Source organism: Aotus nancymaae, unplaced genomic scaffold (assembly GCF_030222135.1).
Source record: "Aotus nancymaae isolate 86718 unplaced genomic scaffold, 86718_ANA_hifiasm-v0.15.2.pri h1tg000025l, whole genome shotgun sequence".
Lineage (NCBI taxonomy): Eukaryota > Metazoa > Chordata > Mammalia > Primates > Aotidae > Aotus > Aotus nancymaae.
In genome coordinates, this window is record NW_026988438.1 from 22438842 (window position 1) to 22583020 (window position 144179).

Below are 144179 nucleotides of genomic sequence, written 5' to 3' on the forward strand. Positions count from 1 at the left end.
AGACAAAACTGGGGCAAAAAGTACATTTCTGCAGTGACCTAAATTAAGTAGTGTTCAACCTATTTCTGCATAATTATTCCCAAACTTGTCTGACAGGAATCATGGGGCATCTATTAAAAAAAAAAAAAAATTCAGTAAGTGTTGGTTAGGGCCCAGGAATTGGTTTTTTAAAATGCACTCTAGGTGATTATTCACATCAGGTAAGGTAGGAAAAGTGGTGAGGTATGAGTGAGAGGAAATTTCTGTGCAGGTGATGCAGTTTCCAAAATACCCGACTTATTACACATTATGGGTTGAGTATTCTTCTTTAAAATGCTTGGGATCAGAAATGTTTCAGATTTCAGAATATTTTCATTATACTTACTAGCTGAGCATCTCAACTCCAGAAATCCTAACTGTTCCAATGAGCATTTCCTTATGTCAGCACTCAAAATGTTTTGGATTTTGGAGCATTTCTGATCTTCAGATTTGGGATGCTCAACCTGTATTTATAACCAACCAAATGATTCTAAATGTTCTTGCTATCTAGTTTATAATCTTACACTAGAGTGAGAATAAATCAGTTCAGATCTCATCTTCCTTTTCTATATCAACCATGAAGAAATGTATCAGATGTCACAGAAGCCAACACTGAATGTTTTCACAGAGAAATAGTACTGGTGCTTTTCAGGACAGAGGCTGGCACAGTGTGAAGGGCTTAACTGTTAGTAATAAACCAGTCTTAGCAAATTCAGAACATAAAAACACGTTTTTTAAAAGGTATGTATAGAATCAGTATACTGAGTATGATGTAATCCTTATATATTAAAATGTCTCGCAGATTGCTATAAAAATAGTACCCCATAATCATGCCCTCTGTGCCCACTCTTCTACAAAGTGACTTTCTCTTATCAAGAGATTATTTTTTCCCCACTCCTTGAATCTGGACTTCCCTTGTGAGTTGTTTAATCAACAAAATGCAGCCAAGTGATGTCATGTGACTTTAGGGCCTAGACCTCAAGAGACCTTGCAATTTTCACCTGCACCTCTCAGAACACTCCCCCTACCAAGTAAGGAAACTCAGTGTTGATAATGGATGATCAGAGACCATGTAGGGAGAGAGAGTTCTAGCCACCAAATTTCCAGATAGTGGGTGAGATGATCTTAACACAGGCAAGACCAGCATTAGAACTGTCTAGTAGCTGTTATCAATCACCTGACAAAGTCATGAGAAATAATGAGCTGATACAAGAAACTAAGTTTTGGATGGTTAATTACACAGCAATGTATAACTGATGTCAAAAAGCACAAGAAAAGCAAACAGGAATGAATCATTTATTCAAACATAAGAAGCTATATAATTTTGAGGGTTTCATTTTTTGAGAGTAAAAACTACAAAATTGAACAGCAAGGAGAAAAAAACAAATTCTGATAATCTGATTCAACATTAATCCTTTAAAAATCACTATAACAAGTTTAAATATAAATGCTTTATTTTTATATTCACAAAACTGATTATAATACAGTGAATTCTTTTCATTGTGTATTATATGTTATGGTTTTATGTGTGTGTGTTAGAGGGTATACATCTCCATACAACTACCTAATTTGTCTGTTTGTTCAAAAGAGTTATTTTTCATTTTTATTTTTTTGGAGACAGGGTCTCACTCTCTTGCCCAGGCTATAGCACTGCTCACTGCATCACTGCTCACTGCAGCCACAAACTCCTGGGCTCAACCAATTCTCCTGTCTCAGCCTTCAAGTAGCTTGGACTACAGGCACACATACACCACCATGCCCAGCTAATTTTTTGATCTTGTAGAGACAGGGCCTTACCCTGTTGCCCAGGCTGGTCTCGAACTTCAAGTTTCAACCAATCCTCCCAACTTGGCCTCCCAAAGTACTAAGATAGTAGGCATGAGCTACTGCACCCAGGCCAAAAAAGTTTTTAGATCACCATTAAATTGTAGTGGTCTTTCCCATCAAACATAGTAGGCTTGTATCCCTGTGGTGAATGTAGAAGGCATTGATTGTAGAGAAATTAGCATACAATATTGCAATTCATACCCGTTGGCAGCTAAAAAAAAATTAAAGTGCTTGAAAGATGGGCTCTACATTGATGTCCAGAGAGAGGATTTATAACCCATATAAGTACCAACAAAAATATTGAAAAATTAGAGTAAGAATTGCATTGTTAAAATTTGTAGACTTGCATTGTTGAAGTTTATCTTAAATATTGCATAGTTCTATATTCACTATATTATAATTTGCATTGCTGCTGCATCAGAGGAAACTTAAAAATATTTCTACCTTCTATGGCAGAATAAATTGAGAGAGCATGATTCTATTAATTTCTATATTTAACAAGTTCCCTTAACTTGTTAAAGGAATGAGAGCAAGTCAACATTCCTTTCCATCTCATATTACCAACCCACTCCCTGAACCCAGTTTAATAATACGGTTTGGTAAGTGCTTAATGGATGATTCATCTCTAAAGATGAGCAGTGTTCATCAGCTGTATCATATCATGAAAAGCACAAAAAATCAGCTGAACTAGCTTTTCCGCATCGGTCTCTGGGCAGGATTTCCAGGCTGAACAGGCCACGACAAACCTGTGAAGCATAAATAATGGTTAATGATTACACAAAAGCCTCCAAATAGTGACGGTGAATACATCCAGGACTTTATTTCATCTGGATATTCATATATGAAATGTGAAGTCTTGCTGACATTAGGTAAATGTAACCTGACACAATTGAAGGTAAAGCCTATTTGTAGATAATGCTAAGGAACACCTCATTCACTAGATGACTAGAGCCTAGGGACAAAGGGAACAAATTAGCTAGAGCCCTACAGTGCTCTGGAGCTAGGTTTTATTGTGTTTAAAACAGAACAAAAAACCTTCTTCCTAAAAAAGTCCTTTCTAAAGTGCTACTGGAATGAGTTGGAATATGAATTCATGCTACAGATTTCAGTGAAATCTGAACTGTTTTAAAGAGTATAGTTATTGAAGAAAGTTAAAAAAGGGTGGAGGGAAGAAGGGTAACAGGTGAGAAAGGCTATTTCTTGAAGAGTCAAGGAGAGAAACTCTTGGGATCAAGTCATGCCTTCCTCCATCTTTCTCTGGATACTCCTAATAAGAAATTCCAGATCTGGCAAGTGAGAAAAGCAGCTGCAGGAAGCTGAAGTAAATAGGAGAGAAGCTTGACTTAGAGCTAGTCTTCCACTTTTCAGAGAGAAGTTTCTATAGCAAAATAGGAATTAAGCTCAAAATTAAAATGTGCACTGTAATGCTTCTGGAAAACCATGCAATTTTCACATCACTTAAAAAAAAGAGTAAATTGTCTTCAACATGTGCTTTAAATTAAGCAAAAATAAAAATAAAAACATGCTCTGGTCAGTACATAATGATATAACCAATGTCTGAGTGGATTATATTTGCTGAAAGATACACAGAAACCCCCCCAAGTCCTGCCTTGTTTTCACCTAGTGATTCATGATCACAAGCCATTCTCCAGCTACAGTGGGCATGGAATTCCCAAAGATTCAGCAACATCTAAATATGTTTCTTTCCACAAAATAACAATTCTTATTCAAGTGTCAATTTTTTTTTTTTTTTTTTTTTTTTTTTTGAGACGGAGTTTCGCTCTTGTTACCCAGGCTGGAGTGCAATGGCGCGATCTCGACTCACCGCAACCTCCGCCTCCTGGGTTCAGGCAATTCTTCCTGCCTCAGCCTCCTGAGTAGCTGGGATTACAGGCACGCGCCACCGTGCCCAGCTAATTTTTTGTATTTTTAGTAGAGACGGGGTTTCACCATGTTGAACAGGATGGTCTCGATCTCTTGACCTCGTGATCCACCCGCCTCGGCCTCCCAAAGTGCTGGGATTACAGGCGTGAGCCACCGCGCCCGGCCCTCAAGTGTCAATTTTTTAAAAAATTTCAGTTATCTTTCTAAATTATAAAAAAAAAAAACAGCATTTCCTACATGTACAGACAATTCATGAATGTAGTGTCAAAAACAATGAAAGAAGTTTTACTTCATAAGTAAACAAATAATTCAAGTTACGTTATTTCTGCACACCAACTAAATTTTTTTTTTTTTTTTTTGCTGAGAAAAAGTCTTGGTCTGTCACCCAGGCTGGAGTGCAGTGGCATGATACCAGCTCACTATAACCTCTACCTCCCAGTTTCAATCAATTCTTGTGCCTCAGATTCCCAAGTAACTTGAACTATAGGTGTGTGCCACCACACCTAATTTTTGTATTTTTAGTACAGACAGGGTTTCACTATGTTGGCCAGATCATCTTCAACTCCTGGCCTCAAGTGATCCACCCACCTTGGCCTCTCAAGCTGCTGGGATTACAGGTATGAGCCACCTCACCTAGCATAATAAGCAAGAATAAAATTCTCAAAAAAGGACACAAATATTTACAGTATAAATATATAATCTATGTACATTATAGGTTGGAAGCACTGTATAATCTTGTACCATGTAATAGAAATAGATAACTTCGTTCTTATGTATTTTTTATATTTAATAATTTTTTTTTTTTACAATGAACATGTAATACATTTAAAATAAAATGGTCTTGTCTTGGGGTGGAAGAGGTGAGAGGAGAGGCAGGGGAGGCAGGCACACTCAGTGTAACTTTATGTAAATACATTGTAATTTCTAACTTTTTGACTTTTTCATTTCTCTAAAAATGTTTCTATATTGTACCAATCCCTGCCCCACTTGCTTTAGATTCAATGCTCCTAACATAGAAGGGTCCATGTCATAAAAGCCGTCAAAAACAGTCTTGAATAGTCAGAACGCTTCTGTGGGATTATCTGGCGTCAGCTCTGGCACGACTTCTACTCTGTCTTCCTCCTTGTCATTTGGCTCTGGTTCAGAAGCACTCACCTCCTTCAAGTCACCTGTTAATTCCTCTGGTGTGGTGACTATTAGTGCTTGAATTTTTACATTTTTTAATAAAGATAAGGTCTTACTATGTTGCCCAGGATGGTTTCAAACTCCTGGCCTCAAACTGCTGGAAATGCAGGCATGAGCCACTGAACCTGGCCCAAGATCCATACCTTGAAACTCTTCACCCTCTACCTTTTGTTTTTTTGTGTTTTTTTTGACCATATCTACAATCTCTTTCACAATTTCCTAGAACGGCTCTGTCGTAAATCCTGTGAAAACATCTGGACATAGTTTTCTCCAGTAGAAATGTATTGTTTTGGAGGTTGATTGCTTTCATGACTTCCATCTATAACAACAATGGCATCTTCAATGGTATAATCCTTCCAGACGTTCATGATGTTCTCTTCCATCAGGGTGGAACACAATCCTTGGTGACAAGCCTTTCTACTGAGTCATGAATGTAATGAGCCTTAAAGGTCCTATGAACCCTCATGTAGAGCCTGAATTAGAGACATTTGGGCGCAAGTAGACCACTTTGACACCTTGGATGTTTAAATCATGGGGTTCTGGGTGGCCAGTTGTTTTTAAATCAAAACAACTTTAAAAGACAGTCCCTTCCTGGCTAGGTACTTCCTGACTTCAGTGACAAAGCATCAATAGGACCAATCCAGAAAAAAGGGTTATCATTGTCCTGGCCTTATGTACAATTAAAAGACAAGCAGCTGATGTTTACCTTTTCCATTCAAGGCTCAAAGTAACAGCTTTACAGACAAGGGCAGTCCTGATCATAAACCCTATTGCATTTGCTCAAAACAGTAGAGTTAGCCTATCCCTTTCTGCCTTAAAGCCTGGTGCTTGGTTCTTGTGATGGTTAATACTAAGTGTCAACTTGATTGGACTGAAGGATGCAAAGTATTGATCCTGGGTGTGTCTGAGACAGTCTTGCCAAAGGAGATTAACATTTGAGTCAGTGGGCTGGGAAAGGCAAACCCACCCTTAATCTGGGTGGGCACCATTTAATCAGCTGCCAGCACAGCCAGAATATAAAGCAGGCAGAAAACGTGAAAAGACTAGACTGGCTTAGCGTCTCAGCCTACATCTTTCTCCTGGGCTGGATGCTTACTGCCCTCAAACATTAGTTCTTCAGCTTTGGGACTCAGACTGGCTTCCTTGCTCCTACGGTTACAGTTGGCCTATTGCGGGACCTTGTGATCATGTGAGTTAATACTTCTTAATAAACTCTTATTTAGATATATATACATAATAATATATATCTATATCTATATATCCTATTAGTTCTGTCCCTCTAGAGAACCCTGACTAATACACTTCTTTTCCTTACTAACAAATGTCCTTTGTGGCTTTTTTTTTTCCCCCCAGAATGGGGCACATTTGTCTGCATTAAAAACCTGTTCAGGCAGATATCCTTTCTCCTCTATTATTTTCTTAATGGTGTCTGGGAACTTGTCTGCTGCCTCTGGTTCTCCTGTTATCTTGACATTTTAAAAGCCAAATCTCTTTCTAAAATTATCAAACTATCCTTTGCTGGCATTAAATTTTCCAGCTTTAGATCCTTCACCATCTTTTAAAGCTGTCATATAATAACTTGGCTTTTTCTATAATCATAGTAGAGTCTGTAAGTATGCCTTTTTATAAAGGTATTTTGCAAAAAATGCAAAGTTTTAACGTCTGCCAGTGTAGCTGCAGAAACAGTTTCACAAATTTCCTTTTTTTTTTCCAATGTTACTTTGACTTTATTTATGCTGAAATGTTAGACAACTGCAGCTACAGATCTCAATCTACCATACGTATCAAGCAAATCAACTCTTCCTTGTAATGTCATGACTTTTCTCTGCTTCTTGGGAGCACTTCCAATATCACTAGCTGCACTACATAGGGGTTGCATGGTATTATTTAATGTTTATAGTACTGTACTACCCACAATGAAAAATACATGAGAATCGAACTGCAAAAGATCACTTTTTGTGATCTACTAAAGAGACAAACTGTTTATGCAGAGATGATTAGCATTATATGGCATTTTAAGTAGATACCTGCAACACTTTAGCTCATCATAATGGCAACGAAGTGGCTACAAAATTATTACACTAGTACAGTAAGTATCACAGTTAGTTTTATGCAATTTGATTGAAAACTGCATCTTTACATTTGTTTACATTTCTCTTGACTCCAAATGGCACTACATAAAGTCTGTAAGGGTTTATTTAAGTTTTGATAAATTTTAACTTTTTATGGTAGATTTGTATATATTTTATGGTAGTAAATGATAAAATAGACTAGCATCTATATTTTATGCATTCATGACATACTTTAGATTTTTTTTGGATATTTCTAATCTATGCAGTTTTGAGTTTTTTCCAAATTGTCTCAATCTCCAGAAAATTTTCTCATTTATTTAAAATCTGCATATAAGTGGATCCATGCAGTTCAAACCCATGTTGTTCGAGAGTCAACTGTATTAGAAACTGAAATATGTCATGCATATTACCATTCCAATTGTCACTTTCTATCTGAAGTGCCTCCAAGCCTGCCCTCTTCTTATTCACAGTGCTAAATGTAGTCACATAATTTTTATGAAGCCAATTAGGCTTTGAACGTCTCCTGTAAAGAGACTGCTAGACTGTAAATAAGGACCTTTCAAGCCTTGCTATCACTTTAATTTTGACTTGTTCTCCACCACTCTTTTCTATACCAGGTTTTGATCTTTTCTCTCTCTCTTTCCATAACATAAGTCAGACTCCACACAGCCCAAATGAACTGCATCTGAATTGGTAAAACATGTTTTAAAATATATAATTTACCCAATCTCTTTTCTCTGTCTCATTGACTGTGACTACATGAACCACCATATATGTAAACGTTTTATCTGAGCTTACTATAAAATACCTTGTGCAAGCCAAGTATGTTCACGGGTGTACTGATTTTGAGGATGATGCTGTGATTGCTGAGTCAGCTTCAAACAGTGTTCTGTATAAAAGTACCTAAGGGAATGATTTGACAAGTGTCTCAAAAGCAGGACAGAGAAACATGAATATGCATTAAATGCCTAAGCGGTAAAAATAGTTACTTATGTAGCAAGTGACAGATGGCAATATAAGAACCATAGTGTAGGAAAGGCATTTAAATAACAAAAGTAGTATTATTCTTACTCTATAGCACAGTAAGAATAAAAAAGAAAAGCCTCACCTGTCATCTCTAATGTGGTAGAAAAATCCATAACCATTGTGTACCATGGGAACCACCACTCCCTGGACACGTAAATAGCCGATCAGACTTGTTGAGAGAACAAAATTTCCACCTCCTCCACTGTGTAGCACAATAAAAGAACATTTTACTAGGCCTACAGATGCTTATATTGTTTCTAAAAAGCATTTAACATACCAAAAAAAAAAAGCCAATTGATGAAGTTGTAAAATACTACAGTATATTACCTTTTGGTAAAAAGTGGGTCTGTAAACAGTTCTGGAACAGGAAGACCTTCCTCTTTTGCTATGAGTGAAAGACCTAAAAGGTGACGGTCAAATCCTACAAGGAAACCCCAAATCTGAAGTTAGAAAAAAAAATTTCACCATGAGGGATTTTTTTTTAAGTCAGAAAAATGTTAAACATAAGTACCTTTTCCAGCTGAACAATCTTTCATCATTTTATTATGTTTTGCAAAAGCTTGTAACATCTTCTGCTGCCGCTCATGAAGCTGTATTAAAAATCAAAGGACACTTCAATAACAAACTGTACAGAAACCAACTAGAAAAAAATCCTAAGCTCACTGTAATTAGGAATTGGGAAATTTGGGAAAGGAAAGAAGATTTCTAGGAAGATCTGTAACACACGCTCCTATGTATTTTCTTTAATTATTCTATTGCCTATTTTTCTCTGTATGTCCTGCTTTTTATTTCTTTCCTGGAATAGGAAAATATGAACTTGGGGGCAGCACTGAAGTGACATTAACAAGGACAAAGATAGAAGCAACTGAGATTTCAAAATGAAAGCATAACTACAAAAATGACAATAAAGTGGTTCTATGAAATTAAGACACAGGCATTCATATACAACCACAGCTAGCAAAACTAAAGAAACAAATATACTAAAACAATAGTGAGAAGGAAATTCACTGTTGTCTAAATGCTTAAAAAAAAAAAAGTATGGAACAAAGCATACAACTGTCCTGGTTTTAGTACATGAAACAAGAATCTGTGATTTCAAAAACATTCAACCACATCAAGAAAAGCTTCCTTTTGATGGCACGTTAGGAGTTTTGTGCTTATTGGTGGTGTTCTGAAGGTAGATTAGAAGTACTGAAATAAGTAAAGTACTGAGGACCCTTTGCCTGGAAAATAACACAAACAGGCTTCTTTTCCCACCTTCCCTGTTCCTTAGTCTTTACAAATACACATTTCACTGGTGAATGAACAAATGCTTTGAAAACCTCAGAAGAGATGTCTCAAAATATTTTAATGATCCAGAAAAATTGAAGCAAAGAAGTTAGTTACTCAAAGAAACCACCGTTCCTTTAGAACAATTCAACAAATCTCGTTAGTTTTTTTCTTTTCCAATACTCACAGTGGCGGAAGGATCCTGCATGGACTGGCACCACCTGACTGCTTCAACTGTGCATGATCGCACAGTCTCCGTGCGGCCGTGATAAAAATATCTTGTCATAGCTGTTTCATAGCAACAACCAGGGCTACAAGAAAAAATTAAGAGTGTATCATAAGAAAGAAAATGCTCTAATATCATTACAGATATAGTTGCCTAATAAAGCTAGCTTTGTTCAGAGACTAGGCTCTCTAACACAGATGGGTTGAAGACTTTCAATAAAAAAGAGGCTATTTTCAATACCAAAGAGCAAAAAGTACTCTGATAATGTGGGCTGTTTCAAAGGCGTGGCTGCTGTCAGGTCATATACATTGCAGTCCAGAGAGACAGAAACACTGAACAGACGAGACTTTATAACTGTTTGAGCCCTCCTAGTACGCACATTCAGAGACTTTTCACTCTATTTGATCTCTTTGACTCCAAATTCTAACCACCAAGAAAGTAAGAGATTTTTACACCTAAAATTGCTATATCATTCTCCACCCAGGAAAACAGATATCACTCTGGGGAACTTCTTAAATTATAGTTCTACTTTATTCTGAAGGAACTAAGATCAAGGACTCTGTGTTACCTATTTCTGTGTAATAAATCACCCCACAACTAAGTGGCTTAAAACACATACATTTTTTATATCACATATTGTGGGTCAGTAATTTTATATCTTTGCTATTGTGAACAGTGCTGCAATAAACTTATGTGTACATGTGTCTTTATAGCAGAATGATTTATAATCCTTTGGGTATATACTCAGTAATGGGATTGCTGGGTCAAATGGTATTTCTAGTTCTAGATCCTTAAGGAATCACCACGCTGTCTTCCACAATGGTTGAACTAATTTACTCTCCCACCAACAGTGTAAAAGTGTTCCTATTTCTCCACATCCTCTCCAGCATCTGTTGTCTCCTGACTTTTTAATGATCGCCATTCTAACTGGCATGAGATGATATCTCATTGTGGTTTTGATTTGCATTTCTCTAATGACCAGTGATGATAAGCTTTTTTCATATGTTTGTTGCCTGCATAAATGTCTTCTTTTGAGAAGTGTCTGTTTATATCCTTTGACCACTTTGTGATGGGGTTGTTTTTTCTTGTAAATTTGTTTAAGTTTCTTATAGATTAAATCTAGATACTAGCCCTTTGTCAGATAGTTATATTGCAAAAATTTTCTCCCATTCTGTAGGTTGCCTGTTCACTCTGGTGATAGTTTCTTTTGCTGTGCAGAAGCTCTTTAGTTTAATTAGATCCTATTTGTCTATTTTGGCTTTTGTTGCCATTGCTTTTGGTGTTTTAGTCATCAAGTCTTTGCCCATGCCTATGTCCTGAACAGTATTGTGTAGGTTTTCTTCTAAGGTTTTTATGGTTTTAGGTCTTACATTTAAGTCTTTAATCCAAGAAAACAAAATGAATTTATTTTTGTAGAAGGTGTAAGGAAGGGGTCGAGTTTCAGTTTGCTGCATGTGGCTAGCCAGTTTTCCCAACATCATTTATTAAATAGGGAATCCTTCCCTCATTGCTTGTTTTTGTCAGGTTTGCCAAAGATCAGATGGTTGTAGATATTTGGCATTATTTCTGAGGTGTCTGTTCTGTTCCATTGGCCTATATATCTGCTTTGGTACCAGTACCATGCTGTTTTGATTCCTTGTAGTATAATTTGAAGTCAGGTAGCTTGATGCCTCTAGCTTTGTTTTTTTTGCTTAGGATTGTCTTGGCTATGTGGAATTTTTTTGGTTCCATATGAAATTTAAAATAGTTTCTAATTCTGTGAAGAAAGTCAATAGTAGCTTGATGGGGATAGCACAGAATCTATAAATTACTTTGGGCAATTGTTAAAGCAGCCAGGATATGAGGGCCAAGATCTGGAGAGAAGAGCAACTCTTTGAAGTGAGGTACCTTGGAGACTTAGCTCCAGCCCTGCTTGCCTGTAGTCTTGGAGGAAGTCCCATCTGTCTAGGGACCTGGAGGGTATCACATCCACCTGCTCTCCCAGTAATTGACCCATGAAAACTGCATTTGACTGTGGACACAGAAGCAGCCCTTTTATCCAGCTCCAGTCTTACTCAATGGTGGTCCCAGAGACAGTCCCACCTGTCCAGGGACCAGGCAGGAGCCATGATGAACTGCACTCTCATAACAGGCCTGCTGACTGTCTAACACATAAGCAGTCCCATGACCTGGCTCCAGCCCACTCAACTGCAGCTCTGGAGGCAGTCCTGTCCACCCAGGGAACAGGCAGGAGAAAGTCCTTACCTGCTGAAACAAGTCTATAAAAATTGGAAGTGACTCCTTTAAATGCACAGACATCAATGCAGAACTACAAGGATAGGCAAACATGACCCCACCAAAGAAAACTAATAAATCAAAATGGCATACTAAAAAATCAACAAAAAGAGTAGTAATGGAGGAATTGAGAAACAAAAACCATATAACACCTAAATAAAACCTATAACTAAAGGGTAGAAGTAAGTTCTGCCTTGTCAGTAATTATTTCAAATGTAAATAATTTCAAATGTAACTCTCCAATCAAAGAGATTGGTAGACTGAACTGAAAAAACATGGTCCATTTATAGGCATACCTCACAGATATGGTAGGCTCAGTTCCAGACCACCGCAATAAAGTGAATACTGCAATAAAATGAGTAACACAAAGTTTTTGGTTTCCCATTACAAACAAAAGCTATATTTGCAGAATACTGTAGTTTATCAAGTATAAAATAAATTCACTATGTCTAAAAGCCTATTGGTTCTGCTTTTCTGAATAACTCCAATACAGATCCTTACTTTATACCATATGCAAAAATTAACTCAAAAATGGGTCAAAGACCTAAAGTAATAGCTAAAATTATAAAAATCTTAGAGGAAAACACAGGGAAAAGGCTTCACAACACTGAATTTGGCAATGATATCTTGTATATTACACTGAAAGCACAAGCCACAAAAGAAAAAAAAAAAACTAGATAAATGTGGGGATTGCTCCCATGTGAAGCCCCTCGGAATTGGGCCTCACCATATGGTGAGCTTGAGCCCGGACACAGTTTCCCGTTGGAGGCAGTCGAGATCTGGGAAAGTTAAACTGAGATCAAAGGATATCTAAAAACAACTTTGCTAGACGATGAGGTGATACCTATGTGGTCTGAGAAGACATTGTGTTTATTTTTTGTTTCTGCATTTTATGACTTTGTCTACCCATTTGCTGGGTCCTGTGCTTGTTCTTGTGACTGCTGTTTGCATAGATAACAGGCTTACTGCCTCTCTGGTGCCTTGCATAGATAGTTAACTTTTTAACTTTAGGTTTCCCCAAACTGATAATGAGACCCACCTGGACGACTTGATCGTATCTGATTATGTATGTGATTTTACTATTGTGTTATCTGCTGCCTAAGTTTGTATCCCGAGGACTTTCTGTTCCCTTTGATGTATGAGATAATGGTGTCTGTTCCTGCAAATGAAGTAGGACAAAGATATATATACTAACTGTGTGCAAAATAAATTTGCTGTTTGAGCAGTCGCTTACTCAGCCCTCCAGACCTCGCTATTCTCTCTCTCTTTTCTTCCCGCGCACTCCCCTATTCAGGTTGGAACCCTCTTGCTGGCCAAGAGTCCCCGGCAGACGTGCCGGCCTCTCGGGAACGCAGAGATAAACTTCATAAATGCTTAAAACTTTGTACATCAAAGGATACTATTATGACAGCGAAAAAGACAACCCGAACGATGGTAGAAAATATTTTCAAGTCATACATGTGATAAGGGTTTCATATCTAGAAAATATAAAGAACTCCTACAATTCTAAAACAAAAAGAGTAACAACCCAATTAACAAATGTGTGAAGGACTTGAATAGACATTTTGTCAAAGAAGATAAATAAATGAACAATGAAAACGCATGAAAAGATATTCAACATCATAAGTCATTATAGAATTATAAGTCAAAACCACAAGGAGTTATACCACTTCACAAATGGGTAGGATAGTTACAATTTTTTTTTTTTTTAAAAGGGAAAATAAGTGTTGGCAAGGACATGGAAATGTACAATGGTATGGCTACAATAAAAAATAGTTTGGCAGTTCCTCAAAAAGTTAAACGAACAATTATCATACAAACCAGCAATGCCACTCCTCAAAAGACTTGAAAATGGGGACTGAAAGAGACTTTGCATATAAATGATCATAGCAGCGTTATTCACGATAGCCCAAAGGTGGAAACAACATAAGTATCTATCAACAAATGAATGGATAAACAAAATGTGGTGTACATCCAGGTAACAGAATGTTATTCAGCATAAAAAGGAATGATGTTTTGATTCTACAACATGGATGAACTTTGAGAATATTATCCTAAGTGAAATAAACCAGATAAAAAAAGGATAAATTGTAAGATTCCACTTATTTGAAATATCTAGATCAAGCAAATTCATAGAAACAAGAAGATTAGACATAACCAGGAAGTGAGGAATGGAAAAGTTATTGCTTAAGGGGCACAAAGTTTCTGTCTGTGGTGACAAAAAAATTTTGAAAATAGTGATGAAGGCTGTAAAACATTATGAATGTAATTAATGCCACTGTATTATACACTTAAAAATGTTTAAATAGCAAATTTTGTTATATATATTTTACCACATTAAAAATTATCAGACTGGTTAACACAAATATATTAAAGGGTGTTGTGTTTATAACACATGTAGAAGTACAACATATGATAACAGCAGCACAAAGAATGGGAGAAGGAAATAGAGGTATTCTATTTTAAGGTTCTAATATTATACTTAAAATGGAAAATATTATTTGACTGTGTAGATTATGATTTTTTAAAAAGTATTTTGTAAACCTTATTGCAACCGCAGTTGATCCGTGAACAACAAAGATTTACTCAAATGGGAATTGTTACCCTTGAGATGGCAAGACAAGCCCTTATCTTCCTCCTCCTCCTCAGCCTAACTCAAGGTGAAGAGGAGGCTGAAGACCTTTACGATTAGCCACTTAATGAATAGTAAATACAAATTCTCCTCCTTATGATTTTCTTTTCTCTTTTTTTTTTTAAGACAAAGTCTCGTGCTGTCGCCCAGGCTGGAGTGCAGTGGCATAATCTTGGCTCACTGCAACCTCTGCCTCCTGGTTTCAAGCAATTCTCCTGCCTCACCCTCCCGAGTAGCAGGAATTACAGGCATGCGCCAGAACACCCAGCTAATTTTTGTATTTTCAGTAGAGATGGGGTTTTACCATGTTGGCCATGCTAGTCTTAAACTCCTGACCTCAAGCAATCCACCTGCCTCATCCTCCCAAAGTGCTGGGATTATAGGCATGAGCCACCAAATCCAGCCTCCGTATGATTTTCTTAACAAAATTTTCCTTTCTCTAGTTTACTTTATTGTAAGAATACAATATATAATACATATATAAAATGTGTGTTCATTATTTATGTTATTGGTAAGACTTCTGGTCAGTAGTAGGCTATTAGTAATTTGCGGGGGAGTCAAAATTCACACTTGGATTTTCTAATGCACTGGGGGTTTGGGGGTCCCTACCCGCCATGATGTTGAAGTAAGTCAATTATTCTTAAAAAAAAAACAGTATAGCTGATGTTAGAAATAAAATGAAGTAATTTTTTAAAAGCTCTAAAAATTCAAAAGAAAAAGAAAAAAGAACAGATGGGATAACTAGGAAATAAAGAGCAAGATGGTAGACTTAAACACAACTTCACTAATAATTATATTGAATTTAATGATCTAAATAACATATTTAAAGACAGATATTCTCAGACCGGATAAGAAAACAAAACTGAGAGGAGTAATGTTACCATAATGGCAAAGTAGAAGCAATCTGGCTTCACTCTTCCGCACAGAAAACCAAAACAACTATGCAGTACCAATTATCCTCAGGAGTATCCCAGAAACCAAAATGGAGGCTGTGATGATCCCGGGGGGGCAGAGAGAAGCAAAAAACTTTAAGTAGACGGTAAAAGAAACAGACCTCTTCATCCATGATACCCCTCCCTCAAGCTGCCAGGCCCCATGTGGAAAAACTCCCATTGGCTCACATTACTACACTAAAAGAAGTGAGATCAAGGCAGACAGACACTTTTATCTCCATGTTGAGTTCCTGCACAGAAAAATCATTCCTGCTTCATCCTAAGGGAAGCATCTTTGCCTACAGGGTAAAAAATTCTAGAGGCAGCCAGAAACAAAGGGTAGAGATGGGACTAGCAATCCCCAATGAACAAAACTCAGTGATCACCCTTCATCTCAGCCAAAAAGGACACCAAATCAGATAGGCTGTTTAGCAGTATCATGCTGTAGGAAGCATGCTCCATGAGTCCACAAGGCCATGAAGCCCTAGCAGCCTTCCCACACAGCCAGGGTATCCTTTTTGTTGTAGACACTCCCAGTCCACAATATTAAGCATTCTGAACTTCTACGAGAGCTGCAAAAGTTAGTTTTTTGACAAGATAAACAGTATTGACAAACCTTTAGCTAGAATAAGCAAAAAAGAAAAGACTCAAATAAGTAAATTGAGATATGAAAGGAGATATTGTAACCAATACAACAGAAATATAAAAGATCATTAGACACTATTATGAGTCACTATATGCCAACAAATTGGAAAACCTATGAAGAATGGATAAATTCCTGGATACATACAACCGAAGATTGAAACATAAAGACACAGAAAACCTAAAGAGACTGATAACAAGTAGTATGACTGAAGCAATAAAAAGTCTCCCATCAAGAAAAACCTTAGGACCTGATGGCTTCACTCCTGAATTCTAATAAACATTTTAAAAAAGAACTAGTAGCAATTATACTCAAATTATTCCAAAAAACTGAAGAGGGCAGAATATTTTTGATCTCATTCTGTGAAGCCAGCATTATCCTAATACCAAAACCAGACAAGAACACAAGTAAAGAAGTAAACTACAGAACAGTATCTTAGATGAACACAGATGCAGAAATCCTCAACAAAATACTAACAAACTGAACTCCACAGCATATTGAAAAGATCATTCAACAACCAGGTGCAATGCTTCATGCCTGTAATTCCAGCACTTTGGGAGCCAAGGTAGATGAATCACCTGAGGTCAGTAGTTCGAGACCAACCTGGCCAACATGGAGAAACCCTGTCTCTACTAAAAATACAAAAAAATTAGCTAGGAATGGTGGAACATGCCTGTAATCCCAGCTACTCCGGATGCTGAGGCAGGAGAACCAGGGAGTTGCTTGAACCAGAGAGTCAGAGGTTGTAGTGAGCCAAGATTGTGCCACTGCACTCCAGCCTGAGTGAAACTCTGTCTCAAAAAAAAAAAAAAAGGATCATTCATCATGATTAAGTGGAATTCAGATGGTTCAACATATGATACATTACATCAACAGAATAAAAAACAAAAACCATGTAATCATTTCAATAGATGCTGAAAAAGCATTTGATTAAATTGAAATCCCTTCATGATAAAAAAAAACTTTTCAACAAACTCAGTAAAGAAGAAATATACATGAAATCAATAAAAGCCACATATGACAAATCTAGAGCTAACATCATACTGAACATGGAAAAATTGCAAGCCTTTCCTCTAAGATTTAGAACATGACAAAGATGCCTACTTTCACCAGTTTTATGCAACACAGTATTGGAAGTCCTAGCCAAAGCAATTAGGCAAGAGAATGAAATAAACAGCATTCAAATTGCAAAGGAAAAAGTCAAATTAGCCTGTTTGCAGATGACATGATCTTATACTTAAACCTAAAGACTCCAACGAACAGCCATTAGACTGGTAAACAAATTCAGTAAAGTTGTAAGATATAAAATCAACATATTAAAATCAGTTGCATTTCTATATGCCAAAAGTAAACAATCTGAAAAAGAAATCAAGAAAGCAATCCCATTTACAATAGCTACAAAAAATATAAAATACCTAGGAATCAACTGAACCAAAAAAGTAAAAATACCTATACAAGGAAAACATTTGATAAAACACTAATGAAAGAGAGAGGATACCAAAAAATGGAAAGACAGCTCATGTTCATTAATTAGAAGAATTCATATTGTTAAAATGTCCATCCTACCCAAAGCAATCTACAGATTCAATGCAATTCCTATCAAAATACCAAGGATATTGTTCACAAAAATAGAAAAAAAATACAGAAATTCATATGGAGCCACAAAAGACCCAGAATAGCCAACACAATCTTAAGCAGAAAAAAAAAAAAAGCATAAGGCATCACATTACCTAACTTCAAACTATACCACAAAGCTATAGTAATCAAAACAGCATGGTACTGGCATAAAAACAGACATACAGGCCAATGGAACAGAATAGAGAACCCAGAAATAAATCCACGTGTTTACAGGCAATTCCTTTTCAACAAAGGCAAATTAGGGAGAGGACAGGCTCTTCGATAAATGGTTCTGGGAAAAATGTGTATCCATATGCAGAAAAATAAAACTAGATCACCATCTCTTACCACGTACAAAATTCAAATCAAAATGGATTAAAGACTTAAATATAAGGCCTGAACCTATAAAACTACTAAAAGAAAACATTGGGGAAACTCTCCAGGACACTGTACTGGGCAAACATTTCTTGAGAAATACCCTACAAGCATGGAAGTCAACGCAGAAATAGAAAATGGAATCATATTAAATCAAAAAGCTTCTGCATTGCAGAGGAAACAATCAGCAAAGTGAAGACACAACCCAGAGAATGGGAGAAAATGTCACAAACTAACTATCTCACAAGAAATTAATAATCAGAATATATAAAGAACTTAAAAAATAGCAACACACAAATTTATCTGATTTAAAATGGACAAATGATCTTTTCGTTGTTGTTGTTGTTAGAGTCTTGCTGTTACCCAGGCTGGAGTGGAGTGGTACAATCTGGATATATACCTACCTCTGCTAGGTATATATCCAAGAGAAAGGAAATCAACATATCAAAGAGTTATCTGCACTCTAATGTTTACTGCAGCACTATTTACAATAGTCATGATATGGAATCAACCTAAGTGTCCATCAATAAATATATGGATAAAGAAAATGTGGGCCAGGCACAGTGGCTCATGCCTGTAATCCCAGCACTTTGGGAGGCCAAGGCAGGTGGATCTTGGATATATATCTCAAGTAGTTCTATTTTTTCAGTTTAGTGAGGTACTTCCAAACTGTTTGCTGTAGTGCCTGTACTAATTCATTCCCACCAACAGTGTATGAGGGTTCCCTTTTCTCTACATCCTTGCCAGCATCTGTTATTGACTATCTCGATAAAACTCATTTTTAACTGGGGTGAGGTGATGTCTCATTGTGAATATCTCAATTACTCTGATTTGACCATTACACATTTTATGCATGTATTAAATCACATGTACCTGATAAATATGTTCAATGATCACTTATTTATCAATAAAAAAGCAAGATTGAGGGACTTCCACTTCTTCTTAGGATATATTGTCACAACATTAATGTCACTCCTATTCTAAAAATGAGTAAAGGCTGGATCATTTATAAAATCACAACTTTTCATGAACCCATCAGAAAATTGACGTTGCAAGAAAACTAAGTGATCTGAATGCCAAAGAATGACCAATCCTCTTTCAGGTGAGAATAGACACTTCAAAAGTTATCAAGTAGATACTGTGATAAAGTATCAAGGAAATACACTGAAACCACCACAATCGGAAATCTAAATACTCTGATGATGGAAGTACAAATAGGATACAGTACCAGCTGGAAAAAAAGTGAGCATAAACACTGAGGAGTTAGGATGAAATAGTTATGAAAAAGATATACCCTTGGACTGTGAAAATAGAAAATAAAAGGTCCTTACTGTCCATGAAGTCTGTAATAGGCCAGCTGAAGTGCAAGCTGAATAAATGTATCTGGGTGAAGCATCTTCTTCTTGGTTAGCTTTTTGCCAAAAGATGTAAAGGCATAAGCTGCAATCTGTAGATCAGATGCCTAACAAGAAGAATTAAATGAGAATGGTGAAAAATCATCTAAGGAGAATATACTGAAGATAACCAAATTATCATCTGCATTAAAGTAATCATCAGACATAAAGAATTAAAGGTGTTAAAGGCTTAATTTTAAAATGTTTTATGCAGACATGCGTGGATGACAGTTAAATTTTTATATATGGTTGTTAAAAGAAAAAAGCATTATTATTATTTAAGAGAAAAGTGAAAAAATATACCTCCCTGAGATACTGGGCTTTAGCTTGGTTGATGTCATTTAATACTTTCTCATCCACAGTGAAAACGAGCTCTTCTGGAAGTGGTATATCTCGTACCTTCTCTGAACCCTGAAAATAGGAAAGACTTAAAAATATTTTATCTATAAAATTATTAGGAGAAAAAAGGATGAAATATTTATTCGAACAAACCTTCCATCTTCCTTCATTCTGAAGAATTTTCTCATCCACATAATAACTGACGTTCACCATAACCATTGCATCAAAAGGAGCATGCTAAAATGAGAATACACAAGATTTCTGAATACTTTATATCAACTTAAAACTTGACCCAATATTTTATTTTCACCTTGTCTCCATTCTTAACAGATAATAGAGTCATCAAATGCCTCACCTCCTGATAAGATAGGGGATTGCCTACAGTTTAGTAACTGCTCTATTTTACTTTTTGGAAAAAAAAATTGTTTAAATTTGCAAGCCCCTAGTAGGGCTCCTGGTGGGGCTTGGGGTCATGAGGGTGTATAACGTAACATAAGAACAATCTAGAGAAATTGCTATTTTTACTAGAAGTCAAAGCAAGTTTATATATGCAATACGAAGATGTTCTGGAATTGTAAGAACAGGGTGGAAAAGCAGATGGGTATGGCAGCCTATCTGAAAGCATTTGGGATGGGCATGAACTTAGGTAAGGACATAGGCCACTTAGGTTAATATTAGAAAGCATATCCATTTTGTGTGTTTTATCTATATGAGCGTCCAGATGTGACAGAAATAATTCTCAGTTTAAGAAATGTGGGAAAGATAAGCTAGATGTTACAGGGGTGTTTCAGGTTTGCCAACAATATTTAGAGAAAGAAATTGCAGTTTGTGAATTTTCCCATCATTTACTTTGAAGGACAAAGTTTTTGCCCATATTTTCCCCATATTCCTTAGATTAGAGTTACATCAGATGGCTCCTTGTGACTGTTACCACTTTATATTAAACACAGATATCATTCATCATCTGAATGGGACACTGCGAGCTTGGGAAGGAAAGAAGGGAAGTCTCAAGATATGGGCCCAGTTTCAGAGGAGTAATTAGGTGTCTTAAATGTCACCCTAACACTACAGCTCTGTAGCCTGTATCATGGCCCAGTGGAGCCTATAAACACAATTTATTGTTATCAATCAGGCAACAACAACATCAGGAAAGGCTCTTGAGGGACGTCAGTATAAGATGCCTGAGTAGTTCTTCTGCCAGCAATAGCACACATAACAAGACTCTCACAAATGTAGGGTATTTCACAATTTTACAAAGAATTTTCAGATATTATCACATATATTGTTTCATCTAAGACAAACAGTACCAGTTTCCAAGTAGAGCTATAATTCTTTTTTTTCTTTTTTTTTTTTGGAGATGGAGTCTCACTCTGTCGCCTACGCTGGAGTGCAGTGGCATAATCTCAGCTCACTGAAACCTCCACCTTCCAGGTTCAAGTGATTATCCTGCCTCAGCCTCCTGAGTAGCTGGGATTACAGGTACACACCACCATGCCTGGCTAATCTTTGAGCTATAATTCTAAGCACCCATCTCCTGATGGAAAGCTAATAATCTCAAGAAAAGTCAGGAAATATAAAATTCCAATGCTATCCTCATGCTTTATTTGTTCACATAATTTTTACCTTTCATTTCTTGCACTTATACAGAGGTAATATGTGTTGACATAGTGTTTAAGAATGGAGGTTTTGGTTCTGAATTCAAACTCTGCTACTTCCTAGCAGTGCAACAGTCAGAAAGTTACTTTGCTTTCAAATTAAACTGCCTCATTTCCCCAGTAGAGATAATGCATATATACATACAGCTGCTGTGAAAAATAATTTTAATACTACTAATATGGTGCTTACTAAGGATCTGGCTCACAGCAATAATTAGTAACTATTGTTATTATTAACTAAAGACCCTCTGCAAAGCCTTACAGTAAAGCCTACAATATAGAGAAGACAATGTACTTGACTTGAGAATTATAAAATATGAAAGAAATGGAATTAATATAATCACAAAAGTATATATTCAACCAATTATAATTATGGAAGAGCAACACAGCTTTAGGGTAAAATAAGCTTTATATTATAGTACATATACTTCTTTTTCTTTCTTTTTTTTTTTTTTTTTTTTTTTTGAGACAGGGTCTTGCTCTGTTGCCTGGGCTGGATGGAGTACAGTGGTACAACCATGGCTCACTGCAACCTGGACCTCCTAGGCTCAAGTGATCCTCCCACCTCAGCCTCCCAGGTAGTTGGGAGTATAGGTATGCATTACCATGCCCATCTAACTTTTTTTTATTTTCCGTAGAGATAGGGTCTCACTATGTTGCCCAAGCTGGTGCAGAACGGCTGGAATCAAGTAATCCTCTCACCCTGGTGTCCCAAAGTCCTGGGATTATAGGCATGAGCTTCCATGCCTGGCCTACAGCATATGTATTTCACTAATGATGATTTACATGGGTTAAACTGCACCTTCCATAATTATCTTAAGTTAGAAGGGAAACCTACATGGAATTTAAAACAAATTATCAGGTGGAGATAATTAGATCAATTTCATAAATATATGCATGTTAATGCACACACATAAAACATGTCCACACACTACAAAAACACATCTCAGCTGTGCTGAGAGATATGCTCATTATGGGCCCAATATTCTTTATTCAGAGACAGACAAGATTATCAAAATTATTTTCACCCTGAATTTGTGTGAACAGCAGGATACTGGTGCTATTAGTAAAAATCGGTTTAGCAAAAGGTGTCTTTTGGTGGGCTTGGGGATGAGGGACGGAAAGCAAGATGAGTTATTCTTAATAAGATTGACTTACTCTTATGTAAAAATGTAACATCCAAAATTAAACAATTTAATATATAATGAAACACAACTCTCAAATGAGAATAATAGCTAAAAGCTAGAAAAGTATAACTGCAAGTTACATATATAACAATGGTCAATAAAACCATTTAAATCAGGGAAGAAAGTGGTCAGAGAGGGAAAAGTGTGATGAATGTTAAGGTCAGTTTCAGAATCAGTAGATAGGAAAATACTGGTAAGGGGAAGAAGGGTTACCGATTGCAGCAGACAGGTCAAAGAGAAATCAAAGGAAGAAGCCAGGAGGCAGTTAACCACCTTACAAAGGGTAGTTTTCAGGGAATGTTAAGAGATAAACCACACTGAGGAAGGGCATGGAGAATCAAATGAGGAGCTGAAGAGAAGAAAACTGAGGCAATTAACAAGAAGTATTCTGTCAACAGTAGACTCAAAGGAAGAGTGAAGAGAACATCTTCAAAATGACTCATGGCAATCTTTTACTGCAGCTCTAATGAGATATTCTAATAGACATTTACTTTCAGTACCTATTAATCAAACAATCCACCTTGTTCTGAAATAACAGCTACTTTATTGTTCTTTAGGCAACCAAACACCACTCTGTAGTGGTTTGAATGAGACTGATTCTACCACTGGATTCCAAGGCTGGGCATGTGACCCAGGCCAGGCTCATCCCCTGATTCCCCAGTATGGGCACATGATTCACACAGGCCAATCACAACCGAGGAGGATTATTCCAGGACTTTTGCCAGAACCGTTGGAAAAAAAGAAGCTGCCTATTTCCCTTGGGAGTCAATAAGCTATGAAGAGAGCTATGAAGACATGAGACTGTTGGTGCAACAATCACATTCATATCTAAATATGAAGCCAAACAAAGGAAAGCAGTACCAAAAAATAGGGAGAGATTTCTAATGAAAGCATCTGGACATTGAAGTCAGATTTACCCAAATTTAGCTACACCCCTTGACAACAAATCTATCCTCAAGCTAATGCCAGTTTGATTTAAGTTTCTATCACCTAAACCTGAATATGGATTAATACAACTACTAACCCCCACCCCTTTGTTTGTTTGGAGATAGAGTCTCACTCTGTTGCCGAGGCTGAAGTGCAGTGGCCCAGTCACCACTCACTGCAGCCTCAACCTCTCAGGCTCAAGCAATCCTCCCACTTGTGTGACCACAGGCACACACAACCATGTGAGGCTAATTTTTAAATTTTTTTTAGAGATGGGGTTTCATGAAGTTGCCCAGACCAGTCTCCATCTCCTGGGCTCGTGATCCACCTGCCTCAGCCCCACAAAGTGCTGGGATTACAGGCATGAGCCATAGTGCCCAGCCCTAAACCCTTTTATAAAAATTTGTCTTGGTTCATAGACCTCCTGAATGGCTATCAGACAGGTAGTACACAGAGCTAGTAGACGTCCATGGGAGGAGAACAGAAGAGAAACAAGAAGTTATTTTTTGTGAAAAAGGTCATAAATAGTAGTAACTGCCATTTTAATATCCACAGTCTAAATAGTGTTCCAAAGATCATGTGTCATTCTAGGAAAATAGTTACCTAGTTACTAGGTGAATCTTGAACTCTAGAAATATATCCATATGCATTGCTCTGTGCATAGAACAATACATAATGCCATATAATACCTTTTGAAATAGGTATTCTCAGCAAGCAGGTAATACTAGGTTTTAAGAGCTTATACTATGTAAATATTATATGCAAATTCCATTTTGCAGATACAGTACACAACAAACTGTCAGCCTTACGACAGAAGAAAATAACTTGTCCTATACTCTACTTTCACTGAGAATTCATAACTAAACTTTTCACCGAAGTGCCATAAAACTAAATTAGTGTTCACTTATACTGTTCTACAGCACAAGTATTTATGGTTTATTGCCATTAATTTAACCTAAAAGATCAAAAGAGAAAAAAATTTCAGTAGTTTACTTACATCACAATTACAGCCAAATACTCCGTTAGAAAAGGAAATCAAGTTATAGGATTTGTCACCCCAGCGTACTGTTGGATCTCCAATAAAGATGGCTGCAGTAATCTAAAATAAATTTAATTTTTCCAAATTAAAAGGGTTTAATATTGGTTTGTAAGAATTTACATCTTAAATACATGTATCTTCTCACCATTCCTCTTCAGGTCAACCAAATTTAATAAAATAATATAGTTATACTCAAGAGAGAATATTTCTGTCCCTGACTTTAGCTGTTTCTCAAAATCTCAAGAAAATCCTACCAGAAAAGAAAATGCTGGTACAATATGCATGAATGTTTACAGGACATAGAATTGAGAGGAAAAGGCTTTTGTAACTTACATAGTACAAAAGATCTTGATAAAAGTTTAGTCATTAAAGTCTAGTTAGGAGGAAATATTTTAAGAATTCATTTCCTACTAACCCTGTTTTTCAAACTCTATAGACTTTGGCTCATTAGTGATCATGAAATCAATTCAGTGCATCATAATTAATAGTCCTTACAAGAAAGGAGAATAAAATAGACTGGAAATATGAGGGTACCTCGCAGATAATAAAAGTAATTAGTGTTCTGTGAAACTCCTATTTTATATATGTGTTTGCATGCATATCCACATGTGAGCTGCAATCTAAATATATTTGTAACTACAAATTGTAGTCAAAAAAGTTTGAACAACACTGCATTAAAATATCTTCTGCATTAAAATGTATTCTTCATTAAAAAGAAATTTGGTGATTCTCCAAAAAAAAAAACAAAACAAAACAAAACACTTTCCTTGCTACAAGGTTTTACAATCCTTCATAATTTTGTCCTATTTAATACCAACTAATGCATTATAAAATAATTTAAGTATTTTCAAAAGACTATGAGATTTTTAATATAATTACTACCTTTTATTATTTCCTGGGAAACTAATGTCACTCAGTGGGGGGTAAGCATAAAATGAGGCCATATTTACCCTTAAAGTCACTGACATCAATGCAGTAATTAACCAAATGATATAAAAAATGACTTAAAAGGGTGACATAATTCTTAGGAGAGACACTCCCAACTACAGTGTCAAGATACACTAGTGTGGGTTATGAGTAGGTTCTCGTATCACCTTTGGCAAGAAAAGTACATTAAACCTGTTGTCTGTATAAATTTTCTGAGTACCCAAGCAATGAAAAGGTTGAGAAACACTGACATGTCATATGGAGTCATACTTCTTTAAACAAAGTATAATAGGGGCCAGGTGCAGTGGCTCACGCCTGTAATCCCAGCACTTTCGGAGGCCAAGGTGGGCAGACCACGAGGTCAAGAGATCAAGACCATCCTGGCCAACATGGTGAAACCCCATCTCTACTAAAAACAAAAATTAGCTGGGCGTGGTGGTGCGTGCCTGTAGTCCCAGCTACCCGGGAGGCTGAGGCTGGAGAATTGCTTAAACCCATGAGGCAGAGGTTGCAGTTAGCCGAGATTGTGTCACTGCACTCCAGCCTGGCGATGGAGCGAGACTGTCTCAAAAAAAAAAAAAAAAAAAAAAAAAAACAAAGTATAATACACATCTAAATGAACCTAAACAATCTGGCAAGGATTTACCAGTTTACTATCTACTTTATAAGCTTCAATTTGGTACAAGTATATTGAATAGCTAACAGTAAGTTTCAAGAGGCTAAATATAGAAAAAGAAAAAAATCTTCTCATGTTCACTAAATATGAGTCTTCCAGAAAAATCTGCAAGAAATAAAACAGAACTTGGTTAAGTACCTCAGAATAATCCTCTGGTGTTACATGTGGACTGCTATCCTCCATGGAATATACCAGTAAACTACTCTGAACTTTTTCTAACAAAGTCAAGTTCTCTGGATCAAGACCAATCAGATATTCTCGTGCCTAAAGGGCAAGAAGATGATAATCAAATATTAGAACTTAAATACAATATATCAAAAGAGTTCATTAGAGAAAAGCTTTGTTAAGAAAAGCATAAATCAGAACCTTAGCCCATCGAGTTCGCTCCTCGCTAGTTAATGCTGCAATCCCAGGTCCATCAGGTTCACTATGGCACTTCTTGTGGATGTACATCAATTGTCTTATAGAATATGAAAGAAAGAAGATTTAAAAAGAGCACAGGCAGATAGTAACTATCTTGGCCTTTAAAAGGTCATAACATTGATCAGTATTTAAATGTTTGGATGTATACCCAAAGAAACCACTTATGACCCCAACAGATTTCCTACATCACATATTTTTAAGTGATAGTGTCCTATTAACACCAAAAGTGTATTTGACAATAATTTAATTTCAGTAAATAAATTTAGTTATTCGCTAAATTTAGTTTGACTGATACATACTTTGGAAATGTGCATCCACTTCTAGGTTACAAGTAAATATCCCCGACAATGGAGAACTTGAAAAATATCCTGGTAATCAATTTCACAAATATCATGTACATTTTATCCAACTATAAACTATGGGCATATATATTTAACCAGAGGACTTACTGTATACCCAGTTAATATTTGCATTTTACCAGGAAAATAAAAATACCATGTAATCAGTTTAAAGTGTTTTCACATGTGCTACTTTGTTTGTCATTATATTTAAGGACTCTATTAGGTAAGGATAAACTGTTTCCCTCCATAGTATTTTATGCTCCCAGATTGATGAGTTTCATGTATCTTTAAACATACAGCAGAAAAATAACTGGGTCCTCCTATAAAGAAATTTTCATCAGTCAAAAATCCACAGAGCTTTAGTTTAGCTCTACTTTTTCATCACCCATGTTAAGAAATCACTTCAATTTAAAAGCTTTCAAGGATTTCTCAGGAAGTGAGCTAATGTAGCTTAATATATGGTCAAAAAAAAAACGCCACTAGTAGCCATCCGTTCTGACTTCATCAGTCAAAATTGAAAAAAATAACACATCTATTGATTTGCATACTCTCCTCTGATTGTTAATTTTATCTGTAACACTGATAAAGAAATAATCTTCTTGCTGAAAAATTCCCCACTTTTATTTGCAAATAAATGGTGTCCCGTGGAACAGATAAGGGTTTCTTCACCAATCTGCATCTACGGCAAGAGCAACCTTCCTTGCTTCTCTTCCTGCTTACTTGTCTTTAATAACTACTGATTTTGCTCCAATTATAAATAAAGCTTTTCCAGTTTGTGGTTACTAGCATAAACTCTAAATTTCTAAATAAAATCTACCTGTTTTTCTCCGTATGGTACTTGTTGCTACCTTTCCCTTATCACCTACCTCAAAGCACCAGTTTTGGCTATGAAGCTTTTTCTTCCTCCCTGAAATGATCATTTTCATGTTCGTGTTACAAGTTGGTCATTATTAGGGAGAAATATAAAGGAAAGTGTGTTAAACCTGAAATGACATTTTAAGTTTGATAATGAAAGGTCATATAACTGCCCAAATCATCACTATTAAGAGATACAGATTTGGTAACAAGATAATCCCTCTTTTCTTTTAACTTGGCTAACTAAGCACTGTTTTTCAGCTACACATCTAATTTTTTATATTTCAAAGCACAAAGATTTGTATTAAAAACATCTGCATTACAGAATCATATGTTTTTAAATATTCTATACTCCACACAATCTGGCTTTTGCCTTCATTGCTTCCCATTCACTCTTTAATTTACTGTCCTGGATTTTTGTCCTCCAGTGATTATCTCGTAACTGCTCTTCTGAAAGTCACCCATAATGTCCCATAAAGGAAACCTAGTAGCTTTATTTCAGTCTAATTTTCCTCATTATAGAATGTTTGACACTCAGGTATAAATGTTAAAATTATCTTCTAATTTGATTTTTTCAGTGGTCCCATTGTGCTCTCCGTACCTCACTGAAGTCTTTTTCATTGACCATTTGTTCTCCTTACACTGCTGAATGTGTCTTTTCCCAAATTTCTGTCATTGGCCTTCCCAAGCTCCTCTTACAAGTTTCTCCATTGGTAATCTCGTCCACTTCTTTAATAGTTTCAATTATTACGTTTATGTTAAGAGGCAACCAACTCTCTAACTTCAACACCATTTTCTCTCTCAATCTCTGTTACTGAAGTTCCAATGTGCTTGTTGGATATCTCTACTTCAATTCCTGCCAACATTTCCAGCTAAATGTACATTTAAACATTATCTCCCTTACTTCCCACAATTTTTTAAAAAGATCTTAAAAGAAATATATGTATAAATCTTCATGTCCTCAGATTAAGCAATGAAAGTTGTCAAAATGAAAAATTTTGTGCATCAAAAGAGACCATCAAGAAAGTGAAAAGCAAAGCCCAGAATAGGAGGTATAATTTTCAGATTATATATCTGTAAAAAGTCTTATAGCTAAAGAACTATTACAACTCAAAAAGACAAATAACCTAATTTAAAAATTGGCCAAGTATCTGATTAGACATCTCTCCAAGGAAGATATATAAAAATGGCCAAAAGGCATGTGAAAAAAATCTTCAACATCATTATCAAATATAAACTACATTGAGGTACCACTTTAACCTTACTCAAATGGCTAGAAAAAACAGGGCAGACAATAAGTGTTGGTGAAGACGTGGTGAAACTGGAACCCTAATATACTCCTGATGGGAATGTAAAATGGTGCCGCCATTTTGGAAAACAGTCTGGTAGTTTCTCAATAGTTAAACACTGAGTTACCATATGACCTGGCAATTCTACTCCTAAAATATACCCAAGAGAAATGAAAGTGTATGTTCATATGAAAACCTTTACATAATGTTCATGGCAGCATTATGAATAATTTATTGTCTATTTGTCTATTATTCATAATAGACGAAAAGTAGAAACAATTCAAATGTCCCATCAACTGATGAATAGTTAATAAAATGTGGCATATCTATAAAACAGAATATTATTCAGCAATAAAAAGGAATAAAGTACTCATACATGCTAAGACATGCATGAACCTTGAAAACGTTATGCTAAGTGAAAGAAGCCACACACAAAAGGCTATATGTTGTAAAATTCTATTCCTATATTAATAAAAGGTATAAAATAGCAACATTTAGAGAGATGGAAAGTAGGTTGATGGTTGTCAGAACTTTTGGGTTTTTTCTGTTTTTTTGAGATAGAGTCTTACTCTGTCACCCAGGCTGTAGTGGCACAGCGGTGCGATCTTGGCTCACTGCAACCTCCACCTCCTGGGTTTAAGCGATTCTCCTGCCTCAGCCTCCTGAGTAGCTGGGACTACAGGTGTGCACCATCATGCCCAGCTAATTTTTTTGTATTTTTAGTAGAGATGTTTCACCATGTTGGTCAGGATGGTCTCAGTCTCTTGACCTCATGATCTGCCCTCCTCAGCCTCCCAAATGAACTTTTGGGTTTTTTTAAGGCAAAAACAGAAACTCAGATTTTTATGTAAATTTTCCTGATTTTTAAATAGTGATTCAAATTCTGCTTTCCAAGCAAAACAGACCACAGGCTGAATGTAACTCATGAAGCGCATGTGTTCAATTTCAAGAGTGGCTTTGAATAATAATAAGCCTGATCGAATAATTGTATGTCAAATTTGAAACACACTAAAACAGGTAATGGGAAGACACACAAATATTATCCAAGATATAAAAGCAAATGATTTAAAAGCTAAATCTGCCTACATGAAAATTAAGATTGTACAATTTCCAAAATTTGTTTTAACTGGAAGAAAATGTTTGCAACACACATAATCTACAAAGGATTAATGTACAGACCATATAAATAATTGCTATAAATCAGTAAGAATGAAATAAAATAGCCAATAGAAAAATAGGCAAAAGTAACTCACAGAAAACGCAAATAAATGGCCTATAAAATATATAAAAATGCTCAACCTAACTTGTAATGAGGAATATGCAAATTTAAACAACAATAAAAACCATTTTTCACCTGTCAGTTCACTAGATATAGCTTGTGTGTGTGTGTGTGGTGGGGGGAAGTTGTTTTTTGTTTGTTTGTTTGTTTCTGAGACAGGGTCTTGTTCTGCACCCAAGCAGGAGTACAGTGGCATGATCACAGCTCACTGTAGCCTCAACCTTCCGGGCTCAACTGATCCTCCCACCCCAGCGTTCCAAGTAGCTGGGAGCACTCCCAAGTAGCACTATAATGTCCAGCTAATTTTTTAAAATTTTTGTAGAGACAGGGTCTCTCTATGTTGCCCAGGCTGGTCTTCAACTCCTAGGCTTCAGTGATCCTCCAGCCTCAGCCTCCCAAAATGTTGCAATTACAGGCATGAGCCACGTGTTCCCCCCACCAGATATGTTTTAAGTTTATTAATAACATGTCAGCAATGATTAGGAGAAATGAGTGTCCTCACATAATACTGGCAGAAAAAATAATGCCACTGTGGATGTCAATTTGACTTAAATGTATACATTGGATGATGTGAAAATTTCACTTCTAATATCAAACCACAGATATTTTATCCAAATACACAAAGACACATGTTTGAAAATGTCCATTATTTGTTATAGCAACAAATGGAAACAACTTTAATGTCTTATAGAGAAATGGTCATGTCAACTATAATATATCCATTTGATGGAATTTTATGTAATAGTTTAAAAGAATAAGGTAGATGTATTTGTACCAATATGGAAAGATTACATTTACTGTTGATTAAAAGATGTTAACTAGAAAAATAACACTATTTTTAAATGTGCAACTACCCCTGTGCCTCATGTCAACACAATAATCAATTAACTCTAGGCAGAATATAAATACAAATGTAAAAGGCACATCAAAATTCTAGAACATAAAAAATTATCTTCTTGGCACTGGGTTGGAAAAAATTTTTTAAAACAGGGCACAAAATGTATAATCTGTATGGTAAAGATTAAAAGATTAATAAACTGAACTACATTCAAATTAAGAACTTCTGTTGATCAGGAAAATACCTTTAATAGAACATCTTCTATTAAAAGATCAATTATAAACATCTTCTATTATATGTATTGCAACATACACAATCAAGTAAGAACTCTTACCCAGAATGTAAAAGGAACTCCTACAACACTCATACACTAGTAGACATACTTATTATTGTAACTACTTTAGAAAACGGGCATTATCTACTGAAGCTGAACGTACACATACCCTATGACTCAGCAAATTCTCTCCTGGGTAGTGTGTTCCAGACAGAAATACATGCATGTGTACACCAAAAGACTTATACAAGGATTTCCATAGCAGCCTTTTAAAAATAATAATGCAAACTGTAAACAACGTAAATGACTGCCCCTGGGGAGGAGTGAAAGTATGGAAGAGGGATGTGGGGGATCTTCTGGAATACTAGGAATGTTCTAATTTTTGACCTGGGTGCGGGTTACATGAATATTCAGCTGTATATTTCTGTGTGCATTTTTGTACATGTTTGCAATATTTAATAAAAATAATTTAAGTTATACATAGATAATATATACCCAGCAATTAGAAAACAATTAGAACAACTGATTATCTATTAATGATATTAAAACATTATTTTTTATTTAGCTAGGTGTGGTAGCTCACGCCTGTAATCCCTTTGGGAGGCCAAGGTGGGCAGATCATTTGAGGCCAGGAGTTCCAGACCAGCCAGGCCAACATGGCGAAACCCCATCCCTATTAAAAATAGAAAAATTAGCCAGGCAAGGTGGTGGACACCTGTAATTCCAGCTACTTAGGAGGCTGAGGCAAAAGAATCACTTGAACCCAGGAAGTGGAGGTTGCAATGAGCCGAGATTGTGCCTCTGCATTCCAACCTGGACACAGAGCAAGACTCTGTCTCAAAAAAAAAAAAAATTGCTTACTTTTTAGAAGTCATTAGGTGTGATAATGGTATTGTATGTGTATTTTTAAAGAGTCCTTATATTTTAGAAATGTATACTGAAATATTTATCATGAAAAGATATTATGTCAGATTATCTTCAAAATAATCCATGGGAAAGTGAGGGAAAGGGTGAAAGATATAGTTGAAACAGCATGACTATGAGTTTGTAACTGTTGATGTTAAGAGTTGGTAACTGTTGAAGTTAGGAGATAGGTACACAGGAGTTATCATTATATAATCCCCTATACATTTTGAAATTTTCTATACTTTAAAACATATACAAAGAAAATATACACCAGACGTATGTGTATACACACACATATATAATACATATTATGTATATTTTAAGCTAGGTATGCATGTAAATTCATTGCAATAGGTTTGGAAAGATGAAACACACTAAAGTAATAACAGTGATTAATTCTGGGGCAGGGAATGGAATTGGTAATATATGTAATGTTTTCCTTTTCTCCAAATTAACATATATATATATATAGAGAGAGAGAGAGAGAGTAAAATTTAAAAATAATTTAAATTAAAAATACAAATAGATTTTTTTTTAAAAAAAGCACGTATAAAATTCTTATCTTTAAGCTTACTGTCACCTTGAAAGGCAATTCTAAACATGTATATTTTAATTCATGCAACACCTTAAGACCTAATGACACTCAAGAAAGTAGTCTGAAAACCTGAGGAGCTCTGGCGGGGTGATCAAACATCCTTCATGTATTACATCAAAGACAAAAGCTCGGCCTCGGCACAGTACTACAATGTGGTTTGGGGAACGCCCTTCACTCTCTGGAAAAAGAAAGAGAAAACACAAGCCTCAAATCTAAGGTTAAACAGGAATAAACATGCATATCTCCATTAGAAGAAAAGTATACATTCCTCCAATATTTTACTTATCATATAGTCATCACATATATCACATAACAAAAACAATCTATTAATGGAATTGCAGTTACTGTGGTATAAATACATACTACTGACACTTGTTCCATGTGAGACATCTAGAAATCCACGAGATTCAAACACCCTGAAAATTACATAAATCCCAAACTACTGCAGACGTTTCTAGTTTTACTTAGAAATTAGAAATAGAAATGGGAAGGGGAAAGGAGACCAGAGGAATCTTGGAGGAGAGCCATTTGAATTAACAAGTTTCTCTTTGGGATTATTTTAATGTTAATTACTTGTCAGGTAATTTAATTGCAGTAATATCTAGCTATGATTCCTCAATAAAATAATTTTCAGTAGAAAAGGATACAGTATGTCCGCGTGGCAAAGGAAAAGAATTTTGTCCAGTCTGATAACACTTGGTAAGCCGCTGACAATGGATTCTCTGACTCCTTTGGCACACCTTAACTCCCCAAGAACTGTTTGCTGTAAACCTCAGACTTTTCTGATATAGCCCATTTTTAGGTACTTGTCCCTTTGCCAAAGATCTTCTTATACGATCCCTGCCCCTACCTTCTAAGAAAAGAAAATGGAAAAAGAGTAAGAAAGAGAAGACATACACTGCCACTTGAGGGAAATATACTGGTTGGTATTATTTATGGGTTGGTATTAAGGCCTTTATACACATTATCTCATGAAATCTTTTCATCAACTATGAGGAAGAACTGTCTCCTGATAACATTACTCTTTTTCCTCTTATATCTTATTTCCTCAAGACCTCAGAGGTGAAGTATGTATTTTCCTTATTCCTCATGGCTACTTCCAAACCATTTCTTCTTTCTTCCCTTTCAAAAACCTCCAGAACCTTTGCCTCTACCACCACTACTCTTATATTGCTGTCATCTCCTGACCACACCGCTTTTCGAGTTTAGGGCTGGAAAAGAATAAACCTTATGCCAAATTAATCAATAAATGGCTGGAAGGGGTGAGGGTGGCAGAAGGGTGGTACCTCAGGATAAACTTGAGGGGATATTTAAGCAGAAAACTGAATGAAGTGAGAAAGTAAGCCATGGAAATATCCGCAGAAGAGTTTTCCAGGCAGAGGAAACAGCAAGCACGAAGGCATTGGAATAAATATTCGTTGATCTGCTTGAAGGAAAACAAGCAGCTGCAGCAGGAAGAAAAGGGTAGAGTGGTAGATAAGTTTGAAGCCAGATACTGACCTCAGAAAGTGCTTTCCAGTATGATGGGAAGGAAACCAAAAGATGGTTGTAAGCAGGGGAGTGATAATGTGATCTAACTAATACTTTAAAAAGATCACTCCAGCTGCTACATGGAGAACAGATTACAAGGGGGAAGAGGAGGCAGGCAAGATCAGTTAGGAGGTGACTTAAGTCTAGGAGAGAACAATCTAAGAGAGATGGGATGGTGGCTTCAAATGGCGCGTGATAATACTTGAAGGAGACAAGAGGTGAATTGTTTTCCTTTTAAGATGGGAGATATTACAGATGGGAACAATCAAGTAAAGAAAGAAAACTGATACGCAGCAAAGAGAGAGGATAATGCAAAAGCAAGGTCCTTGGCCAGGCAAGAGGAAGCAGGACTCAGCACAGATACGGAAGAGTTGTCCTTAAGAGTCAGAGCAGTTCATCTGTTTTTAAAAAAGAAAAGAAAAGCATATGAATTTGCAGTAACATATTGCAAGGGGATAGGGAATGGGCATATATTTGAATTAGTATGTTTTCAATGGTTTCAAAAACAAGTTACTACTAACTTAGTAGCTTAAAACAACACAAATTTATTAACTTAGAGGTCTAAGGACCAGAAATCTGAAATGTGTCTTACTGGGCTAAAATGAAGGTGTCATCAGGGCTCTGTTCCTTCTAGAGGCTCTAGAAGAGAATTTGTTTCTTCCTTTTTCCAGCTTTTAGAGGCTATCCACCTTCCTTGGGCTCATGAACCCCTTCTTCCATCTTCAAAGTCATCAAGGGAAGATCATAACCTTCTCATACTGCCATCTCTTTGCTTCTCTCCTTTGCCTCCCTCTTCCATGAATAAAGACCCTTGTGATGAAATACTTTGGGCCCATGTGAATAATCCAGGATAATGTCCCCATTTCAAAGTCAACTGACTAGCAACCTTAATTCCTCTTTACCATGTAACCTAATATATTAACAATTTCAGGGATTAGAAAGTAGACATCTATGGGGGACCATTATTCTGCCCACCATTGAAAGTCTGGTAAATGTCATAATGGGAAGATTGCTCGTATTTGTGGTGAATAAGAAGAGTTTGTTAGCTAAGAAGAAGGAGGGAGAAAGGCATGAAACAGTCTTCCCTGGAAGGGAAATTCCAAGGAAGATAGCCTAATAGTGCTGGGGACCAACTTGAGATTCAACTGAGATCATTAAGTGAGGTTTTGTGGTTTTCTTTGGCCAAGTAAATGGCTAGAGTAGGCATCTGTGATATGTAGAGAAAAGACAGATTAACATTTAAACAATGTTTAGGTTTTACCACGTTAGTACTGGGGAGGGGTGACAAAGATTTGAATGTGTATGCCTGGGAGTAATGACGGTGAAGAACCAGAAAGAAGTGAAAATTTGGAGGAGGAGGAATGAAACTGTGAAGAGCAGTAGCATCATTAAACTGTAAATCACAATGTGGCCAGAGAACAGCTGAGTTGGATTACTGAAAGACGTACAGTTTCCTAGAGCTATAAAGTGAAGGATATGAGAGCCTATGGATCATCTACAATTGAAAGCTAAAATCATCAAGAATGTGACTGAGTAGTAATGGAAAGAAAGCCAGGCACTGGCACTAAAGCAATCAATAGATGAAGGGAATGAGCAGGAGGAAAGTCACGGCAACAATGTAGTGGTGATATAACCTAATGACTTTTTTTTCCCCAAAAAGGCTAAAATTGTTAAGGCAGAAGGGAAAAGAGAAAGGGCAAAGGGAAACAAAAAGGATACCAACACCTCCCACAAGCTCTGTCATGCTATATAAAAGAAAAAAAAAAACCCTTGAGAGGGTTACAAGGGAAGTAGTGAGCTTACCGAACAATCAAACTTTAGTAACAATATGTTATAATGGAATTGGCTGATCAAGAGCTCCAGAAAGTTCAGCAGAAGGGTTTGGGGAAGTGGTGAGGGTAGATCAGAGCCATGGGGAATCTGGATCAAATTAAACCATGTACAAATCCATGATTCCAGCTGACAAAGGATAACATGGGCAGTTTGGGCTTTTTGTGCAAATGTGGTAAACACGGATGAAAGGTATGACTGAATTCGTCCTAATGGTCTCCTAGGGAGTAGGTAAAAACTAACAACAGGCCGGGTGCTGTGGCTCACACCTGTAATCCCGACACATTGGGGGCTGATGCGGGCAGACTACTTGAGCTAAGGAGTTTGAGACCAGCCTGGGCAACATGGCAAAACCCTATCTCTACAAAAAGTACAAAAATTAGCCAGGCGTGGTAGCATGTGCCTGGTCCCAGCTACTCAGGAGGCTGAGGTGTGAGGACTGATAGAGCCCAGGACATTGATGTTGCAGTGAGCTGTGATCATGCCACTGCACTCCACCCTGGGTGACAGACAAAAAAATGAAAACTAGTTCTAATTATAGCCCCCTTATTGAGACTAACTTCAGTGGCTTAAACTCTGTCCATCCTGTCAACACACATCATTTTTCAATTTTCTGTTTTTTGTTTTTTTTTTTGAGACGGAATCTCACTCTGTTGCCAAGGCAGAGTGCAGTGGCACAATCTCGGCTCACTGCAACCTCCCCCTCATGAATTCAAGCGATTCTCCTGCCTCAGCCTCCCACGTAGCTGGCATTACAGGTGCGCGCCACTGCACCCAGCTATTTCCAAAACCATAAATCCTGAATCCAACTGCCTACTTACATTTCCATTTAGATGTTTAAAAGGCATCTTAATTTCAACACAGTTTAAAGACCACTTGCTTCTCCTCAAATCATCTCCTCCCACTATTTCCCACCTCATGAATCTATCTACACAGCCATCTACCCTGTTAGCTGCTCAAGCCAAATATGTTGAAGTCATCTGATTCCTATTTTTCTCTTACATCTTACAACCAATATATGAATATTCCTGCTAACCCAAAATCCAGAATATATCCAGAGTATAATTTCTCACCACTCCAATGCCACTAGTACAAGCCATTATCCTGACTCACTTGGACTACAGGAACAACTTTCTAATTGACCTCCCTGCTTGTAAACTTATCTCTCTCCTAAAAGTCTATTCTTCAAACAGTAGGCAGGATGATCTTTTTAAAGCATAAATCTGGTCATCATTCTTTTCCTCAAAACTCACTAATAGTTTCCGTTCACATTTCAAATGTAAGCCAAAAACCTTAATTTGGTTTATAAAGTACTATATGATCTACCCTCTAGTCACCTTTCCAATCTGCCCATCTCCCTCCTGTGTACCCTGCTCCATCCATACTCCCCTTTTAACCTGCCAACTTTATTTCTGCCCAGCGCATTCTGCCCTCAATACACACAAAAAATAACAACAGCAACAAAAGTTAACTAAACAAAAGAAAGCCAAAAAACTCTCTGGGTCTATCTTATCATTCAGATCCTTGGAATGGCCTTCCCTGACTACCTAGCATAAAACAGCCATACAGTTACTCATCTTATTTGAACTGTCTGTATATTATCTGCCATGAATTCTGATTTGTTTCATGTCTACCTCACAATTTATCCCTTTGTCTATATGTCTTCACATGTAAGCCCCAAAATGTAATAACCATGTCAGCTTAAACCACCATATCAAGAGATGCATTATTAATGAAACCCCATTTTACAAACTATAACTCAAAAGTGTTACTTTATCTAAGGATATACCTACTAAGTGATAAAGACAATTCAAAATCAGGTATTGATATTAAGTTCTTAACTGATATGCATATTTTCTGTCTTTGCTATTGCTCTCCTTACATTAATTTTCTCTTGATCATCTTTTCCATTCATATTTGCACATTAAACATTAGACCATGAATAACTCAGTTTCCCTAATCTTTTAATTATTTCACTGGTAACATCAAGGTAAATATATGTGGGCTTGAGGACATTAAATATCTCAAGCATGTAAAGAAGTTTACAAAGAAGAGTTGAGTCCTACATGAAAGTAAGCTCATACCCCTCATACTATGAGCATGACTGGCTATAAATATTTTACTTTTAAATAAAATTTTATGTAAGAAAAAAATCCATTCATAATTATACTCTTCAGAAAGTATAAACTGTGAAAAAAGCAGTTACCACAGCAGAATTTTCCATTTCAAGATAAGCCAGGACACTAAGCAGAAACTGCCATTAAACTGACAGTTAAAAAAAAAATTGATGAGTCAATCTGAACTCATCTGTCTCTAAGAAGAGTGACTCTAAGCCAGGCATGGTGGCTCATGCCTGTTATCTCAGCACTTCTGGAGGCTGAGGCAGATAGATTATTTGAGCACAGGAGTTTGAGACCAGCCTGGGCAACATGGTGAAACTCCATCTTTACAAAAAATACACCAGTTAGCCAGGTGTGGAGGTCTGCCTGAAGTCCCAGCCACTTGGGAGGCTAAGGCAAGCAGACCACTTGTGCCTAGGAGGTGGAGACTGCAGTGAGCTGAGATCGCAACCTGGGCAACAGAGTAAGACCCTGTCTTAAAACAAAAAAAGGAAGAGTGATTCCAGGCTTTTACCTCATATAAGGTGGGGGAAAAGGCAGATTCACGGGGAGACTGTGGCATGATTAGTACATATAAGCCAACACTCAAAAAGACAATTCAGGAAATAAAAAATGAAGGTAGAAAAAGAAAGAGAAGCATCCAGATCACATGTTTCAGGATTTCCTTAATACTCTGATTCTACTATTCAACTAAAGTTTAAACTTTCAAATGATGGAACATAAGCATCAAGTTTGTATTGAACCATGTAAGACACCTTTAGAAAATCCATTCCTATAAATTATGTCTAAACTAATCAGAATGATTCAAATATAAGGCTCACAGAAAACCTTTGTCAAAGCCCCAACAGTAATATTCTTCAAAAGTGTATGTTCCATCGTGTCATAGTAGACTACCCAAATTCCAACACCTTTACTAAAAAAGATAGCTGCATTTTTACTTACCAGTCCTAAAATAATTCATAATTGAGTCTCTTGTAATTCCTGGAACCTTGCAGGTAGAAAACAGCATTCGGAATTGATTCATATCTAGAGGAGTATTTCCAACTTTATGAACAGGCACTTTTTCTCTATTTAAAAAAAAGTATTTCGATCAAGAAGTCATTATAAAATTTAAAAAGCAGCCACAACTGAAGTATTCATCCCCAAATAAGTAAATTAAGCTTCTCAACATTTTGCCACCTGAGACTTCAGGTAAGCCTGTTACTAAATTCACACATGTCCTTACTTTCTTAATAGTTGCCAGTAGTTCAAATTATGCCAAAGAATTATACTTCCTCTTTCTAATTGAGTGCCTTCCTTTGGAGGCCAGTAGTGTTCAAAATGAGGTGCAGGACCCGCAAAGTTGACATTCAGTTGTGATGGTATACGAACATCCAGATAGGCAACATTCAGCCACCACTCTTCCAGCTAAAAGAAATTGAGAACATCAGCTTAATGTTCTTCATAATACGTCAATGTGTAACTACTGGCAATTTTAAAAAGCAAGCTACGTTTGTTAAATTTTTCAACATTTAAAAACATGTCTTCTAGCTGTGCAAGGTGACTCACACCTATAATCCCAGCACTCTGGGAGGCCAAGGTGGGAGAAACGCTTCAGGCCAGGACCTTGAGGCCAGCCTGGGCAACATAGAGAGACCCCGTCTCTACTTAAAAAAAAAGAAAAAAAAAAAACAACTAAATTAGCTGGGTGTGCGTATAGTCCTAGCTACTCAAGAGGCTGAGGCAGGAGGATCACCTGAGGCCCCAGGAGTTCAAGGCTGCAGCGAGCTATGATTATACCACTGCACTCCAGCCTAGGTGACAGAAAGACCCTGTCTCAAAAAATGAATTAAATAAATAAAAACATGATTCTTGTCTTAAACCATCATAGATATTGAGAAATGTTATTGTGATAATTTCTTTTTTGGGGGGAGCTATAGGATATTAGGTATTATTTGGTTTAACGCACTATCAAAAACAAGTAACAAGAAAGCACCAAAACGTACCCTCAGACATGTATTGAAGTCACAAGTATGCAACAAAGTACTTAGGCGTTTCTTCAGAGTACTTGGGACATAATAGATAATCAATAAGTTCTTACCTAATGATAAGAGTTATTAAGACATTTACAATTTTCCTTTTCTAAACAAAAACTGAAATACTAAATCAGAAATATAAAAACTGGCTGGGCATAGTGGGTCACGCCTGTAGTCCCAGCACTTTGGGAGGCGGAGGTGGGTGGATCACTTGAGGCCAGGAATTTGAGACCAGCCTGGCCAACATGGCAAAACCCCATCTCTACAAAAAAATACAAAAATCAGCCGAGCGTGGTGGTGCATGCCTGTAATGCCAGCCACATGGAAGGCTGAGGCAGGAGAATCGCTTGAACCCAGGAGGCAGAGGTTGCAGTAAGCCGAGATTGCACCACTGCACTTCAGCCTGGGCAACAGGTTGAAAATAAATAAATAAAAGAAAGGAAATACAAAAAATTTTCAGTAGGCTTTAAAGTAATTTAGATTTTCACACACTGTTTTCTACGTGTGCCTCTTTCATAATATGCAACTGAATTCCATGCATAAGTAAGCACATCTTATCAAATTACCTGGAGTCTTTTTTGAAGAAAGTGATGTTATAAACTATAATTAGTAACTCAGAAAGAGACATAAACAAAAAGGATACAGATAAAACAACAACTTCTTTACCTTTGCCCGACTTTAATTAAAATAAGGCTCAAAAGTGAGAACAAAGGAATCCCAAAGTGTGAAATTTCATTATTCCATCATAGGTATCAATGGCTCATGAAAAAAATCAGCTTGCTTTTTATTTCTAAAACTAAATGATAGGTACAATCATTACTGTACCTGTCAATAATATAATGTAAGGCAATGCTTTTTAATTATAAAAACTCATCCTCTGATTCATAATAAAGAAGTAGAGAAATGGTTGAGCTCAAGAAGTTAAAGAATCTTTGTGGAAAATTATTGAGACCTTCAATAATTATTATACTAGCTTCTTCCTCAATTTATCTAACTGAAATATAGAGTATACACAATCATTCTCCACTCTGATTTTTTAATGACTCCTTTTCTTCCATATACTATTAAAATATTTCTATGTCACCTATGTGACATGTCTATTTTAGTGTTTTGGATTTTTCAAGCTAGTCACCTGGACAAAATGTTTTTCTTAAGCATGGTCTACAGATCACCTTTAGCCAAACCACAAGAAGTGATTGTTAAAATAAGAATCTCTAGGCCCCTGGGTCCCATTTCAGACATGTGAATCAGAATCACTTATCCCAGGAAATCTGCTTTTTAAGTTCTTGAACCCACCCAGTGAAAACTCCCGAAGTTAAGTGATTCATTCATTCTTTTGGATTATAAAAATGACAATAATAACTGTAAAAATTTTAGAGCAATAATTTAAAAATGAAAACTGTACATTTTTATTTATTATTCTTTAAACTTCATCAATTTTTCTTTTTGTTTTGATGTTTGTTTTTAATTTTATTAATTTTTACATATAGAAGTACATTGTTGAAACTTTCCCTATTTCAAAAAAAATTAATATGTCAGGGGACTGAAAGAGAAGCTATTTTATGTACAATTGCCTGTGCAGTAAACTGACGAACTAATATTGACTCCATCCCTACTGTCTGGTAAAACAATCTCACAGCTTTTTCTGTGGACATTGTGAATCTGCTTGTGTGATGACCTTGATAGAGGGAGTGTTTACATCATCCAGGTACTCTCCTGAAATATCTGGAAACATTATAATCCTTTTGATTTGCATCTAGATAAATGTTTCTTGTAGATAGCATTTTTTTCTTTTCTTTTTCTTTCTGAACATGATTTTTCAATTATAACAACAAATACCCAATTTCTTTTTCCTTTTGCCCTTTCAAGCAATTTCTGGTGCAACTTTTCTCCAATCCCACTTTGAAATTTGTGAACTATTTCTTCAGTTTTCTTATATTCTTCTTCATTTGCAAATGGTTTCACTAGAAAGAAAGAATATTTATTAAGGTATTTAGACCAAGTACTACCAACTCACCTCTATTGTTACTACTATCTTATGCAAATCTTAAGACTCAGATACGTAAAACACAGTACTGTATTAAGTATCACAGCTGAACAATAAATTAAGAGTTTACAACAATAAAGTGGCTGAAAAGAAACAAAAGATTTAGAAATCCTTGCTTGAGAGAGGGAGATTTGCAAGTGGGGAGGGAGCCAGGGAGATGGGGCAAAGGACTACATTTTTCCTCATAAGCCTATTCTCACTATCTCGCTTTTCAAACTATGGAAAATTTAACATAAAAAGAGAAAAAAAAGCATTGCATATTTTAAGGACATGGTTGACTCTTGAACAACACGAGTTTGAACTGCACAGGTCCATTTATACCCAATAAAAGTTGATAGTGAGTACGCCTGCCTCTCCTGTCCCTACTTCTGCCTCCTCTACCACCTCTGAGACAGCGAGACCAGTCCCTCCTCTTCCTCTACCTACTCAACATGAAAACCATGAGGATGAAGAGTTTTATGATGATCCACTTCCACTTAATGGATAATAAATATATTTTTCTCTTACCATTTTCTAATAATATTTTCTTTAAAATAATAGAGAAAATAATACCTATAACATAAAAATATGTGTTAATCAACTGTTTATGTTATTGGTAAGGCTTCTGGTCAATAGCAGGCTATTAGCAGTTCAGAATTTGTGGAGCCAAAAGTTGTACTCAGATTTTCTAATACATGTGGGTCAGCACTCCCAGCCCTGCATTGTTCAAGAGACACCTGAACTTTAATTATTACAAGCCTAAATGAAGAAACATTTAAACCTTCAACTTCTAACAGTGGTGTTAAGGAAGCAAGAGCTTAGGCGAGCCAGAGTAATGCCATTTTAAGTTCAGCTCCATCTGGAAACTAACAAAGCATAATTCCTTGCTGGTTGTGACCCATAGTCAGAAGATATTTACAGCTAGGAAACAGCCTAAAGATACATACAAGGACATACTCTTAAACAGCATAAAGTCCAGGTGTCCCAATACCCATAACAATATATGTTTTCAAGATAATTGCAGTTATGCTTAGGTGTATTCACACACTAAAATGTCAAAGATAGTTTTATTTAAATCAATAGAATAATAAATTTTGTCATGGTATTTGCTCACCCTCATGTAGGCATAGCTTAGTTTAGTCTTTACTTAGATAAGGGCTCTATATAAGAAAAACTTAAAATAAGGATGGTGCATTCCTGCTCTCTGAGTACGCCCTACTCCACAATGAAGTAGCTTTCAATAAGCTGTCTCTTCTCACTGCACTCTGTAACTCACCTTGAATTCCTTCCTGCATGAGATCCAATGACCCTCTCTTAGGGTCTGGATCAAGACCCCTTATCTGGTAACATCATCTAGTGACTACAAAGAGACATTAGGGTGAGATTCCATGTTGAAGAAATTCAGCCTGCACAGCAATAATTGGCCACCTCTGCTAAGTGGCGTCTGTCTTGGCATCCTATCAAGAATAGTATTTCTAGCCCAAGGGGGTTAGAGTCCCTGGGGTACAATATTTGGGTTAGAGTCCCAGCCCAATGGGGTAAGAGTCTCTGGGGCATAATAAAAATTAAAATAGCTTTACAAGATGTATGCCAGTATATGCTTTGGACTAATCCACTTTGTCCCCTTTGCTGGATATGGGAAAGCTATAGTTCTCATCATTTCCCAGCTTGTTGCCTTTGCTTTACTGCAGCCTTACAGTGGTCAGTAAGGCTTGAGGTCAGGAGTTTGAGACTAGCCTGGCCAACTTGGTAAAACCCCATCTCTACTAAAACTACAAAAAATTAGCTGGACATGGTGGTGTATGACTATAATCCCAGCTCTCAGGATGCTGAGTTGGGAGAATTGCTTAAACCCAGAGGCAGAGATTGCAGTAAGCCGAGACTGCACCACTACACTCCAGCCTGGGTGACAGAATGAGACTAGTGTTAAAAAAAAAAAATAAGGAAAAGAAAGAAAATCAGTTAAAGGACTCCCTCTAGTTCCTTAAAAGGGTGCCTATCAAGTGCTACTAACTAATCCTTGTGCCTTTAAGTTACAGGGCTTTGACTCCTGGGCACATACAGCTCGTCTAAAGAAGGCACTGATTCCTGCTAGTATCTTACAGCAAACTGAAGCTAATCAAAAACTTGTCTTTAGACCTGGACAATCAAAGTAAACTACTTTCATGAGACCTACAGATAGATATATAAGGACAAGCCTATATTCAAAACATTAAAATTCATTTAATAATTTTGCTTATAACTGAATATAATTTTTCTATGCCTTGATACTAAATAATTTAAGTATTTAGCTACCTATGGGCTTCCTTTCCTGTCATTCTCAAAACTAGGCAGGGCTTACGATATTTCTGTAGATAACATTAATTCCTTACGTTTTGTCTTTCCTCCAGAATTTGAAACGATTCACTCCTTCCAGACCCAGAGACTATCACATGAGATTGAAAGGTCTTGTTTTGGGGAATAAAATCAATTCAGATCTCAAATCAAGGTCGGGCACACTGCCTCTAAAGCTGATCAAAATACTTGTATTTTATATAGCTAATTGCTACAAGTCAAGATTAAAAAGTTCAATGTCTAGAATTTATAAATAAGTAAATTTTGTAACCCTGCCATTTGGCTTTTGGCTCTTATGTTGCTTAAAAGGAGTTTTAAGGTTAATGAGTGCCTGCCAACCTCCATTCCCACCTGGCCTAGAATGTTTAATTGCCCATAAGTCTTTTGCTCAAGTCCCTTGGCCATAGAGGTCCCACCAAGGGACATGATAGACCCAGGGCAGGTAGCACACCACCCTGACATCAATATGGAATAAAATAAGAGCTTGGCCATTGATGGCATAGCTTGACAAAAAAGAGGGGGACTATAACCTAGCATAAATAAAATTTTAAAAATCCTAAGCCCCATGGTGCAATCTTGGCTCACTGTAACCTCTGCCTCCTGGGTTTAAGCAAAATGAACCTCCTTTTTGGCCAAAGGGCATCCAAAAAACTGAAAAACTAGTTCGGGCCATGAAGGGAAGCAGGGAGATTGGACACACCTTGCTATCTATATCTTTCCTCTTCTTGGAATTCTGGCCTAACTGACTAGCTTAACGTTAAAATAAAAATCATACGTCTGACAAAACAGACTCTTTATGGCAGTAAAATACCAAATTATAAATAGAATCTAAGATCATGTCAGGCAAGGGTTAAGTCTCTACTCCAGGGTAAACAGTCATATGTTACATTGCATGTTTGTTCAATATTCATGTGTCAGAACCACCTCCATAAATATTTATAACTGCTGTTCAATCAGGAGACTTAGTCATGTTAAAAACTTGGAAAGAAGGACCTCCTACAGACCAACCCTATCAAGTGCTTCTAAGCACCTCTAGTGGAGTTAAACTTGAGTAGATTCATCCAAAATTAAACCTGCCTCTCATAAAGTCCCACAGGCATTCAACATGGTGACCACTATACTGGCATACTCTTGTGAGCCAACAGAGAAACCTGTGGCTTCTCTTCAAAAAAAGAAGCCATCCAGTAGATAAGTACTACTGTCAAAATGAAATTACTGGTTTTAATATTAAACTTGATCTATTATAATATCGGAGCTAATTTATTTACGGAATGGGCACAAACTGTGGCCTCCCTTCCAAACCAAAAAAATTGTTGGGTATGCAGTAAATTATCTCTCATCAACCTCAGGGTTACCTTGGCATATCAAATAGGCTAATTTAAGCCACTTCAATGAACGGTTTATAACAGATAAATACTTTCCTTTTCTAATGTATCAAAAAGACACCAGCTACTACTTCTTCCCTTCCTCCACTGAAACAAACAAAAAAAGACAAACACCTTTTTCAATTGTTCTGCAGACAACTAAATAACATCCCCACTTTAGGCTATACCACTTTTGATGGGCTTAGTTGATTAATGGCTACCCACATTCAGGTGAAAGGTAAAGTACTCTTATGCCTTGAGAGACATGACAGCAGCCACCTCTAAGCTGAAACCTACAACATCAGGTGGTTGCTACCCAACAATGCAATCAGACCCTGGTCTTAACTAATCAAATGTGGACAGGATAGCAAAATAAATCTCTAAGATTGGGTGCCCATCCTTCTCCTTGGGGAAGGTTATGGGCACATGGGTCTCACAGTTGGCTATACCTACCTTACAGCTGGACTGGACAATGTCCTAGGGGGTCATCCCTACCTTCTAGGACATATCATTATACATCTAGATTCCTTCCGCACCAACCGAAAAACAGTCGAGGCCCATCATAGATGAAGACAAAACAGGCTTCTTGGTGGTTTTATCCTATGGCCATATTCTCTCCTCAAGCAGCAGTTATATACACAGAATTACAGGTAAAAGCCCTAGCGAAACATACTGGTGCAGCTTTCAGTGACACTCATCAGGCTATCACCCTCCTGTCTCCTTGGTGACATCTATCCTTCCGGGATAGAAACTTCCCAAATAAGACCAGTGGTCTTGCAAAACCATATGGCCTTATACATTTTAACTGCAGCCAAGGGAGGAGATTGTGCCTTGAACAAAACTGAGTATTATATTCCTGACTACTCCTATAATATATCGCAGGACATGAGTTCTCTGGAAACTTGAATTTTGGCTATGGATTCCCTGTCATAAAATTCCATAACAGCATAGTTTCATGAGCTCTCCAGCATTTGGAAAGCATTTCTTTTCAGTATGCTTGGTATTATAATATTCATTATTATTAGTTATTGTACTTTTTATTTCTGCTGTGCTTATTGTATAGGTCTGTGAGATAAAATAGCTTAGTGGCTGTTTTACCTATCTATTTACTAACCTAGTATATTAACTTTCTTGAAATGATTGGGACATCATGCAAGCAAGGAGCTCCTTGATTCCCTGAAGAGGCTCACTGCACACTATTATGAGAGGACCATGTCCCAACAATCAACATCCACTGCCACCAGGAAGGAGTTACAGAAGAACAACCTTCAGCCTGTATCTCCTCTTAAGATTAAGGGTTCTCTCATAAGTAGAGGGGGAAATGTTATGGAAGCAGGAGCCCAGGAGAGCCAGAGTAACGCCATTTTAAATTCAGCTCCCTCTTGAGACTAGCAAGGCACATTGCCAGTCATGACCCAGTCATAAGATATTTACAGTTGAAGAAACAGTCTAAAGATACCTACAAAGACACACTCCTACAACAGCGGAAAGTCCAGATGTCTCAATACCCATAACAATATATGTTTTCAAGATAATTAACATTATTCATTGATGTATTCATGCACTAAAATGTCAAGGATTGTTTTAAGTCAATAAAATAATAAATTTTGTCATGCTGTCTGCTCACCGTTAGATAGACACAGCTTAGTTTAGTCTTTACATAGGTAAGACACCTATGTAAGAAAATCTTAAAACAAAGACAGTCTGCTTGCTTTCTGAGGATGCCCTACTCTATAATGGAGAAGCTTTTAATAAACTATCTCTTCTCTCTGCACTCTACAACTCACCTTGAATTCCTTCCTGCAAGAGATCCAAGAACCGTCTCTTAGGGTCTGGATCAAGATCACTTCTCTGGTAACAGTATCACAGTTTTCTAAGTTGCTAACAATATTAATATATACTAAAAGATTATTAACATACCTGATTCAAGGTATTTTTTTAATGATTCTTCAAGTGAAGGAACAGGCAGTGATGGAAGAGAATCCTGGTACTGAAATGTTCGTTCTTCATTTGATTTAGCCAATTGATTTTCCATGATAAAATCACAACAGGAAAACTAAAGAAAAGAGAGACAGCCCTTACAACTTCAATCTCATAGATACTCTTATATATCCAAGGTACAATACACAATTCACTAAATCAGTATTTAGGGACCACAGCATATCTAGGACTTGGAACCAGTTCTTATAAAATTTATAAACCTGTCAGATAGAGAAAACGAACTTAAAAAGAGTGTGTAGACTCAAAGTGCTAGAAGTAAAAGAGTGATCAGTGGGACTGGTATAATTAGTTACCATTTATTGAACACCTAGCATTTGCCAAATACTTCAGTTTGTATTACAGAAAACATGTGTTAGCTCCCTAATTTTTATGTTATCTCTGAAAGGTGGCATTCTTTGCCATTTTACATATGAATATACCAAAACCCAGAAATATAGTAACTTACTTAAAGACAAATGCAGGACTCAAACCCATATCTGTTAAGACAACAGTCTTTCCCCTATGCAAAACAACATGATAGAAGGTGAGGGAGCCTGCTTTAAGTCTTAGTGGGTAGATAGTATTTGATGTGTAGAAAAGGACTATGCATTGATATAGAAAACTTTAGAGAGCAAAGTTACAAAGAGGTGTGGAAGTGTTGTCCAATATTATAGAATACATAAATCATATGACAAGCTGCTTTAATTTAATTGTACAGGTGGTATACGGCCTAAACAGAATGGTCTCATGTGTTCTAAAGCAATCTTGAACATATTAACACATGTTGTCAAAGAAATCTAACCCAAAATGTGAATAAGGTGTACAAATGCTAAATAAAAAATGAGATTTCTCAAAGCCTTTTAAATTATCACATATTAAATTATAACATTAAATATTGTAATATATTAAATATGTAATTATATATTAAAATAGCAACTGAGAAATCAAAGAAAGTTAATATCGAATTAGAATTTCCTATTCTTTCAAAAGTGACTTTTTAAAACTGATAGCAATGCTAAACATAATAATCCACTCATAGAGATTACAGAATTGAACACTATCAAAAACATGGACACAGCTGAGACTGTTTTCAGCCAATACCTTTTTTCTCTGCTTTAACAGAAACCTGAGTTTTAGCTGTACATACAGTCACCCAGTTATATCTTTCCTAACCTCTCTTGGAGCTCACTGTGGCCTTGTGATGAGCTTTTTGTATGTCACTTCCAGGTCATGCTCCCGAAAAGGAATGCCTGTGTTCTCCCTGAAATTTCCCTCTTTTTCACTCCTGCTAGGTAGTGTCGAACTAAACAGTACTGTGGGCCCATTTATGGAAGTCATGTATGGAGGATGTCAGAATCTTCCTACTAGTCCTGGACTCCTACCTCTAGATGTATAGAAAAAAAACTTTCTATTTTATTCATACCACTGTATTTTGGGCTTTCTTTTGTAGGCAGAAGAGCTTAAGCCTGTACCACTAACATAAAGAGATAATTTAAAAATGAGAAATAGTAATCAACTCAAAGTTCTTCAGCTTCTTTCTATCTATTGACTTCGGCTGCACACCATTTTGATCATCCATAAACATGGATTTGGACCAAATGGAAATGCAGATCTGGATCCAAGTATAGACTCTGCCACTTTCTAGTCATGTGCCCCTAAGGCAACTAACTTTAAGTGAATTTCCTTATCTTAGAGTGGCTAATCATATAATTTAATAAAAAGTCAGAATTTTTTAATGCCTGTAAAAGCACATTATAAAAACAAAATAATCCTGGCTGAAATCACCATATTGTGGTAAGCAGAATTTCTGTGAATGGCCCCTAAGATTCCACCTCTGCGAATTCCCAGAACCTGCAAATATGGTGAGATCATTACTCCTGTGATTGTGATATCCTCCACAGAACTGACTTAAAATAGGGATGTTATCCAGGTGGAACTAATCACTTGAGTCCATAAGAGCAGAGAGCAGACAAGTCAGACCTATTTAAAGCTTGAGAAGGATTCATGGTTTCTTTGAAGATGCAGATGGCTTTAAAGAACTGAAAGAGGCTCAGGCTGACAGACAGTAAGGATATAGAGATAACAATGTAAATTCTGCTAACAACCTGAATGAGCCTGGAAATGGATTCTCCCCCACAGCCTGCAGAAAAGAACCCAAATCTAAATAAATCTTGACTTCAGCTTTGTGAAATTCTAAGCCAAGTAGTCAGCTAAGCCCACCCAAACTTCACATCTACAGAAGCTATGAGATAACACATTTGTGTTGTTTTAATAGTTGCATTTGGCCGGGCGCGGTGGCTCAAGCCTGTAATCCCAGCACTTTGGGAGGCCGAGGCGGGTGGATCACGATGTCAAGAGATCGAGACCATCCTGGTCAACATGGTGAAACCCCGTCTCTACTAATACAAAAAATTAGCTGGGCACGGTGGCGCGTGCCTGTAATCCCAGCTACTCAGGAGGCTGAGGCAGGAGAATTGCCTGAACCCAGGAAGCGGAGATTGCGGTGAGCCGAGATCGCGCCATTGCGCTCCAGCCTGGGTATCAAGAGCGAAACTCCGTCTCAAAAAAAAAAAAAAAAAAAAAAAAAAAAAAGTTGCATTTGTGGTAATTTGTTAAGGCAACAATAGAATACTAGTACACACAAACAGAGAAGATAAGCTATTCTGTTTACCTCTGTGCCACTTAATAGACTCTAGAAAACTGGAACCAAGAGTACTAGTTTCATACCTACTATAGTGCTTAACTCACCAACAGGTACACATTAAAAATATAAATTATTGGATTATTTCTTGAAGAGTTGTCTTGAATTTTCAACCACAAAGATTAAATTAAACAATATAGTTCCAATAGCACTAAGAAAATGATGATGCTAGATTTAATTAGAATGGACTTTCTGGGGGCAATTAGATGTGAACTCACAAAAGTGGAAAAGAACCACGAACAATAAGTGAAGGAATTGTCACATACCAGTACACCAAGAAGATAAACTGCTTAAGACTGCCAGGAACCTGCTGCAACAATTGTTTTGAGATCACAGGCAACTGAATTAAGTTGGTGACTGTGGGAAGAAAGAAACAAGCTTAACAAACATTTTAGAGGGATAAAGAAATGAACAAGCTAGTGAAAGAAGGTGGATTGCAATCCAGGAGCTGGGAGTCCCCAAAACAAAGTTTTTGTGAATCGCTGCAAACACACGCAAATAGTCCACCTGCTAGAGGGCAGGAGTAAATGACCATACAATTAATTAGGTTTCATACAAGTAAACCTTCCGATTGGACGGGTTCAAAGGGCAAAGGGTACCTTTTCAGTGGCCGGGTAACAGGTTTGTCAACAGAGTGGCAAGGGGTGGAAGCAGGAGCAGAGGACAATGAGAGCTCGAGGCTCCTCCCACCAACCCACAGGCAGCTCTGCACTCGAGGCCACCAAGTGGGAGAAATCCAAGCACCACGACGGAGCAGCCCAGCGGCCCAACCTTGGGGGTACCCCTCAGTCCCCTGCAGGCAAGATGCTTGATTAAACTACACCCCGCCAAATCCAGGCACCTTTGCGGTTCTGCACGACTTAACTCTGTCTGCACAACTTAACTCTGTTCTGCAAGACTTAACTTTCCCCCGCTCGCGATCTGAAGGATTGGGGGAGAGAGGGAGTGTTGCTTCAGCGGGCCTGCCTTTCCTCACCGCTCGTGCATCGCCGCCTCTGCCGCAGCCGCAGCCCACAGCAGCGCCGGCTAGCTTCCCCTGGGCCTCAAAGGAGCAGGAATTGGACGGAAAGCTGCGAGGGTCCCGCCCCGCATTCACCGGGGAACAGGATTGGACGCAAAGTCCCGCCCCGCACTTTGCCGGGGAACTGGATTGGACGGAACGCCGCAAGGGTCCCGCCCCGTGCCTGAGGCTAGGGGCTGGCCGGGCCTGCGCTGTAGTGGGACGGACTCTGCCTCTAGCACGCGTCTTGGGCCGTGACTCTGTTCCGGACTGCGGGCCTGGGAAAGGCTCGCCGGACGCGAAAAGAGCGGTTCTAATTCTGCCAGGCTGCAGCTTCCTGCGTGAAGCTGGGGGAACTTGGCGCCTGACCCAGGATATAGAAGGCGCTCTGGGTAGGCCGCGCTCCGCCACGAAGGTACCCAGCCCTCTGGGATAGATGCAGGAACAGATGGCTGAGACCCATTTTCACCCTACTTCTTCTCGCCCCAGCTCTGGCTTACCACCCGATCCTCCCCATTTCCAATGAGCCCCTTTTTGCAGCACCAAACACACCAGTGCTTTGTAAAGGAATCTAATTGTCCACCCCGCGTCTTGGCAAAAGAACAGTAATCACACAGATCCCTGCTTGGGCTTTTTCATCTTCTGAAGCTGTTTGCCCAACTCAGGTATGCTGCAGCTCTCTAAGTCATCTCGGGTCTCCTTGCCCTTCTGCTGGTCTTCATTGCTACCCAAAGTATTTGAATACCCCAGGGATGCTTACCCTGCAGGCTTGGGGCTGATCCGATGTCTTTTACTGTTGTGCCAAGAAATGGAATCTTTAACCAGAGTGGAGCTAGACAAGTTCTAGAAGATCATAATGTGATTAACTTAGTTTAAGAGATTACTTCATTTTGCTTTTCCCTTCTGAAATAAGATATACTGAGTTTCATTTTTTATTTTAAATACACTGTTGTATTTTTTTGTGGAAGGACAGACTAAATGTTTACACTGACTCTTAACTAGTTATCAAACATAAAGATTTAGATTTCAAATTAACATGTCATGACAGGCCCCATTCGTTTGTCTGTCATTTCTAAATCCTTTAGCAGTAAAGTTTGACCTGAACAGAATTGAGGCTATGTGTAACTGAATGTTCACTTAATATAAATATTCATAAGTTTTTTACAGAAATACTGTGTTTGATTACAGTACAGCTTGCTGGAAGTGTTGCATAATATATGGCAGACATACCATTCTAAGAAAAGTTCTGAATTCTGAAACATAGCTAGCCAAAAAGATTTTAGATGAGGGGTTAGGAACTTGCAGTTGTAATTTCTGAAGGGGTGTTAAAGAACTTTTTCTTTCATATATAAATGCTATGCTCTGGATAATGTTAAAATTTGCTTACAAGATAAAGTTCTTAAATTGAGTAATTAAAAGCTACTCAGAAACCTTCATTGTACTTTTTCTCCTTTCTAGCGAGTTTTGGCATCTCTTTAACAGTTCATGCATGTTTAATGCCTGTTGGTGGCATAGAATTTAGAATCATTTCACTTCACTCTTTTTCTTAGGCTTGCTATTTATTTCAATGGAAACAAGATGTTTCTGTAAAGATTCCTGAATTCTTGGATAGACAAAAAGTTGTGGGAGTGAAAAAATGAATGGAACAAAGTTTTTGAGTATGTAGAAAAAAATCTTTTAAAATGTGTTATACTGATAAGCATATGCACCCTAAATCACCAAAAAACAGGTATTTTAAAATAATTTGTGTTTGGCTTCAAAATGTGTGATATATATTTTAATGAAAGATTCCAAATTATGTTGCATTCAGGTTAAATTTGAATGAATTTGCATTTGTTAGAGTGGAGTGGGAGATACTGGCTGGTGAGGAAGATGTTTTAGACACTTGAAGTATTTCTGATAGCAAGAAGTTGTCCCAAGATTAAAAATTGACTATGAGTTAGAATATTTTTCTAGAGGAAAATTTATAAGTAGTACAAGTGGTGATGCTTTTAAGTTGCCATTTAAAAAATCTTTTATTTTTATTCTTCTTTAGTTCTTACTCAGCATACCACAAATTGCAAAAGTCTAGATAAATTTCACCATAAAAAGCATTAAAATGCTAGACTAAGAAGTTCATATTTCAATCTCTGTAACTGTCTTCCTGCTAAGATTTGTGACTCTGACAAGTAAGGAGATATGGTAAATAGCTCTAATCTACGGGAGATCTGTAACCTCATTTCATTCTGATGTATAAAATGAACATGTTGAAGAAATAATTTTGTGATATTTCTTCTTTTTAAAGAGGGGCAGTAGAAATATGGTCATTTTGAGAAGCAGCCAACAGCAAATTAAAGTATACTGGACACAAAGAGGTCAATTTGGCATTAAAAATGAACTCCACTCCCAACAGCAGATAAACAGTGATTCATACAAAGGATCTGTTTTTAGTACTAATCATTGATTTGGGGTTGCTTTTGATGATATTTACTGTATATGAAAAGTTGCCACCAAAATCTGAGGGGAAGAGTTAAGATAACTATGATATTTTTACATCTCAAAAAAATGCCTTATTACTAAACAAAATGTAACATTTAAAAATTTTGTTAACATCTTTGTTGAAATATAATCCACATACCATAAAGTTCATCCATTTAAAGACCACAAATCAGTGGTCTTACTATATTCACAGGGTTATGCAGTCACCATAATCTAATTTTGGAACCTTTGGTTTAAATATTTTAAAAGATTATTTTCTATATACTCAAATCTCTGTTCCACTCATTTTTTTCAGTCCCACAACTTTTTCTATATCCGAAAATCCAGGCATCTTTACGGGAACATTTTGTTTCCTTTGAAATAAATAACAAGACTAGCAAAAGAGTGAAGCAAAGTGACTCTAAATTCTGTGCTACCAAAAGGCATTAAACATGATTCATCAACTGATGAATCAATAAACCACTTTTTGTTTATCCATTCATCAGTTCATGGACATTTGGGTTGTTTCTATCTTTTGTCTATTTAAATAATGCTACTATAAACATTTGTGTACAAGCTTTGTGTGAACATGTTTTCAATTATCTTAGTATTTTAGGAGTGAAGTTGTGGGGTCATATGTTAACTTTATGTTTAACATTTTCAAAAACTGTCAAACTGATTTCCAAAGGAACTATACCGTTTTTACATAGCTGCCAGCAATTTATGAGTTTCAATTTCTCCTGTCCTTAGCTACAATAAAAATATAACATTAGTACTTGTTATTGTCTTTTAAAAAATTATAGCCACTTTAGTGAGTGTGAAGTGGTATCTTGTGGTTTTGATTTACATTATTTGTGAAGACTAAGAGTGTTGAGTATCTCTTCATGTGCTTATTGGCCATTTATATATGTTCTTCAGAGAAATGACTATTAAGTTCCTTTTCCCATTTTTTAATTAATGCACACATTTTAAAATTATATTAAAATTAGGCAATGGTCTGAAAATAAAAGGCTGCTTATGGAATACTGTTATGTTAAACGTCACTTAAAGGATGTTAAATCCTTAGAACTGATATTTTCCCCAGGAAAAGATTAACGGAAACATCAATTGCTTTTCAGACTTGATTGCTATAAAAAATGGTTTTACATAAATAATTAAAAACAAAAAACTTTAGTACACAATGTATTGCTTTTATTTTGATATGCATTCACATTCAGCATTTAGTAGTCCTGAACAGCAAGTGAAAAAACACAGCAATTTGCCAGGAGGTCAAGCCTGCCAATTTCGGGGATCTGCTGTGTACCCCAAGTTCTTAATCCCTGCTGAGGATCTTGAGATTCAGGAGCAGCACGAAAACCAAGGCATGCACTGGATCCAAAGTTCTTTTTGTTCCAGTTGTCAGATTCCAAACTAGACCCCAAAGGATTATAAGGATGACCAAATGAGAGCCCTGTTGAAAACTTCAATTTTTAAAAGCAAGAGCAATTACAGGAAAATAAAACAATGCAGAGAGATTGTGTGTGCTTACAAGTGTCTTCACATGGTCATTCTCCAGTTTTAACCACCAAGGACTCTGAGAGCTGGCAGGTCTGAGTAACCCTGGTAACAATTCTCTTCACCTTATCAAAACCTGAGCTAAAACCAATGCATCAGCTGATGATGACAGCAGAGGGTGGCAGGGCTGAGGACCCAATATTCATTTTCCAGGATGGTAGAGAGTAAATGCAATTCTAAAACTAAACAAGGGAGGTCAGAGACTCTTTCCAACCTTACCTGATGGCTTCTGGCCAAAGCAAGGTAGTGTCATGGAAGGTGTTGGGTGGTGATGGTGCGAAAAGACACTTGAGGAAGGAAGAAAAGAAAAAGCAGCACCCCTTGATAAAGGTCGGGGAGAGAAGATAGGGGGAAAGCCCTGAATTCCTCACCAAAGGCCAATCTCAGAGAGTAGCAGAGGGGTTACAATCTATACTTCGGCCAAGGATGGGAGTGGAGGAGTAAGGGTTAGGATGATGGCTTGGAGTGGGCATCATTTAAGACTTAAAGAAACCAGGGATGCACACAAAGCAATCCACACACCAAGCAGTAGTTCCACAGGCTGCGACCTGAAACCTTCACATCTACTCTTAACAAGCCCCCCAGGCTAGAGGGCTGTTGCAAGGGAAGAAGGCAGAGACCCCAGACCATGCAATCAACAGCAAGTGATTGTGTGATGTGTCTTTTCACAGTTGAGTTATGAATAGATGTGCCCCACCAGTTATAATAGGAATCAATTTAAATATACTTTATTGATCCCAGAAGTTCAATTATGTGGACAGTGGTTATATTTAGTACAACTTATATATTTCAAATGGGCAAAAAATAGAATTATTTACAGTATGTTAAGATAAATTTACTTTGATTGGGAGCTTCCTTTCAAGTACTTTGAGGTCTACAAGACGTATCCAGAAAATTTGCTACTGTGGAAAATGAGGACTGCTTAAATCAAAAAGGGAAAGGCCTGTGGTTTTTCTTTTTGATTAGTTGCTGTAACACTGTCCCTCAGTCGCCTGAGGGAGTTTCATATTTTGTTTAGACATCATTAGGCACTGAAGCTCTTGCAGGGCAACTTTGATGCTATATGTATTCTGCCATTTTGCTAGCACTGATATGGCTCTTGGAACTATTAACTCCGTTCATATTGATTTTTGTGACAAATCTGACAAAGGAGGGTGCTTCTGTGTATTTAGGTCCACATTCTATTTTAAGGCTGCATATTTGGATTTCATAAATTGTTCTTGGAGCAATTATCATCCCTGTTCATCTTTTAAGTGTCATGTCTTGTTACCGTCTAAATCCCAGCTAATTGTGCCGTCTCCTACTCCTTTCTGGCCTTCTTTGAGTTCTTCCAGCAGTTAGAAATTGTGAAGGACTTTTACTCCTGAACCTGTGGTGGCTGCTTTCTTGCGTTGCTGTCGCTTTTTTTTACGAACCGTTTTTAATTAGATTATGAATTGTAAAGTTTCTTTATATAGTCTAGATAGAAGTCCTTTGTCAGATATATGATTTACAAATATTTTATCCACTTATTTGGGTTGTCCTTTCACTTTCTTGATAGTGTCCTTTGAAGCACAAAAAGTCTTTAATTTTGATGATGCCCAACGAATTAATCTTCTCTTCTATCACTTGTGATTTTGATGCTGTATCTAAGAAATCATTGCCTAAATCATTGCCTAGTCTAAGATTGTAAATATTTAGTTCTGCATTTCTTGAGTTTTCTAGTTTTTGCTCTTACACTTATGCTTATGATTCAATTTGAGTTACTTTTTGTGAATTGTATGAAGTAAGAGTACAAATTCTTCTTTTGTGTGTGGAAATCCAGTGTTCCAGCACCATTTGATGAAAAGACTATGTTATTTGTCCATTGAACTTATTTGGCACCTTTGTCCAAAAAAAAAAAAATCAGTGGACCACAAATGGTAGAGTTTACTTCTGAAGTCTTAGTTCAATTTGATCAATCAATCAATCTATCCATCCATCCATCCTTCCTTATCCAATGCCATACTGCCTTGATTAATACAGGTGTTTAGTTTTGAAATCTGGAAGTCTGAGCCCTCCAACTTTTTTGTTTTTTTCAAGATTGTTTTGGTTACTTAGGATCCATTGCATGTGTCCAAGGTCATAATGTTTACAGTATAGCTAGAGATCCCAGAATATATTTAATTTTCATTTAGTACATAAATATTGACTTTTTATGTCCACTATGCTTCTGAGAAGCCAGTCTAACCTAGGTAATGAACTGGAAGTATCACCCAGGCATATCTTCATCTAAACAGTTACAAGAAATAAAGTATTAACAAATGTAAAGTTCAATATGAATATTTATTAATAACACTAGGCCTATAATCCACATATTGCATAGTATTCATGTTAATGGTATCTAGGAACTTTTCTAAAATATAGCTATCCAAGAAAATAGGGGAAATTATGTTTACCCTCAAAAAGAAACCAGTTTTATTCAGTTTAGTTTTAAATAACCATAGGTTACACAAAAAGTGCTGTGATCAGCCCTCTAATGAAACATCAGTGGGTGAGAGTTGGGGAATGGGGAAGAGGGTTAATCAACAGGTCATATATTCCTAAGCAAATTATAGTTTCAAGAATCTGATTTTGAAAATCATCCTAGAACATGGTCACCTGTGGAATTGTGGGTGACATGCCCAATTATATTGCATCTTGCTTGCTGTCATTTGAACCTGACCTTTTTAAATTCAGAGAATATTTTTCAATTTTTAATTGTGTTTTAATAATTAATATGAAAATGTATAAATTTACTAGTAGTATAAATTTACAGTCTTTCAGTTAGCAGTCAGAGCTTAGAGAAAAATGTTAGATTTTGAGTATGACTTGTAATTTGTTACCTTGCTAGTACAGTATTTTGTCTTTTTAAGATTTGCACAACATATTCTGATAAATGTCTGCCTATCAAAAATGCATATACATTTTTTGAAGTATATTGAAGCTTTTGTATTATTTAAAATACTTCTGGTGACTTAACCATCATTCTGGTTTTTTTCCTATACTTAAGTTATCAGAAGGGAGATTATGAACAAAACAGAGGGAAATCCATTATGGGTTTATACAGAAGAAATCATGTTATTCTATGTTATTTTATCATGGCACCTTTAGTAGTTTGCAACTCCTGTGAGCTCTGGGATTTTTTTGTTTGTTTGTTACATATCATGCCTGTGAGTAAAATTAAATTTTAAAACTTAACATTACCAAGTACTTTTTAAAGGTCCTATAATAAGGATTCTTCTATCGATCATGAGATGAGGTAAAGTCTCTTCTAAACTCATGAAACTTTAAAGAATGGGAAGCACAAACAAGATAATTTATATTTATGATGATCTGAAATGTTGCATGATGTACCCTCTGTAATAGCAAAGAGATACAAAATTGTTCCATAAGTGTTAGAGTCATGTCACTTATTATAGTTTTATTTTTGAAAATCCTTATATTACAAAGCAGAGGAGCACAAAGCATGGTTTGTACTGCCATCCCTAATATCAAGAAGCTGAAGCAGGACAAAGTCCACACTCCTGAATCAGTCTTTTCCCCCTTTGTACTACCGTCCTTATTCTACCATGTCAAGTTCATCTAAAAACATATTATTAATATTTTAACATATGACAGACTTGGGATATATACTGTATACAAATAAGATCTCGATTTTAGGGAAATTAATCGAACACAAAAATCATTTTCTTTATTCTCCTTCTAGTCACCGGTCACTTTTCTAACACAGACTCTTGAGGTTACTATACTTCTTTGAAGAGGTGATTTTATTTTCTATTAGAGACCAGATGGAGCCAACTATTCCTATTGAAACTTCTCACAACTGCTGATATCCCCTATATTCCAACTTCCTACCTAGCTTTTACTTTAGTTCTACATGTTCAGTATCTTTAAAATGTCTCATCTCAACTAGCATATTTATGAATTCCTTCCTCTAAATTCATGGACTTCTAAATCCTTCTCTGTTTTCTTCCTGTTTAATTTTGATTGCCTCTGGCCACATCAACTCAGGTGACCCTAAAGGTCATAGGACACACAGCAGGTGCAGTCAGGCTCACTCTAGCAAAGCACAAAGCACTATGTTGACAGCTCTTGCCAATAGAAAGCCATTGTAGGTGTGTAAGCTAGAAAATGTTTTAGAACCTGTAGCAGAGGGAAGGAACAGCTGTAAAGAGATAGAAACACAGAAGAGTCTTAATCAGTATTTTCAGTTTTTAGAAGAAATTTATTACTGAAGGGGTAAAAACTTGCTGCCTAGAAAGCACTCCCAGCACACTGTAGCATTCTTGCTTTGGTTCCTGCATTGCAAAAGGCAAGATAACAATATAGAAGTCCCTCTTTATGAGGATTGGCATCTTTCTGGGAAGTGTTTTGTTTGGTCTACTTCAGTTACTCCAGTGTCCTTTGAGCCCTGTCTTGGTGGAGTTGGAAGTCAGCTCATCTTCATTTCTTGAATACTTCATATTCAGAAGTCATACATACTAGATATAAAAATATTAATTTACACAATGATAAATTAAGGATTTTCTTAGAAACAGCTACTCCAATATACTTAATAGGTAATTCTCTTAAGTTGCAATCTGTCTGGTGTTTGACATATATGAATCCATATAATCACTACTTTTCAGGTTAGTGAAAGGTACTAAAAGATGCCTTTTCCCATATTTAGGAGGGTGACTTTTATGAATGACTTTAAATATTATGTACTTAATGCTTATGTTTATTACTTCCTACAAAATATTTTTGAGGGCCAGGCACAGTGGCTTATGCCTGTAATCCCAGCACTTTGAGAGGCTGAGGTGGGTGGATACCTTGACCCAGGAATTCGAGATCAGCCTAGGCAACATGGTAAAGCCTTGTCTCTGCAAATTTTTTTTTTTAAATTAGCCCGTTGTCATGGTGTACACCAGTAGCCCCAGTTACTTAGAAGGCTAATGTGGAGGATTGCTGGAACCTAGGAGGTCAAGTCTGTAGTTAGCCATGATCATGCATGCCACTGCGCTCCCACCTGGGTGACAGAGTGTGACTTGGTCTCAAAAATAATAATGTTTGAGGAATCATTCCATTTAAGCAGGTACTAAAGAAGAAATTACGGGCTCTTCCTTGCTGAAAGCTTTCTCCTGAGAAACAAAAACTTGGCATCTTCATGCAAAATTTCAAATGACTTATTATTAGGTCAATAAAAATAAAATGGTGTTGAAGCACTAAGATTGTTAAAGAAGCTTAAAGATTCTGTTATCATATTAGTGTTTACACAATACTGTGTCAACCTTTATTCAACATTACCTCCTTGCTTTATTGAGGCAAATATATTTTGTATAAAGTATTGAGAATATCTGAGGTGATTCCTGTACCTCTTCTGTGTTCTCAGTCTTATCTTGGTATATAAAACCATTCAGGCTTTAGGAGTATCATTTTTTTCCAGATAGAATTTTCCAGATGAACCTGTAATATTCTGGAATAAACAGCAAACCATTGTTTATAAAATTTAGGACAACTTTGATAAGCCTCAAGATTCCATAGCAGGACCATTGCAATTCAGATAATTGGATGAAGCAGGGTAGCATAGAGCACTCAAGGGGAGGTCCAGAAACTTAATTCTGTTGCTAATGGACATATGGTCTTGGGCTAATCATTTAAACCCTACTAGTTAGATCTCAGCATTCTCCTGGAAATAAAAGTATTGCTCTCTGTTCTCCAGAGTCCCCACCTATTTTATAGTTCTCAGAAATTCCCAATGAGCTTTAGAAGGTGTCTCCAAGCAGAGTTCCTTGTGGCATTGTCTCCTGCGGGGCAGCAATCCCACAGGAAAGTGGAGTAGTCATGACAAGTGTGTGATTTACAATCCACCACAGGAAACTTGTAGAATGCCTTAGAAAACAGAGTGGGTTCCACCATCTCTTCGGTCTGTTATTCCCCCTTGAGAAACCTTTTTGATTTCTCCCTCTTTTCCTCTTCTTGGCTCTTCACCACAACCCAGGATGACTACACAACCTGTTTCCTCAAAGATTGTTTTCACCACCTGTCTTTTTTGCAATCATTATGATCTGTTCTCAGCTGCAGTTTCACCCTGAGGGCTTGGCAACTGAAGTTGTCTAACTAGAACAGTTACTGTGCCTGGGCAACTTGCTGCGCTTACCACAGGCTGCCTAATATTGTTTTCTTACTAACGTTTTAATTACTTTGGATTCTGCTTTGGATTGCACAGAGTTCACCTCTTTTTCTTTTTGTTTCATAAAAGCTGTTGTGTGATTAAAGAATAAAAGGCTATACAAATAAGTATTTACTGAACGCTGTACCTTGCCCAGCATTATGTTAAATACAGATACAAATAAATGAGACAATTCTGAATTTTCCAGTTTTCTGTTCCAGTGGATATGACAGCTCATAGAAGGTGAGAGTGCTAAGGTATACTTCGTTGTATTTTATGGTGAAGCAATGATATTGTGAAAAATAATCATAGACTGTCCAAATGCCAAATGTGTAACTTCTACACACAATGCATTTGACATTCTGCTTGTATAAATACAAGTGCTGCATTTATGTATCTTTTCATTACTCACACGGTTCTCAACTTAATGCAATCTCTTGCTTTTGAATAAAAATTGAACGTACAGCACATATCCTTTTTATTGGACACACATTGTATGTCTCTAAGACAATGCTAAGCCCAAGTGGATGCAGCTTGAATTTTTATGTGTTAAAAAAAATTGGGTAAGAGCTTTTACCTTTGAGTTATAAGAATATAGGATATTTTTATTTCTTTACATGCTTCTGCATTTTCCAATGGCCTAAAATGAAGAATAATACTTTTATATAAATATGTATATATATGTATGTATATATATATTTGTATGTTTGTGAATTTCTATATCCATATTTTTAATGGGACCTCAGGATATCATAAATTTCTATATACTGCCTTCAAAAGTGTTACGTGCCATTATCTCTGTAAGAGGTCAGTCATCTGATGCCCAGAAATATTAAGGGAACTTAATATTTCTATTAAGTTAATATATAATCTTAATATATCTAGATTTATTTAACCAGGAAGTGATGGAGGAGAGATCAGAACCAAGATTTCTCTAACTATTAGTCTTGCACTTTTCCTGTTTAAATGAAAATGGCAGGTGGAATTTTGGGACTACCCTTTCCTCCAGCAGTATAGATATGTGCTGCCTACTTTGTGTTAAAACTGGCATTCCAAAACTTAAAGTATGCAATCCAGGGTGTTTGTGTGTCTACTGTCCTTAGTCAATTTAATAATGTTTATCTTTGTTTGCATATTGAAGAATGTCTTACAGAGTAAAATGATTACATTAGACTCAATAATAATACCTTAAAAATATATAACAAAAAACATTAACAGCGGTTGCTTCCAGATTATTGGGTAATGTTTGTCTTCTTATTTACACTTTCTAATGATTTTTCTTATTTTCTATAATGACTACTTCATAGTTTACCAGTCATCAAAATTTATAAAAATGAGATTGATATTTCTGAGTTCATGCTTTTTTCTTCAAATAAGGAAGAAGTTTTAATTCAACAAAGCCAAATATATATATATATTTGTGGTAGATATTTAACATTATAAAGTGCTGCTTTTAAAAAAACTCTATCACAGATTCCCTTAATAATCTGTTGGAAATTATGGAACCTCTCCTTAGAAAAATACCAATATATATAAAGCCGTAAAATGTTATACATAATTTCTGGAGGTTCACAGACCCCTGAAGCTCATTCATTTAAACTTCCAGCATTGCTGAAAAGTCGGGCTACAATTTTTATTGGAATACCTGGGATGTTTGTATTAAATGCAGATTTTCAGCCTTGCCCCTGACTTCCTGAATTGGATGGGAGAAGTGGGGCCCAGGAATTTGCCCCTTTAATAAGATAGTCCTTCCTCACCTTCTAAGCAAATGGAATGCAAAGCAAGTAAGAACAATCCCAGAACCTACCTCTCTAGAAAGCTCATATTAAGAATCCTGAGTAAGAATAACAAAAACTAAAATAATAGAGAATATCCAGTGCCATTCCCTAAAATTAGGAGTCTGAGCAGGAGTTTGTTAGGTAGAGAATAGGAAAAGGGTATGTCCAGCTGAGGAAAGGGCAGAGTTGAATAGGTGGAAGCATGGATGGGCATAGTGGAAGTATAGAATAATACCAAGTTTGGCTGGGAACCATGAGGAATTAAATAAAGGCAGGTAGAAAGGCTCATACTTAATCACGATCCTATAGGAGTGACATGTAGAAGTCATGAGGCCAAAAATAGTGACGCCAGACTCCAGGAAAATTATATTTAAAGCAGTCTCAATAACATATAGCTATGTTAAGTTTCTCATTGTGAGAGTGGAATGGGATCCCATGGACAGGTATGGAAATAGTATTTACCTGGAGAAAAGATAGAGGCACTCATGAGAACTTCAAAATCTATTCCAGAATTATAAAGTGTTAAAAATAGAAGAGACTTTATTTATTATCTCTTTCAACTTTCTCAGTTTGAAAAGTAAAATTCTTTGGAGTTTGTCAAATCTTGTTTATTACTATTTGAGTTACAATTCTATAAAATAAGAAAACAAGTTAATACAGCCATAAAAAGAACAAGATCATGTCTAAGATCATGTCCTTGGCAGGGACATGGATAGAGCTGGAGGCTGTTATCCTTAGTAAACCAACACAGGAACATAAAAACAAATACTGCATGTTCTCACTTATAAATGGGATCCAAATGATGAGAAGATATGGACACATAGAGGTGAACAACACATACTGGGGCCTTTCGGAGAATGGCAGCAGGTAGGAGGGGCAGGATCAGGGATAATAACTAATGGTACTAGGCTTAATACCTGGGTAATGAAATAATCTGTTCAACAAACCTACATGATACAAGTTTACCCATGTAAGAAGCCTGCACATGTACCCCTGAACTTAAAAGTATTAAAAAAAAGTTATTATAATGCATATTTCCTTATTTTATTGTTGAAATGGCAAGTGACGATGTGATTTGCCTCCAGATCACACACTGGCAGAGCTGAGTTTGGAAATAGTTTCATTACTTAATTACTTCTTTCTTTTTTTATTTTATTTTATTTTATTTTATTTTATTTTATTTTATTTTTTTTTGCATTTTAGGTTTTGGGGTACATGTGAAAAACATGCAAGGTTGTTGCATAGGTGCATACGTGGCAGTATGATTTGCTGCCTCCCTCCCCTTCACCTATATCTGGCATTTCTCCCCATGCTATCCCTCCCCAACTCCCCACCCCCCCGCTATCCCCCCCCTCCCCGCAACAGACCCCCGTGTATAGTGCTCCCCTCCCTGTGTCCATGTGTTCTCCTTGTTCAACACCCGCCTATGAGTGAGAACATGTGGTGTTTGATTTTGTGTTCTTGTGTCAGTTTGCTGAGAATGATGTTTTCCAGGTTCATCCATGTCCCTACAAAGGACGTGAACTCCTTGTTTTTAATGGCTGCATAATATTCCATGGTGTATATGTGCCACATTTTTCCTGTCCAGTCTATCATCGATGGGCATTTGGGCTGGTTCCAGGTCTTTGCTATTGTAAACTGTGCTGCAATGAACATTCGTGTGCATGTGTCCTTATAGTAGAACGATTTATAATCCTTTGGATATATACCCAGTAATGGGATTGCTGGGTCAAATGGAATTTCTATTTCTAGGTCCTTGAGGAATTGCCACACTGTTTTCCACAGTGGTTGAACTAATTTACACTCCCACCAACAGTGTAAAAGTGTTCCTATTTCTCCACATCCTCTCCAGCATCTGTTTTCTCCAGATTTTTTAATGATCGCCATTCTAACTGGCGTGAGATGGTATCTCTATGTAGTTTTGATTTGCATTTCTCTAATGACCAGTGATGATGAGCATTTTTTCATATGTTTGTTGGCCTCATGTATGTCTTCTTTTGTAAAGTATCTGTTCATATCCTTCACCCATTTTTGAATGGGCTTGTTTGTTTTTTTCTTGTAAATCTTTTTTAGTTCATTGTAAATTCTGGATATCAGCCCTTTGTCAGATGGGTAGGCTGCAAAGATTTTTTCCCATTGTGTTGGTTGCCGATTCACTCTATTGACTGTTTCTTTTGCCGTGCAAAAGCTGTGGAGTTTGATTAGGTCCCATTTGTCTATTTTGGCTTTTGTTGCCAATGCTTTTGGTGTTTTGGTCATAAAGTCCTTGCCTACGCCTATGTCCTGAATGGTTTTGCCTAGGTTTCCTTCTAGTGTTTTTATGGTGTTACGTCTTATGTTTAAGTCTTTAATCCATCTGGAGTCAATTTTAGTGTAAGGTGTCAGGAAGGGGTCCAGTTTCTGCTTTCTGCATATGGCTAGCCAGTTTTCCCAACACCACTTATTGAACAGGGAATCCTTTCCCCATTGCTTGTTTTTTTCAGGTTTGTCAAAGATCAGGTGGTTGTAGATATGTTGTGTCGCCTCCGATGCCTCTGTTCTGTTCCATTGGTCTATATCTCTGTTTTGGTACCAGTACCATGCTGTTTTGATTACTGTAGCCTTGTAGTAGAGTTTGATGTCCGGTAGTGTGATGCCTCCCGCTTTGTTCTTTTTGCTTAGAATTGACTTGGCTATGCGGGCTCTCTTTTGGTTCCATATGAAGTTTAAGGTGGTTTTTTCCAGTTCTGTGAGGAAGGTCATTGGTAGCTTGATGGGGATAGCGTTGAATCTGTAAATTACTTTGGGCAGTATGGCCATTTTCACGATATTAATTCTTCCTAACCATGAACATGGACTGTTTCTCCATCTGTTTGTATCCTCTCTTATTTCGTTGAGCAGTGATTTGTAGTTCTCCTTGAAGAGGTCCTTTACGTTCCTTGTTAGTTGTATTCCTAGGTATTTTATTCTCTTTGTAGCAATTGTGAATGGCAGTTCATTCTTGATTTGGCTCTCTTTAAGTCTGTTATTGGTGTATAGGAATGCTTGTGATTTTTGCACATTGATTTTGTATCCTGAGACTTTGCTGAAGTTGCTTATCAGTTTCAGGAGATTTTGGGCTGAGGTGATAGGGTCTTCTAGATATACAATCATGTCGTCTGCAAATAGAGACAATTTGACTTCCTCCTTTTCTAATCGAATACCCTTTATTTCTTTTTCTTGCCTGATTGCTCTGGCTAGAACTTCCAGTACTATATTGAATAGGAGTGGTGAGAGAGGGCATCCTTGTCTAGTGCCAGATTTCGAAGGGAATGCTTCCAGTTTTTGCCCATTCAGTATGATATTGGCTGTCGGTGTGTCATAAATAGCTTTTATTATTTTGAGATACATTCCGTCGATACCTAGTTTATTGAGAGTTTTTAGCACAAAGGGCTGTTGAATTTTGTCGAAGGCCTTCTCTGCATCAATTGAGATAATCATGTGGTTTTTGTTTTTGGTTCTGTTTATGTGGTGAATTACATTTACAGACTTGCGTATATTGAACCAGCCTTGCATCCCCGGGATGAATCCTACTTGATCATGGTGGATAAGCTTTTTGATGTGTTGTTGTAATCAGCTTGCCAGTATTTTATTGAAGATTTTTGCATCTATGTTCATCATGGATATTGGCCTGTAGTTTTCTTTTCTTGTTGAGTCTCTGCCGGGTTTTGGTATTAGGATGATGTTGGTCTCATAAAATGATTTGGGAAGGATTCCCTCTTTTTGGATTATTTGGAATAGTTTCAGTAGGAATGGTACCAGTTCCTCTTTGTATGTCTGGTAGAATTTGGCTGTGAAACCATCTGGGCCTGGGCTTTTTTTGGGTGGTAGGCTCTTAATTGCTGCCTCGACTTCAGACCTTGTTATTGGTCTATTCAGGGTTTCGACTTCTTCCTGGTTTAGGCATGGGAGGAGGCTACTGTCCAGGAATTTATCCATTTCTTCCAGGTTTTCTAATTTATGTGCATAGAGTTGTTTGTAATAATCTCTGATGATGGTTTGAATTTCTGTGGCATCTGTGGTGATATCCCCTTTATCATTTTTTATTGCATCTATTTGGTTATTCTCTCTTTTCTTTTTTATTAGTTTGGCTAGTGGTCTGTCTATTTTGTTGATCTTTTCAAAAAACCAGCTCCTGGATTTATTGATTTTTTGTAGGGTTTTTCGTGTCTCTATCTCCTTCAATTCTGCTTTGATCTTAGTTATTTCTTGTCTTCTGCTAGGTTTTGAGTTTTTTTGATCTTGCTCCTCTAGCTCTTTCAATTTTGATGATAGGGTGTCAATTTTAGTTCTCTCCTTTCTTCTCATGTGGGCACTTATTGCTATATATTTTCCTCTAGAGACTGCTTTAAATGTGTCCCAGAGATTCTGGTATGTGGTGTCTTCGTTTTCATTGGTTTCGAAGAACATCTTTATTTCTGCCTTCATTTCAGTGTTTATCCAGTCAACATTCAGGAGAAAGTTGTTCAATTTCCATGAGGCTGTGCGATTCTGGGTTGGCTTCTGAATTCTGAGTTCTAACTTGATTGCACTGTGGTCTGAGAGACTGTTTGTTATGGTTTCCGTTCTTTTGCATTTGCTGAGGAGTGATTTACTTCCAATTATGTGGTCAATTTTAGAGTAGGTGTGATGTGGTGCTGAGAAGAATGTATATTCTGTGGATTTGGGCTGGAGAGTTCTGTAAATGTCTATTAGGTTTGCTTGTTCCAGGTCTGAGTTCAAGTCCTGGATATCCTTATTAATTTTCTGTCTCGTTGATCTGTCTAATATTGACAATGGGGTGTTAAAGTCTCCCACTATTAATGTGTGGGAGTCTAAGTCTCTTTTCAAGTCTTTAAGAACTTGCTTTATGTATCTGGGTGCTCCTGTATTAGGTGCATATATATTTAGGATCGTTAGCTCTTCTTGTTGCATTGATCCTTTTACCATTATGTAATGTCCTTCTTTGTCTCTTTTGATCTTTGTTGCTTTAAAGTCTATTTTATCAGAGATGAGAATTGCAACTCCTGCTTTTTTTTTCTCTCCATTTGCTTGGTAAATCTTCCTCCATCCCTTTATTTTGAGCCTTTGTGTATCCTTGCATGTGAGGTGGGTTTCCTGGATACAGCACACTGATGGGTTTTGGCTTTTTATCCAATTTGCCAGTCTGTGTCTTTTGATTGGGGCATTTAGTCCATTTACATTTAGGGTTAATATTGTTATGTGTGAGTTTGATCCTGTCATTTTGATGCTAGCTGGCTGTTTTGCCCATTGGTTGATGCAGATTCTTCATTGTGTTGCTGCTCTTTACCATTTCGTGCGTTTTTGGAGTGGCTGGTGCTGGTTGTTTTTTTCTATGTGTAGTGTCTCCTTCAGGAGCTCTTGTAAAGCTGGTCTGGTGGTGATGAAATCTGTGAGTACTTGCTTGTTCACAAAGGATTTTATTTTTCCTTCACTTATGAAGCTTAGTTTGGCTGGATATGAAATTCTGGGTTGAAAGTTCTTTTCTTTAAGGATGTTGAATATCAGCCCCCACTCTCTTCTGGCCTGTAGGGTTTCTGCTGAGAGATCTGCTGTGAGTCTGATGGGTTTCCCTTTGTGGGTAACCCGACCTTTCTCTCTGGCTGCCCTTAGTATTTTCTCCTTCATTTCAACCCTGGTGAATCTGATGATTATGTGCCTTGGGGTTGCTCTTCTAGAGGAATATCTTTGTGGTGTTCTCTGTATTTCCTGGACTTGAATATTGGCCTGCCTTGCTAGGTTGGGGAAGTTTTCCTGGATAATATCCTGAAGAGTATTTTCCAGCTTGGATGCATTCTCTTCGTCACATTCAGGTACACCTATCAAACATAGATTAGGTCTTTTCATGTAGTCCCATATTTCTTGTTGACTCTGTTCATTCCTTTTTACCTTGTTTTCTCTAATCTTCCCTTCTCGTTTTATTTCATTGAGTTGATCTTCGACTTCTGATATCCTTTCTTCTGCTTGGTCAATTCTGCTGTTGAAACTTGTGCATGCTTCACGAAGTTCTCGTGTTGTGTTTTTCAGCTCCATCAATTCACTCATATTCCTCTCTAAGTTGTCCATTCTCGTTAGCATTTCATCAAGTCTTTTTTCAAGGTTCTTAGTTTCTTTGCATTGGGTTAGAACATGTTCTTTTAGCTCACAGAAGTTTCTTATTATCCATTTTCTGAAAGCTGATTCTGTCATTTCATCACACTCATTCTCCGTCCAGTCTTGTTCCCGTGCTGGTGAGGAGTTATGCTGCCTTGTAGGGGGAGAGGTGTTCTGGTTTTGGGTGTTTTCATCCTTTTTGCGCTGGTTTCTTCCCATCTTTGTGGATTTATCCGCCTATTGACTTTGTAGTTGCTGTCTTTCTGATTTTGGTAATTTTAAGTCTGCAGCAGCTGAACTCATAAACCCCCTTTTCTTCTCCCCAGGTGTTCTGGCCCAGGGGGTTAGCACTTTATGCTTTTCAGCTGTGTTGCTACCGTTTTCCCTGCCCACAAGGTGGCAGTCTAGTCACACTCAGCCTGCAGAGGCTTCGCTGAGCTGTTTTGGGCTCCGCCCAGCTTCCGTGTGAGCTTCCCTGCAGTCCTGTGGGTGTAGTTAGAACTGCTTCCGCTATGCTGGCCCGCCCCTGTAGTGACAGAGTCTCTGTAGTGGTGGGTTGTCTTGGTTACGGAAAATTGCCCCGGGAACTGCAGGGTGTTTCCTGATGGAGGATGCCCCTCCCCCACAGAGCTGGACCATCCCGGGTTCAGCCGTTTTTCCAGAGGGGCCCTCTTTGCCCGGTAATCTCTTGGCTTGCCTCCTTGCCACAGCTCCCCTTTCTGGCCCAGAGGGGACACAGTCTCGTTCACTTTGCTCAAGGAGCTGCTGCTCCCCGCCCCCGGTGCAGGCTGAGCGGCTGCTCTGGTCCAACCAGTGGAGCTGGGAACCCGTGGAGCTTCTCTGCCTGTGAATCTCCTGGTCTGTGGGCAGTTAAAATCCGCTGCCCTGTGTGCCGCTGCCTCAGCCGAAGCAGCGGCTCTGAGATTCGTGGCGCTCCCTTGCCCGGGGTCTCCTGGCTTGGCTCCCTGCTTCAGCTCCCCTTGCTGGCTCAGAGGGAACTCTGTCTCTCTCGCTCTGCATAAGAAGCCACTGCCCCCCACCCCAGGGCGTAGGCTGAGCAGCCACGCCACTCAAACCAGCGGCGCTGGCGACCCGTGGGGCTTTTCCTCCTGTGAATCTACTGGTCTGTGGGCAGTAAAAATCCGTCTGGAAATGCGGCGTCCACTCACCCTCTGCGCCTTCTCTCGGAGCTGCAATCCCGACTTCCTCCTAAGCGGCCATCTTGGATCTTAAATCAATTACTTCTTTCTTTATTAAAACAATTTTAGAGGCAGAGTCTTGCTCTGTCGCCAGGCTAGAATGCAGTGGCACAATCATAGCTCACTGCAGCCCTGAACTTCTGGCTCAAGTGATCCTCTCACCTCAGCTTCCTGAATAGCTAGGACTACAGGCATGTTCCACCATATTCAGTTAATTAAAAAAAAATTGTATATATGTGGTCTGTGTCATCCACACTATTCTTGAATCTCTGGCCTTAAGCAATCCTCCCACCTCAACCTCCCAAGGAGCTGAGATTACAGGCATGAGCCACCATGCTTGGCTAGATTACTTCTTAAATTACACAATGCTCAACCCAGAGAGGCAATAATCATTGTACTATGTATCTATATGCAATCTTTGTTGAGGTATATGACAGTGAGAATGAGCATTGGGAAAGCTATAACAACAGGCTGAAGCCTAGTACCTGGCACCAGGAACTACATAAACACCATGGTAACCCTTTGGAAACACCAAAATTTGGTAACTTGTGAGGAAAAAGTAATAGTTTACAGAACCATAAGTGTTTTCAGAAAATGTGAAATCAATGGGTTGGATTATATTTGTGGTATGTGAAACCTAGGCTTTGGAAATACTCAGTCATTAGGAATATTAGTAGTTCTAGATAACTGTCCACAAACCCATAAGCAAGTGAAATTATTTGTCCTGGTTAAATACCTAATACTTTGGTACATTTTAATTTTCTTGTTTGTTTATCCATTCAGCAGTACTTATTGTTGCCATCATGGAACTAAGAGCAAGAAATAAATTAAGAGGATAAGACTGATATGCTTTCTAGTCTCATGGAACTTACAGGCTAGACCGGGAGATAGCCATAAAAAATGAAATATACAAATTTAAAATGTTAAACATCCTCTTTCATCTATTTCTTTTTTTTTTTTTTTTTTTTAACTTTAAGTTCTGGGGTACATGTGCAGAACATGCAGGTTTGTTACATAGGTAAACAGGTGCCATGGTGGTTTGTTTCACCCATCAACCTGTATCTACATTAAGTATTTCTCCTAATGCTATCCCACCCCTAACCCCGCAACCCCCTACAAGCCCCAGTGTGTGATGTTCCCCTCCCTGTGTCCATGTATTCTCATGCTTCATCTCCCACTTTTGAGTGAGAACATGCGGTGTTTCATTTTCTGTTCTTGTGTTAGTTTGCTGAGAATGATGGTTCCAGCTTCATCCATGTCCCTTCAAAAAACATGAAGTCATCCTTTTTTATGGCTGCATAGTATTCCATGGTGTATATGTGCCACATTTTCTTTATCCAGTCTATCATTGATGGGCATTTGGGTTGGTTCCAAGTCTTTGCTATTGTGAACAGTGCTGCAATAAACTTACCTGTGCATGTGTCTTTATAGTAGAATGATTATAATCCTTTGGGTATATACCCAGTAATGGGATTGCTGAGTCAAATGGTATTTCTACTTCTAGTTCCTGAGGAATCACCACACTGACTTCCACAATGGTTGAATTAATTTACATTCCCACCAACAGTTCCTTTTTCTCCACATCCTGTCCAGTATCTGTTGTCTCCTGATTTTTTAATGATCACCACTCTAACTGGCATGAGATGGTATCTCAATGTGGTTTTGATTTGCATTTCTCTAATGACCATTGATGATGAGCTTTTTTTCTTATGTTTGTTGGCTGCATAAATGTCTTCTTTTGAGAAGTGTCTGTTCATATCCTTTGCCCACTCTTTGATGGGGTTGTTTGTTTTTTCTTGTAAATTTGTTTAAGTTCTTTGTAGATTCTGGATATTAGCCATTTGTCAGATGGATACATTGCAAAAATTTTCTCCCATTCTGTAGGTTGCCTGTTCACTCTGGTGATAGTTTCTTTTGCTGTGCAGGAGCTCTTTAATTAGATCTCATTTGTATATTTGGGCTTTTGTTGCCATTGCTTTTGGTGTTTTAGTCATGAAGTCTTTGCCTATGCCTATGTCTTGAATGGTATTGCCTAGGCTTTCTTCTAGGGTTTTTATGGTTTTAGGTATTATGTTTAAATCTTTAATCCATCTTGAGTTAATTTTTGTATGAGGTGTAAGGAAGGGATCCAGTTTCAGCTTTCTGCATATGGCTAGCCAGTTTTCCCAACACCATTTGTTAAATAGGGAATCCTTTTCCCATTGCTTGCTTTTCTCAGGTTTGTCAAAGATCAGATGGTTGTAGATGTGTGACATTATTACTAAGGCCTCTGTTCTGTTCCATTGGTCTATATCTCTGTTTTGGTACCAGTACCATGCTGTTTTGGTTACTGTAGCCAAAGTTTGAAGTCAGGTAGCTTGATGCCTCTAGCTTTGTTCTTTTTGCCTAGGATTGTCTTGGTTTTGTGGGATTTTTTTTGGTTCCATATGAAATTTAAAGTAGTTTTTTCCAATTCTGTGAAGAAAGTCAATGGTATCTTAATGTGGATAGCATTGAATCTATAAATTACTAATATCATACTGAATGGGCAAAAGCTGGAAGCATTCCCTTTGAAAACCAGCATGAGACAAGGGTGTCCTCTCTCCCCTCTCCTATTCAACATAGTATTGGAACCTTTGGCCAGGGGAATCAGGCAAGAGAAACAAATAAATGTTATTCAGTTAGGAAAAGAGGAAGTCAAATTGTCTCTGTTTGTGGATAACATGATTGTATATTTAGAAAACCCCATCATCTCAGCCCAAAATCTTCTTAAGCTGATAAGTAACATCAGCAAAGTCTCAGGATACAAAATCAGTGTGCAAAAATCACAATTCCTAAACGTCAATAACAGACAAACAGAGAGCCAAATGATGAGTGAACTCCCATTCACAATTCCTACAAAGAGAATAAAATTTCTAGGAATACAACTTAACAAGGGATGTGAAGGACCTCTTCAAGGAGAACTGCTGAGAACACCGTGGACCCCCTAGTGGTGACTGAGCAACCCCAAGCTTCTGAAGAATTGGCAAAACCCAAGCTATCTGAAATAACAAAAAGAAATTGTTGTTGATTTTTAACCTGTCAATTCTCTTAGAATTTAGTTTCCCCTAAATGAGTTATTTGCTTTGTGGTGCTTGTTACTTACTGTATTGATTATATTTAAGAAAATGAAGAATAATGTGAAAAGCTGAGCTGTAACTTGTAACTTTGGCTGTGTTGAGCTGTTCTTGTAAAAACAGGAACCCTGTGTAAGGGACAAACCACTTAGCCTGATTACCAGAGAGAGACGACAGCACATAATAAGCTTCTCATTACAGAGAGCGTATAAATGGACATGGAGAGGCCTAGTACCTAGATTCCTTTCCCAGAAAAGGCATATTGATTATGGCCCCAGAAAGAGAATGCAACCCTTATGGAGAGCCTATAAATGGACACATGAGAGGCATCTGTCTCTGTGGTTGAGATAAGGTTGTAAACATCTTTCTTCTCCCACTGCTCCTCCAGGCCTGCATGGAGGCCCCCTCCTCTTGCAGCATTGTGGTCAGGCTGGTTGTTCTTTGTCAGATCCTGTTCACTCTGCAGCTGTGAGCCCAGTCTGTTCTTGCTGATAATCATAAGTTTATGCTTAACCTCTATTCTTGCTAAGGTGTATGATTTGTATGCTGACATACAGAAAAGTTATCTTTACATTGTTCTGCTTTTATAATACCACGTGGTGATTTTTGTGCACCAGTTTTGCAAATGTATTTTTTTGTATGATCATCACTACAGTGTTGTATAGCCTCACTCCCCCTCCCCTATTGAAAGAGTCTAATAAAAAACTGTGGTTTTTCAGGGAAACTTTAGGCATCCACAGGGCAGCATTATGTGTTGTCTCCCCTGGGCCCAGCTTTAAGGAAAACTGTTTCTTTGTCTTTTTTTTTTTTTTTTTTTTTTTTTTCACCAACCACTCGATCACTTTGAGAGATCTTGAATCCATGTTGATATATGGGAGCTGGTCTCTCCAATAGAGATCTACAAACCACTGCTTAAGGAAATAAGAGAGGACACAAACAAATGGAAAAACATTCCCTGCTCATGGATAGGAAGAACTCTTTATCTATTTCAAAGACACTTCCCACCATCTCCACCTGGCAACACATTCATCCTTCAGATATCAGCTTATATGATATCTCTTTAGTCTTCCTTTACTACCAAATATAAATTAATATTTTATTTCACCTAATAGACATTTTTAAATGACTTTTACACAAAAGAAAGGCAATATCCAATACTGCAAAGATGTGGAGAAAATGGAACTCTTGTACCTTGTCAAATACCAATCAGTACACCCACTATGGAGAATAGTATGGAATTTCCTTAAATTAAAAATAGAAACACCGTATGATCCAGCAATCTCACTGCTAGGTATATATTCAAAAGAAAGGAAATCAGTATAGCAAAGAGATATCTGCATCCAATGTTTATTGCAGCACTATTCACAATAGCTAAGATTTGGAAGCAAGGTAAGTTGCTTGCTAAGTTTCCATCAACAGGTGAATGGATTTTTAAAAATGTGTGCACAGTGGAGTACTGTTTAGCCATAAAAAAAGAAAAAGATCCCATAATCTGTGACAACATGGATGGAATTGGAATTGGAGGTTATTGTGTTAAGCAGTATAAGCCTGGCACAGAAAGACAAACTTTACATATTTTCACTTATTTGTGGGAGCTGAAAATTAAAACAGTGAACTTATGGAGATAGAAAGTAGAAGGATGGTTATCAGAGGCTGGGAAGGGTAGTAGGAATGAAGGGGTAGTGGGGATGGTTAATGGGTACAAACATAGATAGGATGAATAAGATCTAGTAGTTGATAGCACAACAAGGTTACTACAGTCAATGAATAATATATTGTACATTTAAAAATAACTAAAAGAGTATAATTGGAATGTTTGTAACACAAAAAAATGGTAGATGCTTGAGGTGATGGATACCTCAGTTACCCTGATGTGATTTGTAGACACTGAATGCCTGTATCAAAATTTCTCATGTATGCTATAAATCATATGTACCTACCCACAAAAATTAAAAATTAAAAATACTGCCTACACTATGGGAAAATATATATTTTCTTATGATATATAAAATAAGGTAGGGGTCTCCAACCCCCAGGCCACGGACCAGTATCTGTCCATGACCCGTTAGGTACTGGACCACACTGCAGGAGGTAAGTTGTAGAGTGAGTAGTATTACTGCCTGAACTCTGCCTCATGTCAGATTAATGGTGTTTTTAGATTCTCCTAGGAGTGCAAACCCTATTGTGAACAGTGTGAATTATGCATGCAAGGGATCTAGGTTGTGCACTCCTTATGAGAATCTATGCCTGATAATCTGAAGTGGAGCAGTTTCATCCTGAAACCATTCCCCTGAACCCCCACCCATGGAAGAATTGTCTTCTGCGAAATCGGTTCCTGGTTCCAAAAAGGTTGAGGACCACGGATGTGAGGCTTTAAAATCTAGAATATATTAAAAGAAACTCTTATAAATTAACGGCAAAAATACAAATAACCTGATTATAAAAATTGGCAAAGGACTTGAAAAGACATTTTTCTAAAGAAGACACGCAAATGTCCAATAAGTAGATGAAAGATGATCAATGTCATTAGTCACTAAGGGACTGCAAATCCAGACCACATTAAGATACCTCTTCATACCTAAGATGGGTATTAGAGTAAAATAAGTGTTAGAGAGGATGCCCTAGTTAGAGATGCGAAGAAATTGGAATCCTTGTATATTACTGTTTGGAAGTAAAATGGTACAGCTTCTATGGAAAAAATGGGCAGTTCCTCAAAACTTTTTTTTATGATTAGTAAAAAAAAAGTTGTTTTTTTTTGTTTGTTGGTTTTGTTTTTTCTTGTATTTGGGCTCTGGGGTGCATGTGCACATCCTGCATCCTGCAGTATTGTTGCATAGATACATACATGCTATGGTGATTTGCTGTCTCCATCCTCGCATTTAGGCATTTCTCCTGGTTTTATCCCTCCCCATCCTCCCCACCCCCCCTCACTGTCCCTTCCCTCCCCTCCCCTTTTTCCCCCCTCCACCTAGCCCTATGAGTGTTGTTCCCTTCTCTCTGCCCAAGTGTTCTCATTGTTCACCACCTGCCTATGAGTGAAAACGTGGTGTTTTTTTCTATTCTTGTGTCAGTTTGCTGAGAATGATGGTTTCTAGATTCATCCATGTCTCTACAAAGGACACAAACTTGTCATTTATTATGGCTGCATAGTATTCCATGGTGTATGTGTGCCACATTTTCTTTGTCCAGTCTATCATTGATGGGTATTTGTGTTTTTTCCAGGTCTTTGCTATTGTAAACAGCACTGCAATTAACATATGTGTGTATGTGTCTTTATAATAGAATGATTTATAATCCTTTGGGTATATACCCAGTAATGGGATTGCTAGGTCAAATGGAATTTCTATTTCTAGATCTTTGAGGAATGGCCACACTGTCTTCCATAATGGTTGAATTAATTTACACTCCCACCAACAACATAAAATGTTCCTTTTTCTCCACATCCTCTCCAGCATCTGTTGTCTCCAGATTTTTCAATGATTGCCATTCTGACTGGTGTGAGATGGTATTTCAGTGTGGTTTTGATTTGCATTTCTCTAATGACCAATGACGATGAGCATTTTTTCATATGTTTGTTGGCCACATATTTGTCTTCTTTTGAAAAGTGTCTGTTCATATCCTTCACCCACTTTTGAATGGGTTTGTTTATTTGTTTCTTGTAAATCTGCTTTAATTCTTTGTAGATTCTGGATATTAGCCCTTTGTCAGATGGGTAGATTGCAAAATTTTTTTCCCATTCTATTGGTTGCCAGTTTAATAATTGTTTCTTTTGCTGTGCAGAAGCTGTTAAGTTTAATTAGATCCTATTTTTCTATTTTGGCTTTTGTTGCCATTGCTTTTGCTGTTTTAGTCATGAAGTCCTTGCTTGTGCCTATTTCCTGAATGGTGTTGCGTAGGTTTTCTGCTAGGGTTTTTATGGTGTCAGTTCTTATGTTCAAATCTTTAATCTATCTGGAGTTAATTTTTGTATAAGGTGTAAAGAAGGGGTCCAGTTTCAGCTTCCTGCATATGGCTAGCCAGTTTTCCCAGCACCATTTATTAAACAGGGAATCCTTTTCCCATTGCTTGTTTTTGTCAGGTTTGTCAAAGATCAGATAGTTGTAGATGTTTGGTGTTATTTTTGAGGCCTCTGTTCTGTTTCATTGGTCTATATCTCTGTTTTGGTACCAGTACCATACTGTTTTGATTACTGTAGCCTTGTAGTGTAGTTTGATGCCTCCAGCTTTGTTCTTTTTGCTTAGGATTGTCTTGGTTATGCGGGCTCTCTTTTGGTTCATATGAAGTTTAAAGTGGTTTTCTCCAGTTCTGTGAGGAAGGTCATTGGTAGCTTGATGGGGATAGCATTGAATCTATAAATTACTTTGGGCAGTATGGCCATTTTCACGATATTGATTCTTCCTATCCATGAGCATAGAATGTTTCTCCATTTGTTTGTGTCCTCTCTTACTTTCTTGATCAGTGGTTTGTAGTTGTCCTTGAAGAGATCTTTTACATCCCTTGTTAATTGTATTCCTAGGTATTTTATTCTCTTTGTAGCAATTGTAAATGGGAGTTCACTAATGATTTGGCTCTCTGTTTGTCTGTTATTGGTGTATAGGAATGCTTGTGATTTCTGCACATTGATTTTGTATCCTGAGACTTTGCCAAAGTTGCTTATCAGCTTAAGGAGGTTTTGGGCTGATATGATGGGGTCTTCTAAATAGATGTTCATGTCATCTGCAAATGGGGACAATTTGACTTCTTCTTTTCCTAATTTAATGCCCTTTATTTCTTTTTCTTGCCTAATTGCTCTGGATAGAACTTCCAATACTATATTGAATAGGAGTGGTGAGAGAGGACATCCTTGTCTAGTGCCAGTTTTTAAAGGGAATGCTTCTAGTTTTTGCCTATTCAGTATGATATTGGCTGTGGGTTTGTCGTAAATAGCTTTTATCATTTTGAGATACGTTCCATCAATGCCTGGTTTATTGAGAGTTTTTAGCATAAAGAGCTGTTGAATTTTGTCAAAGGCCTTCTCTGCATCTATTGAGATAATCATGTGGTTTTTATCTTTGGTTCTGTTTATGTAATGGATTACGTTTACAGATTTGTGTATGTTGAACCAGCCTTGCATCCCTGGGATGAAGCCTACTTGATCTTGGTGGATAAGCTTTTTGATGTGCTGTTGGATTTGGTTTGCCAGTATTTTATTGAAGATTTTTGCATCAATGTTCATCATGGATATTGGCCTGTGGTTTTCTTTTTTAGTTGTGTCTCTGCTAGATTTTGGTATCAGGATGATGTTGGTCTCATAGAAAGAGTTAGGGAGGATTCCCTCTTTTTGTATTGTTTGGGAGAGTTTTAACAGGAATGGTACCAGCTCCTCTTTGTATGTCTGGTAGAATTCAGCTGTGAACCCGTCTGGACCTAGACTTTTTGGTTGGTAGGCTATTAATTGCTGCCTCGACTTCAGACCTTGTTATTGGTCTGTTCAGGGTTTCAACTTCTTCTTGGCTTAGTCTTGGGAGTGTGCAAGTGTCCAGGAATTTATCCATTTCTTCCAGATTTACTGGTTTATATGCATAGAGTTGTTTGTTGTAATCTCTGATGGTAGTTTGTATTTCCAAGGAATCGGTGGTGATCTCCCCTTTATCATTTTTTATTGCATCTATTTGATTCTTCTCTCTTTTCTTTTTTTATTAATCTAGCTAGCGGTCTGTCTATTTTGTTGATCTTTTCAAAAAACCAGCTCCTGGATTCACTGATTTTTTGAAGGGTTTTTTGTATCTCTGTCTCTTTCTGTTCTGCTCTGATCTTAGTTATTTCTTGTCTTCTGCTTGCTTTTGGGCTTTTTTGATCTTGCTCCTCTAGCTCTTTCAATTTTTATGATAGGGTGTAAATTTTAGATCTTTCCTTTTCTCTCATGTGGGCATTTATTGGTATAAATTTCCCTCTAGACACTGCTTTAAATGTGTCCCATAGGATCTGGTACACTGTGTCTTCATTCTTACTGGTTTTGAAGAACATTTTTATTTCTGCCTTCATTTTCATTGTTTATCCATTCATCATTGAGGAGCAAGTTGTTCAGTTTCCATGTGATTGTGTGGTTTTGTGTGCTTTTCTTAATCCTGAATTCTAATTTGTTTGCACTGTGGTCTGCGAGACTGTTACGATTTCTATTCTTTTGCATTTGCTGAGGATTGATTTACTTCCAATTATGTGGTCAATTTTGGGGTAAGTGCAACGTGGTGCTGAGAAGAATGTGTATTCTGTGGATTTGGGATGGAGTGTCCTGTAAACGTCTATTAGGTCCTCTTGGTCCAGATCTGCATTCAAGTCCTGGATATGCTTGTTGACTTCTGTCTCATTGATCTGTCCAATATTGTCAGTGGAGTGTTAAAGTCTCCCACTATTATTGTGCGGGAGTCTAAGTCTCTTTGTAGGTCGTTAAGAACTTGCTTTATGTATTTGGGTGTTCCTGTATTGGGTGCATATATATTTAATATAGTTAGCTCTTCTTGTTGCATTGATCCTTTTACCATTATGTAATGCCATTCTTTATCTCTTTTGATCTTTGTTGGTTTAAAGTCCATTTTACCAGAGACTAGTATTGCTATCCCTGCTTTTTTTTTGCTCTCCATTTGCTTGGTAAATCTTCTTACATCCCGTTATTTTGAGACTATGTGAGTCTTTGCATGTGAGATGGGTCTTCTGAATACAGCACACCAATGGGCCTTGATTTTTTATCCAGTTTGCCAGTCTGTGTCTTTTGATTGGGGCATTTAGGCCATTTACATTCAATGTTAATATTGTTATGTTTGAATTTGGTCCTGCCATTTTGTTACTGGCTGGTTGTTTTGCCCGTTAGTTGACACGGTTTCTTCATTGCGTCCTTGTTCTTTACCATTTGGTAGGTTTTTGCAGTGGCTGGTACTGGTTGTTCCTTTCCCTGTTTAGCACTTCCTTCCGTAGCTCTTCTAAGGCAGGTCTTGTAGCGACAAACTTTCTCAGCAATTGCTTGTCCGTAAAGGATTTTATTTCTCCTTCACTTATGAAGCTCAGTTTGGCCAGATGTGAAATTCTGGGTTGAAAGTTCTTTTCTTTAAGGATGTTGAATATTGGCCCCCACTCCCTTCTAGCTTGTCGGGTTTCTGCTGAGAGATCCTCTGTAAGTTTGATGGTCTTTCCTTTGTGGGTGACTCGACCTTTCTCTCTGGCTGCCCTTAGGATTTTTTCCTTCATTTCAACCCTGGTGAATCTGACAATTATGTGCCTTGAGCTTGCTCTTCTTGAGGAATATGTTTGTGGTGTTCTCTGTATTTCCTGGATTTGAATGTTGGCCTGCCTTGTTAGGTTGAGGAAGTTCTCTTGGATAATATCTTGAAGAGTGTTTTCCAACTTGGATTCGTTCTCCCTCTCACATTCAGGTATGCAGATCAGGCGTAGATTAGGTCTTTTCACATAATCCCATAGTTCTTGGAGGCTTTGTTCATTTTTTTTCACTCTTTTTTCTCTAATTTTTCCTTCTCCTTTTATTTCATTGATTTTATCTTCTATCTCTGATACCCTTCTGCCTGATCGACTTGGCTGGTGAAACTTACGTATGCCTCACGAAGTTCTCGTGCTGTGTTTTTCAGCTCCATCAAGTCGTCTATATTCTTCTCTAGGCTGGTTATTCTAGTTAGCATTTCATCTAAATTTTTTTCAAGTTCTTAGTTTCTTTGCATTGGGTTAGAACATGGTCTTTTATCTCAGAGAAGTTTGCTATTACCCACCTTCTGAAGCCTGCTTCTGTCAATTCATCAAATTCATTCTCTGTCTTTTTTTGTTCCCTTGATGGTGAGGAGTTGTGATCCCTGGAGGAGAAGAGGTGTTCTGGTCTTTGATGGTTTCATCCTTTTTTCGCTGTTTTTTTTCCCATCTTCATGGTTTTATCTCCCTGTGATCTTTGAAGTTGGTGATTTCGGGAGGAATCTGAGTGGATGTCCTTTCTGTTGCAGTTGGAGCTATATCTTTTTTTGGCCTGTAGAGGGCATTGCTGGGCTCTCTTGGATTCAGTCACATTGCTGGATGGGTGGTCCTTCCCTGGCGTTTGTTTGCAGGTGAGATTGGCCCTCCCTTCTCAATGGCGTCTCTCCTTTCCCGAACTCAATCTTCCTGGTTGGGATCAAACTAGTGTATTTGCTACCAAGTTCTCTAGCGAGGGCTTCAGTTTGAGTTCTGTGGGGGTGGGGCCTGCTGGCCTTATGGCCTGTTTCCCTGCATTCAACTCTGTCTTTCTGTGGGACAGTCCGGCCTGCTGGCATTAGTTCAAACTTCTGCCCAGGTCCTTGCGACAACTTGCCGTGGGGAGCCACAGCTCAGATTTGCATCGACAACTGACAGTACCCCTCAGTCTGGCAGGGCTCTCATGGCCCGTGGGTTGCAGGAGGGATGAGGTAAGCACAGGATCCGAATCAGAGCACTGAGGGGGTGAAGTCCCCCAACCCTCCGAGCTGGCTGCACCTTCCAGGTTGGGACACACCCTGCCCTGTCTTGGTTTGCCCCCCTGAGAGGTTCTCGCCCTGCAGCTCACTCCCTGGGCTATTTTCAGTGTCCTATCAGTCCCACTGAAATGAACCCAGCACCTCGTTTGGAATTGTGAAGTCCTCTAGCCCTCTGCGTCTCATTTGCTGGGAGCTGCATTCCAGTGTTGCTGTCTCTCGGCCATCTTGGTACCACCCCCTTCCTCAAAACGTTAAATAGAATTTATGGCCCAGCAATTTCACTCCTAGGTCTATATGCCCAAGAAATTTAACAGGCACTCATACAAATACTTATACATTATCAATTTCATCACTTTTCTCAATAGCAAGAGGTAGAAACAACCCATATGACCATAAACAGATGGATAAACAAATTTTGGTATATCCATACAATGGAACATTATTAAGCCACAAAAGGGAGCAAAGTATTGATACATGCTACAATATGCATTTACCTTGTAAAAATACACTTCTTTTACACTTAGTAAAAGAAGCCAAACTCAAAAAGTTACATATTGTAAGATTCCATTTCTGTGAAATATCTAAAGTAGGTAAATCCATAGGAACAGAAAACTGAGAGGAGAGTGGAATGGTGAGTGACTGCTAATGAACATACAGTTTCTTTTTGGATTAGTTAAAATATTCCAGAATTAGATATTAATGACTGTTGGCCAAATGTGCGACCATATTATGTATTTTAAGAACTATGGATTGTATAACCAAAAGGGTAAATGCTATGATGTGTAAATTATATCTCAATTTCATAATGAAAAGAATTATTAAATATAGGCATCTGTAAAATTTTTGTTTCCTTTTCCCCACAATATTCTTATTTTTTAGTTTTAAAAATACAAGAGAAAAACAATTGCAAATTTAAACGGCTAATTTCCAAACCCATAATTGTAAACAATCTGAATTTATAGAAGGATGCAATTTCAACAGTAAATTTAATTTTATGGAGAAGAGAAAAAATTTAGGAGAATAGAAAGATGTTCACAAAATAGAAAAAGCAACCTCCATATCTTAAAGAAAAAAGATAAGCTACATTTTATAGATTTTGAATATGTAAAATGCAGGTTTTGAATATTCTTGATTTGAGAAATAACTAATTAATAAAAATTTATTTTTTTGTTAATTGTTTTTAGAGACAGTCTTGTTCTATTGCCCAGGCTGAAGTGCAGTGGCACCACATACCTCACTGCAGCTTTGAGCTCCCTGGCCCTACCTGGGACTATACGTATTCAAAACCACACACAGCTAATTTTTTTAATTTATTTTTTTCTAGAACTTGCTTGCAGAACAAAATGCAAATTTTAAAAATATCTTTTCTTTGTAGAAACAGGGTCTCCCTATGTTGCCCAGGCTGGTCTCAAACTCCTGGGCCCAAGTGATGCTCCTGCCTCTGCTTCCCAAAGCACTGAGATTACAGGTGTGAGCCACAGTGCCTGGCCTTAACAGAAATTTCTGAAACATTAAAAGATGCTTCCTAAACCAGTCATGGAGTTATTACTCAAATTAATCTCATTGAAGGCTTTTAGGTTAAGGCTTTTCAAAGGTAGTTTGGTGGACAGGGGGCTAGGGTATAGGGAGTTCTGAATGGTTGGGTTGGAGACAAAATCACAGGGAGCTGAAGCTGTCCTCTTGCTCTGCGTCCCTTCTGAGTGGGGCCACAGGAGTGCTTGGCAGACCCAGGTGGAGCCACTGGTCGTCAGACATGCCAAAAATCCGGAAAAAATATCTCAAAAGGCCAAACTTAGGTTTTACAATAGTGATGTTCTCTGCAGGAATAATTGGGGAAGTTGCATATCTTGTTACCTCCAGAATAATGACTGGTTTATGTCTACACCTTCATAGAATTCTGGCACCTCTGTCCTCTTAGCCTGGTGTTCTCTCATTAGCTTTACAAAATTTATCTTGACTTAAGCCCAGTAATAATTAAGGCCAGCTAAAGGCAAAGTGGAGGTTGGTTAAATCAGATCTCTTTCACTGCCATAATTTTCTCATGGCTGTAATTTTTGCCAAGGTGGTTCATTTTGACTTTCATCTAATTATTGAGCCTGATATCATAAATATACTAAACAGTGATTCCTTATAGCATGATGATCATCAACATCTTGGTCCTTGAATACCAGTGAGACTATATAATGCTTCAGGCCTGTTGGTGTCACTGAGAGAGGAGAAAGGTAGAAACCAGTCAGGCAGGTGGTTAGGGCACGTCTTTGGTTGAATTCTTTCAAACAAAAGAACAGCCTGCAGGTACAGATAAGGAAATTTGCACAGGGGGGCTTGCCTATGATGTGCCCACATTTGCACAGATAAGAAAGGCTACACAGGTGACTTGCCTAGACATGCCTACAATGGAAAATTCCATCTTCTGACACATGCACAGTAAGGGGAACAAAGCAATATGGAGTAATTCAAGCTAAGGGCCTGCATGTGCACTAGGAGGACAGCGTGGAGCTACCACAAATTCCTGCCTTTTACAGATGAGATGTCCAGCTATCATCAGTTTCTTTTAAAAGCCTTTGAATTCAGCTGTAAAAACAGCAACTCTCTTTTGGGCCCTCTCTTGGCAGTGGAGAGCTTTTTTCTTTTACTTATTAAGCTTTTGCTCCACCTCACCCTTTGTGTCCATGCTCCTTAATTCTCTTGATCCTGAGACAAAGAGCTCTGGGTGATGCTAGGTCCCCCAATTATGGCAGCACTACTGTCAAGCCATTATGAACTCTGTAACCCACACGTATGCCTCCAGATGGCTCCCTGGAGCCTGAAAGTCTGAAGCAAGAGGAAAACCAAAAAAATGAAGAACAGCAGGTTCCTGTTCCAGCTAACCGATCAACCTACTGAGTCAACAACAACCAAACCTGAGCTGTAACTTTCCACTCGTGTCCCCAGACTATAAAGCCTGAGATCAGGCTTACCTCCATGCTGACTCCCTTTTCAGACTCAGCCTGCTCGCACTTGAGTGAATAAACAGCCTTCTTGCTCACACAAAGTCTGTTTAGGTTGTCTCTTCAATCGGATGTGCATTTAACATTTGGTGCTGAAGCCCAAGATAGGAGAACTCCTTCAGGGGATCTGTCTCCTATCCCTGCTCTCCTTCCTTGAAGAGACTACCTTGTCTTTGGTACCTCAGACCAGCCTGTGAAGCCCCTGTCCTTTATCTTCACATCAGTAAGCAAACTTCATTTCCCTCTAAACTTTTTCTCTTCTTAAATAGAGATGAAGAGGACACCTCCTATCCATGTATTGAAAAAAATCCAACATTGGTCACAGACTCTCCTTGGGAAGACAGTCTTCCCTTGGTGTCTGGCCAATAGCAGGATGCCCGCCTTGTCCTTTCACCAGTCATACAGCCCAGGACCCCAGTTGGGGACACCCAACTGAGGATCCTAGTCGTTGCTCTCCTCCTCGTCTCTTTCTCCCCAACCCTCTCTAGTCTATTATGAGCAACCTTCTTCCCTCCATCCCCCCCACTTCCCCTTTGGCCTGTATCCTTAAGAACCTCAAACTCCTTTAGCTTTTATCTGAACTAAAACCTAAATATCTAATTTTTTTCTGTAACATGGCCTGGTCTCAATGTAAATTAGACAATGGCTCCCAATGGCCAGAAAATGGCACTTTTGATTTCTCTGTTTTGTGGCACATAAACAATTTTTGTCATAGAATGAGCAAATGGTCTGAAGTACCCTACGTTCAGGCATTTTTTACACTCCAATCTCTCCCTAATCTCTGCTCTCAGTGTAACCCATCCCAAATTTTCCTTCTCTCCCTTCCATCCATACCTCCTGCCTCTGCCAATGACACAGAATCCTCCTTGTCCATTGACTCTTCCGAACTTTCTCCTCCCTGCCTGTCTGAACCAGGCCCTAATCCCCCCTCCTCAAGACTTCCTCCTCTTCTTCTGCCTGCAACCCACCTCCTTATGCCCCTCCCATCACCACTCCACCTCATACCGAGTCTGGCTTATAATTTGGTCTGGCACCCATGGCTAACTCCCCCTCCCCTGTCCAACAGTTTCGCCTTCACAAGTTGCCTGGCAACAAAGGAATAGTCCAGTTGCACGTCCCTTTTTCTCTATCTGACCTCTCCCAAATCAGTCAGTGTCTAGGCTCTTTCCCCTCAGACCCCACCAAGTATATATATATATAAGAATTTCAATACTTAACCCTCTTCCTCCACTCTGTTTGCCAAGACATTTCCTGATTCCATCCCCAGGCTACCACCCTTAACTCTCTTCTAGAGTGAATAGATGACCTTGTTTTCTAAGGTACCCTGTGTGACTTCTCCCCTAATGAAGTACAACTGTTTACCTTCCCCCTCATTGTTTGCCTGTCTATTCCTCCTGCTCCCTCGGCTGCCCCACATTACTGCACCTCCCCTTCCTATTAGTCCCACCTACCTCTACAAAACCCTTAACTTAACCCATTCTTTGCTGAACCAATCAAACCCAACCCTAGCAAAAGGTTGCTGGCTTTGCAACTCTCTATCAGCTATAACTTATATTGCCATTCCTGTACCTGCAAAGACTTGGGTTCTTACTCAACTAACCTATCACCCTCACTATGAAGGAAAAAGTCCCTTCCAACTCTTAAATATGCAGTCACTAGCTGAGTTCTCCATCACTGACATGACTAAACATACCCTGACAGGACACGCCGTACAGATTCTTTGCTCCTACATTTCTAACCTCACTCCATACACAGGTAATAACAAACTCATACATGGTTCTGTAACCACAAATACTGTTTTAACTTTTCAGGCCCCTTTATGCTTCCATCACAGTCTATCCTCAGGCCTACCTCTTGGCCACCTACTATCCCATCAGTGCAACTTTACCTTACAACTCCAAGCCCCAAGTGACTATCAGAACTTTCTGGTAACCCAGACTGCTTCATTAGCCAACCTGTCTTCTTTACAGGACCCCTAAAAGTCAGCACCACCTCTTTGCTTAACAAACAGGGTTTTTGTTGGCAGACATACCCCTTACATGACTCTTCACCCCAGACCTATTGCAACACAGCTCCCACAACTAATGAATGCCTTCTTATACCCACTTTTAGCCACTCCTCTGAATGGCTCCTAGTAGAAACAAAACAGTACCTCCTCCAGTGGGAAAACAAACAAATGGAGCCATTCACTTTACCCCAGCAACCGCTTTCTAGCCTCTCACTGGGGCCATCTTAGCAGGAACCCTGGGTGTATGGGAACATGAAAATAATAACCTCACACACCTCTTCAATATACACAATCAGTTCTGCTTATCCAGCCAAGGAATATTTTTCTTATGCGGGACCTCAACTTACCTCTGCCTCCCCACTAACTGGACTGGCACCTGCACCCTAGTCTTTCTAAGCCCCAAAATAGACATTGCCCCAGGGAACCAAAGGTTACCAGTCCCCATTCAAGCCCAAGTTCATCAGTGCAGAGCCACGCAGCTAGTACCCCTGGTAACAGAACTAGGAATTGCAACTGCTACAGGGACAGGAATAGCAGGGCTGTCCACATCCTTGTCTTACTATCATGCTCTTTCTAAAGATCTATCAGACAATCTAGAAGATATAGCAAAATCCATCCTTGCTCTCCAATCTCAGATAGATTCTTTAGCAGCAGTTACACTTCAAAACCACCAAGGTTAGACCTCCTCACTGCCAAAAAAGGCAGGCTATCTACCTTTCCAGGAGAAGAGTGCTGTTTTTACACTAACCACTCTGGCCTGGTATGAGATGCCACCCGATGGTTACCTGAAAATGCCTCTAAAATTGGGCAATGCATTTCAAACTCCTGGAGTAATCTTTGGAGCTGGGCACCATGGCTCCTTCCGCTAGCTGGCTCCCTTGTTTCTATCATTCTCCTTCTCTTATTTGGACCCTGTCTTCCAACTAGTTTCTCAGTTGAATAAGGACAGCTTGGAGGCTAGAAGCAAGATGGAGTTGGTTAGGTCAGATTTCTTTTACTGTCTTAGTCAGAATTTTGCAATGGTGGTTTCAAAAGCTGCTTACTACCCCATTTGAAAGTACCTCATACACTCATGGTGAAATTATAACCTTAATTGAGGCTTCTTGGTTTCACCTGTGAGGTTACTTTTGATAAAGCCAAAGAGAAGAAAGAGAAGACAGGAGACAAACTGTTTGGAAAGCTAAGCCTTCTCTCTTAATGAGTAAAGGTTTTTGCCTTGTTTTAAAATTTTTGAGTCCTCATTTTGGCATAATAAATAACTTCTAGTAATCTGGAATTGTATTTTGTAATATTAAGTGTTTTAAACCTCTAACATTTAACAGGCTTCCCCAAATCAAACTTCAGTTTCAAAATTGTCTCTTTTGACTCCTAGCTTTTGAATGCTACAGAAGGCCCCTGAAGCATCGAGAAGAGAGATAAACAGAATTATTTAACATGTTTAGGTACATGGGATTGACCAAATGATGTTTAATCGTCTTCAGGTTGTGTTTTAGTGAATAATATTATTATATGTTCCAAAACTGTATGGGATTTCTAAAATTCTAACGTCTGAGTATGTGCTAGCAATCATAATTAAGGTTACTATGTTATTATAAACTACAGAAATAATCAAATTTCTTTGTCAGTTTTATTCTTGACTGTAACTACCTTGGACATTTCACCATTCACAATTCTTGTCTTGTTTTAATCCTCTTTAAAGGATGATTTATAATCAGCTATAGGATTTTGACACATGCTCTCAAATTGTGTCTGATAACTTTGGAGATTATGGAATAAAAAGAAAACGTACAGGACTCACTCATGAAGAGCTAAAATGTTCATGAATATCAAGCAAAACAAGCATTAACAAAACTGACTTTTTAACCTTTTTGCCTAACATGTTGCTGATCCTTGTTTTTCGGAGTCAAGGAAACTTATCTTAAGCTAGCTATTTACAGCCTTTAATAATTATGTAAGGTATACTTCTGTAAACAAAATTTGGAGCATATTTATTTGTTTCTCTCTGCCTGATTCCTCTAGAATTTGGAAACTATTTGTGACTATTTTTAACTCATGGCAATATAATTATTTGCATCAGCACAATGAGAATCATTTTCTTTTACAAGAGGGCACAGTTAGAGGAACTGGTTATTTTCTCAAGGTTTTGACTGAAAGGGTGTGCTTCCCTTTAAGGAATCAAGCTTGACTTGCAGAGCCAGTAAAAGCCCCTTAGGAAAACTGGCCTCATACCTTGTCTACATAGCCCTCATAGAGTGTTCCTAACCTGTGGTGAGTAAACAATGTCACTTTCTACGGGCCCAGGAACGCTGTGTTCTTGGGACCTCAAGAAGAGACCAATTCACCCAACTCATAGATATTTGAGGGTACAAGTACATGCCTGTGCTCTGCTCTAAAAAGTTCTGTCTGAGATTCCTTATAAAACAGTTTCATCAAAGCCAATTAAAAACCTATGTAAAAATAATTATTCTTGCTGCACTTTGTACAAATAATCAAGCCAAGTATAAAACTAAAGTTGATTTTGCAAACAACTCAGTCCTATCATAACTTGTTTTTTAACAAAAATGAGGAGTGGAGAGAGAAAAATTATGTTTCAAAAATTGTAATATGCTTGTCATTAAATTCTAATCTCATTGGTTGTTTTTAAGTTTTTGCCTACATTTTAAACTAAACCTGCTTATTCTTGTAAGCCAACCAGCAATATCTGACTGCAGCTCAGAAAATATGGGTAATGTACAAATCTGAATCAATACTCTAGTTCTGGGCAATTGTCCTACAAATCCTGCCCGGTGATGAGAGTAAATAGGGTCCCCATAACACAGAGGTTTCTTTGGAAAAATAAAACCAAGGAAGTTACTTAAAGCCAAGCCCTTTGTACCCAAATATTAGCAGGCATAACTGTAGCCACCAGTTATCTGGACATGTCAGCAGCCTTGGGATTTTTAAGTTGTCCTTATCCCCTGCTTGTTTCCTCTAACAACCCAAATTGTTTGTTTCTTCTTGCCTAAAGGCTATCAAACTCCAGATGATAATACAAGTGAAACCATACATGGATGCACCTGTCTTCCAAAGGTCCTTAGATCAGCCCCAGGAGAAACCCTAACTGCTGTTTCCCAGACAGTGCCCCTTTCCAGCAGGAAGTAGCTAGAAGAATCATCACCCCATTCCTCCTAACAGCAGTTAGGGTCTCTACTCCTGAGGAAGGAAATAAGATAGGAGAAAGGAAGAAACCAGTCAGGCAGGCAGTTAGGGTAGCTCCTTGGTTGAATTCTTTGAAACAAAAGAACAGCCTGGCTGGGTGCAGCAGCACATGCCTGTAATCCCAGCACTTTGGGAGGCCAAGGCAGGTGGATCATGAGGTCAAGAGATCGAGACCATCTTGGCCAACATGGTGAAACTCCCTCTCTACTAAAAATACAAAAATTAGCTGAGGGTGGTGGCATGCACCTGTAGTCCCAGCTACTCAGGAGGCTGAGACAGGAGAATTGCTTGAACCTGGGAGGCGGAGGTTGCAGTGATCTGAGATCGTGCCACTGCACTCCAGCCTGGTGACAAAGCAAGACTCCGTCTCAAAAAGAGAAAAAAATAAAAAGAACACCTTGCAGGCATGTATAAGGGAACTAGCACAGGGTGGCTTGCCTAAGACAGGGCCACAGCCACACAGATAAGAAAGGCTACACAGTTGACTTGCCCAGACATGCCCACAATGGAAAATTCCATACCCTGACACATACACAGTAGGAGGAACAAAGCGATATGAAATAACTCAAGCTAAGGGCCTGCATGTGCACTAGGAGGACAGGGTGGAGCTACCAGAAATTCTCACCTTTTGCAGATAAAATGCTCAGCTATCATCAGTTTCTTATAAAAGCCTTTGCATTCAACTGGAAAAATGGCAACTTTTTCCTGGGCTCCCTCTTGGCAGTGGAGAGCATTTTTCTTTTGCTTACTGAACTTTGGCTCCAACCTCACCCTTTGTCTCCATGCTTCTTAATTTTCTTGGTCCTGAGACAAACAACTCTGGGTATACCTCACCATGAGAGATTGCTACATTGTGGTGCACTGGCAAGACTGCAACATCCCTTAGAGGCAGAGAGCAAAAAATAATAAAGTAAAGTGCAATTTTTCAAGAGATAGTGATAAGGAAGAAGGAGATGGAAGAAATGAAAATGAGTGGATGGGAATGGCAGCAGCACTTTTCTTAAATGCCATTGAAAGGAAAATGAACAGAGAATCCCCATCTAGCAACATTAAGTATCCTCATTAAGCCACTTTATGAAAAAAACACCTGGAAAAAGATACTCCAGAGTATTAACAATGATGGTTACTGAGTGGTAGAACTATGTGTGATTTCTTTCTTTCTATATTTTCATATTCTCCATGTTTTCAATAATAAGTCATTTTATAAGTTAAAACTATCAACAGATAGGGTAATTTATAATAAACAGAAATTTATTGGCTCACAGTTCAGGAGACTGGGAAGTCCAATATCAAAATGCCAGAATCTAGTGAGGGCCTTCTTGTTGCATCCTAACATGGTGGAAAGCTTCACATGGTGAGAGAGATGGGGGCCAAAGTTTTTCATATATAACAGCACCAATCCCACCTGTGAGGATGGAGTCCTCATGGTCTAATCACATCTTAAAGGTACCACCTATTAATACTTTTACAATGGCAGTTAAATTGCAACATGAGCTTTGGATAGAACAAATATCTAAACCATAGCAGGGTATTTCCAGATGGGATTGGCATTTGAATCAGGAGGCTCAGTAGATTGCCCTCCCCTATGTGAGTGGGCACCATCCAATCTGTTGAGGGCCTGAATAGAAAGAAAGCCAGAGGAAGGAGGAATTTGCCCCTTCCTACCTGCCTGATTGAGCTGGGACATCAGTCTTCTTCTGACCTTAGATTGAGATTTACATCCTCAGCTTCCCTGGGTCTTATGCCTTGGAAGTCTGGCTGGAATTATGCCATTAGCCTTCCTGTGTCTCCAGCTGGCAGATGGCAGATCATGGGACTTAGCCTCCATAATTATGTAAGTCAGTTCTTCATAATTTTTCTCTCTTTTTCTGTATTTATTGGATCAGTTTCTCTGAATAACCTTGACTAACACAGTATTTTACCACAATTTACAAACATTTAAAAAATTCCTTAAGTCGTAAGTTCCTTTTTCTGTCACAACCTCTCATGCCTGCACTTTTACCACTCTTTCTTCCTTTAAATCAGTTTCTTGCCCTTGGATGGCCTACAGGCTGTTTTGTTCTCCCTCTTCCCTCATTTTCATCCCCAAAGAAAACAGAGGACATCAAGTCATGAATTCCTTCAACTTCTTTTCTGTGTTGTTTCTCCACTCACCTACATGTTTACTAATTCTACATTTTTTTCTTTCTATTGCAGAGAGAAAAGTTATCCTGACCAGTTCTAACGTGTGTTATCAATGCTTTTATCTCCCGTCTTCTAAGAGACCTTGCCTAACTGCTTATCTTCTCTTTAATGTCAACCCTTCCTAACTGGATTATTTGCTTCATTTGTACAAGTTGCCCTTTTCCTGAACATACTAAGACATAAACCAGAGACTTTCCATAGACTATGCTTCTCCCTAAAGAGATAGCTTTTTTTCACTTGCACATTTCTTGATAGAGACTACTTTCATTTCCCTTCTATCGCTTCCCACGTACTCCACTGTGGTCCTAAAGCCGTCCATGCAAATGTTACTAATGACTTCCATCCTAACCACCAAAGTAAGTGGAATTCAGTGCCCCTTTCTCTTTCTAATCTACCTCTTCCTTGACCTCTCTGCAGTGTGTGAGACGGCTTACCATCTTCCCCGCATCCTTTCTCCATGACTTCCATGGTGCCGCTTTCTCCCAGGTTTCTCTTTCTTTAAACATTCTCACTTAAACTCCATTTTAGAGTTTTTTGTGTGGATTATCGACTTTTTTCTCCCTATCTTCATGTTTAATTAACCTCTCACAAGATTCTGTCATTTGTCAGCTGAGATGTCTCTCGAATCTGTTTATTCTTCTCCATTCACTGCCATGCACCCAGTCCAAGCCCTTCAACTGGTCCATGCCCTTCCTCCTCCCTACCTGCATGAAAGCCTCTGTCTGACCCTCCACACTGTTCCTTGAGCTAAGACCCAAATCTGATCAAATCACTCCTTTCAATAAAACAATTAGCGGCTCTCCAGCAATCCTGGGGTAATGTTCAGGCTTTATAGTAGTCCTTACCTGCTTTTCACTCATTTGCCATGACTGCCTTACCCTCAAGGCTGCCCTTGAAGCCTAGTAAGCACCTCCTTGTGCTTTAATGCCACATCAAATGTTATCTCTTCTAAAATACCTTTTCTAGTCTCCCCTTTTTCTCTTTCTCTCTCCCTCTTTCACTGTTCTTAACTACCTAAAATACATATGTGGAGAGCTCTTTGGGAGGACAGAGAGTCACTTTAGTATCTTCTCCATGCTAAATATTCTCACACATTTATCTTGATTGTCATGAATAACATTGCCAAATAAAATACAGGACACTAGTTCAATTTGAATTTCAGATTAACAACAAATTGCTTTTTAGTATAAATATATTTCATGCAATATCTGGGACATATTTTTTAACTACAAAAACTATCAAATTATCAAATTTAACTAGTCCTAAAAAATAAATTTGTACTAAAAATAGTTTGTTCGTTATATCTGAAATTCAGATTTATGTGGCCTATAGTTTTATTTGCAAAATCTTGCAATTCTAGTCATGAACAACATTGAAGATGTTGTAAGTGAATAATCCCAATTTCACAGTCGATGAAACTGAACGAAACAGAAATTTCCCAAAGTCACATAATTGAAAAAAAGGGCAGAGACATGATCTGAACCCAGATTTGATTCATTGTCACCTCTTTAGTCTCAGTAACAAAGAGCAATGTTGAGAAAATGATAGCAAGGAGATGGAGGGGTATTTGTGGAGCTGAGGATGGCACTAGCCACCCCCACCTTCCCTCCACAAATATAACTGGGCACTACAGAGGCAACCTGCTCACCCCTGCACAGGCTGCCCCAACACATCTCTGCATGAAGAAAGCAGCTCCATACTTCATGTTCGTTTCAGTTTTTGAACTTGCTGAGACCTGTCTGACACATCACTTGCCTTTCATTGTGGCTGTGTTCTTCGAGTTCTTACATCCAGCCTGCCCTTTAGATCTCACTAATACCTGGCAGGCCACCTCCATCGTGGCTTCTTGATAGCATGCGAAGAGGGAGGTAAATGAGAGACCCCAAGAGTGGGCTAGCTGGCTGCTGGCTGTTGAGACATACCCAGCAGGGATTAATAGTATGAATACTAATACAAAGAATAGCTACCATTCATTAATACTTGATAGTATTAATACAAACAGCAGTTTCCCCAAGCTTGCACTGCTGAATCTTTTATGTACATCATCACATGTAATCCTCTCAGTAGTCCTAGCAGAGGATACTATTATCCTCATTGTACAGGTTTAGGAAAGTGAGCAACTTTCCCAGAATCATCCATCAGAGCCAAAATTCCTGTATAATTTGGTCTGCCCCCAAATCTCGGCTCCTACCTATGATATACAGCTTTGTCAGCTGTCCCAGAATGTCAGGAAAGAACCCAGAGGCTGGCTGCTGCTGCTCACAGCTACTCCAGCTTCCTTGTACTTCAGAGAGCACAAGGAAAGTCAGGAATTTAAATGAGCTTCTCTCTGCCTGGGCTTGCCATCCCTGCATGTGAAGAGGTTGCTGAAGAGAAGCAGTCCTCACTCCTGTCATTGCAATTTTTTCTCTCTTTTCTAATTAACCATAGGTGCCATGAATAGAAAGGTACCTCTTTTTAAAAATGATCCACCAGTTTCCAAAGTACCCTGTCCTTTAGGATAGGCTTTGTGCCTCTTGCTGCATCCAGGGTGGATGAATAAGATATTATTTGGATTTTTACTTAGTGAACAAAGCAAATTCAATTTACTTATAAACAAGTTCCACAGCTGTCGTTAATTCTTTGGTAATTAAAGCACAAGATGAGACTTGTGTTCTATCATGCCAAAAACTCCAGGATGAATCACTCTAACTCCATATCAAATCAGGAAATAAGCATAAATGTTGTATTAAGAACGAAAAAAGAATTTAATTAGGTTCATCCTCTTATTTAAGAGATTGGAAAGTTTTCATCAGGAAAGTGCCATGGAAAGGGAAGTCCAAGGAATAAGGGATAATGTTCAAAGAATTACTGATATTAACATAGGACTTCCTAGAATTTATAGCTGTATTTTGAGGGAGTGTTTAGGAATAAATCTTTCCATTTATGAATGTTTGTTGCCATGGTTAAATTTATAAAGCGTCAAAAACCCATTTTAGAAAAGGCTGGTCCAGACCCTTGATACTACTCAGTGTGGTCCGGGAACCAGTAATATTGATGTCACCTGGGAGCTTATTAGACTCTCGGGCCTCAGCACAGGACTACTGAATCAGAATCTGCATTTTAACAAAATCCCCAGGTGATTTCTATGCAGTGGTCTAGACTGGCAAATAACAGCAGCTGGGAGTTTTGGTGGATGGTGGAACCTAAAGTGATCCTGAGGCTCATCCTGAAAGAAGTTACTGGGAAGGCAAAGGGAGCAAATAGTCTTCCTTTGGAGTGCGTGTCCTGCAGCAAAAGGGTAGGTGGCACTTCCAGCTGTGCAGGTGACTGATATCTGTGGCAGCAATACGCCCTTTTATTGAGTCCGTTGTGCCCAGTGAGGGAAGCCTGGTGAAATGATTTAACCAACCTCTGCAGATTCGCTGCCCCATATGGTCTCAGATTCTGCAAAACAGGACAGGAGGTTTTCAGGGCTCTATTAAGCCTCTTCTTTGTATTGAATCACAAATGATTTCATGTTTATCAGCGATTTCCTCATTCCAAACCCTTCGGCCTCATATTTTCTACAATGTCCTAAATGGCTCTGGACCACCAACAAAAGCTTTCTATATTTTTCAGTACTGCTACAGATTTTGTTTGTGGATGTGTGTATATATGAACATAAATGTGTATGTGTGTGTGTTTATATGTGTAAAATCATTGCAGTACTATGGTTGTGACAAAGCTGCCAATTTGCCTTTTAAAGCCACACTTTCAGCCAATAAAACAACAAAAACTTCCCCGAAATATTTCAACCCAAAACTTGATTTTCAGAAACCAGATTCCTAAGTTTTAGAACTGACATTTAAAAGTGCTTATAAATGAGCTTCTAAATGAAAAATAATGTTGAGTAATGGAAAATCTGGAATCCCACTAAATTCAGTATCTTATTCTGGGAAATGGGGATAATGATACTTACTGGTGGGTTGTAGTGAGATACATAGTATGTTTTGTTTTTTTTTTTTTTTTTTTTTTTTTGGAGACAGAGTCTCACTCTGTTCCCCAGGCTGGAGTGCAGTGGCATGATCTTGGGTCACTGAAACCTCCACCTCCCGGGTTCAAGCAATTCTGCCTCAGTCTCCTGAGTAGCTGGGACTACAGGTGCCTGCCACCATGCCGAGCTAATTTTTTGTATTTTAGTGGAGTCTGGGTTTCACTGTGTTGCCCAGGCTGGCCTCAAACTCCTGAGCTCAGGCAATACGCCTGCCTCAGTCTGCCAAAGTGCAGGGATTAAAGGTGTGAGCCACCATGCCTGGCCAATACATGGTGTGTTTTCTAAAGTGATTAAATTATTAGAATCAGCATTCATTTACACCAGTGTAAACACAGCATTAGCCTCGCTGGCCATCTACATATGAAACCAGTGAAAATCCAGGTTCCTGGCAAGGTACATCTGATGCTTGAAAGCAGCAGAGCTTGACTCAACCTGAAGTTCTCAATTGTGAGAACTTCAAAGCTTATTTGTAACCATATATGACAAGGAGAGTTAAAAGGGAATAACCATAGGAGAACAGGGAGACACCATTTATAAAAGAGACAGCTGTCACCCATCTAGCCAGGAATGATGACAAGGAAGGATGGAAATTCCCATGATCCTAACAATTCACTGGACCCAGTGCCAACCCAAGCCAATAATACCAGAATGTCTTCATATTGTCCTGCCAAAGAGGATATTTTAGATAAATATAGAGCAGGCCCAGCCTGGATCTATTGCTCTTCTTAACAAGCTGTTATCAAGAGCTGTTTCCTCAGCGTCCCACTGTGGCCTCCTCCCAAACTGTTTAGTTACCTTTTGCTGCATAACAAACTACCCTACACTGAGTGGCTTACTAGAACAAGTCATTCTTTCTCATGAATCTATGCTCTGATTGGGCCCTTCCAGACAATCCCATTCTCCAGGTTGGTCTGGTCTGGTCTTTTCTTTTCTTAAGACAGAATCTCACTCTGTTGCCCAGGCTTGAGTGCAGTGGCACAATCTGGGCTCACTGCAACCCCCAACTCCTGGGTTCAAGCAATTCTCCTGCCTCAGCCTCCCAAGTAGCTGGGATTATAGGTGGCCACCACTGTGCCTGGCTAATTTTTCATATTTTTAATAGAGACGAGGTTTCACCATTTTGGCCAGGCTGGTCTTGAACTATAGACCTCAGGTGATCTGCCTGCCTTGGCGTTTCAAAGTACTGCGATTACAGGTGTGAGCTACTGTGCTCAGCCTCCAGGTCAGTTTTTTAGTAATAAAGCTGACATCTGATCTCCACTTGTCCTTTTGTAGTGCTGTATTTCTTGGGTGTTGTGAATTTCAGAGGCAATGATAATATCACCAACAAAAGACTGTGTAATCTGTAACCAACTTTACTAAAGAACCATTAGTGACTAGAGGAAATGTCAATATAGAGAAAAAAACTTAAGTTATGTATTAATTATAACTGTTCCTATTATAGATTTTAAAAAAGTAGTTAGGCCCTTCCTTGGACACAATCCATCTCCCAGTCATGGTGTCCACTCTCTTCAGAAAGAGAATAAAGTTTCTTCAGTATCTCACAGTAGAAATCCCACCCTATCCTTCAGGAAACTCCTTAACAGAGATAAAGTTGTATTTCCCATCCCTTCTCCAAGAGGCATCTTAAGACAATAACTTGCCATAAACCATTTCCCAAATCTTAACATAGAGTGAAGAGAGGAGATTGGCCTCACTGGGACTTTGACACTCCAGGTCATCTGGTATTTTTTAAGAAATCTCTACAGGTATGAAATGAAGATGTGCCTCTTCCCCATTCTTCCTGCAAGCTCCTAATGGATGTCTTCTCCCAGCCCCACATATACAACCTTTAAAGATAAACAGAGATTGAAGAGTCTAAGTTGATATGAGGGATGAGAACCAGTTTTCTAAGTGCAACCTCTGCAGCATATTTCTCTTCCCTTAACTGAGAGAATGCTTCATTTTGGAGACCAAGATCCATTCTTCTTTGTTAATTTTCTGTTTCCAGGCCTTACCAAGAAACCTATTAATGTTTTGTTTTGTTTTGTTTTGTTTTTATTATACTTTAAGTTCTGGGGTACATGGGCAGAACGTGTGGGTTTGTCATATAGTTATACACTTGCCATGGTGGTTTGATGCGTCCATCACCCTATCATCTACATTAGGTATTTCTGCTAATGCCCTATCCCCCCACACCCCAACAGACTCCAGTGTGTGATGTTCCCCTCCCTGTGTCCATGTGTTCTCATTGTTCAACTCCCACTTACGAGTGAGAACATGTGGTTTGATTTTTCTCTTCTTGTATTAGTTTGCTGAGAATGATGGTTTCCAGCTTCATCCATTCCCTGCAAAGGACATGAACTCATCCTTTTTTTATGACTGCATAGTATTCCATAGTGTATATGTGCCACATTTTCTTTATCCAATCTATCATTGATTAGCATTTGGGTTGGTTCCAAGCTTTTGCTATTGTGAACAGTGAGCAATAAACATACGTGTGCATGTGTCTTCATCATAAAGTGAATTATAATCTTTTGGGTATATACCGAGTAATGGCATTGCTGGGACAAATGGTATTTCTAGTTCTAGATCCTTGAGGAATTGCCACACTGTCTTTCACAATGGTTGACCTAATTTATACTCCCACCAAAAGTGTAAAAGTGTTCCTATTTCTCTACATCCTCTTCAGTATCTGTTGTCTCCTGACTTTTTAATGATCGCCATTCTAACTAGCATGAGATGGTATCTCATTGTGATTTTGATTTGCATTTCCCTAATGATCAGTGATAATGAGCTTTTTTCCCTATGTTTGTTGGCTGCATAAATGTCTTCTTTTGAGAAGTTTCTGTTTATATCCTTTGCCAACTTTTTGATGGGGTTGTTTGATTTTTTTCTTGTAAACTTGTTTAAGTTCTTCATAGATTCTGGATATTAGCCCTTGGTCAGATAGATAGATTGCAACAATTTTCTCCAATTCTGTAGGTTGACTGTTCACTCTAATGATAGTTTCTTTTGCTGTGCAGAGCTCTTTAGTTTAATTAGATCTCATTTGTGTATTTTGGCTTTTATTACCATTGTTTTTGGTGTTTTAGTCATGCAGTCTTTGCCCATGCCTATGTCCTGAATGGTATTGCCTAGGTTTTTTGGGGGTAGAGAGGTTTATGGTTTTAGGTCTTACATTTAAATATTTAATCTATCTTGAGTAAATTTTTGTATAAGGTGTAAGGAAGGGATCCAGTTTCAGCTTTCTGCATATGGCTAGCCAGTTTTCTTAACATTTATTAAATAGGGAATTCTTTCCCTATTGCTTGTTTTTGCCAGACTTGTCAAATATCAGATGGTTGTAGGTGTGTGGTGTTATTTCTGAGGCCTCTGTTCTGTTCCATTGGTCTATATATCTGTTTTGGTACCAGTAGCCATGCTGTTTTGATTACTGTAACCTTGTAGTATAGTTTGAAGTCAGGTAGTTTGTTGCCTTCAGCTTTGTTTTATTTTATTTTTCCTTAGGATTTTCTTGGCCATGTGGGCTCTTTTTTTGGTTCCATAGGAAATTTAAGGTGGTTGTTTTCCAATTCTGGGAAGAAAGTCAGTGGTAGCTTGATGGGAATAGCATTGAATCTATAAATTACTTTGTGTAGTCTGACCATTTTTACAATATTGATTCTTCCTAGTGATGAGCATGGTTCCATCTGTTTGTGTCCTCTCTTATTTCTTTTAGCAGTGGTTTGTAGTTTTCCTTGAAGAGGTTCTTCACATCCCTTGTTGTATTCCTAAATATTTAATCTCTTTGTAGCAATTGTGAATGGGAGTTAAGTCATGATTTGGCTCTCTGTTATTGGTATATAGGAATGCTTGTGATTTTTGCACATTGATTTTGTATCCTGAGACTTTGCTTAAGTTGGGGCTGAGATGATGGGGTCTTCTAAATATACAATCATGTCATCTACAAATGGAGACAATTTGACTTCCTCTTTTCCTAATTGAATACTCTTTATTTCTTTTTCTTGCCTTTTTGCCCTGGCCAGAACTTCTAATGCTGAGTTGAATAGGCGTGGTGAGAGACGGCATCCTTGTCTTGAGCCAGTTTTCAAAGGAATTGCTTCTAGTTTTTGCCCACTCAGTATGATATTGGCTGTGGGTTTGTCATAAACATCTCTTCTTATTTTGAGATATGCTCCATCAATATCTAGTTTATTGAGAGTTTTTATCATAAAGGGCTGTTAAATTTTGTCAAAGGCCTTCTCTGCATCTATTGAGATAATCATGTGGTTTTTGTCTTAGGTTCTGTTTATGTGATAGATTACAATTATTGATTTGCATATGTTGAACCAGCCTTGCATCCCCGGGATGAAGCTGACTTGATCGTGATGGATAAGCTTTATGATGTGCTGTTGGATTTGGTTTGCCAGTATTTTATTGAGGATTTTTACATTGATGTTCATCAGGGATATTGGCCTGAAATTCTCTTTTTTAGTTGTGTCTCTGCCAGGTTTTGGTATTAGGATGATGTTGGCCTCATAAAATGAATTCAGGAGGAGTCTCTTTTTTCTATTGTTTGGAGTAGTTTCAGAAGGAATGGTACCAGCTCCTCTTTGTACTTCTTGTAGAATTAAGCTGTGAACCTAGGTGGTCCTGGACTTTTTTTGTTTTGTAGGCTATTAATTGGTGCCTCAATTTCATATCTTGTTATTGGTCTATTCAGGGATTCAACTGCTTCCTGGTTTAGTCTTGGGAGGGTGTAAGTGTCCAGGATTTTATCCATTTCTTCTAGATTTTCTGGTTTATTTGCATAGAGGTGTTTATAGTATTCTCTGATGGTAGTTTGTATTTCTGTGGGATCAGTGGTGACATCCCCTTCATCATTTTTTATTGCATCTATTTGATTCTTCTCTTTTTTCTTCTTTATTAGTCTGGCTAGTGGTCTATCTATTTTGTTGCTGTTTTCAAAAAAACAGCTCCTGGATTTATTGATTTTTTTTAAGGGTTTATCATGTCTCTATCTCCTTCAGTTCTGCTCTGATCTTAGTTATTTCTTGTCTTCTGCTAGCTTTTGAATCTGTTTGTTTTTGTGCCTCTATTTCTTTTAATTGTGATGTTAGGGTGTCAATTTTAGATTGTTCCTCCTTTCTCTTATGAATATTTATTGCTATATATTTCCCTCTAAACACTGCTTTAAATGTGTCCCAGTGATTCTGGTATGTTGTGTCTTCATTCTCATTGATTTCAAAGAACATCTTTATTTCTGCCCTGTTTTCATTATTTATCCAGTAGTTATTCAGGAGCAGATTGTTCAGTTTCCATGTAGTTGTGTGGTTTTGAGTGAGTTTCTTAATCTTGAGTTCTAATTTGATTGGACTGTGGTCTGACAGACTGTTTCTTATGATTTCTGTTCTTTTGCATTTGCTGAGGAGTATTTTACTTCCAATTATGTGATCAATTTTAGAAAAAGTGTGATGTGGTGCTAAGAAGAATGTATATTCTGTGAGTTTGAGGTGGAGAGTTTTGTAGATGTTTATTAGGTCTGCTTGGTCCAGATCTTAGTTCAAGTCCTGGATATTCTTGTTAATTTTCTGTCTCATTCATCTGTCTAATATTGACAGTGGGGTGTTAAAGTCTCCCACTATTTATGTGTGGAGGTCTAAGTCTCTTTGTAGGTCTCTAAGAACTTGCTGTATAAATCTGGGTACTTCTATATTGGGTGCATATATATTTAGGATAGTTAGCTCTTGTTGTATTGATCCTTTTACCATTATGTAATGCCCTTCTTTGTCTATTTTGATCTTTGTTGGTTTAAAGTCTGTTTTATCATAGACTAGGATTGCAACCCCTGCTTTTTGTTTGCTTTCCATTTGCTTGGTAAATGTTCCTCCATTCCTTTATTTTGAGTCTATGTGTGTCTTTTCACGTGATATAGGTCTCCTGAACATAGCACACCACTGGGTCTTGACTCTTTTTCCAATTTGCCAGTCTGTGTCTTTTAATTGGGGCCTTTAGTTCATTTACATTTAAGGTTAATATTGTTATGTGTAAATTTGATACCAGCATTATGATGCTAGCTGCTTATGTTGCCTGTTAGTTGATGCAGTTTCTTCATAGCATTAGTGGTCTTTACAATTTGGTGTGTTTTTACAGTGGCTGGTACTGGTTGTTCCTTTCCATGTTTAGTGCTCTTGTTCAGCAGTTATTGTAAGACAGGCCTGGTTGTGACAATGTCTCTCAGCTGTTGCTTGTCCATAGAGAATTTTATATCTCCTTTGGTTATGAAGCTTAGTTTGGCTGGATATAAAATTCTGGGTTGAAAATTATTTCCTTTAAGAATGTTGAACATTGGTCCCCACTCTCTTCTGGCTTGTATGGTTTCTGCTGAGAGATAGCTGTGAGCCTGTTGGGCTTCCCTTTGTGGGTAACCTAAACTTTCTCTCTGGCTGCCCTTAGCATTTTTTTCTTCATTTTAACCATGGTGAATCTGATAATTATGTGTCTTGGGGTTGCTCTTCTTAAGGAGTATCTTTGTGGTGTTCTCTATATTTCCTGAATTTGAATGTTGGCCTGGCTTGTTGGTTAGAGAATTTCTTTTGGATAATATCATGAAGGGTGTTTTCCAACTTGGTTTCATTCTCCCTGTCACTTTCAGGTAAACCAGTCAAATGTAGGTTTGGTCTTTTCATGTAGTCCCATATTTTGTGGAGCCTTTGTTCATTCCTTTCATTCTTTTTTCTCTAATCTTGTCTTCTCACTTTATTTCGTTGTGTGGGGCTTTAATCTCTGATATTCTTTTTTCTGCTTGATTGATTTGGCTATTGAAACTTGTGTATGCTTCATGAAGTTCTTGTGCTGTGTTTTTCAGCTCCATCAGGTCATTTATGTTCTTCTCTAAACTGGTTATTCTAGTTTGCATTTCTTCTAACCTTTTTTCAAGTTTCTTAGTTTCCTTGCATTGGGGTAGAACATGCTTTAGCTCAGAGAAGTTTGTGATTACTCACCTTCTGAAGCCTGCTTCTGTCAATTTATCCAACTTTCTCCATCCAGTTTTGTTCTCTTGCTGGGCAGGAGTTGCAATCCCTTGGAGGAGAAGAGGCATTTTGGTTTTTGGAATTTTAGGCTTTTTGCACTGGTTTCTTCCCAATTTATTTACCTTTGGTCTTTGAAGTCGGTGACCTTTGGATGGGGTCCCTCAGTGGACGTCCTTTCTGTTGATGTTGAAACTATTTCTTTCTGTTTGTTAGTTTTCCTTCTAACAGTCAGGCCCCTCTGCTGCAGGTCTGCTAGAGTTTGCTGGAGGTCCACACCAGACCCTGCTTGCCTGGGAATCACCAGCGAGGGCTGCAGAACAGCAAAGATTGGTGTCTATTTCTTCATCTGGTAGCTTCATCCCAGAAGGGTACCTACCAGATGCCAGCCAGAGCCCTCCTTTATAAGGTGTCTGCTGGCCCCTACTGGGAGTTGTCTCCCAGTCAGGATACACGGGGGTCACGGAGTCACTTAAGGAGAAGTCTGTCGCTTATCAGAGCTAGAACACTGTGCTGGGAAATCCACTGCTCTTTTCAGAGCTGCCAGGTTTAAATCTGAAGTTTAAGTCTGCTGAAGCTGTACCCACAACAGCCTTTTTTCCCAGGTGCTCTGTACCAGGAAGTGGAGGCTTTATAAGTCCCTGAGGGGCTGCTACCTTTTTTCAGAGATGCCCCACCTAGCAGGGAGGGAGTCTGGTGACACAGTCTGCCTGCAGAGGCCTTGCTAAGCTACTGTGGGCTCCGCCCAGTCACTGTGTAAACTTCCTGGAGACTTTGTTTACACAGATGAGGTTGAAATCGCCTACTCAAGCCTCAGCAATGGCAGATGCCTCTCCCCCAACTGAACTTGAATGTCCCAGGTTGAGCTCAGACTCCTCCTCTGCTGGCTGTGAGAATTTCAAGCCAGTGGATCTTAGCTTGCTGGTCTTCGTGGGTGTGGGACCCACCAAGCTAGATCACTTGGCTCCCTGGTTTCAGCCCCCTTTCCAGGATAGTAAATGGTTCTTCTGGCTGGCTTTTCAGGCACCACTGGGGTATGAAAATAAAACTGCTGCAGCTAGCTTGGTGACTTCCCAGGTGACCTCCCAGTTTTGTGCTGTAAACCCAGGGCCCTGGTGTTGTAGGCACCAGAGGGAATCTCCTGGTCTGTGGGTTGTGAATACTGTGGGAAAAAGCACAGTATCTTGGTCAGAGTGCTGGGACAGTTCCTAGTGGCTTCGCCTGGCTAGGAGAGGGAGTTCCCCATCCCCTTGGGCTTCCCAGGTGAGGCGACACCCCAGCCTGCTTCAGCTCACCCTCCTTGGGCCGTACCCACTGTCCAATCAGTACCAATGATATGAACCCGGTGCTTCCATTGGAAATGAGGAGATCACCCCCCTTCTGAGTTGATATCACTGGGAGCTGCACACCGGAGCTGTTCCTATTCGGCCATCTTGCCAGCAACTCATAATGTTTAAATATATATATATATTTAAAATCAGACTCATTAAAGTGTCTTTCCTACAATATGTAGTCTATTTCTGATGGCTGGTTTTAGCAACATAAACTCCAAGCAAAAGCACTGATTGTCAGTTTGCCTTTATTTTGAACAAAATCAAATTCCTGGAGACTAGTTTTTATAAGCAGTAGATGAGCAATTTAAAAAATTAACTTCTCTCTGTGCAGAACACACCCCCATAACTGGGTTGAGGAGGTGTTTTTTTCTTTCTGCACGTATAACCTCTATATTTATTTATTTATTTATTTTGAGATGCAGTTTCACTCTTGTTGCCCAGATTGGAGTGCAATGGCATGATCTTGGCTTACTGCAACCTCTGCCTCCCAGGTTCAAGCAATTCTGCCTCAGCCTCCCAAGTCGCTGAGATTACAAGCATGTGCCACCTTGCCTGGCTAATTTTGTCTTTTTAGTAGAGAAGGGGTTTCTCCATGTTGGCCAGGCTGGTCTTGAACTCACAATCTCAGGTGATCTGTCTGCCTCGGCCTCTCAAAGTACTGGGATTACAGGCATAAGCCAGTGCGCCCAGCCTAACCTCTACATTTATAAAGGCCATTCATTGTGATCATTTTTCCCCCAGTGGAAGAAAATAATCTGAGGAAAAATGTGCCATATGCCTAGACAGCAGTCAAACATCCCTTTAGAGCCTGTTTCCTGCCTACCTCTGTGCACTATTGCTTTCCCCCATTAGATCACCTGGCGAAGGCAGTCAGTCCCCATGGCTCCAGTCTCTGAAGCAGTCCCTTAAATGCCAAGTGTTGACTTTACTTTTTCAAAACATTTTGACAGATTTCTTCTTGGAGATGAGATGTGTAGAACAATTTTATCCTGAAAGAGAGCAGGACATACATTGCCCTCCACTCCCACTTTGAAAAGTTCTTAGCATATACATATGTTTTACTAAGAATCTTAAAATTCCTGACTGTAAGAGGAATTAATTTTAAAACGATGTCAATAGTGTAAACATAATTTGAATAGCTGATCAAATCTCCTCTGGGTAATGATATGAGGAAAATACACACTTGGCCACAGCCAGCTAACTTCTTGGTTGTAGATTTAAAGGAAATAGATTTAGTGAGGAGCAGGGCTCTCCTTCCAGTACCAGTTGTGATGGAGCGACACCTTCTGGCACACATGTAGTACTGCATGCTAACGGGCTCCCCTTCTAGGAGGCCCTCTTCAAAACACCTCAGTCGACTCCACTGACCCAAGTTCGGTCCCATCAAAAGGGTCAAAGGTAGGTGAGAGTGTTGGCTACAGAGTTAATAATTTCCATTGCTCTCTTTACACATCATTCCTGGCTGGCCGTTGGCCTTTTAGAAAAAAAGCAGCCTCAAGTATCGAGATCATCTAACATTATTGGAAGTATTAGCCACATTCTCTCTACTTTTCACTCCTTGTCTCACCCGAAAGGAAACTTCGTAGGACCAAAAAGTCAATGGAGTCTTTGTAACAATGATCAGTCCAGAGCTCATTTTGGGTGACACAGGTAACATACCAGCTGTTAAAGGCATTTCATCTCATGTTATTGAGGCAATGCTGGCTGGGGTAGAATGGAGGGGCGTGGAGAACACAAACACAATGGTGGAATTCCCAACTTCAGAGGAGAAAAGCAGTGTATGGATGCTTAAGTGTATTAGTTTGCTAGGGCTGCCATTACAAAGTACCACAAACTAGGTGGCTTAAACAGTAGAAATGTCTTGTCTGACAGTCCTGGAGGCTAGAAGCCCCAGATCACGGTGTCAGTAGGATTTTTCCCTCAGAGGGCTGTGCAGAAGAACCTGTTCTGTGCCTCTCTGCCAATTTCTAGTGGTTTTCTGGAAATCTTTGGTGTTTCTTGACTTGTATAGATTTCTGCCTTCATGTTCACATGGCATCCTCCCTGTGTGTGTCTGTCTCAGTCATGACATTCTTTTATAAAGACACCAGTCATAATGGATTAGGGGCCCACCCTACCATAGTATGACCTCATCTGATGTAAGTACATCTGCAATAACAGATATATTCCAAATGAAGAAACATTTGAAGGTACTGGGGGTTAAGGCTTTGATATATGAATTTTGGTGAAGACACAATTCAACTCATAACATTAAGAAAATATTTTCTTATTTAATCTGTTCTCCAAAAAGTTCAATAACTGTCTATGAGAAATATGCATGTGCTTATTCTAATAGGTCTCATGATTAAAGAACATGATGGTATGCCAACAGGTTATACTGGAGAGAATATTGAGAAACAAATCAGGACACAAGCCCGCAGTAGTCCTCAGTACCTAGAGCAGCAGTGATTCTTGCCTGCCCCCTGCAATACAAGCTGAGCACAGCATTACTAAAAGCCTTGCCTCGTCTCTGGGACCCCTCCAGACTGAATGACGCAGACTTGGTTGAAGTACAGGGTTGGAATGAAAATGGATTCAGGGTTTATAACTATTCCCTGTGGTTAGGGGCTCTGTGCCTGAGAGGGATTGTTGGAATTGATCTGGAAACACCATGGACCAGGCTCTTTGGGATGGGGACATGTAACAGAAGACCCCTCTCTGTGAAGGGCCCTCAGGCTCTGATGCTGTATCTGTAGAACACTGGCAAAGTCCAAATTAGAAAGGACTTTGTTCCTGTTTCCATGGTATTAATCCCTTTGAAAATTTCCCTAACCTTTCAAAGAAAACATGTATACACCATTACAGGAGTGCCTCAATGAGATGGAAGGAATCAGAAGGTCAGGGAAGGAGGGGCCGGAATTACTTATTTTATCCCTAGCTCCAACAGAGAAGGGATATTAGCTGGTTATGAGGACTATTTAATGAATGGTGAGAATCGCAGTCAGCAATGACCCAGTGGGAGCAGTGGGGAAAACCATCTGATCCCACAGGGCTCAAGCCAAGAGGGACTGTGATAATATGTATATCTGCTTGTGTATATGCATTAGAGAAAGCTGGCAAAAAAGGGTAGACATCTGAGTTATCATTACAAGGGGAGACTAGCTTGCAATAAATTACTGCCTTTTCCTGGAACCCTTATTTTGTAAAAGGTAGAGGGTGACTTTAGGAGATATTTGCTTTTCTGTTTATAAAAGGAAATAAGGCTTCTTCTGAATATTTTGTAGGTGCCTCTTTCTAATTCAAATTTCTTTATAATTTTAAAGTTAGAAAATTATTTCAGAAGGAAAACAGTCACTGACTTTTGCAAAAATGTTTTTGAGTTCATCTTTGACAAGGGATTCATCAAATTAGCACCTTACTCATCAAAGAATCATAGTAAAAAAAAAAGTCATAGAAATAATTTCTGGCACTTTAGCCTTGTTTTTGAAGAGGGGCATTCAGTTCATAATTGTTGGTTCGAGTAGAGGAGTTAATGCCAGACAAACACATCTTTTTTTTTTTTAAAGAGGTAAATATTTTTTATGATATAATAAAACAAAGCCAAACAACAACAAAAGCTCAGCAACTATATGGCTCCACAGGCAAACAATGCAGCTGCCTTGACCGGCTCAGGTTCTAAGAGTAGGTCATTAGGACCCTTCGCACTCCACAATAACAAGTGGTTTCATTCTAAAAGATTCCCAGATGGGTCGGGCGTGGTGGCTCAAGCCTGTAATCCCAGCACTTTGGGAGGCCGAGGCGGGTGGATCACGAGGTCAAGAGATCGAGACCATCCTGGTCAACATGGTGAAACCCCGTCTCTACTAATACAAAAAATTAGCTGGGCATGGTGGCGCGTGCCTGTAATTCCAGCTACTCAGGAGACTGAGGCAGGAGAATTGCCTGAACCCAGGAGGCGGAGGTTGCGGTGAGCCGAGATCGCGCCATTGCACTCCAGCCTGGGTAACGAGCGAAACTCCGTCTCAAAAAAAAAAAAAGATTCCCAGATGAAAGCTGGGGGATTCCCATGAAGGGTGAGATGGAAGAACAAGTGAACCAACTCTGAACAGTGCCTTAAATTATGGAGACCTCATCTTCTGGTCCCATTCTTCCAGGTCTGACACTTCAGTGTCCAAATAACAGCCAACACCTGCCTGGCAGGGACATGTGGGCAGGAAAATGGAGCGATAGTGTGCAAATGCGCTGGCAACTGGAGAGCACACACTGGGCAGCAGTGTTTAGTCTCAGCCTGTCACACACGTGCTTTCTCAGAGCTCCCCAAGCAGCACCCCTCTGCTTTAAGACAAACACATCTTAGCAGTTCTGGGAAATGGATGGAGGGCAATGTAGGATGCACCCCTCTGCTTTAAGACAAACACATCTTAGCAGTTCTGGGTAATGGATGGAGGGCAATGTAGGATATATTTGAAACTGAAATCTGGAAAATGTCAATAAAAGCATTACTGCCTCAACCATTCTCTTAATATATCCTTTCAAATCAGATGTAACATTTCCAAATCAAATTTCACACAATTACAAAATTTGACTCTTGGAAGAGACTTTTGCAAACATTTCTGGTCTCCTTATTTTGCAAATGAGGAAACAGGCTCAGAGAGAAAGGGTTGGCCTACATTCTTCCTCTAAGTAGTGGCTGCTTTAGTTAATGTCTCCAGAGCAGTAGTTCCTAGATACTAAGTGCATGAGAATCACCTGTAGGGCTTGTTAAAAATGCAGACTGCTGGGCCCCAACTGAGTTTCTGGCTCAATAGTTTAAGAATAAAGAATTTGCATCCCAGGCAATGCTGATGTTGCAGGTCTGGGGTCCCCAGTTTGAAAACTGCTGGCCCAGAAATTGCAAGTATGAAGAAAAAGAAAATGGAAATAAAAGCTTCAGATTTTTTTGTTCTGTTGGACAGTCTCTTTGGGTTTTAAGGACAGAAACTGGCAAGTTAACTTAGGGAATAGAAGCCTACTGTGAAGCTGTAGAATATTGTATGAACTTAAGGTATTTTGAGGCTATTAGTAGACATTGTCTTCTCTTTTTTTTTTTAAGACATATTCTCACCATGTTGCCCAGACTGGTCTTGAACTGCTAGTCTCAAGCAGTCTTCCCCCGCTCAGCCGGGGAGATATTTTTAAAAGGCAAAGGATATGAATACAAAGACAGCACTTGAAAAACAGATACTTGAACTCAGCTAGGCTTCAAAATGTAGTGTCGTTTAGAGCATAAAGTTTAATTATTCAAAATCCAGTGAATGACTTAGTTGACACTTTGCTCCCAGTAGATGAATAAAATGTGTTTGCTCTAATGAAATGGAAACTTTGACTGGATCCCACACCAGTGGTTCTGAAATAAATGATTTGTTTTGTGGCCTGGACATTGGTATTTTTAAAGCTCCCCAGGTGATTTTAATGTCCTTCACCATTAAGGTGACTCATCGCTTCTCTCTCATTCTGTGACACCCCAAAAGAATACAATAATTTTCCAGCAACAGATTCCAATGAAAAAGAAATTCAAGAAATGCCTGAAAAAGAGTCAAAAATAATGATATTAAAGCTCAGTGAGATATATGAAAACACAGGTAAATAATACAAAGAAATCAGAAAAACAAATCAGGATATAAATGAGAAATTAACCAAAGAGAAAGAAATATAATAAAAAAAGAACCAAACAGAAATCCTGGAACTAAATAATTTAATGAATGAAATTTTTAAAATACATTTATTTGATTCAGAAATGTAATATCTGATTTGAAAGGATGATTAACATCTGATTAAGAGAATGGTTGAGGTGAGGAAAGAGACCCAAACATCTAAGATCACCTCCCCCTTGACTTCCACACTGCATTTCAATAGAAGAAAAGCCTGGCCGACTGGCGCCTCCTTAATCACCTTCCTATAGATAGCAGGCGTAGTATGGGGGACTCTTTCCGGAAGACATGGTTGTGACTTAAACAAGATCAAACCCCTACCCCATTCCTCCTCCGTCGACCAAGACCCTTTCACATGTAATTTCTAAGGCTGTAAACCAAGACTCTTTCATGTGTAATGTCTAGAGTTGTAAGCCTATATAAAGGCAGAGCTTCTCTTTGTTAGATGAGCTTGGCTGTTAGACAAATATGTGGCCTTGCTCCCGCCAAAATAAATCACCTCTTCCTTCCTAGTTCTGTGTCCGAGAGGTCAGTTTCTCATGGCTGCGCCTGCTTCAGAAGCAGTAATGCTTTTATTGACATTTTTAAGATGTTATTAATAAAGAACTTCGATGATAGACTAGCTCAAACAGAAGAAAGAATTTCAGAACTTTAAGACAGGTCCTTTGAAATGATCCAGTTAGACAGAAAAAAAAAAGAATAAAAAAGAGGATGAGAGAGAGATGAGGATTAAAAAATTGCCTACTGGGTGCAATGTTCACTATTTGAGTGATGGGTACACAAGAAGCCTGGTCCCCACCACTATGCAATATATCTATGCAATAAAGCTGCACATGTATCCCTTGAATCTATAAAAATTTTAAAAATTAAAACAAGCATGCTTACATTTGCCTTTTGTAGCTGCATATGTAAAACCATGTTATATGAAGTAATACAGACAGAAACATGTTCTAATAACATTCTCTTTTAAAATAATTTTAAACTTTTATTTTAGCTTTAGGGGTACATGTGGAGGTTTGTTATATAGGTAAACTGCGTATCACAGAGGTTTGGTGTACAGATAATTATATTACTCAGGTAATAAGCATAGTACCTGATAAGTATTTTTTCTGATCCTCTCCTTCCTCCCTCCCTCTGCCCTCAAGTAGGCCCCAGTGTCTATTGTTCCCTCCTAGTATATGTGTGTTCTCATTGTTTAGCTCCCATTTATAAATGAGAACATGTATTTGTTTTTCTGCTCCTATTTTAGTTTACTTAGGATAATGGCCTCCAGCTCCATCATATTACTACAAAAGACATTATCTCATTCTTATGACTGCATAGTATTCCATGATTTATATGTACCATATTGACTTTATTCAGTCTACTGTTGATGGGCCTGTAGGTTAATTTTGTCTTTGCTATTGCGAATCGGGCAGCAATAAACATATACATGCATGTGTCTTTGTGGTAGAGCAATTTATATTCCTTTGAGTATATACCCAATAATGCAACTGCTGGATCAGATGGTAATTATGTTTTTAGCTCTTTGAGGAATTGCCACACTGCTTTCCACAATGGCTGAACTAATTTACACACCCACCAGCAGTCTATAAGCTAGCTTTCTGTTTTTTCCACAACCTTGTGAGCGTCTGTTATCTTTTAACTATTTAATAAGTCATTCTGGCTTTTGTGAGATGGTTATCTCCTTGTGGTTTTGATTTGCATTTCTGTAACGATTAGCGATGTTGAACATTCTTTCATATGCTTGTTGGTCATATGTACATCTTCTTTTGAAAAGTGTCAGTTCATGTTCTTTACCTACTTTTTAATGGGGTTGTATGTTTTTTGCTTATAAGTTTCCAACTTCCTTATAGATTCTGAATATTACCCTTTTATCAAATGCCTAGGGTGCAAATAATTTATCCTACTTTGGTTGTCTGTTTACTCTGTTGATAGTTTAGTTTGCTGTGCAGAAGCTTTTCATTTAATGAGCTCCCATTTGTCAATTTCTGTTTTTGTTGCAATTGCTTTTGGTGTCTTCATTATGAAATCTTTCCCAAGTTCTATGTCCAGAATGGTATTTCCTAGGTTATTGACATGGTTTGGCTCTATGTCCCCACACAAATCTCCTCTTTAATTGTACTTCCATATTCCCAGGTATTGTGGGAGTGACCTGGCGGGAAATAATTGAATCATGGGGGTGGTTTCTCCCATACTGTTCTCATGGTAGTAAATAAATCTCATGAGATCTGATGGTTTTATAAGGGGAAGCTCTTTTCACTTGGCTCTCATTCCCTCTCTTGCTACTGCCATGTAAGAAGTGCATTTTGCCTTCCATCATAATTGTGAGACTTTCCCAGCCATGTGGAACTGTAAGTTCAATAAAGCTCTTTCTTTTGTAAATTGCCCAGTCTCAGGTATGTCTTTATCAGCAGCATGAAAATGGACTAATATGGTAAATTGGTACCAAGAATGGGTCACTGCTGAAAAGATACCTGAAAATACGGACGCAATTTTAGAACTCGGTAACAGGCAGAGGTTGAAACAGTTTTGAGGGCTCAGAAGAAGACAGGAAAATGTAAGAAAGTTTGTAACTTTCTAGAGACTTGTTGAATGGCTTTGCCCAAAATGTTGATAGCAATATGGACAATAAGATCCAGGATGAGGTGGTCTCAGGTGGAGATGAGAAACTTTTTGAGAACTGGAGCAAAGGTGACTATTGTTATGCTTTAGCAAAGAGACTGGCAGCATTTTGCCCCTGCCCTAGGGACTTGTGGAACTTTGAACTTGAGAGAGATGATTTAGAGTATCTGGCAGAAGAAATTTCTAAGCAGCAAAGCATTCAAGAGGTGACTGGGCTGCGGTTTTAAAAGGGCATTCAGTTTTAAAAGGGAAATCGAGCATAAAAGTTTGGAAAATTCACAACCCAAAAATGTGATAGAAAAGAAAAACCCATTTTCTGGGAAGAAATTCAGGCCCTCTGCAGAAATTTGCATAAGTAACGAGGAACCTACTGTTAATCCCCAAGACAATGGGGAAAATGTCTCCACATGTCAGAGGTCTTCATGGCAGCCCCTACCATCACAAGCCCAGAGGTCTAGGAGGAAAAAATTGTTTAGGGGGCCAAACCCAGGACCCCCTTCTCTGGGCAGCCTAGAGCTTGGTACCCTGTGTTCCAGCCACTTCAACCATGGCAGAAAGGGGCCAAAGTACAGCTCAGGCTGCTGCTTCAGAGGGTGGAAGCCCCAAGCCTTGGCAGCTTTGATGTGGTGTTGAGCCTGTGGGTGCACAGAATCAAGAACTGAGGTTTGGTAACCTCTGCCTAGATTTCAGAGGATTTATGGTAACAACTGGATGCCCAGACATAAGTTTGCTGCAAGGCTGGGGCCCTCATGCAGAACATCTCCTAGGGCAGTGCAGAAGCAAAATGTGAGGTTGAAGCCCCCACACAGAGTAGATACTTGGGCACCACCTAGTGGAGCTGTGAGAAGAGGGCCACAGTCCTCCAGAGCACAGAATGGTAGATCCACCAACAGCTTGCACCATTTGCCTGGAAAAGCCACAGATGCTCAGTGCCAACTTGTAAAGGCAGCCAAGAGGGGGGCTCTAACCTGTAAAGCCACAGGGTTGGAGCTGCCCAAGATCATGGGAACCCACCTGTTGCATCAGCATGACCTGAATATGAGACATGGACCCAAAGGAGATCATTTTGGAGCTTTAAGATTTGACTGTCCTGCTGGATTTTAGACGTCCATGGGGACTGTAGACTCTTTGTTTTGGCCAATTTCTCCCATTTGGAATGACTGTATTTACCCAAAGTCTGTACTTTCATCGTATCTAGGAAGTAACTAACTTGCTTTTGATTTTACCGGCTCATAGGCAGACAGGTCATGCCTTGTCTCAGATGAGACTTTGGACTGTGGACTTTTGAGTTAATGCTGAAATGAGTTAACACTTTGGGGGACTGTTGGGAAGGCATGATTGGTTTTGAAATGTGAAGACATGAGATTTGGGAGGGGCCAGGGGCAGAATGATGTGGTTTGGCTCTGTGTCCCAAATCTCTTCCTGAATTCCCATAATTGGGAATTGAATTCCCAATTGAGCACAGGGTACCAAGCCTGAGTCTGCATAGAACAGAGGGTCCTGGGTTTGGCCCATGAAACCATCTTGTTCTCCTAGGCCTCTGGGCTTGTGATGGGAGGGGCTGTATCTCCTAGGCCTCTGGGCTTAGGGACCTGGTGGGAGATAACTGAATCATGGGAGTGGTTTCTCGTGGTAGTGAATAAGTCTCATGAGATCAGACGGTTTTATAAGGGGAAATCCCTTTCACTTGGCTCTCATTCTCTCTCTTGCTGCCACCACGTAAGAAGTGCCTTTTGCCTTCTGCTAGCTTTGGGGTTGATTTGCTCTTGCTTCTGTAGTTCGTCTAGTTGTGATGTTAGATTGTTAATTTGAGATCTTTTTGACTTTCTGATGTGGACATTTAGTACTATAAACTTCCCTCTTAACATTGCTTTTTCTGTGTCCCAGCACTTTTGGTATGTTGTATCTTTGTTCTCATTAGTTTCCTTTTTTTTTTTTTTCCCACCTTAATTTTATTGTTCACCCAAAAGTCATTCAAGAAAAGGTAGTTTAATTCCCATGTTATTGTATGGTTTTGAGTGATTTTCTTAGTATTAATTTCTATTTTTACTGTGTTATGCTCTGACAGTGTAGTTGGTATAATTTTGATTTTTTTGACTTTGCTGAGTATTGTTTTATGTCCTATTGTTTGGTTGATTTTGGAGTATTTTCCATGTAGCAATGAGATGACTGTATATTCTGTTGTTTCAGGGTGGAAAATTCTGTAGATGTCTATTAAGTCCATTTGTTCAAGTATTAAGTACAGGTCCTGAATATCTTTGTTAATTTTCGCTTTCAATAATCTGTCTAATATGGTCAGTGGGGTGTTAAAGTCTTGCACTATTATTGTGTGGGAATCTAAGTCTCTTTGTAGGTCTCTAAGAACTTGCTTTATGAATCTGTGTGTTCCTGTGTTAGGTGAGTATATATTTGCAATAGTTTGGTCTTCTTGTTGAATTGAACCCTTTACTATTATATAATACATGCCTTTCTTTATACATTTTAATTTTTGTTGGCTTAAAGTCTGTTTTGTCTGAAATTAGGATTGCAAACCATGGTTTTTTCCTGGTTTTCTGTCATTGCATGTGAAATGGGTCTCTCTCTCTCTTTCTCTTTCTCTCTCTCTCCCTCTTTTTTTTTTTTTTTTTTTTTTTTGAGACAGAGTCCTGCTCAGCAGTTGCCCAGGTTGGAGTGTAGTGGTGCAACATCAGCTCACTGCAGCCTACGTATACCAGGTTCAAGGGATTCTCCCACCTCAGCCTCCAAAGTAGCTGGGATTAAAGGTGCATGCCACCATGCCTAATTAATTTTTGTATTTTTAGTAGAGATGGGGTCTTGCCATGTTAGCCATGCTGGTCTCAAACTCCCAACCTCAGGTGATCCACCCACCTTGGCCTCCCAAAGTGCTGGGATTACAGGTGTAAGCCACAACACTTGCCCCCCAAGATGGGTCTCTAGAAGACAGTGTAACACTGGGTCTTGCTTCTTTATCCAGCGTGCCACTCTGTGCTTTTTAATTAGGGCATTTAGCCCATTTACATTCAAGGTTAATATTAATATGTACAAATTTGATTCTGTCATTATGTTTTAGCTAGTTATTATATTATGCAGATTTGTTTGTGTGGTTGCTTTGTAGTGTCATTGGTCTGTGTATTTAAGTGTGTTTTTGTAGTGACTGGTAACAGTCTTTCTTTTTTATCACTCCATTTAGGAACTCTTGTAGGGCATGTCTGGTGGTAATGAATTCTCTTAACATTTGCTTGTCTGAAAAGGATTGTATTTCTCCTTCACTTATGAAACTTAGTTTGGCCAGATATGAAATTCTTGGTTTGAGACCTTTTTTTCTTAACAATGTTGAATATAGGCATTCAGTGTTTTGGCTTGTAGGGTTTCTGCTCAAAGGTCTACTTTTACCCTGATAGGATTCCCTTTGTAGATGATCTGCCCTTTTTCTCCAGCTGCATTTAACTTTTTTTTAATTTCAACCTGATGAATATGTTTCTTGGAGATGGCCTTCTTGCATAGTATCTTTCAGGGGTTCTCTGCATTTCCTGAATTTGAATGTTGACCTCTCTAGTGAGGTTGGGAAAGTTTTCATGGATGATATCCTAAAATATGTTTTCTAAGTTGCTAACTTTCTCCCCTCTTCTTTCAGGGACACCAGTGAGTCATGAATTTGATCTCTTTACATAATCCCATATTTCTCAGAGGTTTTGTTCATTCCTTTCTTTTCCTTTTTTTAAAAAAATTGTGTCTGCTATCTTATTTCAGAGGGCTAGTCCTTAAGCTCTGAGATTCATTCCTCAGCTTTGTCTGTTCTATTCTGCTGTTAATACTTGCAATTGCATTATGAAATTTTTGTAGTGTGTTTTTCATCTCTATCAGGTCAGTTATGTTCTTTTGTACACTGATTATTTAGTTTCTCAGCTCCTGTGTCATTTTATTGTGATTCTTAGATTCTGTGAATTGGGTTTGGACCTTCTCCTGAATTTTAATAATCTTTGTTCCTGTCCAGATGAATTCTATTTTTGATATTTCAGCCATCTCAACCTAGTTAAGAACACTTGTTGGAGAATTAGCGCAGTCATTTGGAGGAATGAGGGCACTCTCCTACATGTGCCTTTTGAATTGCCAGAGTTCTTGTGCTCGTTCCTTCTCATCTGTGTGGGCTGATGTTCCTTCTATTTTGAAGTTGCCATCTTTGGATGGATTTTTTTTCTTTTTTCTTTGATATCCTTGGGGATTAGATTATGGTATAAGGTAGGCTTGGTTGACTGGTTTTGATTTTATCCTGCTCCTGGTCTTGGAGGAGTCCCATCCAATTACTGTCTCTATGCCAACATTTCTTTTGTTGAGTATTCTGGTCTATGAGGTTCCTTCAGGCAGGGGCCATGGTTGGCATACTAGATGTATCCTTGCCAGGTTGGCCTTAATCTGCTGTCAGTGTGCTTCCTGGAGAAACACAGAGTTGCACCTGCCCACAGAGTTCTGGCAAAAGTGGGACTGCTGGGTTGGAAGCTCTCACAGGTGTCACCCATCTGGCTGTGGGAGGTGGGGTGGGTGGAATTGCCTACGCTGTGATCAAAAAGTGTCCAGGGCAACAGGAGGCTGTGACTTTCTGTAATTTCAGGCAGAAGTAGGACTGCTGGGCCTGAAGTTCTAGGAGACATTGCTCACCAGCAGTGGTAGTGAGTGCACACATCTGTTCTGCCACCTAGGTGCTTCCTGGGACGACAGGAGACTGCATCTGCCAGCTGAATTTCCATAGAAGTGAGACCACTGAGTCAGAAGTTCTAGCAGGTGTTGCCTGCCTAGCTACCAGTGGCAGTGATGTGGGGTCACGTGCCCTGCTGTCCAAGTGTTTCCTGAAACAACAGGAAGCTGTGCCCTCTAGCTAAACTCATGCAGAAGTGGAGCCACTGAGCCAAAAACTCTATCAGGTATTGCCCTCCTGGCTACCAGTAGCAGGAAGTGGTGTCACATGATCTGCCATGCACATGTTTCCCAGGACAACAAGAAGCTGTTCCCTCTAGCTGAGCTCATTCAGAAGCAGGGCTGCCGGGCTAAATGTTCTAGAAGGCATTGCCTGCCTGGCTCTCAATCATGGTGTAGGTGGGGTCATGTGCTCTGCCATTGGGGTGTTTTCTGTGACAACAAGCAGCTGTACCCTCCAGCTGAGTTCACACAGAAACAAGGCCACTGGACCAGAATCTCTAGCAAGAGTTGCCTGCCTGGCTATCAATAGTGTGGTTGGGTGGGGTCATGCACCATTGCAATCTGGGTGTTTCCTGAAACAGCAGGAAGCTGTGCCCTCCAGCTGAGTGTACATAGAAGTGAGGCTGTTGAGCCAGAAGCTCTAGCAAGCATCGCCTGCCTAGCTATCAAAAACAGAGGTGGGTAGGATCACATCCCCTGCTATTCAGGTGCTTCCCGGGAAAGCAGGAAGTGGTGTCCTCTGGCTGAGTTTACACAAAAGTGGGTGTATCCATCTGTTTTCACATTCCTTATAAAGACATACCCAAGACTGGGAAGAAAAAGAGGTTTAATTGGACTTAAAATTCCACATAGCTGGGGAGGCCTCAGAATCATGGCAAGTGGTGAAAGGCGCTTCTTACCTGATCGTGACAAGAGAAAATGAGGAAGAAGCAAAAGCAGAAATCCCTAATAAGCTCATCAGATCTGGTGAGACTTATTCACTATCACAAAAAGAGCATGAGAAAGGCCGGTCCCCATGATCCAATTACCTCACGCTGGGTCCCTCCCACTACATGTGGAAATTATGGGAGATCCAATTCAAACTGAGATTTGGGTGGAAATACAGCCAAACCATATCATTCTGCCTTTGGCACCTCCAAATTTCATGTCTTCACATTTCAAAACCAGTCATGTCTTTCCAACAGTCCCCCAGAGTTTTAACTCATTTTAGCATTAACTCAAAAGTCCATAGTCCAAAGTCTCATCTGAGACAAGGCAAGTGCCTTTTGCCTATGAGCCTGTAAAATCAAAAGCAAGCTAGTTACTTCCTAGATACAATGGTGGTAGAGGTATTTGGTAAATACAACTATTCCAATGGAAGAAATTGGCCAAAACAAAAGGGGTTACAGGAACCATACAAATCCAAAATCCGGCCATCAAATTTTAAAGCTCAAAATGGGATGGGCCAGGCAATTTATGCCTGTAATCCCAGCACATTAAGAGGCTGAGGCAGACAGATCACCTGAGGTCAGGAGTTCAAGACCAGCCTGGCCAACATGGTAAAACCCTATCTCTAGAAAAATACAAAAATTAGCTGGGCATGATTGTGAGTGCCTGTAATCCCAGCTACTCAGGAGGCTGAGGTGGGAGAATCACTTGAACCCAGGATGCAGAGGTTGCAGTGAACCAATATTACACCACTGCACTTCAACCTGGGTGACTGTGAGACTCTGTCTCAAAAAAAAATCGTTTTTTTTTTTTTTTTGGACTGGCAAGATGGCTGAATAGGAACAGCTCAGGTCTGCAGCTCCCAGGGAGATCAATGCAGAAGGTGGGTGATTTCTGCATTTCCAACTGAGGTACCCAGCTCACCTCATTGGGACTAGTTAGATAGTGGGTGCAGTCCATGGAGGGTGAGTGGAAGCAGGGTGGGTCATCACCTCACCCAGGAGGTACAAGAAGTCGAGGAACTCCTTCCCCTAGCCAAAGGAAGCCTTGAGGGACTGTGCTATGAGGAATGGTGCACTCTGTCCCAGATTCCCTTGGGTAGACTAGGAGATTCCCTTGGGTGCCTAGGCCTCCAGGGCCCTGAGTTTCAAGCACAAAACTGGGCGGCCATTTGGGCAGACACTGAGCTAGCTCCAGGAGTTTTTTTCATCCCCCAGTGGGGCCTGGAAAGCCAGTGAGACAGAACCATTTACTCCCCTGGGAAGGGGGCTGAAGCCAGGGAGCCAAATGGTCTAGCTCAGCAGATCCTACCCTGACAAAGCTCAGCAAGCTAAAATCCACTGGCTTGAAATTCTCACTGTCAGCACAGCAATCTTAAGTGAACCTGGAATGCTCGAGCTTGGTGTATGGAGGGGCATCCACCATTACTGAGGCTTGAATATGTGGTTTTCCTCTCATAGTGTAAACAAAGCCACTGGGAAGTTCAAACTGGGTGGAGCCCACCACAGCTCAGCAAAGCCACTGTAGCTAGACTGCCTCTCTAGATTCCTTCTCTCTGGGCAGAGTATCTCTGAAAGAAAGGCAGCAGCCTCAGTCAGGGGCTTATAGATAAAATTCCAATCTCCCAGGGACAGAGCAACTTGGGGATGGGGTGGCCATGGGCGTGGCTTCAGCAGTCTTAAACGTTCCTGCCTGACAGCTCTGAAGAGAGCAGCAGATCTCCCAGCACAGCACTTGTGCTCTGCCAAGGGACAGACTGCCTCCCTCAAGTGGGTCCCTAACCCCTGTGCCTCCTGACTGGGAGACAGGTCCCAGCAGGGGTCAACAGACACCTCATACAGAAGAGCTTTGGATGGCATCTGGAAGATGCCCCTCTGGGACAAAACTTCCAGAGGAAGGAACAGGCAGCAATCCTTGCTGTTCTGCAGCCTTTGCTGATGATACCCAGGCAAACGGAGTCTGGAGTGGACCTCAATCAAACTCTAGCAGACCTGCAGCTGAGGGGCCTGACTGTTAGAAGAAAAAACTAACAAACAGAAAGGAATAGCATCAACATCAGCAAAAAAGAACATCCACGCAGAAACCCCATTCAAAGTTGACCAACAGCGAAGACCAAAGTTAGATAAATCCATGAAGATGAGGAAAAACCAGTGCAAAAAGGCTGAAAATTCCAAAAACCAGAATGTCTCTTCTCCTCCAAAGGATCACAACTCCTTGCCAGTAAGGAAACAAAACTGGACAGAGAGTTAATTTGATGAATTGACAGAAGTAGCCTTCAGAAGGTGAGTAATTACAAAATCCTCCCAGCTAAAGGAGCATGTTCAAACCCAATGCAAGGAAGCTAAGAACCTTGAAAAAGGGTTAGAGGAATTGCTAAGTAGAATAACCACTTTAGAGAAGAACATAAATGAACTGATGGAGCTGAAACACACAGCACAAGAATTTTGTGATGCCTACACAAATATCAATAGCTGAATTGATCAAGCAGAAGAAAGGGTATCAGATATTGAAGATCAACTTAATGAAATAAAGTGTAAACACAAGATTAGAAAAAAAAAAAAAAGAATGAAAAGAAATGAACAAAGCCTCCAAGAAATATGGGACTTGTGAAAAGACCAAACCTACATTTGATTGGTGTACCTGAAACTGATGGGTAGAATGGAACCAAGTTGGAAAACACTCTTCATGATATCATCTGGGAGAATTTTCCCAACCTAGTGAGGCAGGCCATCATTCAAATTCAGGAAACACAGAAAACACCACAAAATACTCCTCAAGAAGAGCAACCCCAAGACACATATTCATCAGATTCACCCAGGTTGAAATGAAGGGAAAAATGTGAAGGACAGCCAGAGAGAACAATCAGATTACCCACAAAGGGAAGCCCATCAAACTAACAGTGGATCTCTCTGCACAAACCCTACAAACCAGAAGAGAGTGGGGGCCAATATTCAACATTCTTTAAAAAAAAGAATTTTCAACCAAAATTTCATATCCAGCCAAACTAAGGTTTATAAGTGAAGGAGAAATAAAATACTTGACAGAGAAGCAAATGCTGAGATATTTTGTCACCATCAGGCCTGCCTTACAAGAGCTCCTGAAGGAAGCACTAAATATGGAATGGAAAAATCAGTACCAGTCACTGCAAAAACATATCAGACAAAACAAAGACCATTGACACTATGAAGAAACTGCATCAACTAACAGGCAAAATAAGCAGATAGCATAATGACAGGATCAAATTCATACATAAAAGAATTAATCTTAAATGTAAATGGGCAAAATGCCCCAATTAAAAGATGCAGACTGGCAAATTGGATAAGGAGTCAATACCCACTGGTGTGCTGTAGTAAAGAGACCCATCTCATGTGCAAAGGCAAATGTAGGCTTAAAATAAAGGGATGGAGGGATATTTACCAAGCAAATAGAAAGCAAGAAAAGCAGGGGTTGCAATCCTAGTCTCTGAAAAAACAGAATTTAAACCAACAAAGATCAAAGGAGACAAAGAAGGGCATTACATAATGGTAAAGGGATCAATGTAACAAGAAGACCTAACTATCCTAAATATATATGCACCCAATACAGGAGCACCAGATTCATAAGGAAGTTCCTAGAGACCTACAAAGAGACTTAGACTCCCACACAATAATAGTGGGAGACTTTAATACCCCACTGTCAATATTAGACAGATCAAGAAGACAGAAAATTAACAAGGATATCTGGGACTTGAACTCAGCTCTGGACCAAGTGGACCTAATAGACATCTACAGAACTCTCCATCCCAAATCTGTAGAATATATGTTCTTCTCAGCACCACATCACACTTATTCTAAAATTGACCACATAATTGGAAGTAAAACACTCCTCAGCCAAATGAAAAAGAACAGAAATTATAAGAAACAGTCTCTCAGACCACAGTGCAATCTAATTAGAAATCAGGATTAAGAAACTCACTCAAAACCACACAACTACATGGAAACTGAACAACCTGCTCCTGATTGACTCCTGGGTAAATAATGAAATTAAGACAGCAATAAGTAAATTCTTTGAAACCAATGAGAACAAAGACACAATGTGCCAATATCTCTGGGACACAGATAAAGCAGTGTTTAGAAGGAAATTTATAGCACTAAATCCCCACAGGAGAAAGCAGGAAAGATATAAAATTGACACCCTAACATCACAATTAAAGGAAGTAAAGAAGCAAGAGCAAACAAATTCAAAAGCTAGCAGAAGACAACAAATAGCTACGATCAGAGCAGAACTGAAGGATATAGAGGTACAAAAAAAACCTTCAAAAAATCAGTGAATCCAGGAGCTGGTTTTTAGAAAAGATCTACAAAATAGACTGCTAGCCCAACTAATAAAGAAGAAAAGAGAGAAGAATCAAATAGATGCAGTAAAATATAATGAAGGGGGTATCACCATTGATCCCACAGAAATACAAACTACCATCAGAGAATACTATAAACACCTCTACACAAATAAACTAGACCATCTAGAAGAAATGGATAAATTCTTGGACACATACACCCTCCCAAGACTAACCAGGAAGAAGCCAAGTCCCTGAATAGACCAGTAACAAGTTCTGAAATTGAGGCAGTAGTTAATAGCCTACCAATCAGAAAACCCCAAGAAGAGACAGATTCACAGCCAAATTCTATCAGAGGTACAAAGAGGAGCTGGTACCATTCATTTGGAAACTATTTCAAACAATAGTAATAGAGGGAATTCTCCCAAACTCATTTTATAAGGCCAGCATCATCCTGACACCAAAACCTGGCAGAGACACAACAAAAATAGAAAATTTTAGGCCAATATTCCTCATGAACATTGATGCAAAAATCCTTAATAAAATACTGGCAGACTGAACCCAGCAGCACATCAAAAAGCTTCTCCACCATGATCAAGTTGGCTACATCCCTGGGATGAAAGTCTGTTTCAACATACACAATTCATTAAACGTAATCCATCACATAAACAGAACTAATGAAAAAAACCATATGATTATCTCAATAGATGCAGAAAAGACCTTTGATAAAATTCAACAGACTTCATGCTAAAAACTCTCAATAAACTAGGTATTGATGGAATGTATCTCAAAATAATAAGAGCTATTTATGACAAACCCACAGCCAGTATCATACTGAATGGGCAAAAGCTGGAAGCATCCCTTTTAATACTGGAAGTTCTGGCCATGGCAATCAGGCAAGAGAAAGAAATAATATTCAAATAGGAAGAGAGAAAGTCAAATTGTCTGTTTTTGCAGATTGCATAATTTTATATTTACAAAACCCAGTCATCCCAGCCCAAAATCTCCTCAAGCTGATAAGCAACTTCAGCGAAGTCTCAGGATACAAAATCAACGTGCAAAACTCACAAGCATTGCTATATACCAATAATAGACAGAGAACCAAATCATGAATAAACTTGCATTCACAATTGCTACAAGAATAAAATACCTAGGAATACAACTTACAAGGGATGGAACGGACCTCTTTAAGGATAACTACAAACCACTGCTCAAGTAGATAGAGAGAGGACATAAATAAATGGAAAAACATTCCATGCCCATGGATAGGAAGAATTAATATTATGAAAATGGCCATATTTTTCAAAGTAATTTGCAGATTCAATGCTATTCCCATCAAGCTACCATTGACTGTTTTCACAGAATTAGAAAATACTACTTTAAATTTCATATGGAACCAAAAAAGAGCCCACATAACCAAGACAATCCTAAGCAAAAAGAACAAAGCTGGAGGCATCATGCTGCCTGACTTCAAACTATACTACAAGCCTGCAGTAATAAAAACAGCATGGTATTGGTACCAAAACAGGCATATAGACCAATGAAACAGAACAGAAGCCTCAGAATTAATGCCACACATCTACAACCATCTGATCTTTGTCAAACCTGACAAAAACAGCAATGGGGAAAAGATTTCCTATTTAATAAATGGTGTTGGAAAAACTGGCTAGCCATATGCAGAAAACTAAAACTGGATCTATTCCTTACACATTATACAAAAATTAACTCAAGATGGATTAAAGATTTAAACATAAGACCTAAAACCATAAAAACACGAGAGAAAAACCTACCCTGTGCCATTCAGGACATAGGAATGGGCAAGGACTTCATGACTAAAACACCAAAACCAATGGCAACAAAAGCCAAAATTGACAAATGGGATCTAGTTAAACTAAGAGCTTCTGCACAGCAAAAGAAACTATCATTAGAGTGAACAGGCAACCTACAGAATGGGAGAAAAGTTTTTCAATCTATCTATCTGACAAAGAGCTAATATCCAGAATCTACAAAGATCTTAAATTTACAAGAAGAAAAACAAACAACCCCATTCAGAAAGTGGGAGTAGGATAAGAACAGACGCTTCTCAAAAGACATTTTCACAGCCAACAAACATATGAAAAAAAGTTCATCATCACTGGTGATTAGAGAAATGCAATTCAAAACCACAATGAGATACCGTCTCATGCCAGTTAGAATGGCGATCACTAAAAAATCAGGAAACAACAGATGCTGAAGAGGAGGAAATAGGAATGCTTTTACACTCTTGTTGGGAGTGTAAATTAGTTCAACCATTGTGGAAAACACTATGGTGATTCCTCAAGTATCTAGAACCAGAAATACCATTTGACCCAGCAATCCCATTGCTAGGTATATACCCAAAGGATTATAAATCATTCTACTATAAAGATATATGCACATGTATGGTTATTGCAACATGGTTCACAATAGCAGTCTTGGAACCAATCCAAATGCCCATCAATGATAGACTGTATAAAGAAAATGTGGCACATATACACCATGGAATACTATGCAGCCATAAAAAATGAGTTCATGTCCTTTGCAGGGACATGGATGAAGCTGGAAACCATCATTCTTAGCAAACTAACACAGGAACAGAAAATCAAACACCACATATTCTTACTCAAGTGGGAGTTGAACAATGAGAACATATGGACACTGGGAGGGAAACATCACACACTGGGGCCTGTCAGGGGTTGGGGGTGCAGGGGAGGGATAGCATTAGGAGAAATACCTAATGTAGATGATGGGTTGATGGGTGCAGCAAACCACCATGGCACGTGTATACCTATGTAACAGACCTGCACTTTCTGCACGTGTATCCTAGAATGTATACTATATTTTTTAAAAAAGATCTTCTTTGACTTCATGTCTCACATCCAGGTCATGCTGATGCAAGAGATGAGTTCCCATGGTCTTAGGCAGCTCCAACCCTGTGACTTTGAAGGGTACAGCCTCCTGCTTGGCTGCTTTCATGGGCTGGTATTAAGCATCTGGGGCTTTTCCAGGTGCACAGTGCAAGCTGTTGGTGGATCTACCATTCTGGGATCTAGAGGATGATGGCCCTCTTCTCACAGTTCCACTAGGCAGTGCCCCAGTAGGGACTCTGTGTGGGTACTCCGACCCCAGATTTCCCTTCTGCACTGCCCTAGCAGAGGTTCTCCATGAGGGCCCTGTCCCTATAGCAAACTTTTGCCTGAGCATCCAGGCATTTCCATACATCTTTTGAAATCTAGGCAGATGTTCCCAAACCTTAATTTTGACTTCTGTGTACCTACAGGCTCAACATCACGTGAAAGCTGCCAAGGCTTGGGGCTTCCACCCTCCGAAGCCACAGTCAGAGTTGTACATTGGACTGTTTCAGCCACAGCTGGAGCATCCAGGACACAGGGCACCAAGTCCCTATGCTGCACATAGCATGGGGACCCTGGGCCCAGCCCACAAAACCACTATTTCTCCTGGGCCTCTGGGCCTGTGATGGGAGGGTCTGCCATGAAGACCTCTGACATACCCTGGAGACATTTTCCCCATGGTCTTGTGGATTAACATAGGCTCCTTGCTACTTATGCAAATTTGTGCAACTGACTTGAATTTCTCCCCAGAAAAATGTTTTTGTTTTTTCCTATTAAATAGTCAGCCTGCAAAGCTTCTGAACTTTTATGCTCTGTTTCCTTTTTAAAACTGAATGCCTTTAATAGTACCTAAGTCACCTCTTGAATGCTTTGCTGCCTATAAATTTCTTCTGCCAGATACCCTAAATCATCTCTCTCAAGTTCAAAATTTCACAAATCTCTAGGGCAGGGGCAAAATGCCACCAGTCTCTTTGCTAAAACATAACAAGAGTCACCTTTGCTCCAGTTCCCAAGTTCCTCATCTCCATATAAGACCACCTTGGCCTGGACCTTATTGTCCATATCACTATCAGCATCTTGGGCAAAACCATTCAACAAGTGTCTAGGAAGTTCCAAACTTTTTCTCATTTTCCTGTCTTCTTCTGAGCCCTTCAAACTGTTCCAATCTCTGCCTGTTACCCAGTTACAAAGTTGCTTTCACATTTTTGGGTATCTTTTCAGCAGCATCCCACTCTACTGGTATGAGTTTACTGTATTAGTCTGTTTTCATGCTGCTGATAAAGACATATTTGCGACTGGGAAGGAAAAGTGGTTTATCTGGACTTACAGTTCCACATAGCTGGGGAGGCCTCAGAATCATGGCAAGAGGTGAAAGCCATTTCTTACATGGCTGTGGCACAAGAAAATGAGGAAGAAGAAAAGCAGACACCTCTGATAAACCCTTGAGACTTATTCACTATCACAAGACTAGCACAAGAAAGACCAGCCCTCATGATTCAATTACCTCCCCCTGTGTCCCATCCACAACACATGGGAATTATGAGAGATACAATTGAAGTTGAGATTTCAGTAGGGACACAGTCAAACCATATCAGGGGGATTACTCGGCTTGGAAGCTTGGAAGCTCTAGCAAGCAATTGTTGGCCTGGCTACAAGTGGTGGGGATGGGTTGAGTTGCTGGCCAAGTTTAGGCTGAAGCAGGACTGTTGGACTAGAAGGTGGCACTGAGTCCACTGGAAGCAGCAACATTGCTCCATCTTTCCTGTCTGGAAAGGGCTATTAGTATTCTCCATACTATTAGAAGTAGAGTCCTTAGACTGGTACCAAAATCTGTATTGGTGAGGATTCTCTAGAGGGACAAAACTAATTGAATACACATATATAGGGGAGGTTATTAAGTATTAACTCACATGATCACAAGGTCCCACAATAGGCCATCTGCAGACTGAGGAGCCAGGAGAGCCAGTTTGAGTTCCAAAACTGAAGAACTTGGAGTTTGATGTTAGAGGGCAAGAAGCATCCAGCATGGAAGAGAGATGTATGCTGGGAGGCTAAGGGACTTCTATATCTGGGAACCAAAGGAAAATACACGATCATAATAACACACAAAAGTATAAAACTCACTGGTAGAGCAGGCATGCAAATGAGGAAGAAAAAGGACCCAAATATTACCACTACAGAAAATCACAAACTACAATGATAATAAGAGAGAAAGAAGATAACAAAGGATATACAGAACAACCAGAAAACAATGAACAAAATAAAAGAAATAAGTCCTCACATATTTATAATAGGCTTGAATATAAACATATTAGATTTTCAACATAAAAGACAGAAAACTGGCTGAGTGGATTATAAAAAACAAACAAACAAAAAAAGCACATGACCCAACTATATGCTGCTTTCAAGAAACTCGCTGGCAAAGATACACAGACTAAAAATGAAAATAAAGGGATATTAAAAGATATTTTACACAAATAGAAAGGAAAAGTGATCAGGAGTAGCTATAATTACATAAAATAAAACAGACTTTATGTCAAAAAGAGTAAAAAGAGACAAATCACTACACAATGATAAAATAAAACAGCAGAAGGAGATAATTCTAAGTATATATGCTCTCAATAACTGGGCACCCCTTATATATATAGCAAATATTATATTTAAATGAAGAGATTGACTACAATGCAATAATAGGTGGGAACTTCAGCAACACACTCTCAGTACTAGACAAACTAACCTAAAAATTAAGAAGAAACATTGGATTTAAACTGCACTTTAGAGCACAAGGGCCTAACAGACATGTACAGAACATTTTACTCAACAGCTGCAAAATAAAATGATTTTTATCAGCATATGGAGAATTCTCCAGGATAGACCCTATGTTAGACCATAAAATAAGTTTCAGCACATTTTTAAAAACTGAAGTCATATCAAGTATCTTCTCATATCTCAATAAAATTAGAAATCAATAATGAGGAACTTTGAAAACTGTACAAGTTAAAGGAAATTAAATAGCATGCTCCTGAATGACTATTGAGTCAATGAAAATATTAAGAAGGACATAAAAAAACTTTTGTGTAAAAAATGAAAATGGAAATACAACATACCAAAACCTATGGAATATAGTAAAACCAGTACTAAGAGGGAAATTTACAGCAGTAAACATCTTTGACAACTAAAACGCTTTCAAATAAACAATCTAATGATGCACCTCAAGGAAACAGAGAAGCAATAATAAACCAAAGCTTAAGATAGTGAAGAGAATGAAGATCAATGCAGAACTAAACAAAATAGGGGCTAAACACACACACACACACACACACAAAGACACACACACACATGAGATATATATATATATATATAGATTGATAAAAAGTTGGTTTTTTGAAAAGATAAAGTCAATAAGTGATATGGTTTGGCAGTGTCCTTACTCAAATCTTACGTTGAATTGTAATCCTCAATGTTGGAGGAGGGGTCTGGTGGGAGGTGATTGAATCATGGTGGCAGACTTCCCACTTGCTGTTCTTGTGATAGAGTTCTCCTGAGAACTACTTGTTTAAAAGTGTGTAGCACCTTGCCCTACCTCCTGTATCCAGCCATGTGAAAATATGCCTCCTTCCCCTTTCTCTTCTGGATTCTGAGGCCTCCCCATCCATGAGGAAATGTGAGTCAATTAAATCTCTTCCTCATAAATTACCCAGTCACAGGTATGTCTCTATAGCAGTGTGAGAATGGAGTAATATAGAAAATTGGAGCATTGCTATAAAGATACCTGAAAATGTGGAAGACACTTTGGAACTGGGTAACAGGCAGAGATTGGAACAATTTGGAGGGCTCAGAAAAAGACAGGAAGGTGAGGAAAAGTTTGGAACTTCCTAGACACTTGTTAAATTGTTGTGACCAGAATGTTGATAGTAATATGGATAATAAAATCCAAGCTGAGGTGATCTCAGATGGGGATGAGGAACTCATTGGGAACTGGAGTAAAGGTCACACTTGCTATGCTTTAGCAAATAGACTGGCGGCATTGTGCCCCTGCTCTAGAGGGGCACTTTGAGCTTGAGAGAGGTGATTTAGGGTATCTGGAGGAAGAAATTTCTTTTATATTTTGTTTTATTTTATTTTTTAATTATTATTATACTTTAAGTTCTGGGGTACATGTGCAGAATATGCAGGTTTGTTACATAGATATACACATGCCATGGTAGTTTGCTACGTCCATCACCCTATCATCTACATTAGGTATTTCTCCTAATGCTATCCTTTCTCTAGACCCCCACCCCCAACAGGCCATGGTGTATGATGTTCCCCTACCTGTGTCCATGTTTTCTCATTGTTCAACACCAACTTATGTGTGAGAACATGTGGTGTTTGGTTTTCTGTTCTTGTGTCAGTTTGCTGAGAATAATGGCTTCCAGCTTCAACCATGTCCCTGCAAAGGACATGAACTCATCCTTTTTTATGGCTGCATAGTATTTCATGGTGAATATGTGCCACGTTTTCTTTATCCAGTCTATCACTGATGGGAATTTGGGTTGGATCCAAGTCTTTGCTATTGTGAACAATGCCGCAGTAAACATATGTGTACATGTGCCTTTATAATCAAATAGTTCATAATTGTTTGGATATATACAGAGTAATGGGATTGCCGGGTCAAATGGTATTTCTAGTTCTAGATCCTTGAGGAATCGCCACAGTGTTTTCCACGATGATTGAACTAATTTACACTCCCACCAACAGTGTGAAACATTCCTAATTCTCCACATCCTCTCCAGTATCTGTTGTCTCCAGATTTTTTAATGATCGTCATTCTAACTGGCATAAGATGGTATCTCATTGTGGTTTTGATTCGCATTTCTCTAATCACCAGTGACGATGAACTTTTTTTTCATATTTTCATTGGCTGCATAAATGTCTTCTTTTGAGAAGTGCGTATTCATAGGCTTCGGCCACTTTTTGATGGGGTTTTTTTTTCCTGTCAATTTGTTTAAATTCCTTAAAGATTCTAGATGTTAGCCCTTTGTCAGATGGGTAGATTGCAAAAATTTTTTCCCATTCTGTTGGTAGCTGGTTCACTCTGTTGATAATTTCTTTTGCTGTGCAGAAGCATTTTAGTTTAATTACATCAAATTTTTCTATTATGATTTTGTTGCCATTGCTTTTGGTGTTTTAGTCATGAAGTCCTTGCCAATGCCTATGTCCTGAATGGTATTGCCTAGGTTTTCTTCTAGGATTTTTATGGTATTAGGTCTTCTGTTTAAATCTTTAATCCATCTTCACTTAATTTTTATATAAGGTGTAAGGAAGGGATCCAGTTTCTGCTTTCTGCATATAGCTAGCCAGTTTTCTCAAGACAATTTATTAAATAGGAAATCCTTTCCCCATTGCTTGTTTTTGTCAGATTTGTGAAAGATCAGATGGTCTAAGTTTGGCATTATTTCTGAGGCCTCTGTTCTGTTTCATTGGTCTATATCTCTGTTTTGGTACCAGTATCATGCTGTTCTGATTACTGTAGCTTTGTAGTATAGTTTGAAAAACCAGCTTCTGGATTTATTGATTTTTTTGAAGGGTTTATCATGTCTCTATCTCCTTCAGTTCTGCTCTGATCTTAGTTATTTCTTGTCTTCTGCTAGCTTTTCAATTTTTTTGTTCTTGCTCCTCTAGTTCTTTATTTTGACATTAGGGTGTCAATTTTAGATCTTTCTTCCTTTCTCTTGTGGGCACTTAGTACAAATTTCCCTCTACTCACTGCTTTAAATGTGTCCCAGAGATTCTGGTACCTTGTGTCTTAATTCTCATTGGTTTCAAATAACATCTTTTTTTCTGCCTTCATTTCATTATTTATCCAGTAGTCATTCAGGAGCAGGTTATTCAGTTTCTGTGTAGTTGTGCAGTTTTGAGTGAGTTTCTTAATTCTGATTTCTAATTTGATTGCACTGTGGTCTGAGAGACTGTTTCTTATAATTTCTGTTCTTTTGCATTTGTTGCAAATTATTGGTCAATTTTAGAATAAGTGCGATGTGGTGCTGAGAAGAATATGTATTCTATAGATTTGGGATGGAGAGTTCTGTAGATGTGTATTAGGTCCACTTGGTCCAGAGCTAAGTTCAAGTCCCAGATATCCTTGTTAATTTTCTGTCCTGTTGATCTGTCTAATATTGACAGTAAGATGTTAAAGTCTCCCACTATTATTGTGTGGGAGTCTAAGTCTCCTTGTAGTTCTTAAAGAACCTATAGGCTCCTGTATTGGGTGCATATATATTTAGGTTAGTTAACTCTTCTTTTTGCATTGATTCCTTTACCATTATGTAATGCACTTCTTTGTCTCTTTTGATCTTTGTTGGTTTAAAGTCTGTTTTATCAGAGACTAGGATTGCAACCCCTGCTTTTTTTTCTTTCCATTTGCTTGGTAAATGTTCCTCCATCCCTTTATTTTGAGGCTTTGTGTGTCTTTGCATGTGAGACAGGTCTCCTGAATACAGCACACCAATAGGTTTTGACTCTTTTTCCAATTTGCCAGTCTGTGTCTTTTAATTGAGGCATTTAGCCCATTTTCATTTAAGGTTAATATTGTTATGTGTGAATTTGATTCTGACATTGTGATGCTAGCTGGTTGTTTTGCCCATTAGTTGATGTAGTTTCTTCATAGCATCAATGGTTTTTACAATTTGGTATGTACTGGTTGTTACTTTCCATGTTTAGTGCTTTTTTCAGGAGCTCTTGTAAGGCAGGCCTAGTGGTGACAAAATGTCTCAGCAGTTGCTTGTCCATAAATGATTTTATTTCTCCTTTGCTTATGAAGCTTAGTTTGGCTGGGTTGAAAATTCTTTTCTTTAAGAATGTTGAATATTGGCCCCCACTGTCTTCTGGCTTGTACGGTTTCTGCCAAGAGATCCACTGTGAGTCTGATGGGCTTCCCTCTGTGGGTAACCCAACCTTTCTCTATGGCTGCTCTTAGCATTTTTTCCTTTATTTGAACCCTGGTGAATCTGACAATTATGTGTCTTGGGGTTGCTCTTCTCAAGGGGTATCTTTGTCATGTTCTCTGTACGTCCTGGATTTGAATGTTGGCCTGCCTTGCTATTGGGAAAGTTCTCCTGAATAATGTCCTGAAGAGTGTTTTTCAACTTGGTTTCATTCTCCCCATCACTTTCAGGTATGCTGATCGAATGTAGATTTGGCCTTTTCACATAATCCCATATTTCTTGGAGGCTTTGTTCATTTCTTTTCACTCTTTTTTTCTCTCATTTTATCTTCTTACTTTATTTCATTGAGTTGATTTTTAATCTCTGATATCCTTTCTTCTGCTTGATAGATTTGGCTATTGAAACTTCTGTATGCTTCACTAAGTTCTCATACTGTGTTTTTCAGCTTCATGAGGTTGTGTTCTTTTCTAAACTGGTTATTCTAGTTATCATTTTGTCTAACCTTTTTTTCAAGGTTCTTAGCATCCTTCATTGGGTTAGAACATGCTCCTCTAGCTCAGAGAAGTTTGTTATTACTCACCTTCTGAAGCCTGCTTCTATAAATTCATCAAACTCATTCTCTGTCCAGTTTTGTTCCCTTGCTGGTGAGAAGTTGTAATCCAATGGAGAAGAAGAGGCATTCTGGTTTTTGGAATCATCAGCCTTTTTGCACTGGTTTCTTCCCATCTTCATGAATTTATTTACCTTTGGTCTTTGAGGTCGATGACCTCTGGATAGGGTCTCTGAGTGGACGTCCTTTCTGTTGATGTTGAAGCTATTTCTTTCTGTTTGGTTGTTTTCCTTCTAACAGTCAGGCCCCTCTACTGCAGGTATGCTGGAGTTTTGCTGGAGGTCTATTCCAGACCCTGCCTGCCTAGAAATCACCAGCAGGGGCTGCAGAACAGCAAAGATTGCTGCCAGTTCCTTCCTCTGGTAGCTTCATCCCAGAAGGGTACCTGACAGATGCCAGCCAGAGCTCTTCTGTATGAGGTATCTGTCAGCCCCTGCTGGGAGGTGTCTCCCAGTCAGGATACACAGGGGTGAGGGAGCCACTTGAGGAGGCAGTCTGTTCCTTATCTGAGTTTAAATGCTGTGCTGGGAAATCTGCTGCTTTCTTCAGAGCTGCCAGGCAAAGATGTTTAAGTCTGCTGAAGCTGTACCCACAACTGCCCCTTTTCCCAGGTGCTCTGTCCCAGGAAGATGGTGGCTTTATTTATAAATTCCTGAAGTGCTGCTGCCTTTTTTCAAAGATGCCCTGCCCAGCGAGGAGGGAGGCCAGTGATACAGTCTGCCTGCAGAAGCCTTGCTGAGCTGCTGTGGGCTCCACCCTGCTCAAATTTCTTGTCAACTTTGTTTACACAGGCAAGGTCATAACTGCCTACTCAAGCCTTAGCAATGGCAGATGCCCATCCTGGTGGAAGAAATTTCTAAGGAGCAAAGCATTCTAGATGTGGCCTGGTTGCTTCTGAAAGCCTACATTCATTTACTTAAACAAATAAATGACCTAAAATTGTAACTTATATTTAAAACAGAAGCAGAGCATGAAAGTTTGGAAAATGTGCAACCTGACCATGTGGTAGCAAAAAAAAACCCATTTTCTGGGGAGGAATTCAAGTTGGTTATATAAATTTGCATAAGTAAAGAGGAGCCCAACGTTAATAGCCAAGGTATTGGGGAAAATGCTTCCAAGGTATTTCAGAGATATTTGCAGCAGGCCCTCCCATCACAGGCTTGGAGGCAAAGGAAAGAAAAATGATTTCATGGGCCCAGACCCAGGCTCCACTGCTCTGTGGAGCCTCAGTACATGGCACCCTGCATTGTGATCACTCCAGCACCAGCTCTGGCTAAAAGGGGTGAAGGTAGAGCTCAGGCCATTGCTTCAGAGGGTACAAACCCCAAGCCTTGGCGGCTTCCATGTGGTGTTAAGCCTGCAGTTGCGTGCCCAGAGGGCAAGAGTTTAGGATTGGGAGCCTCCACCTAGCTTTCGGAGGATGTGTGGAAATGCCTGGATGTCCAGGCAGCAGTCTGCTCCAGGGGAAGAGCCCTTATGGAGAACCTCTCCTAGGGCAGTGTGGAGGGAAAATATGAAGCTGGAGCCTTCACACAGGGTCCTCACTGGGGTACTACCTAGTAGAGCTGTGAGAAGAGGGCCACGATCCTCCACATTCCAGAATGGTAGATCCACCTACTGCTTGCACTGTAAACCCGGATAAGCCACAGGCACTCAATGCCAGTCCATGAAAGCAGCCATGGGAGATATACCCTGCAAAGCCACAGGGATGGAGATGCCCAAGGCCTTGGTAGTCCACTCCTTGCACAAGTGTGGCCTGAATATGAGCATGGAGTCAAAAGAGACCATTTTAAAGCTTTAAGATTTAATAATTGCCTTACTGCGTGTTGGACTTGCTTGGTGCCTGTAGCCCCTTCATTTTGGTCAATTTCTCCCTTTTGGAAAGGGAGTGTTTACCAAATGTCTGTACCCCCATTGTATCTTCGGAGTAACTACCTCGTTTTGATTTTATAGGCTCACAGGCCTGTAAAAATCAAAAGGGGTCTAGCCTTGTCTCAGATGAGACTTTGGACCATGGACTTGACTTTTGAGTTAATCCTGGAACGAGTTAAGATTTTGGGGCCTATTGGGAAGGCATAATTGCATTTTAAAATGTGAGAAGGACATGAAATTTGGGATGGGCCAAGGGTAAAATGATATAGTTTGGCTATGTCCTCACCCAAATTTCATGTTAAATCGTAATCCTCAATGTTGGAGGAGCGTCCTGGTGGGAGGTGATTAAATCATAAGGGTGGGCTTCCCCCTTGCTGGTTTTGTAATAGAGTTCTCCAAAGAACTGCTTGTTTAACAGTGTGCAGCACCTCTCCCACCTCTCTCTCTCTCTCTCCTCCAGCCATGTGAATATGTGCCTGCTTCCCCTTCACCTTCCACCGTGATTGTAAGTTTCCTGAGTCCTCCCAGGCCATGCAAAACTGTGAGTCAATTAAACCTCTTTTCTTCATAAATTATCCAATTTCAGGTATGTGTTTATAGCAGTTTGAGAATAAGCTAATACAGTAAGGCACTACCTAGACTGACCAAAAAAAAAAAAAAAAAAAAAAGAAGAAGAAAGAATACCCAAATAGCCAAATCAGAAATGAAAAAGAAGACATTACAACTTACATCACAGAAATACAAAAGATCATCAGAGACTTCACACTAACAAACTGCAAAACCCAGAAGAAATGGATAAATTCCTGGACATATAAAACCTACCAAGATTGAATCTGAAATAAATAGAAAACCTAAACAGATCAATAATAAGGAACAATATCAAATCAATAATTTAAAAGTTTCACAACAAAGAAAAGTCCCAGACCAAATGGCTTCACTGCTAAAATTTTACCAAACTTATAAAGAAGACCTAACACCAATTTTCCTTAAACTATGCCAAAAAAATTAAAGAGTAGAGTTTCCATCTTTACTCCTTCTACAAGGCCAGCATTACTCTGATATCAAAACCAGACGAAGACACAACAAAAAGGAAAACTACAAGCCAATATCCCTGATAACACAGACACAAAAAATCCTCAACATAATACTAGCAATCTGAATCAACAGTACATAAAAAAAATTCACCATGATAAAGTGGGATTTATTCTAGGATGCAAGGATAGTTCAACATACATGCAAACCAATAAATGTGATCCATCACATTAACAGAATTAAGGATTAAAACTATATGATCATCTCAATAGATACAGAAAAAGCATTTGATAAAATTCAACACCCCTTCATGTTTAAAAAAAAACTCCCAACAGACCAGATATAGGAGTAAAATACTTCAACATAATAAAGGTGAAATATGACAGACACAAAGCTAGCATCATACTGAATGGGGAAAGACTGAAAGTCTTTCCATTAAGAACTGGAACAAGACAAGAATGCTCATCCCACTTTCACCGCTCCTATTCAACATAGTACCAGAAGTTTAGCCAGTCAAGGGAAATAAATAAAAAGCACCCCAATTGGAAAAAAGAAAGTTAAACTGTCCCTCATTGCAGATGACATAATCTTATATTTAGAAAAACCCAAAGACTCCACCAAAAAACTCTTAGATTTGATAAACAACTTAAATAAAGTTTCAGTATACAAAATCAACATAGTCACAGCATTTCTATACAATAATAACTAAAAGAAAAAGAAATCAAGAAGGCAATCCCCTTTATAATAGCTACAAAGAAAACCCTAGGAATAAATTTAACCAAGAGAGTAAAATGCCTCTACAAGGAAAACTACAAAATGCTGATGAAAGAAATTGAAGAGAATGCAAAGCAATAGAAAGATATTTTATGCTCATGGATTGGAAGAATTAATATTGTTAAAATGACCATACTACCAAAAGCAATCCACAGATTCAATGTAATCTCTATCAAAATACTAATGACATTCTTCACAGGCAGAAAAAAAAAATCTTAAAATTTATGTGAAACTAAAAAAGAGCCCAAATAGCCAAATCAATTCTGAGCAAAATGAACAAAGCTGGAAGCATCACATACCCTGACTTCAAAATATATCACAAGCTTATAGTGGCCAATAACAAGCAGCATGGTATTGGTATAAAAACAGGCACATAGACCAATGGAGTAGATTAGAGAACCCAGAAATAATCCATGTATTTATAACCTACTGATTTTTTATAATAGTGCCAAGAACATATATTAAGGAAAGGATACCATCTTCAAAAAATGGTGCTGGGAAAATTGGATATTCTTATGCAGAAGCATGAAACTAGGACCCTATCTCCCACCACATACAAAAATCAATTCAGAATGGATTAAAGACTTAAATATAAGACCTGAAACTAATGAACTGCTAGTGGAAAACATAGGGGAAACACTTCAGGACATTGGTCTAAGCAAAGATATTATAGCTAAGACCTCAAAACCATAGGCACTGAAAACAAAAATGGATAAATGAAACTATATTAAATTAAAAAGCTTCACAGCAAAGCAATCAATATAGTGAAGAGACATCCTGTTGAATGGAAGAAAACATTTGAAAACTATCTACCCAACAAGGGACTATTATCCAGAATATACAAGAAACTCAAATAACTCAATAGCAAAAATCAAATAATCCCGTTAAAAAATAGGCAAAAGATCTGAATAGGCATTTCTCAAAAAAACACAAATGGCCAACAGGTATATAAAAAAATGCACAACATTACTATTCATGAAGGAAATACAAATCAAAACGACAATGAGATATCATCCTACTGCAGTTAGAATGGCTATTGTCAAAACAGCAAAACAAAGCAGTTGCTTGCAAGGATGTGGAGAAGAAGGAACTTTTATATACTGTTTGTGGGAAAATAAATTAATACAGCCATTATGGAAACAGTATGGAGATTGTCAAGAAACTAAGAAATAGAGCTACCATATGAACTAGGAATTCTGTCCTGGGTATTTATTCAAAGGAAGAAATCAGTATATTAAAGTGATACTTGCACCCCCATTTTTATTGCAGCACTGTTTGCAATAGCAAAGATATGGAATCAACCCAAGTGTCTATCAATGAATGAAGAAAATATGGCATAGATACGCAATAGAATATAATTCAGTCATGAAAAAAAGAATGAAATTCTGTCATGTTCCGCAACATGGATGAAACTGGAGGTCATTTGTTAAGTAAAACAAGCCAGGCACAGAAAGACAAATATTACATGTTCTCACTCGTGTGAGAACTAAAAACTTGATCTCATGGAGGTAGAAAGTTGAGTGGTAGTTATCAGAGGCTGGGAAGGTTATGTGTTGGGGCAGGGAGATGAATAAGAGATGGTTATTGAGTACAAACATACAGTTAGATAGAAGGAATAAGTTCTAATGTTTGATAGCAGACTACGGTGATTATAGTTAACAATAACGCATTATATATTACAAAACAGCTAGAGGGGAGAGCTTGAAATGTTCCCAACACATAGAAATGATAAATGCTCAAGGTGATGAATATCCTAAATACCCTGACTTGATCGTTACACATTCTATGCATGTAATAGAATATCAAGTGCAACCCATAAATGTGTATAATTATTATGTATTAATAAAAATATATAACTTATCTAACTGTAAATTGTTGTACTTTGATTTTTAAGAATGGCTAGTTTACCTGTAATCCCAGCACTTTGGGAGGCCGAGGTGGGTGGATCAAGAGGTCAAGAGATCGAGACTATCCTGGTCAACATGGTGAAACTCCGTCTCTACTAAAAATACAAAAAATTAGCTGGGCACGGTGGCGCGTGCCTGTAATCCCAGCTACTCAGGAGGCTGACGCAGGAGAATTGCCTGAACCCAGGAGGCGGAGGTTGCGGTGAGCTGAGATCGCGCCATTGCACTCCAGCCTGGGCAACAAGAGCGAAACTCCGTCTCAAAAAAAAAAAAAAAAAAAGAATGGCTAGTTTAATCAACTGGCTCATGGAATTCCTGAAAAATTAACAATTGGCTCTTGTAAGCTGGTAGGAGCTAGCTGAAGTTCACCACTAAAAGTGTGAGGCTATTTCAGGAAGAAAACGGCTTCTTAAGGTCAAACACTGCTTCAGGGGACAGAAGGGAATTTACAGTGGATAAAAAGAAAAGTACCTTATGTACTTTCTAGTATTTTATGTCTTTATTCGAACAGCCATAAATGTGAGATGGTAAGCATTCATATTAATGCAGAATCCCTAATATAATACAATTGATTTTAAGTACACTATAAAGTCTTAAGAATTCAAGAGAAAAATAGCTCTATCTCTAAAGTGGTTTGGCAGAAGTGACTCACAGTTAAATAAGTCCATTATATCTTGATATACTTTAACAAACTTTCTGTCATATCTATCAGTAACAATACCTTTTATTGTCAAGTAGTACAAGTTCTAAGTATAATTTTAAATGGCCATTGATTTCCCAGAACTACTAAAATCTTTTGCTACACAAAAGTAATGTAGGTTATATAGTTTATTATCGCGTAACTTTGTTGAATATTTTGAACAAATTTAGAAGAATTATAAAACTGAAAATGCAGTACTTGGCACCACCACTTTACTGTGGAGACATAAAGCACCAGGAGTTCTATTATAGTGAAAATTGTTCCTGTGACATTTGGAAAACAATTTAGCACTAGACAGAAAATGAGCAATTTTGAGGTGGCCAGTTCTTAGTACCAGGATCTACAATTCTCAGAAGCCTGCTGGTTTCCTAACCAGCCTTAAAACTCTTCCTTTGTTATATCCTTTCTAACCTAGCACATCTTTTTTTCCCTTTATTTTGGAAACACATGAAATGAGGAGGAAGGAACTCCAAGCTCATGTAATTGTTGGACCTGACATTGGTGTCACCAGGGAAACACACAAGCAAAATTAAAATATATCTAGGTCTCCATCATTTGAATTTTCTGAAATTCAAAAAGGACTTCTGTGTGCTAAAAAAACAAAAAACAAAAAAACTCTAATTATCATTGCTTGTATTTAAATTAATATTAAATTTATTAAAGTAAAAATGTTAAAACTCAGTTTTTTAAGGTATTGGGTTCAACTAAAAATCTTGATTTTCCATTTAAATATAATTATTTTAAATATCTGAAGAAACATCAAATACTCTTTAGCTAATGTCCTCCTAATAGTTTAAATTCCCCTGAACAAATAGCCTATTTGTAAACTTATTTTATTCAGTTACTTTAAGCCAGTGGTTCTCAAATGTCTAGAGAGTTTATTAAAACACAAACTGCTGAACTCCATCCCTACAGTTTCTGATATAGTAGGTCTGAGGTTAAATACGCATATTTAACTCTTTTCCAGGTGATGCTGAGGCTACTGATGTGGGAACCACACTTGGAGAATTACAACCTTTATCATTTAAAAGCAACAAGTACAGATATAATGTATCTGACCTTCTTGAACACTTCAAACATAGATTGAGGCTGCCAAACAAAACATACCAGCAAGATCATTCTTAGTACTTAACCCTTGTAAATCAAGTTCTCTTAAACATTCAGAATCAGTTTAGAGATTTAATCAGATTCTACACATGATAAATATATTAGATTTCTATTAAACGTAATATGAATCACCCATTTGAGATAAAAATCACATATTTTGGAATATCAGATGCTCTAACAAGTTAGTTTTTACAAACAACTTAAATAATAAAATATGAGGGCTCATCCTTACCATCTCTGATGGGCTAAGTTTACTAGATAGAAGATTTTGGGCCATGAAATAATTACTTATGTTAAGGAAATACTCAGAAACAAAAGCATTGAGAAAATAAAATGAATCTTACTTTCAAAATTCAGATTTAAAAAGAAGTAGTTCATCAAATTAAAAATACAGCAATACTCTAAAAGTTACTAAGGTTAATATGTTCATGTCAGGAAAGCATCATGTTTTTCCCTTCATTTGATTATTATCTCCTAGAATCATCACCATCTGTAGACGTCAGCTATGCAAATTTCAGGGTCACATTTATTTTTTTAAGAGACTCAGTTTCACCTATTGCTAAAGATAGAACCTTTTTAAAGTTTTTATTTTAAAATGCAAAGCACTTTTCTTTTGTTCTGTCTGTGGTACGTGACGTTGCAGCAAGACAAGGGCAAGTTCATCTTCTTCACTTGTTGAGCAGCAGTTGGATCCCAGGACATGAAACGTGGGTACTACATATTTCCTGGGTAAATTTACCTGAGCTAGAAGTGGACATGCCAAGCCCTTTCCTATAGTTAGGAATGGCCAGCCAGGTACATGGGGGACCCTGAAGCTGCATGTAAGTTAGGACTTAGTTATGCAAATCTGCAACGTCATAGATCTCTGAGCATCTTCCAGTTTCAATTATGTTAAGGTTTTATCTGATTCTTATTCTTCTTTTATCTTCTGATTTAATTTCATAGATTCTATATTCCATCCCTTTCAGATTGCTGGTAATTTCCTTCACCAAGGATTCAACTAATCTCTTTACTACCTGATTGCTTTTACATTCTTTTCTTATTTTAAAAAAATCTGGCTCTAGACTATTTATTGGTAGTTTTTATTATGTAAAGTCGATAATCAAAACTCCATGGCTTTACTAAAAGAAATGAAACCATAAAGAAAATAGTTCAATATAGCTACAGCAAAACAATAATTAATCTTATTTTATCTCTTGGAAAAAAAAATTTCATTTGTAACATGACTTAAAGAATGTTATTAATCTATCTATGTAAAAATACAAGATTAAAATTTGGAAGTGTTTTGAATGCCTTATTTGGCACTCTAATGTTTACTTGGCATTTTTTCTTGAAAGTTTTTCACATTCTAAGAGTCATTACGTTAAAAGGATTACAACAGCATTTCCAGGTACACTAGAAAAGTTTTGTATTTAGGCATACCAGGCATTGCTCAGCAGTGAAGAAAGTAACTGTGATGTTGTTTTAATGGTAAAGATTTAAAAAATGTACATCTACTAATAAGCAAAAAATGAAAACATCAATTGAAAACTATATCAGATAAAAAATAATTGAAACACAAATTTGTTTCTTATCAAAAATAGCAGGAGCTGATAGATAAACTTGGTAGGCAGATTGAAGTTGTGTCTCTTTTGAATCAAAAGCTGAATATATTGAAAAAGATAAATATTAGTAACATTTGCAATATAACTGAATTATATCAAGCATAAACTGCTCATGAAATCCATTCCTGTTTTAAAAAACAGGCACTGCTTTTAGGTGATGTAAATAACACAATTAACTATCAAATATTATTTTTTTAGGGAACTTAGAACAGAAGAAAATACAAAGTAATTTTTTTGTTGTTGAATAAAGTTAAATCAGATGACTCATGTCATCTAAGACAAAATCCCTACCTCAGGTCACCAGTGAAGAATGAACCAAAGCCTTTAGAGTTGAAGTTCCCACTCACTCAAACATATTTCTCCACATGAGTTTTAACAATAGTTGCATAAATGTATGATTTACATCACTAATTTGGTGAGAAAAAAATGTGTTCCACTTTTCTGCAATGAAGTTGGGTCCCAGATATTAAAGTGACGTTCTAGGCAGCTACATTCCTAAAATTGTGGCATTGGAAAATAGATTTCAGGAAAGGCTCTCTGTCTTAAAACTTGGAAAAAATGAATTAACTTTCTCCTGTTCTCTTTGTGCAATGAATATTGACAGTGTGAGTGAAGAACTAAAAATGGAAGTGATACAGTGATACAATATAATACTGAAACAAAACAGCAGACTCTTAGAAAATTGAATTTATTGTACTTATCTCTAAAATCCTTTTTTGGGGGCCAGGCATGGTGGCTCACACAATTCTACCACTTTGGGAGCCTGAGGTGGGAGGATTGGTTGAGGCCCAGAGTTTAAGATCAGCCTGGGCAACACAGTGAGATCCCCACCTCTACAAAAATAAAAATAAGAAATTAGCTGGGCTTGATAGTAGGTTCCTGTAGTCCTAGCTACTTGGGAGGGTGGGATGGGAGGATCAATTGAGCCCAGGAGTTCAGGGTTGCAGTGAGCTACGATGGTACCACTGCACTCCAGACTGGGTCACAGAGTGAGACCCTGTCTCTAAAAGGTAAAATAAAATAAACTCTTTTTTAAACATAAAATTTATTATATCTTTTCATGTTCAGAAGAACCTATCTTTGTGAGTCACTGTTTTCCATTTTAAATAAAACTAACTTTTGCCTCCAAATAAAGAATCCAAGGCAAAAATGTTATAATAGGTACCAGACCTAAAACTGACAGCACAAAACAGA

At 38.5% G+C, this 144179-nt stretch overlaps 1 protein-coding gene, 1 long non-coding RNA gene and 1 pseudogene across 8 annotated transcripts; 1 reads left to right on the forward strand and 2 right to left on the reverse strand.

Moving 5' to 3' along the window:
* Nucleotides 1-1297: 1297 nt before the first annotated feature.
* CROT (carnitine O-octanoyltransferase) lies at nucleotides 1298-51864 on the reverse strand. 7 transcript variants are annotated; one of them, XM_021674232.2, is made up of 19 exons: nucleotides 51801-51864; nucleotides 51091-51181; nucleotides 48064-48199; nucleotides 42259-42383; nucleotides 39630-39811; nucleotides 39347-39471; nucleotides 32994-33102; nucleotides 26491-26584; nucleotides 26263-26388; nucleotides 24480-24581; nucleotides 19867-19950; nucleotides 19678-19785; nucleotides 19312-19442; nucleotides 9469-9592; nucleotides 8524-8602; nucleotides 8340-8433; nucleotides 8095-8214; nucleotides 7795-7889; nucleotides 1298-2591 (listed from the first exon to the last, which is right to left on the reverse strand). In XM_021674232.2, exons 3-19 carry the CDS (start codon nucleotides 48176-48178, stop codon nucleotides 2533-2535), a joined length of 1872 nt encoding a protein of 623 aa, XP_021529907.2. In that variant the 5' UTR covers nucleotides 48179-48199; nucleotides 51091-51181; nucleotides 51801-51864; the 3' UTR covers nucleotides 1298-2532. The 7 variants fall into 7 exon arrangements, with proteins under 7 accessions (XP_021529907.2, XP_021529908.2, XP_064236503.1 ...); XM_021674233.2 differs by lacking the exon at nucleotides 51801-51864 and adding an exon at nucleotides 51666-51733; XM_064380433.1 differs by lacking the exon at nucleotides 51801-51864 and adding an exon at nucleotides 51424-51441.
* A 189-nt stretch (nucleotides 51865-52053) lies between these two features.
* LOC135276522 (uncharacterized) lies at nucleotides 52054-88859 on the forward strand. Its single transcript, XR_010344066.1, has 4 exons — nucleotides 52054-52489; nucleotides 55837-55999; nucleotides 72093-72100; nucleotides 88769-88859. It is a non-coding gene; the product is annotated as an uncharacterized LOC135276522 (long non-coding RNA).
* LOC105716290 (ubiquitin-conjugating enzyme E2 variant 1-like) lies at nucleotides 56798-57095 on the reverse strand (annotated as a pseudogene).
* Nucleotides 88860-144179: the final 55320 nt, after the last annotated feature.

What these genes read in the sequence shown, in the direction of transcription:
- CROT (XM_021674232.2), bottom strand. Translation starts at nt 48,178, where the DNA reads ATGGAAAATCAATTGGCTAAATCAAATGAAGAACGAACATTTCAGTAC. An exon ending in TATTTGGCTGTAATTGTGAT is followed by an intron (nt 19,951 to 24,479) that starts GTAAGTAAACTA and finishes TTCTCATTTTAG; the next exon opens with CATGCTCCTTTTGATGCAAT. An exon ending in AGAATGAAGGAAGATGGAAG is followed by an intron (nt 19,786 to 19,866) that starts GTTTGTTCGAAT and finishes TCCTATTTTCAG; the next exon opens with GGTTCAGAGAAGGTACGAGA.